Source organism: Aegilops tauschii, chromosome 4 (genome assembly GCF_002575655.3).
Source record: "Aegilops tauschii subsp. strangulata cultivar AL8/78 chromosome 4, Aet v6.0, whole genome shotgun sequence".
Lineage (NCBI taxonomy): Eukaryota > Viridiplantae > Streptophyta > Magnoliopsida > Poales > Poaceae > Aegilops > Aegilops tauschii.
In genome coordinates this window covers 222,582,116-222,726,294 of record NC_053038.3, presented here as the reverse complement: position 1 = coordinate 222,726,294, position 144,179 = coordinate 222,582,116, and positions in this window count along the sequence as shown.

The window sequence follows — 144,179 nt, the reverse complement described above, 5'->3', positions numbered from 1 at the left end:
TGCTTTGTGATGGGTTCAATCTTGCGGTGTCCTCACCAAGTGAAAGTAGGGGTAGCGAGGCACGTATTTGTTTTGTTGCCATTAAGGACAAAAATATGGGGTTTTACCATATTGATTGGATCTATCCCTCTACATCATGTCATCTTGCTTAAGGCGTTACTCTGTTCTTGTTAACTTAATACACTAGATGCATGCTGGATAGCGGTCGATGTCTGGAGTAATAATAGTAGATGCAGGCCGGAGTCGGTCTACTTTTCATAAACGTGATGCCTATATTCATGATCATTGCCTTAGATATCGTCATAACTATGCGCTTTTCTATCAATTGCTCAACAGTAATTTGTTTACCCATTGTGTGTTTCTTTCAAGAGAGAAGCCTCTAGTGAAACCTATGGTCCCCGGGTCTATTTTTATATATTTTTAGATCGATGAAACCGAAAACCCAAAAATACCTTGCTGCAATTTATTTATATTTACTTTATTTTACACTTCTACTTATCTTTTATATCAATCTCTAGATATCACCCTTGCTAGTGACCGTGAAGGATTGACAACCCCTTTCTCGCGTTGTGTGCAAGTGTTTGTTAGTTGGTGCAGGTGCATCTATTGGAGACTTGTGTGTTCCTCCTACTGGATTGATACCTTGGTTCTTAACTGAGGGAAATACTTATCTCTACTTCGCTGCATCACCCTTTCCTCTTCAAGGGAAAAATCAAGGCAAGCTCAAGAAGTAGCAGGAAGAATTTCTGGCGCCATTGCCGGGAGGATCTACATCAAGCCTACCATGTACCTATCATAAACTCTCATCTCTTGCACTTACATTATTTGCCATTTGCCTCTCGTTTTCCTCTCCCGCACTTCTAAAACGTTTTCAGAAAAACACAAAAATATTTTCCTTTTTCCATCTGTCTTTTTGTTTGCTTTTTTTGCTTGTGTGCTAGATTGCTTGCCCACCATCATGTCTGAATCTGGGGAGGCTATCGTCGAAAAAACTAGGAATAATCTTGATGAATTTGCTAAAGATGATTCTCTTAAAAAAGAACCTACTATCATGCACACTAAATAAACTACATGTGGGTAGCAGTAATATTATTGGAAAAGGGGTTATTCAAGATTTCTTTACTTGTGTCGGTACGTTGCCTATGCCAGGAGGATCGATTCTTAACAAAACTAATAGACTTGCGGATGCAATATCTTTACTCATAGTTGAACTTGAAAGACAATTTGTTCACATGCATCCATGCATACAAAGCATCCTCCTTGAATTTTTTAATATTCATGATCCTTCCGTTAAGCATGTCGCCACTATATTCCTAGCTTATGAATTTGGGCATATTATGAAAGAGGCACATGAAATATTTGCTCATTACAATATAAATTGTGGTTGCCCTCCTATAGAGGAGATCCTTTTTATCAAGAGGAGATTAGGAGACTACAATCTCCGGATTATGCTACTTATAATCAAAAACTAAGGAAAAAGGTTCCTCCCGATGTATTGGTTGATAAGATTTTTGAACTCAATGATAATTTTGATATTCAAAATAATGGATTAGGGTTGGTGCTTAGGGACAAACTTAGGGAGTTTAACCAAAGGAACATTTATAATGAAGAGATAATTATCAAATATAAAGGGCCAAAAGAGGAATTTATTCCTCCCAAACTTGATCTTATAGATCCATACCCTATTAAATTTAGACCCTTTGCTTATTTTTGCTTACCACAAGGAAATCTTACCGCTGAAAGGAGGGAGTATGAGATGAGCATGAATGATCTCCGTCACTTCTATCACAATACCTAGATCTATGCAATATGCCTAGCTAGGGGCGTTAAACAATAGCGCGTGTTGGGAGGCAACCCAATTTTATTTTGTGTTTTTTGTTTTTGCTTATATTCTTCAATAATATGCAATATTACTTCTGTAATAATTGTCCTTTAGTGTTTTAATTAGTGTTTGTGCCAAGTAAGACCTCTGGGATGATTCAGGTGATAGTTGATTTGATTTTGCTGAAAAACAGAAACTTTTGCGCCAGTAACAGAATTGACCTGGTCTGCTGGAACGTGATAAATTCTTAATTTTTTTACACAAGATTGATATACAAATTGCCTATGTTGTCCTAATTTTTCAGAATTTTTGGAGTTACGGAAGTTTGGCTAAAGTCCAGATTACTACAAACTGTTCTATTTTTGACAGATTATGTTTTCATTATGTTGTTTGCTTATTTTGATGAATCTATGGGTAGTATCGGGGGTACGAACCATATAGAAGTTAGAATACAGTAGATATAGCACCAATATAACATTGGAATGAGTTTAAAATAGTACCTAAACGTGGTTATTTGCTTTGGTTCACTAACGGATCTCACGAGTTTTCTGTTGAGTTTATTGTTGCGAAGTTTTCAGGTTTTGAGTAAAATTTTGATGGACTATGATACGTCTCCAATGTATCTATAATTTTTGATTGTTCCATGCTGTTATATTATCAATCTTGGATGTTTTACAATCATTTTATAGTCATTTTATATCATTTTTGGCACTAAACTATTGACATAGTGCCAAGTGCCAGTTGCTGTTTTCTGCATGTTTTTTACATAGCAGGAAATCAATAACAAACGGAGTCCAAATGCAACGAAACTTCACGGAGAATTTTTTTGGACCAGAAGACACCTAATGGGCCCTGGCTGCGCCTAGGGGGTGCTCCGAGGAGAGCAGAACCCACCAGGGCGAGCCAGGAGGCCCAGGCGCGCCCTGGTGGGTTGTTCCTACCTCGGGTGCCCCCCGGACCGCCTCTTTGCTCTATAAATACCCCAATATTCCCAAAACCCTAGGGGAGTCGACGAAATATTGATCCAACCGCTGCGGAGTCCAGAACCACCAGATCCAATCTAAACACCATCTCGGATGGGGTTCACCACCTCCATTGGTGCCTCTCCGATGATGCGTGAGTAGTTCTTTGTAGACCTTCGGGTCCGTAGTTAGTAGCTAGATGGCTTCCTCTCTCTCGCTGAATTCTCAATACAATGGTCTCTTGGAGATCCATATGATGTAACTCTTTTTGCGGTGTGTTTGTTGGGATCTGATGAACTTTGAGTTTATGATCAGTTATATCTTTTTATATCCATGAAAGTATTTGAGTTTCTTTGATCTCTTTTATGCATTATCTCTTATAGCCTCTATTTCTTCTCCGATATTTGGGTTTTGTTTGGCCAACTTGATCTATTTATCTTGCAATGGGAAGAGGTGCTTTGTAGTGGGTTCGATCTTACGGTGCTTGATCCCAGTGACAGAAGGGGAGCCGACACGTATGTATCGTTCTTACAAAGGATAAAACGATGGTGTCTATCTCTACATAGATAGATCTTGTCTACATCATGTCATCGTTCTTATTGCATTATTACTCCATTTTTCCATGAACTTAATACACTAGATGCATCCTGGATAGCGGTCGATGTGTGGAGTAATAGTAGTAGATGCAGGCAGGAGTCGGTCTACTAATCTTGGACGTGATGCCTATATAATGATCATTCCCTGGATATCATCATGATTATTCGAAGTTCTATCAATCGCCCAACAGTAATTTGTTTATCCACCGTTTGCTATTTTTCTCGAGAGAAGCCACTAGTGAAACCTACGGCCCCCGAGTCTCTTTCTCATATATTTGCCTTTGCGATCTACTTTTCCTTTGCATTTATTTTCAGATCTATTAAACCGAAAGTACAAAAATACTTTGCTGCACTTTATTTTATTTGCGATCTATTTATTCAATCTATTACAAGTTTCTCCCGTCCACACACCAATTTGAGGTGCCGTTACCCGAAAGGGATTGACAACCCCTTTAACACGTCAGGTTGCAGTGGTTGTTATTTGTGTGCAGGGGCTGTTTACGTTGTGCTGCTTGGTTCTCCTACTGGTTCGATAACCTTGGTTTCATCACTGAGGGAAATACCCACCGTCGTTGTGCTGCATCATCCCTTCCTCTTTGGGGAAATACCGACGTAGTCCTAGCCGACATCAAAAGGAATTTCTGGCGCCGTTGCCGGGGAGGATCTTCAACATATACCATGTTCCTAATCACAAATCTTATCTCCTCACAATTTACATTATTTGCCATTTGCCTCTCATTTTCCTCTCCCCCACTTCACAAAAATTTGCCGTTTTATTCGCCCCTCTTTTTCCGTTCACCGTTTTCTTGCCGGATCTGTTTTTTAGTGCAATCTTGTTGTGTGGTCACTATGACTCAACAGAACACCAAGTTATGTGATTTCTCAAATACCAACAACAATGATTTTATCGGCACTCCGATTGCTCCTCCCGCCACTAGTGTGGAGACTTGTGATATTAATACTGCTTTGCTGAATCTTGTTATGAAAGATCAATTTTCTGGTACTCCTAATGAGGATGCCGCGTCCCATCTTAATACCTTCGTGGAATTATGCGATAAGCAAAATAAAAAAGATGTGGACAATGATGTGGTGAAGATGAAATTATTTCTGTTTTCTTTGCGTGATTCTACAGAAATTTGGTTCTCTTCTTTGCCTCGCAATAGTATCGATTCTTGGAATAAGTGCAAAGATGCTTTTATCACTAAGTATTTTCTGCCTGCAAAAATTATTTCCCTTAGAACCTAGATCATGAATTTCAAGCAACTTGAACATGAGCATGTTGCACAATCTTGGGAAAGGATGAAAATGACGCTAAGGAATTGCCCAACTCATGGGTTAAATCTTTGGATGATCATACAAAATTTTATGCGGGATTGAATTTTGTTTCTCGTTATCTTCTAGATTCCGCCGCGGGTGGTACTTTTATGGAATTACTTTGGGTGAAGCCACCAAATTGCTTGATAATATTATGGCAGATTATTCGCAATGGCATACCGAAAGAGCTCCTACTAGTAAAAAAGTTAATTTGGTTGAAGAAATGTCTTCTTTGAGTGAAAAAGTTGATGCTCTTATGAAATTGGTTGCTAGTAAAAGTGCTCCTATTGATTTTAATGACATGCCTTTGTCTACTTTGATTGAGCAAAATAGTGATGCCATAGACGTGAATTTTATTTCTCGAAATAATTTCAACAACAATGCTTATAGAGGTAATTTTAATCCTAGGCCTTTCCTAGTAATTCCTCTAATAAATATGGTAATTCCTATGGAAATCAATCTTATAATAATAATATGAACACCTCTGATTTTGAGAATAATATTAAAGAATTTATCAACACGCAAAAAGTTTTCAACACTTCCATAGAAGAAAAGTTGAGTAAGATTGATGAATTGTGTAGAAGTGTTGATAGAATTTCTCATGATGTGGAAAATCTCAAGATGAAATTTTTTTTGTGCCTAAGGTTGATGAATCAATTAAAGCTCTTTATGTTTCTATGGATGAAATTAAGAAAATAACCGCTATGCTTAGAGCTAAAAGATAACTTTTAGAAAAAGTGTTTTCTAGTGATTACTTTCGCAAAAGAGATGAAGATCTTAAAATGATTGGTGTTTCTTCTATTGATTCCTTGTTTAGTAAAGATGAGATTGATGAAAAAGGGACTAGAGAAGAGTCAACTTTAGCTAGAAGGCGTCCCGATAATTCGGAGGGTGAAAATCTTGTTGAGAAAATTGATGAAAGTGGGTTTGAAGAGGTCAAAACTTTAGCTAGTGATGTGCCCACTCTTTTGGATTACAAAAACTTTAATTATGATAGTTCCTCTTTTATTGATTGTATTTCTTTGTTGCAATCCATGATAAATTCACCCCATGCCTATGAACAAAATAAAGCTTTCACTAAACATATTGTTGATTCTATGATGAAAGCTTTTGAAGAAAAATTGGTATTAGAAGTATCAATTCCTAGAAAATTGAATGATTAATGAGAACCTACTATCAAAGTCAAGATTAAAAATTATGAGTGTTTTGCTTTGTGTGACTTGGGTGCTAGTGTTTCTACAATTCTGAAATCTTTATGTGATGTGCTTGGTCTTACCGATCTTGAAGAATGCTCTTTAAATTTGCACTTGGCGGATTCTACTATTAAAAAGCCTATGGGAAGAATTAATGATGTTCTTATTCTTGCAAATAGGAATTATGTGCCCATAGATTTTATTGTTCTTGATATTGATTGCAATCGTCTTGTCCAATTATTCTTGGTAGACCATTTTTACGCACTATCGGTGCCGTGATTGATATGAAAGAAGGCAATATGAAGTTCCAATTTCCTTTGAGGAAGGGTATGGAACACTTCCCTAGAACAAGAATTAGGCCACCTTATGAATCAATCATGAGAGCATCTTATGGATCTCGAAACAAATATGACAAAACTTAGATCCCTGCTTTATGCATACCTAAGGGCGTAAAACTATAGCGCTTGTTGGGAGGCAACCCAATGAATATTTTTTTTGCTTTTTGCTTTCTGTTCTTGAGTGTTTGCACAATTATGCTACTGTTATGATTGTGTTTTTTGTGTTTTAATTGGTGTTTGTGCCAAGTAAAGCCTTTAGGATCTTGTTGGGTGATAGTTGTTTGATCTTGCTGAAAAGAGAAACTTTTGCGCTCACGAAAACAATTCTTATTTTTAACCAGAGCGTGATAAAATAACAATTTTTTGCAGTAGATTGATATACAAATTACCCATGTCGTCTTGAATTTTTAGAATTTTTGGAGTTCCAGAAGTATTCGAACAAATCAGATTGCTGCAGACTGTTCTGTTTTGACAGATTCTGTTTTCTTTGCGTTGTGTGCTTATTTTGATGGCTCTATGGCTTTCTTTGATGAGTTTTTCCATAGAAAAGTTGGAATACAGTAGATATAATGCAAAAATAAAATATGAATTGGTTTGATACAGTACTTATAGTAGTGATTTATTTTTCTTACACTAACGGATCTCACGAAGGTTTTGTTGAGTTTTGTGTGATTGAAGTTTTCAAGTTTTGGGTTATCTTACGATGGATGAAGGAATAAGGAGTAAGAAGAGCCTAAGCTTGGGGATGCCCAATAGCTTGGGGATGCCCCGAGTGGCATCCCCTCTTTCTTCTAACGACCATCGGTATTTTACTCAAAGCTATATTTTTATTCATCACATACTATGTGTTTTGCTTGGAGCGTCTTGTATGATATGAGTCTTTGCTTGTTTTATTTTGTGTTTTAAGTCTTGATTCCTTGCTGGACACACCTATTTGAGAGAGCCAAAATTATGTCATGACTTTTTAGAATTGCTCTCTATGCTTCACTTAAATCTTTTATGAGCTATGGACTTGCTCTAGTGCTTCACTTATATCCTTTTTAGCACAGTGTGCTTTAGTATTTTTGAAGAAATGCTCTCTTGCTTCACTTAGATTTATTTGAGAGTTAGTAAAATTTTCAAGAAATTCTCTCTTGCTTCACTTAAATTAACTTGAGAGAAAGAAAGAAAAATTATGCTCATGATCTTCACTTATATTTGTTTGAGCTTGTCAAAAGCAACATATGAAAATTAGTTTCAAAGTGATTGATATCCAAGAAGGATATAATAAAAAGTTTCATGAAGATCATTGGACAAAATAAACTTGATTCTTAGTAATAGTTTTGAGATATGATGATGTGATATGTGAGTTATGTTGATGAGTAATTTCACTTTAGTAAGAATATTGGTGTTATGGTTTGTGATTCCCTATGCGAGCATGAAAGTCAATAATTATGCAATGAAGTTATATCCTACTTGTGGTGCATTATTCGGTGTCAATTATGCTTAATGCTCGCTTATGAGATTATTCGTTTCTTGGTTGGTCGCTTCTCAATCTTTTGCTAGCCTTCATTTTGCACTAAGTATGATCTCTACTTGTGCATCCAAAAACCCTTAAACCAGTTTTGCCACATGAATTCACTATATCTACCTATATGCGGTATTCTTTCGCCGTTCTAAGCAAATTTGTATGTGCCATCTCTAATTTTGAAAATAAACTTCTCTTTTGTGTGTTTGTTCCGCTCGCGGAGCGGTGAGGGGTGGCTAATATTTTCCATGCTAGATGTGTTATTCTCACGATGAGTGTTTATTCACTTGTCATTGCACGAGAGTAAGGCAAAGGTATTAGGGATGCCCAGTCCTGAAATGAAAAATGAATTTAGTTTAGGTTGTCAAATAATAAATTCCTTGGAAAGTGTTGGTATGGAAGGCAACCGTGGATACGGCTAGCCATGGAAAGTGAAAGTATGATTGAAAAAGGAATAAACTTTATTTTCTGTTTGGGAACCGCCTATGATATATCTAGCATGGAAAGTGTTGGGAACTCTAAGTCGTTTTCGTCGGTGGGAAGGATACACCTCCAAAAATGTTTTTATGTCTAAATTTTTCGCTTTGATCTGTGGCACCTCTACAAATCCCTACTTCCCTCTGTGAAGGGCCTTTCTTTTACTTTATGCAGTTTTTATTTTTGAATTTGAGTCTCCATCTTCTCTTATAAAAGCACCAACCAGGAGGCAATATGATCGTACATGAGCATTGGGTGTAGTTAATATGGGAGTGTGTTTCATGAATGGATTAATGGTTGAGCATGATGGGCTAGGGATAACTTACTTTAGCGTTGATATTTTGAAAGACATGGTTGCTTGTTGATATGCTTGAGTATTTAAATTATCATGTCAAAACTAGACTATTGTTTTGAATCACATAAAAGTCCAAATGTCCATGATATAAAGAAAAGATTATGATATGACAGGTTAGGCAGCATTCCACATCAAAAATTCTGTTTTTGTCACTTACCTACTCGAGGACGAGTAGGAGTTAAGCTTGGGGATGCTGACATGTCTCCAACGTATCTATAATTTTCGATTGTTCCATGCTGTTATATTATCAATCTTGGATGTTTTATAATAATTTTATAGTCCTTTTATATCATTTTTTGGTACTAACCTATTGACATAGTGCCAAGTGCCAGTTATTGTTTTCTGCATGTTTTTTACATCACAGGAAATCAATACCAAATGGAGTCTAAATGCAACGAAACTTCACGGAGAATTTTTTGGGACCAAAAGACACCTAATGGGCCCTGGCTGCGCCTAGGGGGTGCTCCGAGGAGAGCACAACCCACCAGGGCAGGCCAGGAGGCCCAGGCGTGCCCTGGTGGGTTGTGCCCACCTCGGGTGCCCCCGGACCGCCTCTTTGCTCTATAAATACCCCAATATTCCCAAAACCCTAGGGAGTCAACGAAATATTGATCCAGCCGCCGCAGAGTCCAGAACCACCAGATCCAATCTAGGCACCATCTCGGATGGGGTTCACCACCTCCATTGGTGCCTCTCCGATGATGCGTGAGTAGTTCTTTGTAGACCTTCAGGTCTGTAGTTAGTAGCTAGACGGATTCCTCTCTCTTGCTGAATTCTAAATACAATGGTCTCTTGGAGATCCATATGATTTAACTCTTTTTGCGGTGTGTTTGTTGGGATCTGATGAACTTTGAGTTTATGATCAGTTATATCTTTTTATATCCATGAAAGTATTTGAGTTTCTTTGATCTAATTTATGCATGATATCTTATAACCTCATATTTCTTCTCTGATATTTGGGTTTTGTTTGGCCAACTTGATCTATTTATCTTGCAATGGGAAGAGGTGCTTTGTAGTGGGTTCGATCTTATGGTGATTGATCCCAGTGACAGAAGGGGAACCGACACATATGTATCGTTGCTACTAAGGATAAAACGATGGGGTCGATCTCTACATAGATAGATCTTTTCTACATCATGTCATTGTTCTTATTGCATTACTCCATTTTTCCATTAACTTAATACACTAGATGCATGCTGGATAGCGGTCGATGTGTGGAGTAATAGTAGTAGATGCAGGCAGGAGTCGGTCTACTAATCTTGGACGTGACCGCCACTCATTGCCTGAATATCGTCATGATTATTTGAAGTTCTATCAATCTCCCAACAATAATTTGTTTACCCATCGTTTGCTATTTTTATCGAGAGAAGCCACTAGTGAAACCTACGGCCCCCGGGTCTCGTTCTCATATATTTGCCTTTGCGATCTTCTTTTCCTTTGCATTTATTTTCAGATCTATTAAACCAAAAATACAAAAATACTTTGCTGCACTTTATTTTATTTGCAATCTATTTATTCAGTCTATTACAACTTTCTCCCGTCCACGTACCAATTTGAGGCGCCTTTACCCGAAACGGATTGACAATCCATTTAACACGTCGGGTTGCGAGTGGTTGTTATTTGTGTGCAAGGGCTGTTTATGTTGTGTTGCTTGGTTCTCCTACTGGTTCGATAACCTTGGTTTCATCATTGAGGGAAATACCTACCGTCGTTGTGCTGCATCATCCCTTCCTCTTTGGGGAAATACCGACGTAGTCCTAGCCGACATCAGACTACAGAATAAGAAGTGGCAAGAGCCTAAGCTTGGGGATGTCCAAGGCGCCCCAAGGAAATTGAAGGACAACCAAGCATCTAAGCTTGGGGATGCCCGGGATGGCATCCCCTCTTTTATCTTCAACCCATCGATAAAATTACTTGAGGCTATATTTTTTATTCACCACATGATATGTGTTTTGCTTGGAGCGACTTGTATTATATGAGTCTTTGATTTTTAGTTTAACACAATCATCCTTGCTGTACACACCTTTTGTAACATCCCAAATTTTCAATTTGGAATGTTATACATTAGATCATCATAGCATATTTTATTGCATTTTTGGCAAATCCTCGAAAAATCCTAAGCAACTCAAGGACCCTCGGAGAGAGTTGGGGATTTTCTTGACTTTCCTATTTGATTTTTATCAAATAAGGAAACAAGGATTTTGGCTTTAATTATTTTCTCTCCGAAAGATATTTCATATTAAAATAAATGGGAGGAGAAAATATGACTTCTCCAAAATAATTGAAATATTGGAGGAAAAATATTAAAATCAAATATTTGATTTTATTCGGATTTTATTTGCAATTTTGTTTGCGTTAAAAAAATTGCATGTTTTCAAAACTGCATTTTTGAGCCAAGACAAATGTTCATCTCGTTCTAATTATTTTAATTAGACGGGGAAAATTTGTTTTAGCATTTTTGGATTTTTATTTATTTTTCTGCGATTATTTTTAGATTCGGAAAATTATTTATATAAAAAAGGCCGAGCGCCGACTGGGCCGAAGCCCAGCCGCGCGGCCCAACCAGCCCGCGCCTCGTCTCCCTCCTGGAGACCGAAATGGAGACGCCGCCGCCGCCCGTGTCCCTCCCGGACTCGTCGTCGCCGCCGCCTTGCCCCCTCCTCCATGGCACCCCTCCTTTTATACCCCGAGCCCCCCGTCCTTCTCCTCACCCCGCCGCCCCGACCCGCACCCGTCCCCGCCGCCAGGAGCCGCCCGCCCCGCCGCCCGAAGGAGGAGCCGCCGTACACCGCCGCCAGCCGCCCGTTCGTTGCCCCCGCCGACGCCCGAACCCCGACGCCCGTACACCGCCGCCAGCCGCCCGCCCCGCTGCCCTCGCCCGACCCGCCGGAGCCCCGCCGGAGCTGCCGACAAGGTAGCCGAGCCGCCGCCGCCGTGCCGGTTTTCTTTTAAAAAAACGTTCGTTTTTTTTCTTTCTAAACCCTAGTTCGGTTTATTTTTTTTCGGTTTAATAATCTAGTGAACGTTCACCGACCCGTTCGTTTTAACGAACGTGTTCGTCGGATTGACGCTGTTAACGAACGTCCGTTAGTTAACTGTTCGTCAGTTTTCTTTTTCGACGAATTTTCCGCGATTATTCCAGATCATGATTTCTGATCAGATTTTCGTTTTAGTTTAACTTTTTGCTCGTTTATCGGAATCAGGTGATTCAAGCGCCTAGAGTTTCGTCTCGAAATTCTCTTTCCGTTTAACCTACTCAAACAAGTTTTTGCTACTGTAAAATTTGATTTAGATCCAGATTAGTAAACGAAGCTTGTTTCTTTCGCCGTTTGATTTTCGTTGCTTCGTTTGATTGATTCTTGTTCCAAACCAGAGTTCTTAAGTTGAATTTCTGGTTAGTTCTCTTATTTGAGTTTTACCTGTGCATTAGATGAGTACTTATTGTTTGCTTGTTTGTTTACGATAGAGTACCCGGAGTGCGCCGCTTGCTACTTCGAATCGCTTGGTTTCGCGGATCATCAGCAAGGCAAGTAACACTTTGATCATACCCCTTTACTACCCAGTTTTGTTGCATTAGATCAACCCTCAAACATTGCATGGTTAGGATCTAAGTAAATTGTGGGTATTGGGAAGTAGTTGAGGTAGTACCTATCACCTGTTTTATTATCAAACCCTTGGGAGTTACTTCTACGTTGCTTATATTGCTATGCTATGCTTGTAGACGTGGATTGGGTTTGAGAGATATCCATGACAGTTGTGAGATTGTTAATATATGGTTAAACTTAAGGTGGCAACTAAAACTCACATCTGGGTGGATTGAGGTACCTGGGTATTCCAGGATTGCCTATTTTCTTTTGGACCGCCACCCAGGTTCAAAGGGATCATGAGATTATTCATGCTAGAAACTTCCGTGTGCAGCCACAGGCTATTATGGGCTCTAGCATAGTTGATTAAGTTGTGTGAACTCTTACAGTGGTAGACTAGCAGATGTAGGGGATGTAGGTGTACCGGTCTACCAATCGTAAGGTGCTAACGCTTCTGAAAGACTGTGAACATAATTGGTTTGATGCCAACAATTGGCACTGCCAATATTTGGCAAAATCAAAATTTGCCAAATGTTGGCAACTTTTTGTGAGGTTGAGAAAAAAAGTTGGTAGCCAACCAATCACTAGCCAACATTTGGCATTTGCCAAATATTGGCATGCCAACTTTTGGCATCAAACCAATCATGCTCTGTGTCTCGGTCATCCGTTTCTCAAACACCATGTAGTGCGAGAAATCCAACGGAGGAGATCGAGTCTTGTGGAGAAAAGTGCGCAAACCTCTGCAGAGTGTACAATCTAATCATGGTTAGCCGTGTCCCCGGTTATGGACATCTTGAGTATCTAGTACTTGGATTATCATGTGAATCTCATCATGTTACTTTAATTAATTTTGTTGGGTTAATGATGATACTTAATTGGGATTGAGATGCTGTCAACCATCTCAATGTTTAACAACCACCATGATAGTTAAATAAAATTTATTCCTTTGCAGTAGGGAAAAACTGGCTTTTCGCAAAACTGTAACCATAGAGCTTTCTACCAGCCATATATGCATGTAGTATAGCATTATTATGTTCATTACTCCCTATGTGTTACATTGCCAGCATATTCCATGTGCTGACCCGTTTCCGGGCTGCAACGTTTCATGTTGCAGACTTTTCAGACGATGAGTAAGGTGCCTTAGGTCGTGGTCTTATACTCAGTGATGCCGTTGGAGTTAATGGACTCACTATTCTTCCAAGTCTTCCGCTGTTATCGTATTAGATGGCCTTAAGCCATATTTATCATACTTATTCTCTTTTGAGATATTCGTTGTAATAAGTGTGTGATTGCTACTCTGTTATAAATCCTCCATTTGTACTGTGCGTGTCAGCATTACTGATCCAGGGATGACACTGGTGCACAGCAGCACAGACTGTTGGAGGTCTGGTCGCTACAAAGGTGGTATCAGAGCACACGTTGACTATAGGACACGACCACTAAGCTTAAACCCTAGAACACTACTCTCTTCTCATTTCTGACTCCTCTCCACTTTCTACTCTTTTAGGAATGGCGAATGCAAGGAACAAGTTCATGCAACCAGATGAAGATACACCTTTTGGACGACACTTGAAGGAAGTCACTAAGTACCTGAACATTGGAATACCAAGCTTCACCAGAACCTACAACGCCACACTACCAGAAGAGGAGCGCTGGAAGATTCAAGTTCAAATTCCAGGAAGGACGTTTACGCCAGTCACTGAGCCTATAAAATTTTCTTTTGAAGCACCAACCTGGAGTTTAGGGAAGAGCATGGCAGCCCACATCTCTATGGGACGCATCGGAGACGTCTACCACAGGGAGCTTAAGGATACTATTTATCAGATTTGTGGACGTCGAGACGAGCAATGGGAGATGATCAGCACCAAGAAGGATGGATCAATTGCAGCTTTCATCCAGGAGCAAAACCAGCACATTCGTCGCCAGGAGAACCAGATGTGCTCAGACATGATAGATCTGAAGAAGGCATTGACCAAGATCACGGAGTTGGAGGAAGAACTCAAGGCTACACGCGAGGATTATATGGAGGAAATCGTCGCACTAGTAGGGAAGAATGACGACCTGGAGAAGAAGATTGGAGTATTCGTGGGAAATCCAGCATCAAAAGGAGAAGATGATGAATGCGCTTGCCCAGATAACTACATCATCATCGACGATACCGACTCGGAACCAAGTGAAGATGACTTTTTTGATGAAGTTGGAGCAGATATCATGGAGTCTTCGACTGATCAAAATTTCTAGTAGACCACCATATCAGTAGTAGTATTCCCCCATGTATATAGTATAGTCCGAGCACTTTTGTAACGCTAGTTAGATCAATTGTATGCCTTGTTTGATTTGATTGAGTGATATTGATTGTGTTTGTCTCATGAGCATATGGGTAGTGTTTTCTCTCTAGACTTCATTCTATTCTAAATTCTCATCTTTTCTAAACCTATCAGATGCCTCCGAGACGCGACACCGGATTTGTTTTCCCACCGGAGATCACTCAGTTGATTCAGCAGCAGAATGCCCTAATGCAAGTGTTAGTACAGAACCAAGGCAACAACAACAACAACCCACCACCACCACCTGTTGATCACTTAGCCCGTTTCTTGAGGCTAAATCCGCCGGTGTTTTCCAGCAGCACCGAGCCGATTGTTGCAGATGATTGGCTCCGCAAAGTTGGAAGGGAGTTGACCACTACAGGATGCACAGATGCGGAGAGAGTGCGTTTTGCCGCACATCAACTTGATGGACCCGCAGCATCATGGTGGGAGAATTACACAGCCACACACCCTATTGACACCGTCACATGGGACCAGTTTCAGCAAGCTTTCCGTACTGCCCATGTTTCAGCAGGAGCTATGGCTATGAAGAAGCGTGAATTTCGCAACCTACGCCAAGGAGGACGTACCGTAGGCCAGTATGTGGAGGATTTCAGTAAGTTAGCACGTTATGCTCCAGATGACGTTGCTACAGATGCAGCCAAGCAGGAGAAGTTTCTGGAAGGACTGAATGATGAGCTGAGCATGCAGTTGATGGTAGCAACCTTCAACAACTACCAGGAGTTGGTAGATAGAGCTCTCATGATTGAAGGGAAGCAACAGCAGATTGAAAACCGTAAGAGGAAGTATGGACAAGGGAAGTATAATTCTGGAGCTCAGCAGAAGCCACGTTTTACCCCGAAATCGGGAGGACAGTTTTAGCATACACATGGAGGAGGTAGTTCGCACAACCATAATGGCTCCAAGAATGGTAATGGGAACGGAGGAAGCAACGGACAGAACCGTACCAACCCTTCAACCCCAGCTAAGAGAGACCTGAGCCAAGTCACTTGCTTTAAGTGCCAGAAGACTGGACATTATGCCAATGAATGTCCTGAAGCCCAGAATGGTAATGGAAATGGAAGCTCTGGGAAGAAGCCGAACCCTTTCAACAAAGGACATGTGAACCACGTTTACGTGGAGGAGGTTGAAGCACAGCCTGATGCAGTAATAGGTAAGTTTTTGGTTAAGTCATTTTCTGCACTCGTTCTTTTCGATACTGGTGCATCGCATTCATACATATCAAGGGGATTTGTGGATAAGTATAAACTGCCCACCAAGGTTCTTAAAACACCTATGTTAGTAAGTTCACCAGGAGCAGAGTATATGGCAAGCCAAGGATGTTCTCAGATGCCATTGGCCATAGGTAGGCATGTTTTCCCCTCAGACTTGATAATCTTGGAGTCACAAGGTTTGGATGTAATTTTGGGTATGGATTGGCTATCGATGTACGGAGGAAACATCGATTGCGCCAGTAAGACGATTTTGCTTACCACCCCAGAAGGAAGAAGGATTAAGTATGTATCTCGGCATATGCCGAAGAGGACTCAGGTGAATTCCTTATCAGGAGTTGTACAGGAGGAAGTACCAGTGGTGAAGGATTACCCGGATGTATTTCCAGAAGAGTTGCCAGGCATGCCACCGGATAGAGACATTGAGTTTCTGATTGAACTTTTGCAATGCATAGGACCAATATCTAAGAGACCGTACAGGATGCCCGCAAAAGATTTGGAGGAAATTAAGAAGCAGATTAAGGAGTTACTGGATAAAGGCTATATTCGCCCAAGTTCGTCACCTTGGGGATCACCAGTACTTCTAGTGGAGAAGAAAGATGGATCGTTGAGGATGGTTGTTGATTATCGAGGATTGAACGAAGTGACCATCAAGAACAAGTACCCACTGCCGATGATCAATGATTTTTTTGACCGCTTACAAGGAGCTAAGGTATTTTCCAAGATCAATCTACGATCAGGATACCATCAGTTGAAGATTCGAGAGCAGGATATACCTAAGACGGCTTTTACCACCAGGTATGGGCTGTATGAGTATACCGTTATGTCATTTGGTCTGACTAACGCACCTGCCTATTTCATGAACCTAATGAACAAACTGTTTATGGAGTTTTTGGATAAGTTCGTCGTGGTGTTCATTGATGATATTTTGGTCTACTCAAAGAATGAAGAGGAGCATACGGAGCATTTGCGTTTGGTACTTGAGAAACTCAGAGAACATCAGTTATACGCCAAATTCAGCAAGTGTGAGTTTTGGCTGAAGGAAGTTGGATTCCTCGGACATGTTATATCCGGAGAAGGAATAGCAGTAGACCCCGCCAAAGTTGACACAGTAACAAGTTGGGAATCACCCACGTCAGTTGGAGAGATCCGGAGTTTTCTTGGACTTGCAGGATACTACCGGAGGTTCATTGAGAATTTCTCAAAGATTGCAAAACCCATGACTGAGCTATTGAAGAAAGACACCAAATTCAATTGGACTGAGGAATGTGAAGCTAGTTTCCAAGAGTTGAAGAAACGTTTGGTTACATCACCAGTGTTGATTCTGCCAGACCAACGCAAGGATTATGAAGTTTATTGTGACGCTTCACGTCGAGGACTTGGAGCAGTGCTTATGCAGGAAGGAAGAGTTGTTTCATATGCTTCACGACAACTTAAACCCCATGAGAAGAATTATGCCACGCATGATTTGGAATTAGCAGCTGTAGTGCATGCGTTGAAGACATGGAGACATTTTCTCATCGGAAACCATTGTGAGGTGTACACGGATCACAAGAGTTTGAAGTACATTTTCATGCAGAAGGAGTTGAATCTCAGGCAGAGGAGATGGTTGGAGCTCATTAAGGATTATGATATGAGATTGCATTATCACCCAGGGAAGGCTAACGTAGTAGCAGATGCGTTGAGCCGCAAGAGCCATGTCAACACACTCATGACCGGAGAGTTACCGAAAGTATTAGCCGAGGATCTTCGCAAGCTATGTTTGGAGATAGTTCCAAGAGGCTATTTAGCAACATTGGAGATTCAGTCTACTTTGATGGAAAAGATCAGAGAAGCTCAGAAGACAGACAAGGAAATTAACGATATAAAGGAAATGATGAGCAAAGGAAAAGCCAAGGGATTTCGTGAGGATGAGCACGATACCTTATGGTTTGAGGACCGCGTTTATGTGCCCAATGATCCGGAGATCAGGAAGTTGATCTTGCAAGAGGCCCATGATTCACCGTATTCGATTCACCCAGGAAATACCAAGATGTATTTGGATTTGAAGGATACTTTCTGGTGGACCGGAATGAAGAAGGATATTGCGGAGTATGTAGCAGTTTGTGATGTATGTCAGAGAGTGAAGGCAGCACATCAGAAGCCAGCAGGATTGCTACAGCCATTGCCGATACCCGAATGGAAGTGGGATAAACTAGGCATGGATTTTATCACGGGATTGCCCAGGACTCGTTCAGGCTATGACTCAATATGGGTTGTAGTCGATCGTTTGACGAAAGTAGCTCATTTCATTCCAGTGAAGACCACTTACACCAGTGCTAAGTTGGCAAAGATATACATGACCGGAATCGTATGTTTGCATGGAGTTCCGAGGACCCTTGTATCAGATAGAGGAACCCAATTTACCTTGAAGTTTTGGAATCAGTTACATGAAACTTTGGGAACCAGGCTAGAATTCAGTACAACCTTCCATCCACAGACAGATGGATAGACCGAGAGAGTCAATCAGATTTTGGAAGACATGTTGAGAGCTTGTGCGCTAGATTATGGATCAAGTTGGGACGACAATTTGCCATATGCAGAGTTTTCTTACAACAACAGTTATCAAACCAGTTTGAAGATGGCCCCTTTCGAAGCTTTATACGGAAGGAGGTGTAGAACACCATTGTTATGGGACGAAGTTGGAGACCGTCAGTTGTTTGGACTAGATTTGATTAAAGAGTCTGAACAGAAAGTGAGGTTGATTCGCGATAGGCTCAAGGTAGCCCAGTCCAGGCAGAAGAGTTATGCGGATTCTAAACGTAAGGAGACAGTTCACGAAGTCGGAGACAGAGTTTATCTTCGAGTATCACCACTTCGAGGAGTGAAGCACTTTGGAGTTAAGGGAAAGTTAGCGCCACGTTTTATCGGACCATACAGAGTTTTGGAGCGTATGGGAGAAGTTGCTTACAAGCTGGAATTGCCTGAAGGATTCTCAGGAGTTCATGATGTATTTCACGTTTCCCAGTTGAAGAAGTGCCATGCAGAGATGGCTGAGATACCACTAAGAGATACAGTGCCACTAGAAGCGATTCAGTTGGAAAGTGATTTGACCTATGAGGAGAAACCACTTAAGATTCTTGAGTATGCCAGCCGAGTCACCCGCAGCAAGGTTATCAAGTTCTGCAAGTTCAGTGGAGTCACCACACTGAGGATGAAGCCACCTGGGAGCGAGAGGAAGATCTACAGAAGAACCACTCTCACCTATTTTCTAGCCAACCCGAATCTCGAGGGCGAGATTCATCTTAAGGGGGTAGGTTTGTAACATCCCAAATTTTCAATTTGGAATGTTATACATTAGATCATCATTGCATAGCATATTTTATTGCATTTTTGGCAAATCCTCGAAAAATCCTAAGCAACTCAAGGACCCTCGGAGAGAGTTGGGGATTTTCTTGACTTTCCTATTTGATTTTTATCAAATAAGGAAACAAGGATTTTGGTTTTAATTATTTTCTCTCCGAAAGATATTTCATATTAAAATAAATGAGAGGAGAAAATATGACTTCTCCAAAATAATTGAAATATTGGAGGAAAAATATTAAAATCAAATATTTGATTTTATTCGGATTTTATTTGCAATTTTGTTTGCATTAAAAAAATTGCACGTTTTCAAAATTGCATTTTTGGGCCAAGAAAATGTTCATCTCGTTCTAATTATTTTAATTAGACGGGGAAAATTTGTTTTAGTGTTTTTGGATTTTTATTTATTTTTCTGCGATTATTTTTAGATTCGGCGAATTATTTATATATAAAAAACGCCGAGCGCCGACTGGGCCGAAGCCCAGCCGCGCGGCCCAACCAGCCCGCGCCTCGTCTCCCTCCTGGAGACCAAGACGGAGACGCCGCCGCCGCCCGTGTCCCTCCCGGACTCATTGCCGCCGCCGCCTTGCCCCCTCCTCCACGGCACCCCCTCCTTTTATACCCCGAGCCCCCTGTCCTTCTCCTCACCCCGCCGCCCCGACCCGCACCCGTCCCCGCCGCCAGGAGCCGCCCGCCCTGCCACCCGAAGGAGGAGCCGCCGGAGCCGCCGTACACCGCCGCCCGCCGCCCGTTCGTCGCCCCCGCCGACGCCCGAACCCCGCCGCCCCTCGCCGCCCTCGCCCGACCCGCCGGAGCCCCGCCGGAGCTGCCGACAAGGTAGCCGAGCCGCCGTCGCCGCCGTGCCGGTTTTCTTTAAAAAAACCGTTAGTTTTTTTCTTTCTATACCCTAGTTCGGTTTATTTATTTTTTGGTTTAATGATCTAGTGAACGTTCACCGACCCGTTCGTTTTAACGAACGTGTTCGTCGGATTGACGCTGTTAACGAACGTCCGTTCGTTTAACTGTTCGTCAGTTTTCTTTTTCGACGAATTTTCCGCGATTATTCCGGATCGCGATTTCTAATCAGATTTTCGTTTTAGTTTAACTTTTTGCTTGTTTATCGGAATCAGGCGATTCAAGCGCCTAGAGTTTCGTCTCAAAATTCGCTTTCCGTTTAACCTACTCAAACAAGTTTTTGCTACTGTAAAATTTGATTTAGATCCAGATTAGTAAACGAAGCTTGTTTCTTTCGCCGTTTGATTTTCGTTGCTTCGTTTGATTGATTCTTGTTCCAAACCAGAGTTCTTAAGTTGAATTTCTGGTTAGTTCTCTTATTTGAGTTTTACCTGTGCATTAGATGAGTACTTATTGTTTGCTTGTTTGTTTACGATAGAGTACCCAGAGTGCGCCGCTTGCTACTTCGAATCACTAGGTTTCGCAGATCATCAGCAAGGCAAGTAACACTTTGATCATACCCCTTTACTACCCAGTTTTGTTGCATTAGATCAACCCTCAAACATTACATGGTTAGGATCTGATTAAATTGTGGGTATTGGGAAGTAGTTGAGGTAGTACCTATCACCTGTTTTATTATCAAACCCTTGGGAGTTAATTCTACGTTGCTTATATTGCTATGCTATGCTTGTAGACGTGGATTGGGTTTGAGAGATATCCATGACAGTTGTGAGATTGTTAATATATGGTGAAACTTAAGGTGGCAACTAAAACTCACATCTGGGTGGATTGAGGTACCTGGGTATTCCAGGATTGCCTGTTTTCTTTTGGACCGCCACCCAGGTTCAAAGGGATCATGAGATTATTCATGCTAGAAACTTCCGTGTGCAGCCACAAGCTATTATGGGCTCTAGCATAGTTGATTAAGTTGTGTGAACTCTTACAGTGGTAGACTAGCAGATGTAGGGGATGTAGGTGTACCGGTCTACCCATCGTAAGGTGCTAACGCTTCTGAAAGACTGTGTCTCGGTCATCCGTTTCTCAAACACCATGTAGTGCGAGAAATCCAACGGAGGAGATCGAGTCTTGTGGGGAAAAGTGCGCAAACCTCTCCAGAGTGTACAATCTAATCATGGTTAGCCGTGTCCCCGGTTATGGACATCTTGAGTATCTAGTACTTGGATTATCATGTGAATCTCATCATGTTACTTTAATTAATTTTGTTGGGTTAATGATGATACTTAATTGGGATTGAGATGCTGTCAACCATCTCAATGTTTAACAACCACCATGATAGTTAAATAAAATTTATTCCTTTGCAGTAGGGAAAAACTGGCTTTTCGCAAAACTGTAACCATAGAGCTTTCTACCAGCCATATATGCATGTAGTATAGCATTATTATGTTCATTACTCCCTATGTGTTACATTGCCAGCATATTCCATGTGCTGACCCGTTTCCGGGCTGCAACGTTTCATGTTGCAGACTTTTCAGACGACGAGTAAGGTGCCTTAGGTCGTGGTCTTATACTCAGTGATGTCGTTGGAGTTGATGGACTCACTATTCTTCCAAGTCTTCCGCTGTTATCGTATTAGATGGCCTTAAGCCATATTTATCATACTTATTCTCTTTTGAGATATTCGTTGTAATAAGTGTGTGATTGCTACTCTGTTATAAATCCTCCATTTGTACTATGCGTGTCAGCATTACTGATCCAGGGATGACACTGGTGCACAGCAGCACAGACTGTTTGAGGTCTGGTCGCTACACCTTTTGAGAGGAATACTATATGTGCTTCACCTATATCTTTTGAGCTAGGTAGTTGCTCTAGTGCCTCACTTATATCTTTTTAGAGCACGGCGGTGGTTTTATTTTGAAGAAATTGACGAACTCTCATGCTTCAATTATATTATTTTGAGAGTCTTAAAATAGTATGGCAATTTGCTTAGGTTATGAATTTGGTCCTAGTATGATGGGTATTCAAGAGGGGTATAATAAAAAACTTTCATGTAGATCATTGAATATATGAGAAGTTTGATTCCTTGCAATTGTTTTGAGATATAAAGATGGTGATATTAGAGTCATGCTGGTTGGTAATTGTGGGTTAATATAAATAATTGTGTTAAGGTTTGTGATTCCCGAAGCATGCACGTATGGTCTCTCGTTATGTGATGAAGTTGGTGCATGATTTATTATTGATTGCCTTCCTTATGAGTGGCGGTCGGGGACGAGCGATGGTATTTTCGTACCAATCTCTCCCCCTAAGAGCATTTGTAGTAGTACTTTGTTTTGAGGGCTAATAAATTTTTGCAATAAGTATGTGCGTTCTTTATAACTAATGTTGAGTCCATGGATTATACACACTCTCACCCTTCGACCATTGGTGGCCTCTCTAGTACGACGCAACTTTCGCCGGTGCATTAAACCCACCTATACCTTTCCTCAAAACAGCCACCATACCTACCTGCTATGGCATTTCCATAGCCATTCCGAGATATATTGCCATGCAACTTCTACCGTTCCGTTTATTATGACACATACCATCATTGTCATATTGCTTTGCATGATCATATAGTTAACATAGTATTTCTGGCTTGGCCACCGTTCATTTTATACATGTCACGCTAGATCATTGCACATCCTGGTACACCGCCGGAGGCATTCATATAGAGTCGTATCCTTTTTCTAGCATCGAGTTGTAATTCTTGAGTTGTAAGTAAATAAAAGTGTGATGATCATCATTATTAGAGCATTGTCCCATGCGAGGAAACGATGGTGGAGACTATGATTCCCTCACAAGTTGGGATGAGACTCTGGACTTAAAATAAAAAGAGGCCAGAGAGCCCAAAATAAAAAGGAGGCCAAAGAGCCCAAAAATAAAAAAATAAAAAGAAAAAAATATATGAGAGAAAAAGAGAGAAGGGACAATGTTACTATCCTTTTTCCACACTCGTGCTTCAAAATAGCACCATGTGTCTTCATGATAGAGAGTCTCCTATGTTGTCACTTTCATATATTACTAGTGGGAATTTTTCATTATAGAACTTGGCTTGTATATTCCAATGACGGGCTTCCTCAAAATTGCCCTAGGTCTTCGTGAGCAAGCAAGTTGGATGCAGACCCACTTAGTTTTCTTTTGAGCTTTCATACACTTATAGCTCTAGTGCATCTGTTGCATGTCAATCCCTACTCACTTGCACCAATATCAATTGATGGGCATCTCCATAGCCTATTAATTTGCCTAGTTGGTGTGAGAATTTCTTTCTCCTTTTTGTCTACTACCACCTTCTATTCCACCCATAGTGCTATATCCATGTTTCACACTCATGCATTGCGTGAAAGTTGAAAATGCTTTAGAACGTCAAAAGTATGAAACAATTGCTTGGCTTGTCATCGGGGTTGTGCATGATAAACACTTTGTGTGATGAAGATAGAGTGTGACGCCCCGAGACCGATGAGCCAGATGTCTTCCAGTTATTCGCCGTCATTGCCATGTCATTCGCTTGCGTGTTGCACTTTGCCTTGTCATCATGTGCATTTCATCTGCATGTTTTTCAAAACTTGCATCCGTCCAGGTCTCCCTGTTCTCTCCATTGCCCGTTCTGAGCCCAGACACACTCGCACGCGCCCGCGGCACCTTCAAAATATTATTTTATAAGTAGGATAAAAATGTTCTCGGAATGGGTTGAAAGTTGGCGTGCGGTCTTGTTATGGTGTAGGTAGACCGCCTGCCAAATTTCATCGCATTCGGAGTTTGTTTGATGCCCCAACGGATAACTATAGCGGCACTATATAGCCGGTCAAACGCCGGTCGTTTTCGGTCTTTGAAAACCGTTGCCAGGCTGCATTCCTCTTCTCTCCTCTCAGCGCAAGCCATCCTACACAGCCCACTATCCCACCTACCTACTCCCTCTCACCGGAGCCGTCCGATCGAGATCGAACGGCTCCGAAACGGAGCAAAACCCCTAGTCCTAGCCTCTCCTACCAATATATAGACCCCCTCTTGTCTATTTTGAACCCTAGCCCCTACCCCTCCCTGCCCCTGTCTCGCCATTGCCGGCCACCTCTTCCTCGCCGGCGAGCTCCACCGCGCCGCCATGGCCGGCCTCCTCTGCCTCCTCCACGCCGGGACGGCCCCGTCCCGTCCATCCCCGAGCCGCTCAACTAAACACGCCTACACACCCGCACGTCTTCGTCCCCGTACCGCGAGATCCATCTTCCCCGAGGTGAAATTCCACCAAGTCCCAGATTTCAAACTTCATGTTGCATTCTTGTGAGGCTCATAACTTTGTGCATGTGTGTCCTCTGGTGATGTTCTTTATATGCAAATGTTGTGCTCTCTGTGCTCTACATGATGGTGGTGGTTGCATTCATATTAGAATTCATCTTGCCATGTCAATCTATGTTGCAAAAGTGCATGTTGCTGTTAACTGTTAAAAACTGTTATAACTTACCCTTTTGTTATTTTTGTGTGATTTAATGCATGCACCATATGAGCATCTTGTCAACATGTGTTTGGTGCATTATCATGCTCTCTTGCTTTTAGTATTTATTTCATGCCATGATATGTCCTGATGTGAGTGCCATGAACTTGCAAAGTGGCCTACTCACTGTTTGCTGTTTTCAGAGACAGTAAATTCTGTTAAGTGAATCTGTTATATTGTGATGCCATCTTTGCTTGATGCTACCATCAAATCTTTGAATATTTTGGAGGTGTTCAGTAATCATGTTGTGAAGACCATGTTATGCTCTATCGATCCATGCCCTTGTTTGCGTTTATAGCATACTGTAGCATGTCCTTGTCGTGCTCTCAAATTGCTTACAAATATAACTGTCAGTCTGTTAACAGCATGTTCCTTTTTGCAAAGCTCATTGTAATTAATCCATGCATCATATGGAGTTGTGCCAATGAAGTAAGTTGGATTATGCCATGTCTACTACATGCCTGTATCTTGTGCATAATTACTAAAATTTCTATGCTTGCTGTTATGTGCCTCGAAAGTCAGCATTATAAAATGTTCCTGGTTGCATTCCCATATTTTCTCCGTCTGAGAATCGGCTATATCATGTTTGCATATCGTTTTGATGATTCCCATGAACTTGTTGCTTCTATATATATGTAATGTTATGTGTTCTGAGCTCCATGATATATACTAGTATGATATACCATTTGATGCCATGTTCATGCACTGTAGCATCATTGTTTCATGCCTCCAACATGCCATCATATTAACTCTGCCCATGTATATGCCCATTTATTCACTAAGTCCTAATATGTGATATAAAGTTGCTTCTTGAATTGATCATATTGGTTTAATCTTGATGCTATGAACCTGAACCTTCTTGATATTTTAATCATGTAATCTGTACTTGAATTTCATATCAAGTTTGTACTCATATGGTTCCTGTAGCAAGTTGTATTGATGATGGCAAAGTGCCTAGTTACTGTTTAGGAAGATTATTGTTATATCTTGTTTGAAGTGTATGTGTTGAACCGTTGCTCCGTTTTGAGCATGCTCTATATGAAACTTGCTTGGTTTTACATGTATTTTCATCATGTCATGTTGCATCCTTGATTTGAGTATGTGTGCTTGATGTTTGTATGCATTTTGCATTAATGCCATGTTTAACTTGTTTTGCTCATATCTTCTAGGCCGTAGCTCCGAATTAAATGAACTTTATATGTAACTTGATTAGAAAAACGTGTAGATCATCGTGGGCACCTTAACTTGCTGTTTAACAACTCCAATATAATGTGTTATTCAGATCTGGACCAATTTCGAAATTTGCATATGGGGAGTTTCCGGAATTGTTATGTGTTGTTTCCGGCCTCATTTAAACTTGCTTTGATGTGGGGTTCTTGTATGCATCATCTCTTGCCATGAGTAGCACCATGTAAACTTGTCATGCATCATACTTGGATGAGCATCATGCCATGTTATGTGTTGCGTGTTTACCGTGTTGTTTGTTCTTTTCAGTTGTGCTTCTTCTCGATAGTTCCTGTTTCGTTGCGACCGTGAGGATTCGTTCGACTACGTTGGTTCAACTACTTCATGGACTCGTTATTCTTACTAGCGGGATTTCAGGCAAGATGACCGTCATCTTGGATCTCACTACTATCTTTGCTTTGCTAGTTGTCTCGATGCTATCGCCATGTCGCGCTACCTACCACTTGTTTATCAAGCCTCCAAATTTGCCATGTTAGCCTCTAACCTTTCCACCATCCCAACAAACCATTGTGTGTCTATGTTAGCACTTTGCTCAGCCCCTCTTATAGCGTTGCTAGTTGCAGGTGCAGTTGCAGATTGTTCCATGTTGGGACATGGATATCATGGGATATCACAATATCTCTTATTTAATTAATGCATCTATATACTTGGTAAAGGGTGCAAGGCTCGACCTTTTGCCTGGTTTTTGTTCCACTCTTGCCGCCCTAGTTTCTGTCATACCGGTGTTATGTTCCTTCATTTGCGTTCCGAACACGGTCGGGGTTTATGGGCCCCCCTTGACAGTTCGCTTTGAATAAAACTCTTCCAGCAAGGCCCAACATTGGTTTTACCATTTGCCTAATAACAACTAAAACTTGCATAGGGACTTTCCGGATCCCGAGAACTTAATTAACAACCCGGGCCATTGCTCCTCATGAGTGTTGGTCCAAACCTGTCAACTGCTAGTGACCGCCAGGGGCAACTCTGGATTTGGCCTACCGGAAGTTTGGACCATCCGATCATGGCCTGAGACGAGATATGCGCGGCTACTATCAAGGTGTCGGCACGTCGGGAGGTCTTGCTGGACTTGTTTTACCATTGTCGAAATGTCTTGTGAACCGGGATTCCGAGCTTGATCGGGTTGTTCCAGGAGGAGGATTTTCCTTTGTTGATCATGAGAGCTTGTCATGGGCTAAGTTGAGACACCCCTGCAGGGTTTGATCTTTCGAAAGCCGTGCCTGCTGTTATGTGGCAGATGGGAGTTTTTAATATCCGGTTGTAGTGAACTTTAAATAAACTCAATTAATATACACCAACTGCGTGCATAACCGTGACTGTCTCTTTTCAAGTGAGTTTGAGAAGAGAACATGGCTGGGTTATGTTTGAATGTAAGTAGTTCAGGATCACTTCTTGATCATTACTAGTTTGCGACCGTTGCGTAGTTTCTCATCTTGTTCTTGTACTCGTAAGTTAGCCACCATACAATGCTTAGTGTTGCTGCAACCTCACCACTTATCCATTCCATACCCTTTAAGATTTGCTAGTCTTGGTACCCATGGTAATGGGATTACTGAGTCCTCGTGGCTCACAGAATACTACAACAACAGTTGCAGGTACAGGTAATGCGATGATCATGACGTGAGAGCGATGTTTTCTTGTTTTGGAGTTCTTCTTCTGCTTCTTCTTGGATCAGGGGATAGGTTCTGGGTCGGCAGCGTGGGCTAGCAGGGTGGATGTCGTTTGAGTTTCTGTTTGTGTTTCATCTGTAGTCAGATGTTGTTCTCATGTATGATGTATCGATGTATGCTTGTAGAATTTGTATGCCCTTTGTATGTATCCCCATCTAATATGTAATGGTACAATGTAATGATATCCACCTTGCAAAAGTGTCTTCAATATGCGACACTATCCTTGGTGGGACCTTCGAGTTCCTCTCGGATACGATCACATATTAGGCGTGACATAGAGCATGACAAGACTATATGATTTTGTAGGGATAACTTTCTTTATCCATGATATTTTCAAAAGCCATGATTGCTTTATTAGTATGCTTGAAGTATTATCGTTTTTATGTCAATATTAAACTTTTGTTTTGAATCATATGGATCTGAATATTCATACCACAATAAGAAAATTTACTTGATAAACATGTTAGGTAGCATTCCACAACAAAAATTCTATTTTTATCATTTACCTTCTCAAGGACGAGCAGGAATTAAGCTTGGGGTGCTTGATACGTCTCCAACGTATCTATAATTTTTTATTGTTCCATGCTATTATATTATTCATCTTGGATGTTTTACATGCATTAATATGCTATTTTATGTCATTTTTGGGACGAATCTATTAACCTAGTGCCCAGTGCGAGTTGCATTTTTTTCCTTGTTTTTGTTTTCTACAGAAAATCAATACCAAATGGAGTCCAAAGGGAATGAAACTTTTTGAGGATTTTTCTTGGACTAGAAGACAACCATGAAGCTTCGGGAGGAGGCCAGAGGGGCCACGAGAGGGCCACAAGCTCATAGGACGCACCCCAGGGAGGGCACTCCCTAGGCTTGTGGGCCCCTCGGGACCCCCAACCCTAATTCCAGCTATATAAATACTGAAATATTCCCTGTACTCCAGGGGCACACAAAAAAAACTTTTCCGCTGATGCAAGCTTCTGTTCTCGTGAGATACCATCTTGGGGCCTTTTCTGGCACTCTGCTGGAAGGGGATTCAATCACGGAGGGCTTCTACACCAATCTTGCTGCCCTACCGATGATGTGTGAGTAGTTTACCACAGACCTACGGGTCCATATTGTTGGGAAACGTAGCATGCAATTTCAAAAAAATTCCTACGAGCATGCAAGATCTATCTAGGAGATGCATAGCAACGAGGGGACAGTGTGTCTACGTACCCTCGTAGACCAAAAGTGGAAGCGTTTTGACAATGCGGTTGATGCACTCGAACTTCTTCTCGTTCCGACCGATCAAGCACCGAACGTACGACACCTCCGAGTTCTGCACACGTTCAGCTCGATGACGTCCCTCGAACTCTTGATCTAGCAAAGTGTCGAGGGAGAGTTCCGTCAGCACGACGGGGTGGTGATGGTGAAGTGATCCGTGCAGGGCTTCGCGTAAGCACTACAAAGATATGACCGGAGGCGTGAACTATGGAGGGGGGTGCCGCACACGGCTAACAATTGTTGGTGTGTGTTCTAGGCGCCCCTCCCACATATATATAGGTGGGAGGGGGAGGGGGACTGCCTTGGGGCACCCCAAGTAGGAGGAATCCTACTTGGGGCCCTAGTCCAATTGCCCCCCTTTCCTTTTACCGGAAGGGGGAAAAGGGAAGAGAGGGGGAGGAAGGAAGGGGGGGGGGGCGAACCCCCTCATCCTTCTCCTATTTGGCCTCCTTCCTTAGGGGGGGTGCCACCCCTTCTAGGCTGGTGTTCTCCCCTCCTATGGCACATAAGGCCCATTAATCCCCCCGGGGGGTTCCGGTAACCCCACCGGTACTCCGATATGTACCCGGTACACCCCGAAACACTTCCGGTGTCCGAATATCATCGTCCTATATATGAATCTTCACCTCTCGACCATTTCGAGACTCCTCATCATGTCCGTGATCTCATCCGGGACTCCGAACAACATTTGGTCACCAAATCACATAACTCATATAATACAAAATCGTCATCGAACATTAAGCGTGCGGACCCAACGGGTTCGAGAACTATGTAGACATGACCGAGACACCTCTCCGGTCAATAACCAATAGTGGAACCTGGATGCTCATATTGGTTCCTACATATTCTACGAAGATCTTTATCGGTCGTGCCGTGATAACATACATTATTCCCTTTGTCATCGGTATGTTACTTGCCCGAGATTCGATCGTCGGTATCTTCATACCTAGTTCAATCTCGTTACTGACAAGTCTCTTTACTCGTTCCGTAATACATCATCCTGCAGCTAACTCATTAGTCACATTGCTTGCAAGGCTTCTTATGATGTGTATTACCGAGAGGGCCTAGAGATGCCCCTCCGATACTCGGAGTGACAAATCCTGATCTCAATCTATGCCAACCCAACAAACACCTTCGGAGATACCTGTAGTGCATCCTTATAATCACCCAGTTAATTTGTGACGTTTGATATCACATAAGGTATTCCTCCGGTATCTGGGAGTTGCATAATCTCATAGTCGAAGGAATATGTATTTGACATGAAGAAAGCAATAACAATAAAACTGAACGATCAATATGCTAAGCTAACGGATGGGTCTTGCCCATCACATCATTCTCCTAATGATGTGACCCCGTTCATCAAATGACAACACATGTCTATGGTTAGGAAACTTAACCATCTTTGATTAACGAGCTAGTCTAGTAGAGGCTTACTAGGGACACAATGTTTTGTCTATGTATCCGCACATGTATCAAGTTTCCGGTTAATACATTTCTCGCATGAATAATAAACATTTATCATGATATGAGGAAACATAAAATAACAAATTTATTATTGCCTCTAGGGCATATTTCCTTCAGTCCCCCACTTGCACTAGAGTCAGTAATCTAGTTCACATCGCCATGTGATTTAACACCAAAAGTTCACATCTTTATGTGATTAACACCCATAGTTCACATCGCCATGTGACCAACACCAAAAAGGTTTACTAGAGTCAATAATCTAGTTCACATCACTATGTGATTAACACCCAGAGAGTACTAAGGTGTGATCATGTTTTGCTTGTGAGAGAAGTTTAGTCAACGGGTCTGCTATATTCAGATCCATATGCATTTTGGAAATTCCTATGTCTACAATGCTCTGCATGGAGCTACTCTAGCTAATTGCTCCCACGTTCAATATGTATCCAGATTGAGACTTAAAGTCATCTAGATTAGTGTTAAAGCTTGCATCGACGTGACTCTTTACGATGAACTATTTATCACCTCCATAACCGGGAAACATTTCCTTAGTCCTCTTTAAGGCACCTAAGGATAATTTTGACCGCTGTCCAGTGGTCCATTCCTGGATCACCCTTGTATCCTCTTTGCCAGATAAGTGGCAAGACACACATCAGGTGTGGCGCACAGCATGGCATATCGTATATAACCTATTGCTGAGGCATAGGGAATGACTTTCATTCTCTCTCCATCTTCTGCCGTGGCTGGGCTTTGAGTCTTACTCAGCTTCATACCTTACAATACAGACAAAAACTCCTTCTTTTACTGATCCATTTTGAACTCCTTCAAAATCATGTCAAGGTATGTACTCATTGAAAGTCTTATCAAGCGTCTTGATCTATCTCTATAGATCTTGATGCCCAATATATAAGCAGCTTCACCAAGGTCTTTCATTGAAAAACTTTTATTCAAGTATCCTTTTATGCTATACAGAAATTATACATCATTTCCAATCAACAATATGTCATCCTCATATAAGATTGGAAATGCTATAGGGCTCCCACTCACTTTCTTGTAAATACAAGCTTCTCCGGAAGTCTGTATAAAACCATATGCATTGTTCACCTCATCAAAAGCGTATATTCCAACTCCGAGATGCTTGCACCATTCCATAGATGGATCACTGGAGCTTGCACACTTTGTTAGCACCTTTAGGATAAAAAAAACCTTCTGGTTGCATCATATACAACTCTTATTTAAGAAATCCAGTAAGGAATGCAGTTTTGACGTCCATTTGCCAGATTTCATAATCATAAAATGCGGCAATTGCTAACATGATTTGAACAGACTTAAGCATCGCTACGGGTGAGAAAGTCTCATCGTAGTCAACTCCTTGAAATTGTTGAAAACCTTTTTGCAACAAGTTGAGCTTTGTAGATAGTAACATTACCATCAACATTAGTCTTCTTCTTGAAAATCCATTTATTCTCTATGGCTCGCCGATCATCGGGCAAGTCAACCAAAGTCCACAGTTTATTCTCATACATGGATCCTATCTCAAATTTCATGGCCTCAAGCCATTTATTGGAATCTGGGAACATCATCGCTTCTTCATGTTCGTAGGTTCGTCATGGTCTAGTAACATGACTTCCAGGACAGGATTACCGTACCATTTTGGTGCGGAACATGCTCTGTTCGACCTACGAGGTCCAGTAGTAACTTGATCTAAAGTTTCATGATCATCATCATTAACTTCCTCTCTAGTTGGTGTAGGCATCACGGGAACGGATTTCTTTGATGAGCTACTTTCCAATTCGAGAGAAGGTACAATTACCTCATCAAGTTCTACTTTCCTCCCACTCACTTCTTTCGAGAGAAACTCCTTTTCTAGAAAGTTTCATTCTTGGCAACAAATATCTTGCCTTCGGTTTTGTGGTAGAAGGTGTACCCAATTGTTTCCATAGGGTATCCTATGAAGATGCACTTCTCTGATTTAGGTTCGAGCTTATCAGGCTGAAGCCTTTTGACATAAGTGTCGCAACCCCAAACTTTAAGAAATGACAGCTTAGGTTTCTTGCCAAACTAGAGTTCATACGGTGTCGTCTCAACGGATTTAGACGGTGCCCTATTTAACGTGAATGCAGCTCTCTCTAATGCATAACCCCAAAACGATAGTGTTAAACCGGTAAGACACATCATAGCACTACAAAAAAAACACTTCCGTGACGATACGTGTTTGTCACAGTAGGTCACGTTTTCTGTCATGTATCTACACCCATGACGATTTTATGACAGAATCAAGATAGTCATACCTGTGCTGTCGTAGAAGTGTTCCATGACATTACCAAAATTATCATCACAGAAGTGTCCACTTCCATGACGATAAATCGCACGTCATAGAAGTGCTTTCGTCAAGGGTAACCGACACGTGGCATCCACCGTAACGGGTCACGGTTAAGCTATCGGGTTCCGGTTTGGATCCGATAACCCGTTAACAACCCGGACCAATGGGGATTTTCCACGTGTAAAATTCTCATTCGCCGACAGATCCACGCGTCGACCGAGCTTTCGGACAGTTGTCATCCAGCCAAGGTTGTTAGAATCGCGATTCTGTTATACGATTCTACGACTTTACGATCCAAACTTACCCATCTAATTCTACGATTTTAGTTCATAAAATCTACGTTTCTACGATCCTGGTAGTGAAGATTCTAAGATTTACGATCCTACCATCAGAGCTCCGATCCGATTCAAAATCGCGATTCTGACAACCTTGCATCCAGCGAATGGACGGGACGCTCCTATGATACATCAACACGTGTCTCGGCCCAATAGTGGCCCATTCAGGTTAAAAGGCCGAGCTTGTCAAAATAAGTGGGCCAGCCCATTAGCGGCCTACTTGAGTTAGGCCCATTCACAAGCACATCCCATACAAGTTACACAGAATCGGCCCATCAAAGGCCCATTCTCGATTTGAGAATTTCCAGCCCATCGTCAGTTTCAGCCTGTTAACGGCCCGCTAAATCTTTGGGCCCAATTACGGCTCGAGCTTCTTTCAGCCTGTTAGCAGCCCATCGTCAGTTCTAGCCCGTTAGCGGCTCGGAACGTCTTTCAGCCTTTTCTCGGCTCATTCTACAGTTGGGCCAATCTAGCCTGTGGTGACTTTAGGCATGTCCTCGGCCCATTTGGTAAATGGGCTAATTCCTAGCCCATTTTGTCTTTGGGCCTGTTAAAGGCCCGCACAATAGTTGGGCCTTAGACCTTGGGTCCATTAGGGGCCCACATTCCGTTGGGTAAAATTTCAGCCTGACGCGACATTCGGCCTGTTAAAACCTAGTTTGCAAATTGGGCCTCCTCTGGCCCATAACACTTTCGGCCTCTTACTGGCCCGTTAAGTAAAAGGGCTGAGACAAAATTGACATTTATTTCGGCCTGCTAGAGGCCCGCGGGCCATTTCCATTTATACGACCCTATCGAGCTTTCGGCCTGTTAACAGCCTGCTAAGAACCGTTGTTACTGTGGGCCACATCATTTAGGATCCACCAAATATTATTTTGACCAGCCTAATTAAGGCCCGCTTTGACTACACATGTTTGTTCTTTTGTATGGCATCCATGAATGTTTGGGCGTGTTGGCCCCCGTTTCAATGGTATAGCATATTCAACGAATTATCCTACTCTATACTATCGCCTCAAAAAATATACACTATACAATAAAAAGACTAAGGCATAGAAACATAGAATAATCCTACACTATACAATAAAGAAATTACATCCGATTATACCCACTGGGCATTATAGTTTGGCACCAGTGATAATAAGCATACACAAACAACAAATTACATACACTGGGCAAATAAAGCTCATACATCATGGACACGCATCAACAAAACTTACCATTTGAACTATAATCTCTTCAGAAAATAGGATTGGCCAGATTCAGATAGCACAAATTTCAGTCTACAAAATTTCCAATTCCTTCGTGGTTACCTCACTGTCTCGTATCATTTTTTTGACTCCTGCATCTAATACTTGCAAGTCCAGTCTCAACCTATTGATTGCACGTTGAGAATCATGTACACGTTGTCTTGCCACCTCTAGTTGATGCTCGAGAACATTAGCACATTCCAATTCCAATCCATAATCATTTGCTAACAGCCATGCCACATTGCTCGCAGATCTTTGTGTTGATGTCACTTCATCCTGGAATGTTTCTGTAAGTACACATGACTAGGGCAAAAATATAGTTACAATAGTGAAGTGAGCAAGACAGACTATTTTGTACATGGCAAAACAGGACTAACAATAATGTTACATGTCATGAAGCATAAGCAAGTGATATTTTAAAAATTATAAAAATGGTAGTCTGTGCAGCCCGCATAGAGAAATCTCTCTTAGCTCACCAGAGGAGCATGATGTTGGGTCCAAATCCAAAACACAGACAGGTTACAAATTTAGACAACACGTTGCATATAAGTAAGCAAGCAGTTGGCCATTCTGTAGCTCAATTAAAGTCTTAGGGAGCATAATGAATAGCAGACAGATTCATACAAACCTACTACAGCAAGCAAAACCATGCAATCATTAGCCTAGTATAAACTAGATTGTGAGCCTCATGCAGTAATAGTTGGTTAATAGACTTCAAAGCTTCAGGCACACTTCACCAGAGTAATTAAATGGTAAGGCCTTTAATTATGTGAACTAATATTTATACAAGTACCCAACATCAGGCCTCATTGTTTGGGTATCTCATTAACTGAGCACAAATAAAGCAATTGAAAAGAGCAATTGAGCTGTTGATTTGGCAACATGCATACATGCACGCCTCAATAACATCCATGGCCTAGCTACATTTACTATATAAAGGAACAAGTAATGTATTGTTTGCCCCCTATGAAGTATCTTAACTAGTATGTAATCAATATCCTAGTAATGACAGGGAGGCTAATGATGTGAATATGCATTTGGTTATATGAGATTTATGACATCGACAACTCTACCATGGAAGGAAGCAGTTTCACACTGTTCACTACTATAAGATGTTTTAGATATTAAAAGTAGACTACATCCGTAATAAGTGAACAGACACATTAAAATGTGTTTACATACATCTGATTTACAAAAAAGTTGGAACATCATATAGTAGTGAGTGGAGGGGGTTTTGATCAATGGCCCAATGACTGGGTTACAGGTGAAGAACCCTACTCAAGTACAATGTCAGACAGATAGGATGTCCTGGTAATTGTAATATAGTGACTTACCTTAACTGGTTGAACAGGCTCAGCATTGCTCCTCCTTCTCTTGCAAGGCTCCTTCCTAACATCTTGTACTTGGAAATCCTCAATCGTATCTTCATCGCACCCCCTCTGCAAGGTGACACAAACTAGTTACTGGTCTCCTTGGAAGATAAATATGCATACTTTCCAGTCTGTGAACAACCCAAAAGGATGAGATTATAGCAAAACAACACCACATAATGAAACATGCCACGTCTCTTGCACACAATGAAATGAGCATTTACTATGTGTGCACTATGTAAAAACTAGGCATTCCTTCGAACTGGATCTCCAGGTACTCTTGGAGAGCCTACTTTAGTGTACAGCCAAACCTTTATGTCACCTATGAGTTAGACAAGCCCCCACTACATCAGCCCTTAGTGTTTAAATTGTTGACAAGCTCTGTTAGAGTGTTAGGTCAAGAACAACAAGTAATCAAAGCAAACAGTCCTAGTATGGCTGGCTGATACAAACAAGCAATTGAACAGATGTGTGAGCAAATCTTACATATCAAGAAAAGAAGCAAAGAAGGAGTCTTAAAGACCATCACTTGACTGACCAGATTTAAAGGGCATTTAAACATCATGTGCAACGTATGAACTAACATAAACATTGCATATTTTAGATTCTATAATGAAATGCACATGTATTAGGTTATGCCATGTATGATGATGCCTAAATGTACAATATAGCAGGCAGGAGTGATTCATCATTGCACGCACAATTGAATTGCAGGTTAAGGGCCAGTTCTATTCCGCCTTTTCAGAGCTTATTGTCAAAATAAGCCATAAAAGATGTAAAGAAGTCATTTTTGAGTTATGGGCTTGGGCTTAACTTATTTCGTTTTGGAGGGGGGGTGTTTCGGGTAGAAGCTCACTAAAAATTGAAGGGAAGGGGAATAGTGAAATACTCTGTTGTCTGCCTATATTACACTCAAAATGCCACTGCTCAGGCTCGCGTCACACCTGACCCTCAAGTAAAAACAAAAACACAAGCGTTCATTGCCCTGCCCGCTTGCATCTCCTGTCCCCTTTCCCTCTACCTCGATCCCCTACATGCAGCGCTAGGGTTCCTCTAGTGAGCCGTCGCCACTACTCCCATCTGGCCTGGTCCTCGACGATGCTCTGTCCAGCTAGGCTACATGGCCGACGGGTAGGGCCAAATCTCCCCGACTGCTCCTCCCTCTGGCGCCGCCCCTCATTCTCATGGTCTCCAGCAGCTGCTCCATTGTGGTCCATCCAATGCACTACTCCGGCGGGCGCCGCACAACTACGACCGATGCCACACTATGGTAGAAGGCACCTCGTTGCCCCTCCCCTCCTCCCAGGCCGTGGCCTTGAGGTGTTGTTGAAGGATGAGCTCATCCAACAAGGTGAGAATCTCCTCCGATTTTCCCAATTTTTCATTCTTATCCGCTATACGATGAATTGCTATGAGCTGCTTCTGCTGCTGCTATATGATGCATTGCTATGAGCTGCTCCTGCTGCTGCTATATGATGAATTGCTATGAGTTGCTGCTGCTATATGATGAATTGCTATGGGCTGCTGCTGCTATATGATGAATTGCTATGAGCTGCTGCTGCTGCTATTTGATGAGTTGCTATAAGCTGCTCCTGCTGTTGCTATATGATGAATTGCTATGAGCTACTCCTGCTGCTGCTATATGATGAATTGCTATGAGCTGCTCCTGCTACTGCTATATGATGAATTGCTATGAGCTGCTGCTGGTATATGATGAATTGCACACTTCTGCTGCTACTACTGTATGATGAGTTGCTATGAGCTACTGCTGCTACTATATGATGCTTTCAGGTGGTGCTGCTATATGATAATAACCAGCCACTTGGACCATCGAATTTCGATAAATAATTGTTCTTCATTTAAATTTGGGTCATGCGTTCTTCATTTAAATTAGGCAATGGGATCTCTATGGAAGACATTGACCAAAGTAGATTGTGCCAAGTAGATGGTATCTTTGTATTTGCATTTTGAACAAATATTGATGGTCTGTTTTCCTATCATATTAATTACTGCACTGGGTTCAATTTGTGATGTCTGTAAGTCAAATTAATTTTCATATGGGCAGCAAAATGACAAAATATAATGTAATCTAGACTTGAAGAGGCAGGCAATGAAAAGAACTGGTTGGCTTATTACCTGAAGCTTACATTCAAAGGTGCTTATTTTCTTAGGATAACTCGTAATAACTGCCCATAAGAAACTTGGCCAATAGAACTGACATACAAATAACATGTCACGATGATTGCAATGGAGAGTGACCTACCATAGCACACTATATAGGCTCACCGCTGCCTCTTCTTTTTTTGTGATGTTCCATGAAATTGCCACATACATCTTGTACTTCTTCATTGCGTAACCCTATCTGCAAGTTGACACGGCTAATTTCAGACATCTCTACATGGTAATACATGACATATCCCTTGCGCATATTTAAACCACCAATTAACGATTGTGTGCGTAGCATAAACTAGCCATGACTCTGTGTGCTGGACTTGCAGGCACTCTAAGGGAGCCTAATGTAGTGCACTGGAATTCCTACATGCCACCTACGATTTGTGTAATGTACTACCTCTATTCCCAAGTATATGTCTTTGTAGAGATTCCAGTATGGACGCATACAAATGTATATAGATGCATTTTCGAGTGTAGATTCACTCATTTTGCTCTGTATGTAGCCTATAGTGGAATCTCTAGAAAGACTTATATTTAGGAATGGAGGGAGTATCATGTATGACATCTACATATCTAATTTAGCAGCCAGTAGTAGAAATCATTGTCTGCACAAAGGGATTACTGGTCGAAAATCCTAGCAAAGCACGCTGGCAGGTACACAACAACACAAGAGAGAGAGAGACGCACTTACAAGATCATAGCAATGCCCCAGTCCAGGGTCTTGGTTGGCCAAGCTGTTAGATCCAGAAGAAACATCATCCTTGTAGTTTTTGCCAGCTGCATAACATGCAACAACGACCTGTTAGTATATTTGAAGTACATCGGGCAAGTGATGCTGGACGGGTTTAAAGGTGACAAGTACCTAGGCCGTGTCGGGTGCTTGGCATCTTGCTAGACAGTGGGAATCAGGTTAGAAACATCAAGGGTGATGACGTTGCGCTGGTTGTCGGGGTTCGGTAAGGAGATCTAGAACCGTCGAGTAGGGTGTTTGTGGAGAGGCTCTGGTAGAGTGGACTACGGTGTGGGTGAAGCGGATCTGAGGCCGTGGACGAGGGCATAGGTGAAGCTTCTCCGGTGGTTGGGTTCAGGATGGTCTCGACGATGTGGATCTGCGGCCGTGGACGGGGCGTCAGAAGCTGCTCCGGTAGGTTGGACGAGGGTGCGACGAAGCGGATTTGAGGCCGTGGAATTGTGAGTTGGCAAAGCGGCCCCGATAGGGTTGAGAATGGTATAAGCAAAGCTACTCCAGTAGGGTAGACGATGGTGTTGGCGAAGTGGCTCCGGTAGGGTTGAGGAAGGTGTCGGCGAAGAGGACCAGAGGCCGTTGACGGGGGCATCGGTGGGGCGGCTCGGGGGGGGGGGGGGGGTGGACAAAGCGTCTCCGGTGGGGAGTACGAAGGAGCCGCTACAGATGCGCTGTGATTGATGAGAGTACCGGCGAAGCAAATCCGGCACCGTGGACAAGGCCGACACTGAATGGGCTGTGGTACAATGGTGGATGAGCAGTCTACTTGTTTCTAGGGGAGGTGGGAGGGGTAGATGCGGCCGCAGAAGTAGATCCGGCGAGGTGGACGCCGCTGGCAGTGAATGGGCTCTGGTACGGCGGTGGACGAGCAGTCTAGGGTTTCGAGAGGGGAGGGGTAGAAAGGCCGATGAAGTACATACGACGTGATGTAAGATGCTCTGGTGCTCTGGAGTTAGTCGTTTTTGCGGGAGGGGGAGAGGAACTGGGGGTGCCGTGTGGTGGGGGGAACCGGAAGTTACCAAAGCAGCCCTGACCTATTATGTAAATGAGGGCAGTATTGTAACTGTTGTTGTCCGTGCACCATGGACAAAAGGGGAATTTCACATGCTAAAGACTAGGTGGCAGAAATTTTAGAAGGAGGCGGGAGATTTTGCCGCCCGCGGGATCGGTCGTATCCAGTTTCAACTAATTTTGGACAGTGCTAGCGGGAAGGTCATGTGAGACTGTGTACATGGGGCACACATCAGTAGTTAATAAATGGTGTGAAGTCCACCCCAGAAAAAGACAATAACTCGGGATGATGCACCGATAACTTGGACGTTCAGACGGGCGCTGCCAATCGTACGGGTGTAGAGGCGCGTTCACAAAAAAATGATCAAACTCTCAGCCTATGTATTTCTCGTGCAAATAGATAATTTAGTGCCTTTGGTTATTTACTTTAAACATAATGCATTGACGTGTTATGGTAGAGGTGCACAAAAAGAAATGGATATTGTAGTCCCACAAAAGAAATGGATATTGTAGTCCGCTACTTAAAAGTGTTACCTCATATGATTACATAGCCTCCATTTCATAAATTGCATACCCATTGAAATTTATATATGAATATTACATACATTACTTCATAATAGAACCTTAAATCATCCAGGACTAATGAATTTGAATGCAAGACTAACAATGGTGCATGTACATGATAGCTACATTGGTTGTTTGAAGAAACATCACTGTAACTTTGGCATGCACAATTGAAAAGGATTACTTCGAAAAAAATGTGATATGTGAGTGTCCAATGTTTATAGCTTTGAATCAATATTGTATCTTTGGCCACGATACAAAGTAGATATTGATTTATGTTCAAGCGATGCACGTCCACGATCGCTAGACAGTGATACGTGAATGAATTGTGCAATCTCTCTCACATGCATACATATCTCATTTCTCCGTGGGCATCGGAATCACACATGCGCACTTCATGTATTTCTCTCCCACCGTCAAGGTTAGAATTCGTCTTTCTACCCCGTCCTACAAGTCTCTCACATAGAAACACACACGCTCTCTCTATCGAACACACCCACCACTTTAATTCCGCCCACCCACCGCCACTAATGTCTCAAAGTATAGTAATGTCTCTCACACATATGCCTAAGGTTAAGTCGAGTCCCGGAACCATATGAATACAAACAATGGGATTCCAGCAGAGCACCTTCTATTTTGAGATTTCGCTCTCTCTCCCTCTCTCTCTCTCCCCCACCCACACGCGTAGACATTGTTTCTCTCTTCATTTTTTTGACACTTGCATGCACACTGCTTATTCATCCGTGATGCTTTAAGTATGCCTTGCACACATGCTATCTAACTATCCGTTAACATAGATATGTGTCACACAAACTCCTTCTCCCTATACCTAAGTGTCACTGCCCCCCCACACCCACACACACACACTTCCCGACACCAAAGGAGTAGGGTGACACCTCGATCTTGATACTAATCTATCTATTGGCTTCTCTCTCAAACACACACACACACACGCGCACGCACACACACACACACACACTACCCGACACGGAAGGAGTAGTGTGGCACCTCGATCTTGATGGTAATCTATCTACTGGCTTCTCTCTCAAACAGACACACATACACACACACACTCGCTAGTTGTGTCTCTGTGCCTACCGCGCGCACACTATCGATACGTCTTTGTCTCCCTCCCCCTCCCCCCACAACAATCACAGCAGAAGGGTGAAAACTCACTCTTGATCTTAATCTATCAATTGGTTTCTCTCTCAAACACACACACACACATGCTAGTCGTGACTCTGTGCCTCGCTCACACGCACTCGAGACGTTTTTCTCTCCATAGCCCCCATCGACATGTAGACTTACGTGCGCACAACTGTAGTGATGATGACGCTGAACCCAGTGTGCCTTGTTTTTACCGGCCTCATGTGATAGTTTTCACCCTGTTTTCTGTTAATTAACAAGGCAACCTTTTCTTTGTTACTACTAGTGAATCTGAAATCATTAGGGGCAGACATAAAATATATCACTTCAACCCAATTATCGCAGTAACTATTTTAAAAGAAACTAGCTAGATGCCCGTGCGTTGCACGGAACATCAAGATGCATTTGTATGAGTAGTTTATCTTGTGAGAGAAAAGGATGAACGAGGGAAGGCCTTATTTGCAAATGTGGAGAGGGGTGTGGGTATCTTTTTGCAAAATTGCCATAGTTTCCTTCCTATCCGTTAGATATAAATTTGACGGCCTATATTGCAGGATGGCAGGCACACCATCATCACCAACTCTGTTTTCTACTCCCTCCGTTCCTAAATATTTGTCTTTTTAGAGATTTCAACAAGTGACTACATATGAAGCAAAATTATTGAATCTACACTCTAAAATATGTCTATAGACACATCCGCATGTGGTAGTCCATTTGAAATCTGAAAAAGACAAATATTTAGGAAGGGAGGGAGTATAAGAGTAGACATAGAGATATATCTCCAGCATCGTCCACAACGAAAATGTGCTGGACTGGTTAGCACCGGATGCTCGCAACGCGATGACCCGAGTTCGAATTCTGTCTTTAACTTTAGATTTTTATATTACATATTATTTAATATATACTTATTTCGCTACAGTACTGACAGTGGAACCCACAGAGTACTTAGAATACAATATTAAGGATGGATTTGTTTCTTTTTAACTTTCTGTACGAAGCTGTAGCCACCCTGCAAGTCATGTGTACACTGTACATGCAATTAACTTTTTATAGAGGGAGAACCATACACACAATTAACTCAAATGGATTGGATGTCACTATTACTTCCAGCATAAGAGCATCTCCAATGGCAGCCAACAAATTTCCTCCCGCTTCCTTCCGCGGAGGACGACATCAAACGCCAGCGGCATACATTTTCACAACTCTAACCAACCAGAGGAAATTCGTGCAAACACGGGACTGATTTCATATAAGCATGAATGATTTCGTATAAAAAAGCCATATCTTCATACAAAATGATGGATTTAATTACATTTACGTGAACTAAGCGGTGCTAATCCGCCTCTCATGGTATAATTAATACTTCCTCCGTCCGGAAATACTTGTCCTAGAAATGGATGTATCTAGACTTATTTTGGTTATAGATACATCCAATTTATCCACTTTGAGAACAAATATTTCCGGACGGAGGGAGTACCTAATATAAATGGCCTCCCATGGATCCCTTTGTCTTCCTCATGTCCGGCAGCCACTTGCGGGGTCGATGAAGGTCCTCGGAAGAGATGAAGCAACAAAGAAACCACCTGAATACGCAGTCATTACCTCGGCGGTGGCCTTCATGGGACCCAAGTGGCGCGGCCTCCCGTGTTCTACTTCTCGATGATGGCGGTGGACACGGAGAAGCTGGCCACCGACTCGTTGCTCCCCATGCACCCGGCTTCTGTCTCTACCTGCATGGTGCTGCCACAGGCACGGGAGGCGCGCCCACAGACACGAGAGGTGTGGCCACCGCAGACACTAGTGGCGAGGTACGACGCGGAAGCGACGACGCCCGTACTGCCGTGCCAGCATGGAGCAACTCGCCACTCCTCATCGTGCTGAACTGGAGCGGTGAGTTCCTAAACCACGCGCCGTCTTGGGGCAGCAACTGGCTCCATCGGGCCAAGCGAGGTTGGTGAAGCATCGAGCGACCTCGCTTGTATCCGGAGGGCTCGGCGGGCCACCCAGCCGGGTAGTATGCAGGAGAAAGGCTCCTCGGAAGCCATCGGAAGAGTGGAGAAAATGGTGAAGGAGGAGATGGGGGAGTGGCGGAGGGGTGCGATTCTTGCCCGCTGTCTGTCTGGCCTCGTTTAAATAGAGGGCGGACGGTAGGAGCTTGGCCGGTGTCTGGCGTCATTTAAACTGAGGGCAGACGGGAGGAGCTCAGCCGGCGTTGCTTTCAATTCCGGCTCGCTCATGAATGAACGTGTGGCCGGAGTAGGTTTCTCGGTTTGCATGCAGGTTTAACGGAGGCGTTTGATGAAGGAGAAGAGGCGTGTTCAGCCGGGCGTGCAACGAGCGGCGCAGTACTATACGTTGTGACAGCTACTAGTAAACCAGGACAGTTCCTGATACAACTTTAATGCAGACGAGGGAGAGGGTAGCGGTTCCTGAAATGTTGAACGACCAATGATGCATCCTCCTTCAATTAACATCCTGAATGCACGAGGGAAGTAATGGGAGGAGGATGGGGAAAAGAGGCAACACGATGTGAATGCAACGCAGTTTGCACTCATATAAGGGCGCCCATCCATTCCAATGCATCTACCACATCGTACGCACCTAAGCACCTACACTAAGCGCAAAAGTGCTCACTCCAGATCCATGGCGGCGATGCACGCGAGCGGCCAGCGGCTGTGCCAGATGGTCCATGATGCCGGCCTGCGGCATGGCACCGAGGATCGTCTCTAGACGGTGTTGGCGACCGGCTGGTTCATGGCCATCGTCGACGCCAGCTACGACTCTCAGTTGGACCAGATGATCGTTGCCACCACCAACAAGTTCACCGTCGTCAAGAAGCTCGTGGACGACATCGCCGTACTCCTCCAGCCCGCGCGCCCGGGCTCCTCATTGCCTGCCACCCTAATGGCCTCCATGGCGCGAACCTCTTTCAAGCACTGGTGGCCCTACGACTGCCCGCCGACGCAACGAAGAATGTCCACCTGGAGGTCGCACTCGCCGCGAGGCGCCTCGCCCTGCGAGAATTCGTCGACCTACACATCCACATGGATGAGCAAGTCATGTACATAGGTAACTACAAGACAGGTGAGGACACTGCGACGTTGGCCTTTGTCAACCAGCTGGAAGCATTGGATGCCTTTGTTGAGAAGCACCTTGACCTCGCCACAAAAACCGCCGCTCCTAAGCCGCCGGTCGGTGGCCCGGCGCACTGAGTCGAGGAGGAGGAGGTCATACGTTGATGGATGCATCATTCTTGTTTCCTCTTGTAACCACCACTGCGATCACATCATCGTGGACTTAATTCTTATTGCGCTATTGCATTCTCGTTCCAGTCAATAAAGACTTGTGCGATCCCTTCGCTCACATTTGGAGGCAATTATATGCGTCACTGTAACTATTACTCCATCCGTCAATTTATAAGTTGTGCTTACCTTTTCCATCAACTTTGTGCAACGCACGGGCATCTTGCTAGAAACACTACAACATGTCGAACCGCATGTGACCAAACCGACGATGCGCCAACCTAGCTACTACCCAGCTTATCTGGCGGAAAAAGCCCCGCCCTAGCATTCCCAACCGTTATTTCTATCTATCGATCCTGCCAAGGAGAAGAACCAAATGTTAAAATTTATACGTGTTTCTCTATCTCTACTCTTATAAAAAACAGAGTTGGTGATGATGGTGTGCCTGCCATCCTGCAATATAGGATGTCCAATTTATATCTGACGGATAGGAAGGAAACTATGGCAATTTTGCAAAAAGATACCCACACCCCTCTCCACATTCTCAAATAAGGCCTTCCCTCGTTCATCCTTTTGGTGATGGTGGTGTGTCTGCCATCTTGATGTTAAACTACTCATACAAATGCATCTTGATGTTCCATGCAACGCATGGGCATCTTGCTAGTCTCCTATAAAAGACTCAGTTGGTGATGGTGGTGTGTCTGCCATCCATCATTTCTGACCATTAGATCTGTATCTAACGGCTGTGAAGTAAGTTGTGGCATTTTTGCAACAATAGCCCACTTCTCTGCTCCAATTTGCAGAAAACCCCTTATTATCTTGAAAGCAACTACATCCCTCCCTCACCTCATCAAAAACAGCCTGAGAAATAAATTTTGAATGAAAAGTAAGATATTTTTAGTGGTATATATGTATATCAAAACAAGAATGTTTTCTTTCAAGTTTGTGAACAAGTACTATTATACTTTGGATCTGTCGCATTGCTAGTAAAAGAAAAAGGCCTGCCGTGTTCGTGTCACACCCCCACATGCCCAGGAATCAGGAGTACTCCACGGCCCGTCCGGCACTCCACATAGCTAGGGAAGGAGTGTGTCCTAGCATTTTCACTTTCATGTGGGACCACAGTCGAGCAAACCGACTATCGGCAAACCCGACCCCGCTTACCGGTTGGAAAACAGAAACGAGGAGGGGAAGATCTTAGCTGTAGCACGAAAGCCAAGAAATTTGGTGTCAGATGGGGCTCGTTGATAGAGTAAGAGCACTCCGTACTACTACTCCTACTAGTACGAAGTTTGTACTACAGCTAGTACTACCACTATACAACTAGGTACGTGCACGGCACAACATCGTAGGAACAAAAAATGGGAAGATCTTGTTTTGGGTGATTTATCTTTTTTTCAGTCAACATAGTATGAATAATGTGATGTGGAGGGCACCCATGAAGCTTATGTGGCTTGGTTGCATGGCTAGGAAAGGCTAGAGAAATATAAATAGATAATGTGTTTAGAGTGCACTCCACTAAATAGATACTTTGGATCCATTGCAACGCACGGGCCGGCACATTGGTAGTAGTAAGAAACAAATTCCGGGTTTGGCACGAGTTCGTACTGCGGGAGCGCCACAAGGCTTGGCGCATGAGTTACATTTCCCTCTCGGGGCCCACGGGACCGAGCTTCAGCGACTTAGTGCACCGGCCTTTGAGTCAATGACATGTGGACCCTAAATGCGGCTGGCCCACATGTCATTCTTATGAAAGCAGAGCGGCGGTGGGACCGAGAGGGGCGAGGCGTAGGTTGACAGACGTGTCATGTCATGGGTTCGAGCGGCGTCGGACGAGGCTTGCCTGCGCCGCTCCCATGCTCCGATCCGTACTCCCGCACCACTAATTTTCATCCATAGATTTCCCTCGTGTGGGTCATCTATAGCCTCAAAGAAAGGTAAAAAAAATCCGTATTTCCAGGTAATAATTTCCTGTATGAATCTGTACACGCATGCAAGACCCTTTCCTTTCGCGCTCGTCCTCCTCCGGATCATCACCTGTGTTGACAATGCCGCTGCCAACGCCAGAGCGTCGCAATAGGTGCCTACCTAAGCCATGTAGCACGCTACGGCACCAGCGAGTACCACCTCCTCCACGCCATTATCGGCATCTGGGCCATGCACATGCAGCTGCCCCCATAGTATTTTACCCGCATGTTCGACTACAGTACCACACCGATCTTGGACGAGACCATGGAGCTTGTGGCCAAGAAAAGTCTCTGCCTGGCCGACGCATGTCGAGTTGCTTGACTGTTGTGATGTGCCGCATGATGTTTACTAGCTCGCGCTCCTGATGAGTAGCAGGGTGCTGATCCCGATTGTCAGTGGTGCGACGGCAACGATGGCCTGGTGGGAGCTCGGGCAGGAGCCAGTGATCTACACGGGGCACATAGCTCGACTTGGGCTAAAGATTCCAACCACTTGCACCGTCCCAAGGATGTACCACTCAGTGACAAGGCTGGAATGCTGGATACGTATAGGCGTGTGCTCGTGGGCGGGAGCAACCTGCTCAATGGATACCAGTTGGTGAACGTGATGTACTCGACGTAGTTGCGCCAGTGAGCCTGGAGGCGTTCCTGCCATCGTACATTGACGCACGACTCAACGGCGTGCAGCCACATGCCAGCATATGTCGGCTATGGGGAAGTGGCATCGGTGTGGTTCGAGGTGCCCAGCTAGCCGTTGTCGCAGCGGCGTTCGCGACTCACTCATTCGAGTTGAACCGGACGATGGTGGCCTGGCCGTGGCGAGGGTGCCACAACTGGACGTCGGGGCGTTATGAGGCATAGGGGGCTGTTTGGTTTCTAACCACATCTTGCCACACTTTGCCAGACCTCACCTTAGACAAGTTTGATCAAGTTAGGTGGGTGTTTGGCTCTAGCCACACCTAAGGCAAGAATTTTTTATGAGAAGTGAACCCCACATGTCATAGACACAAAAAGTGTGGCAAGATTCCCTTAGGCAAGCCAAAGTATGGCTAACAATTTGAGCAACTCAAGCTAGGCAAGTGTGGTATGGCAAACATAGTCACAATCCAAACAGTCCCTAGATGTCAATGGAAGGAAACTATGGCAATTTTGCAAAAATATACCGACACCCCTCTCCACATTTGCAAATAAGGCCTTCCCTCGTTCATCCTTTTCTCCCACAAGATAAACTACTCATACAAATGCAACGCATGGGCATCTTGCTAGTAAGAAACAAATCTTGAGTTTGGCACGAGTTCGTGCAGCGGTAGCACCACAAGGCCTGGCGCAGGAGTTAGATTTCCCTCTCGGGGCCCACAGGAGTGAGCTTCAGTGGACCCGATAGGTGGCTGGTCCACATGTCATGTTCCCAAAGGCAGAGGGGCGGTGGGTCCGGGAGGGGTGAGCCGCAGGTCGGGGGACGTGTGGTGTCATGGGTTCGAGCGGCGTCGTGGGAATCACGTGTGGATGTGGTAGAAACTTGATGCTCGACTCATTTCAGCTGGCCCACATGTCATGCACACAAAGGCAGAGGGGCGGTGTGGCCGAGAGGGGTGAGGCGCACGTCCACGTGGTGCCGTGGGTTGGAGCGGCATCGTGGGAATCGCAAGTGGCAGTGTATGAAACGTGATGGTCGCCGTAGTTCAACTTCCATGGACAAGCTGTCATGTCTACTAACACATGCATTGCATACCGATCACTGGAAGGAGTAGCAGAGAAAGCTAGGCGTATAAATAGTTCCTTAAGTCAAGCGAACCTACGCTGCTACTTGTTCCAAAGACATGCACACCATCGAAATAGTTCATCTATATCAATATACACAGAGAGGAAATATTTTTTTACAAGAGAGGAAATAGTTCATCCATCCATAATGCCCTGCTTCTGGTGCAGCTTCTGCTTCTTATTCTTCTTATATGCCCTTGGGTGGTCGGTGACGGTGGCAACTATGCTCAACGAGCCTTCGACAAGGACATGTTGGACGCTAAAAACCTGCATCTGGATCTCTTTCCCCATTTGAAACTGCTGGACCGGAGGGCTATGGTTTGGAGAATTAGGATTAGATGGCTAGTCTAACTGAAGAAGGTGATTATTTAAAGGGGCTTAGGAATTACTCCAGGAGTATGTGAAGAGGTTAAAACAATGTGAATGCAGTGGGGTTTGGATGCAAATGAAGATGAAGGAGAGGTGAAGAAGCTGAGAAAAATTGGTTCCTATGGAGAATTAAATGGGAGAAGTGGCTTGCAGGTAGTTGATTAGACGGCTAGGTAGACTAAAAGAAAAGGCTATGCGGGTAGACTGAGGAGTGGTACTTGTCCGTGTACGTGCCCATCCTTCTAGTGCTACCTGTGCCACTGGCTAGTTGAGGTCACTCTTTCGAATCGCCGTGGCGAGACATTTTATGATTCCCTTTTATTTTTGCACCCCTCCTGATAGATGGGACCTTTGCAAACAGATATAAAAATGTGTCATAGCTGGTTCGGATGGATATTGGTGCATGCCTCTATAGCCACGAAAAACCAATCGGGAGCCCGTTCCGGCACCCTGCCGGAGGGGGAAACCATCACCGGTGGCCATCTTCATCATCCCGACGGTCTCCGTGACGAGGAGGGAGTAGTTCACCCTCGGCGATGAGGGTATGTACCATTAGCTATGTGGTTGATCTCTCTCTCCCGTGTTCTTGATTTTGCACGATCTTGATGTACCGCGAGCTTTGCTACTATAGTTGAATCATATGGCGTTTCTCCCCCTCTATCTTCATGTGATGAATTGAGTTTTACATGTGAGGTTTCACTATTATCAGATTGAATACTATTATGGATTTGAGAACACTTGATGCATGTCTTGCGTGGGATACCCGTGGTGACAATGGGGTGTTCTATTGATTCACTTGATGTATGTTTTGGCACTCAACTCGCAGATTCCCGAGGTGACATTGGGGTAATCTTGAAGGAAATATGCCCTAGAGAAATAATAAAGTTTTTATTTATATTTCCTTATATCATGATAAATGTTTATTATTCATGCTAGAATTGTATTAACCGGAAACTTGATACATGTGTGAATACATAGACAAAACAAAGTGTCCCTAGTATGCCTCTACTAGACTAGCTCGTTAATCCAAGATGGTTAAGTTTCCTGACCATAGACATGTGTTGTCATTTGATGAACGGGATCACATCATTAGGAGAATGATGTGATGGACAAGACCCATCCGTTAGCTTAGCATAATGATCATTATTGCTATTGCTTTCTTCATGACTTATACATATTCCTCTGACTATGAGATTATGCAACTCCCGAATACCGGAGGAACACCTTGTGTGCTATCAAACGTCACAACGTAACTGGGTGATTATAAAGATGCTCTATAGGTGTCTCCGAAGGTGTTTGTTGGGTTGGCATAGATCAAGATTAGGATTTGTCACTCCGTGTATCAGAGAGGTATCTCTGGGCCCTCTCGGTAATGCACATCACTATAAGCCTTGCAAGCAACGTGACTAATGAGTTAGTTATGGGATGATGCATTACAGAACAAGTAAACAGACTTGCCGGTAACGAGATTGAACTAGGTATGAGGATACCGACGATCGAATCTCGGGCAAGTAACATACCGATGACAAAGGGAATGCCATATGTTGTTATTATAGTTTGACCGATCAAGATCTTCGTAGATATGTCACACCCTGATTTTCATGCCACAACACTTAAGCTAATAAATCATGATAAAATGTGGTTTGACAAAAACTTTTGAGTGTTTTGTCTTTGCTTTGATTGAATGTTTGACTGCTGTTTGCAAGTGCTCTAAAAATCAAATATATTGTCCAACTCTTATACTCCTTCTCCTTGATCCAAAACCTTTCCCAATGATCATGCCATGTGTATAGGACATAAAAATAATTTCTTAGAAAAATAATTTGGCCAAATAGTATTTTCAAAAATTAGTTTTCCAAAAACCCCTGAATTGAGATTTGCACTGCAAGTACTTAATTAAGGGAAGTAAAAATCTTTCCAAAAATATATTTGAAACCTATTAGGTATAGGACTCCCATAAACCACAAAAATATATTTTTAAAAGTTATTTTACAATTTTATTTAAAGGCTTTTTCTTAAGGCCAGAAATGGTCTTTAATAGGTTAACATTATTTTAGAGCTTCAAAAATATTTGATAAAAATCAGGGAAACTGAATGGAGATATTATGTGATGCCACTCACTCCTGGTAAATATGATGGCAAGGAGAATGCATTTGCTTGCCCAAACCACCATCAAACACCTTCTGGCAGAAACTTAAAATGCATGTTTTGGCCATTTCCACTAATCTCCATGAGCTGAACTTCTTCCCACGGCCTCACCCGCTCCTCCTCTACCTCCTACATGCTTTGCTGCCCAAGGAGAAATGATTAAGGGGGGCAGAGACCCATTTTCTTCCCTAGACAGCAGTTTTCCCTCTCTCTCTCTCAACCCCACCGCTCCTCCTGTGGCTTCCCAGGACATCCAATGCCACTTTCCCATCGTTTACTCCCCCATGCAGCTGCCAGACACAAGTGGACACGCTGGTGCGCGCGAAAAGCCGCGGACGCCGGTCCAAGACGCACTCTGGAGCACGTCATCGCGCTCCCGACCGTTGACGCCGCAACCCCCGACCACCTCGAGCCTCCCCCTCATGCCAGTCGAGGACCTCGACGTCCGCCACACGACAGCCGTGCAGGCCCCCTCCTCTCCCCCTCTCTCTCACCCCCTGCTGCCCATGCCCAACGCCGCCCGGCTCGACCAATGGGCGCACGAGCTCGGGACCCTCCTGGAGCACGCCCTGCTCCCCCTTTCCTTCTTCCCCGACTTGGACCACGCCCACGAGCGCCGCAGACAACCCCGAGCCTCCTCCCGTGGCCACCGCGGCCATTTCCGCGGGTGCCCGTAGGCCGCGTCCATGGTGAGCCGTGGCCTCGCCATATAAGGCCGCCCCTGACCTCCCGCTGGAGCTCCTTTGCTCTCTCTCTCTCTCTCCCATGCACCCCCTGGACCAACCTGCACCTCCTCTCGTGCCCTCCTGCTCCCTCCATGGCCGGAGTGCCACCGTTGGTCTCCGCCCAAATTCCCGCAAACCGAAGCCTCCCCTCCCCTCCTTTGGACACCAATGGAACCACCGCACGCCGGCGAGGCTCCTCCGCCCTTTACCTCTTCCTCTAGAGCCTCGCAACCCCAGAACCCCTCTCGCCCGACGCCACCGTCCGCCGCGGGCGAAGCCCTGCTCCCATCCGGTGACAGAGGCACCCGTGGTGGGGTTTCCCTGGTTCGTCTATCTCCGCTGAGCACGCGGGTGGGCGGAGCATCACCAGAGACGCCCTGTAGCGCTGGCGGCCGGCATCGAACGCCTCCTCTGTCTCTCTTCGCACCTGCGCGGGAGGTTGAGGACGAACCTGCAGGCTCAGTGGCCCAGCCACCGGGCCACGCTGGCAAGTGGAGGCGGGTTCGCCCTCTCCTGCGTCCCCGCAGCGAAGGCGCACTCCGCCTGGGCGCCTTCGTCGTCACCCTGTCGTCCGCGTGGCCGAGCCGCTGGGCCGGCCCAGTGCACTGCAGTGCTATGCTGCACCCAGTGCGCAGTATAGGTATAAACCGCCCCCTTCCTTTGTCCTTTTCTTTTTCCAGAAACTTGTAAAATCCACAAATAATTCAAATGATATGCAAATTTGATGATTCAAATTTCTAGTGACTCCATAAATCATGCTCTACCTGTTGGTGCAACATGCACATTTTTCCAGAAAACCTTTCTTCACACATATTTATTAAAACCCCATTTTCCTATTCTGAGGTGAGCTTTAGAAATTCCCACAGAGCCCATCCTAGGTCCAAATGCAGTGATTCAAATTCCTAGATGCATCTAAGTTCATAACTTAGGTTATGAACATTTTTCTTAATACTTTCTGTGCCACACAAAATAATGAGCCATTTCTTCATATTTGTCAACTTTGCAAATTCATAGGAAAATCATTTGAACTCCAAATCCAGTGAAACCAACTCCTAGATGCTTCTAAAATCATGCCTTGTTAAATGGGTATCTTTTCTCATTTTTCAAAGTAATATTTCTGTACACTTCTTGCAATTCCACAAATCCCTTGATTCCATCATATTGAAATGTTCAGAAATATTCACTGATCCAATCCCAATGAAACCACTCTGGTTATTTTTCATATAACCAGAGAAGTCCTAGAAAAGTCAACTTCATATTTTTAGAGCACTTTTATTTTCTGCCTTGTTGTGTTGCTTATTGTGATTACTTTCGACGTAGTAGACGAAGTAGAGGGAGTACCTGAAGAAGGACCAGAACACTTGAAGACTCTGATGAACCAGGCAAGTAGCCCTTTGACCATGTCTATGAAACCCTTTTTATGCATGTCATATAGCACCATATTGTTGTTACAACGGAATCATGATGTGGTGGTAACCACTTTAATGGGTTGCCTCCGTCACTTCCTTGTTGATACTTGCATTATGCATGACCCTACCTTCCTATGAGGGTTATGCTGTTGGGAGTAGCTAGGATGCTAAGTAGTGCTATGCAAAAGGGGATGGGTATATGCATGGTGATGGAAGCAAGATTGTTTTCAAAGACTTTTCGAAAACCCCGTCGGGTGCCACTTATGCCCGAGGGAGATGATGAGTTGGGTAACCACTTGATGACGAAGTGGTGTACCGAGGCAAGTGTGTGTGTTGTCCTGTAAAAACGTATAGGTTTAAGTTGCGACCGTTATTCCAACCTTACATGCGCAACCACTCTACCCTTATATGGGAAAGGGCATTATTGATTACCTAGGCCGATACTAGCTTGGAGCCCGCATTACTAGTGACGGGAGAGTCGTTGTTGCGCTCTCTCGGGACGGGGTCGTGCCAGGTAGGGCGGCCATGACTGTTTTTACAGGGCACCGGACACACCGTTGGTACCCCGTGCTTGTGGTATGTGATGAATATGGGAGAGAGGCTCCACAATTTTAAGATGTGAAATGTTGGGCACGGGGGTTACTACCAATCGAGTGGACTCTATGTTAGTGTCGTCTAGGGAAAGATAGTGATCGGGTGCTTACCCCGGGTACTTGAGGTACCGCGGGTCGTGGATGACACAAAAGTTCCCCGGATCTTGTGGGTAAAGTGTGCAACCTCTGTAGAGTGTAAAACTATTCGAATAGCTGTGTCCACGGTCAAGGACAGTTGGGTAACCGCTCTTGGGCTACGTCCACATGTTTACAAACCAGTGTGTGAGTTTGGATAAGTGCGAAGAACCACTTGGGTCAAGTCAAAGGACTTGACATGATTGAGTTAGGTTGATGCCCACTCCATTTATGTTGATATCTGTAACCAGTCCCTATGGTTACTTGAATTTGTATGATGCATGTTTTACCAATTGTTGAACATGTCATAACACAACAAAACTAGCTTTTTGCAAAAATTTACCTATATCATGCTTTGTTGTATCTTGAACCAAAACATGGGTTGCTTGCGAGTACATTCAAAGTACTCATTGGCTTGCCACTGGTTATTTAATTGGCCAGGCATGGAAGAACAGGAGTTCGAAGAAGAGTTCTTTGGAGATGAACGTGCGAACTAGGATGTTTCCCAGTCAGAATGCCTATAGGGTTAAGGCAGATGGCATGGGTTCTACTTATCGACGAAGATTTCCGCTGCTTAAGTTTATTTGGTACACAACCCTTGTGGCTTATCTATGTAAGACTTGACCATAATGGTCATAATTTGTGTAAGACGGTATATGTGGATGTAAGACTCTTGTTATTCAGCTTCTGCGTGTTTAGTGAGCATTGATCTCTGGGATCACTGTACACGTGCATTCGGTGATCACGACTTATGAGTCGGGGTCCCCACACAATATGAGCATCCAGGTTCTGCTGTTGGTTATTGATCGGAGATGTGTCTCGGTCATGTCTACATAGTTCTCGAACCCGTAGGGTCCGCACTCTAATGTTCGATGACGATTTTTATTATGAGTTATGTGTTTTGGTGACCGAAGATTGTTCAGAGTCCTGGATGAGATCATGGACATGACGAGGAGTCTCAAAATAGTTAGGAGGTAAAGATTGATATATTGGACGATAGTATTTGGACACCGGAAAGGTTTCGGGATGTTTCAGATATTTATTGGAGTACCGAGGGGTTACCGGAACCCCCCGGGGAAGTAATGGGCCAACATGGGCCATAGGGGAGAGAGAGGGGAGCCCACAAGGGGTGGCGCGCCTCCCATGGGCTGTCCGAATTGGACAAGGGGAAGGGGGCGCGGCCCCCTTTCCTTTCCCCCTCTCCCTCTCCTTCCCTCTTTCCCCCTCCATGAGAAGGAAAGTGGGGGGGGGGCGAATCCTACTAGGACTGGAGTCCTAGTAGGACTCCCCCCTCATGGCGCGCCCCTGGTGGCTAGCCTCCTCCTCTCCATCCTTTATATACGTGGGCAGGGCACCCCTTGGAGACACACCAATTGTTCCAAGCCGTGTGCGGTGTCTCTCTCCACGGTTTACTCCTCCGATCATATTCACGTAGTGCTTAGGCGAAGCCCTGCATGGATCACATCACCATCACCACGCCGTCGTGCTGACGAAACTCTCCCTCGACCCTCTACTGGATCAAGAGTTTGAGGGACGTCATCGAGCTGAACGTGTGCAGAACTCGGAGGTGCCGTACATTCGGTACTTGATCGGTTGGATCGTGAAGACGTTCGACTACATCAACCGCGTTAAACTAACACTTCCGCTTTCGGTTGGACACACTCTTCCCCTCTCGTTGCTATGCATCTCCTAGATAGATCTTGTGTGTTCGTAGGATTTTTTTGAAATTGCATGCAACATTCCCCTACAGTGGCATCCGAGCCAGGTCTATGCGCAGATGATATGCACGAGTAGAACACAAAGAGTTGTGGGCGATAATAGTCATACTGCTTACCACCAACGTCTTATTTTGATTCGACGGTATTGTTGGATGAAGCTGCCCAGACCAACCTTACATGACCACGTTCATGAGACCGGTTCCACTGACAGACATGCAACTTGTTTTGCATAAAGGTGGCTGGCGGGTGTCTGTTTCTCCAACTTTAGTTGAATCAAATTTGACTACGACCGGTCCTTGTTGAAGGTTAAAACAACACACTTGATGAATATTCGTTGTGGTTTTGATGCGTAGGTAAGAACGGTTCTTGCTAGAAGCCCCTAGCAGCCACGTAAAACTTGCAACAACAAAGTAGAGGACGTCTAACTTGTTTATGCAGGGCATGCTGTGATGTGATATGGTCAAGACGTGATGTGATATAAGTTATTGTATGAGATGATCATGTCTTGTAAAAGTTATCGACAACTGGCAGGAGCCTTATGGTTGTCGCTTTATTGTATGAAATGCAATAGCCATGATTGCTTTACTTTATCACTATGCGGTAGCGATAGTTGTAGAAGAAATAGTTGGCGAGACGACAACGACGTTACGATGGAGATCAAGGTGTCAAGCCGGTGACGATGGAGATCATGACGGTGCTTTGGAGATGGAGATCAAAGGCACAAGATGATGATGGCCATATCATGTCTCATATTATGATTGCATGCGATGTTTATCTTTTATGCATCTTATTTTGCTTAGTACGGCGGTAGAATTATAAGATGATCGCTCACTAAATTTCAACGTATAAGTGTTCTCCCTGAGTATGCACCATTGCTATAGTTTGTCGTGCCGAGACACCACGTGATGATCGAGTGTGATAAGCTCTACGTTCACATACAATGGGTGTAAGACAGTTTTGCACGTGCAGAATACTCAGGTTAAACTTGACGAGCCTAGCATATACATATATGGCCTCGGAACACTGAGACCGAAAGGTCGAACATGAATCAAATAGTAGATATGATCAACATAGAGATGTTCACCATTGAAAACTACTCCATCTCACGTGATGATCGGACATGGTTTAGTTGATATGGATCACGTGATCATTTAGATGACTCGAGGGATGTCTATCTAAGTGGGAGTTCTTTAGTAATATGATTAATTGATCTTTAATTTATCATGAACTTAGTCCTGATAGTTTTTGCATATCTATGATGTTGTAGATCAATGGCCCTTGCTACCGTTCCCTTGAATTTTAATGCGTTCCTAGAGAAAGCTAAGTTGAAAGATGATGGTAGCAACTACACGGACTGGGTCCGTAACTTGAGGATTATCCTCATTGCTGCACAGAAGAGTTACATCCTGGAAGCACCGCTAGGTGCAAGGCCTGCTGCAGGAGCAACTCCGGACGTTATGAACGTCTGGCTAGCTAAATCTGATGACTACTCGATAGTTCAGTGTGCCAGGCTTTATGGCTTAGAATCGGGACTTCAAAGACATTTTGAACGTCATGGAGCATATGAGATGTTCCAAGAGTTGAAGTTAATATTTCAAACAAATGCCCGAGTTGAGAGATATGAAGTCTCCAACAAGCTCTATAGCTGCAAGATGGAGGAGAATAGTTCTGTCAGTGAACACATACTCAGAATGTCTGGGTACCATAACCACATGACTCAGCTAGGATTTAATCTCCCGGATGATAGTGTCATTGACAGAGTTGTTCAATCACTGCCACCAAGCTATAAAGGCTTCGCGATGAACTATAATATGCAAGGGATGGAATAGACAATTCCCGAGCTCTTCGCAATGCTTAAGGCTACGGAGGTAGAAATCAAGAAGGAGCATCAAGTGTTGATGGTTAACAAGACCACTAGTTTCAAGAAAAAGGGCAAAGGAAAGAAGGGGAACTTCAAGAAGAATAGCAAGCAAGTTGCTGCTCCCGGGAAGAAGCCCAAGTCTGGACCTAAGCCTGAAACTGAGTGCTTCTACTGCAAAGGGACTGGTCACTGGAAGCGAAACTGCCCCAAGTATTTGGCGGATAAGAAGGATCGCAAAGTGAAAGGTATATTCGATATACATGTTATTGATGTGTACCTTACTAATGCTCATAGTAGCACCTGGGTATTTGAAACTGGTTTTGTTGCTCATATTTGCAACTCGAAACAGGGGCTACAGATTAAACGATGATTGGCTAAGGTCGATGTGATCGCCATCGCCACGCTACCCCTACATCTACCTTCGGGATTAGTTTTAGACCTGAATAATTGTTATTTGGTGCCAGCGTTGAGCATGAACATTATATCTGGATCTTGTTTGCTGCGAGACGATTATTCATTTAAATCAGAGAATAATGGTTGTTCTATTTATATGAGTAATATCTTTTTATGGTCATGCACCCTTGATGAGTGGTCTATTTTTGTCGAATCTCGATCGTAGTGATACACATATTCATAATATTGAAGGCAAAAGATGCAAAGTTAATAATGATAGTGCAACTTATTTGTGGCACTGCCGTTTAGGTCATATTGGTGTAAAGCGCATGAAGAAACTCCATGCTGATGGGCTTTTGGAATCACTTGATGCTTGCGAACCATGCCTCATGGGCAAGATGACTAAGAATCCGTTCTCCGGAACAATGGAGCGAGCCACTGACTTATTTGAAATAATACATACTGATGTATGCGGTCCAATGAGTGTTGAGGCTTGCGGCGGGTATCGTTATTTTCTGACCTTCACAGATGATTTGAGCAGATATGGGTATATCTACTGGATGAAACATAAGTCTGAAACATTTGAAAAGTTCAAAGAATTTCAGAGTGACGTGCAAAAATCATCGTAACAAGAAAATAAAGTTTCTACGATCTGATCGTGGAGGCGAATATTTGAGTTACGAGTTTGGTCTTCATTTGAAACAATGTGGAATAGTTTCGCAACTCAAGCCACCTGGAACACCACAGTGTAATGGTGTGTCCGAACGTCGTTATCGTACTTTATTAGATATGGTGCAATCTATGATGTCTCTTACCGATTTACCACTATCATTTTGGGGTTATGCTTTAGAGACGGCTGCATCCATGTTAAATAGGGCACCATCTAAATCCGTTGAGACAACACCATATGAACTGTGGTTTGGCAAGAAACCTAAGCTGTTGTTTCTTAAAGTTTGGGGCTGCGATGCTTATGTGAAAAAGCTTCAACCTGATAAGCTCGAACCCAAATCGGAGAAGTGCGTCTTCATAGGATACCCAAAAGAAACTGTTGGGTACACCTTCTATCACAGATCCGAAGGCAAGATCTTTGTTGCTAAGAATGGATCCTTTCTAGAGAAGGAGTTTCTCTCGAAAGAAGTGAGTGGGGGGAAAGTATAAGTTGATGAGGTAGTTGTACCTTCTCTTTAATTGGAAAGTAGTTCGTCAAAGAAATCAGTTCCAGTGATGCCTACACAAATTAGTGAGGAAGCTAATGATGATGATCATGAAACTTCAGATCAAGTTACTACCGAACCTCGTAGGTCAATGAGTGTACGTTCCGCACCGGAGTGGTATGGTAATCCTGTTCTAGAAGTCATGTTACTAGACCATGACGAACCTACGAACTATGAGGAAGAGATGATGAGCCCAGATTCCGTGAAATGGCTTGAGGCCATGAAATCTGAGATGGGATCCATGTATGAGAACAAAGTATAGACTTTGGTTGACTTGCCCAATGATCGGCAAGCCATAGAAAATAAATGGATCTTCAAGAAGAAGACTCACGCTGATGGTAATGTTACTGTCTACAAAGCTCGACTTGTTGCGAAAGGTTTTCGACAAGTTCAAGGAGTTGACTACGATGAGACCTTCTCACCCGTAGCAATGCTTAAGTTTGTCCGAATCATGTTGGCAATTGCCACATTTTATGATTATGAAAATTGGCAAATGGATGTCAAAACTGCATTCCTTAATGGATTTCTTAAAAAAGAGTTGTATATGGTGCAACCAGAAGGTTTTTTCGATCCTAAAGGTGCTAACAAAGTGTGCAAGCTCCAGCGATCCATTTATGGACTGGTGCAAGCCTCTCGGTGTTGGAATATACGCTTTGATAGTTTGATCAAAGCATATGGTTTTATACAGACTTTTGGAGAAGCCTGTATTTACAAGAAAGTGAGTGGGAGCTCTGTAGCATTTCTAATATTATATGTGGATGAAATATTGTTGATTGGAAATGATATAGAATTTCTGGATAGCATAAAAGGATACTTGAATAAGAATTTTTTGATGAAAGACCGCGGTGAAGCTGCTTATATATTGGGCATCAAGATCTATAGAGATAGATCAAGACGCTTAATTGGACTTTCACAAAGCACATACCTTGATAAAGTTTCAAAGAAGTTCAAAATGGGTCAGCCAAAGAAAGGGTTCTTGCCTATGTTACAAGGTGTGAAGTTGAGTTAGACTCAATGCTCGACCACTGCAGAAGATAGAGAGAAAATGAAAGTCATTCCCTATGCATCAGCCATAGGTTCTATCATTTATGCAATGCTGTGTACCAGACCTGATGTGTGCCTTGCTATAAGTTTAGCAGGGAGGTACCAAAGTAATCCAGGAGTGGATCACTGGACAGCGGTCAAGAACATCCTGAAATACCTGAAAAGGACTAAGGATATGTTTCTCATTTATGGAGGTGACAAAAAGCTCGTCGTAAATGGTTACGTCGATGCTAGCTTTGACACTGATCCGGATGACTCTAAGTCGCAAACCGGATACGTATTTATATTGAATGGTGGAGCTGTCATTTGGTGCAGTTCCAAGTAGAGCGTCGTGGCGGGATCGACGTGTGAAGCGGAGTACAGAGCTGCTTTGGAAGCAGCAAATGAAGGAGTCTGGATGAAGGAGTTCATATCCGATCTAGGTGTAACAACTAGTGCATCGGGTCCAATGAAAATCTTTTGTGACAATACTGGAATAATTGCCTTAGCAAAGGAATCCAGATTTCACAAGAGAACCAAACGCACCAAGAGACGCTTCAACTCCATCCACGATCAAGTCAAGGAGGGAGACATAGAGATTTGCAAAATACATACAGATCTGAATGTGGCAGACCCGTTGACTAAGCCTCTTCCACGAGCAAAACTTGATCAGCACCAAGACTCCATGGGTGTTCGAATCATTACAATGTAATCTAGATTGACTCTAGTGCAAATGGGAGACTGAAGGAAATATGACCTAGAGGCAATAATAAAGTTTTTATTTTATATTTCCTTATATCATGATAAATGTTTACTATTCATGCTAGAATTATATTAACCGGAAAATTGATACATGTGTGAATACATAGACAAAACAAAGTATCCCTAGTATGCCTCTACTAGACTAGCTCGTTAATCGAAGATGGTTAATTTCCTGACCATAGACATGTGTTGTCATTTGATGAACGGGATCACATCATTAGGAGAATGATGTGATGGACAAGACCCATATAGCTTACCATAATGATCGTTAAGTTTTATTGCTATTGCTTTCTTCATGACTTATACATATTCCTCTGACTATGAGATTATGCAACTCCCGAATATTGGAGGAACACCTTCTGTGCTATCAAACGTCACAACATAACTGGGTGATTATAAAGATGCTCTACAGGTGTCTCCTAAGGTGTTTGTTGGGTTGGCATAGACAAGATTAGGATTTGTCACTCTGTGTATCAGAGAGGTATCTCCGGGCCCTCTCGGTAATGCACATCACTATAAGCCTTGCAAGCAATGTGACTAATGAGTTAGTTACGGGATGATGCATTACGGAATGAGTAAAGAGACTTGCCGGTAACGAGATTGAACTAGGTATGAGGATACCGATGATCGAATCTCGGGCAAGTAACATACCGATGACAAAGGGAATGACGTATGTTGTTATTACGGTTTGACCGATAAAGATCTTCGTAGAATATGTAGGAACCAATATGAGCATCCAAGTTCCGCTGTTGGTTATTGATCGGAGATGTGTCTCGGTCATGTCTACATAGTTGTCGAACCTGTAGGGTCCGCACGCTTAACGTTTGATAACGATTTGTATTATGAGTTATGTGTTTTGGTGACTAAAGATTGTTCGGTGGATGAGATCACGGACATGACGAGGAGTCTCGAAATAGTCGAGAGGTAAAGATTGATATATTGGACGATAGTATTTGGACACCGGAATGGTTTCGGGACGTTTCAGATATTTATTGGAGTACAGAGGGGTTACCGGAACCCCCCCGTGAAGTAATGGGCCAACATGGGCCATAGGGGAGAGATAGGGGAGCCCACAAGGGGTGGCGCGCCCCCCCATGGGCTATCCGAATTGGACAAGGGGAAGGGGGCGCGACCCCCCTTTCCTTTACCCCTCTCCCTTTCCTTCCCTCTTTCCCCCTCCATGAGAAGGAAAAGCGGGGGGGGGGGGGGGGTGAATCCTACTAGGACTGGAGTCCTAGTAGGACTCCCCCCTCATGGCGCGCCCCTGGTGGCCGGCCTCCTCCTCTCCCTCCTTTATATACGTGGGAAGGGCACCCCTTGGAGACACACCAATTGTTCCAAGCCGTGTGCGGCATCTCTCTCCACGGTTTACTCCTACGGTCATATTCACGTAGTGCTTAGGTTAAGCCCTGCACAGATCACATCACCATCACCGTCACCATGCTGTCGTGCTGACGAAACTCTCCCTCGACCCTCTGCTGGATCAAGAGTACGAGGGACGTCATCGAGCTGAACGTGTGCAGAACTCGGAGGTGCCATACGTTCGGTACTTGATCGGTTGGTTCGTGAAGACGTTAGACTACATCAACCACATTAAAGTAACGCTTCCACTTGCTGGTTCGGCGGGGGACGTCACGTTGCACAAAGAGCAGACCGGCGCATGGCAGAATGGCAGAGAGCACACCAACAATTTACCCAGGTTCGGACCGCTGCGAGGCATAAGACTCTACTCCTGCTTTGGTGGATTGATGGTGGAATAAGCATGGTGACGCGCAATACACTTGCCCAACAAGGTTTGCCTCAGGGCTGCGGTGACTACGCGCGTATGGTGGCTTGGGTTCATCAACTTTCTAACCCCCTCTACGAGTGCCATGGGCCTCCTTTTATAGATTAAGGGGTCACCACAGTGGGAAAGTGGTCATTATCCACTGATATGATAGCGAACAGTGCTATCATACCTAACTCTGCGGGCTGACATGGTGCATTAAATGCGCCGCTTAGTGTCACATCGCTGATTGCCCGGCAAGGCCTGCCGGGCTGTCTTGCCAGCTCCGCACATGTTCTCTTGACACGTCGTAGGAAGGGTGTCATCTGCGGTTCCTTCTGTAGGAAATGGCTGCCGTGTGGCGAATGACTGCCACTTAATCATCTTGCGGCTTGACGCAGCACTGATTGACGATGTGGGTCATGCCTGAGTGGTTGGTGGGGTGATCTAGCCCCCGTGAGCCCCGACAGTCTCTGCTGGGGAGCCTTGGTTGCTTGCTTGTGGTGGTAGCCTCGCCCCTTGCCGGGCTCGCCTGCCCGGCAAGGGAGGCCCTTCTCTTGCCGATATCTTGGTCCTCTGGCTTGATCCTGGTCCCTCTAAGTTGTATGTCGGTTCTTCAAATCTCTTGATTCCTCAATCTCTGGCTTGTCCGTGCATGAGTCAGGGGAAAATGTCTGCCCCTGTATATTGTCCCCGACATAAGCCCCTGGGCCTGAGCCACATGTGTCGCGTGGCACGTTGGGTTAGGCCCCAAACAGTGCACGAACACGTGGCAGGAGAGGGCCATGCGCCCTGGTTTGCCACAATGACTAGTCAATCCAACGTCCACTTTCGTGTAATTACTGCATATCGTGGGGTTGTGGGACTGTTGCATTAAGGTAAAATGGTAACTTTTTGAAGCATCGCGCTCCTGCCCCACTTTCCCCCCTCTTAAGAGAAGGGTAAATCGGAGCGACACGATTCATCTGTCTCTCGCCCCGCTCCCATCTTCTTCCTCTGCAAGCCAAGTGACAGTTCCACATCTCGCTTCCCCTTCCGTCGCCACTCAATGAATTCCTCCCCTCTCTGTGTTGCCGCAGCAATGGGGAAGAAACCTGCGAAGAAGTCGACGACCGTGGTGAAGGAGACCGCCGCAGAGGGGAACAAGAGGTCGGCGGAGTTGAACAAGAAGCGGAGTGTGGACGTTGTCTTCGTTCCGTCCAACTTGAGCGGCCCCGTCCTTCAGGCGAAGTTCGGGTATCTGTGGGGGCGGCCCGTTGAGAAGGGCACGAAGCGCCCGTGGTCTACGAAGCGGGTGAGGTGAATCCCCCCGATTCTTATCGGTTCTTTGCCGCTTAATTCATATACGGTCTGTGCCCTCCTTTTTCTGAGTTCTTTGAGGCAAACATGAACATCTATGGATTTCACCTCCTTGATTTCACGCCGAGTGCAATGGCGACCATGGCCATCTTTGCGTATTTGTGTGAGAATTTCGTCGGGGTGAAGCCCAATGTGGATCTATTCCGGCATTACTTCGTCTTGCGGGTGGAGAGCAGAGTTAACCGCTCTGGGATCATCAGCTGGATACCACTATCGAAGAAGAATTACCTCCCGGGGTACCAACGCGAGAGATGGGATGAATGGAGAGGGGATTGGTGTTGGATCGAGGAAAAAGAAGCCCCCGAGTTTTGTGAAGCGCGGCAGGAGTGCGTCGAGCGCGGCAAGGATTGGAGCGCCAAGGGCCTTTCTGAGGACAGGTTGCCCGACAATTAATAGGATCATTCGCCTGGTGGCTGCCGGGTTAACCAACGAGCATGTGGGGGCATATTTCCTCCTCCGCCGCATCTCACCGCTGTAGGAAAGGGATAGGCCTACGTGGCTGTATGGCGGCGCTGCGAATAGGATGAGACTGCTGCCGGGGCTGGCCAATAACTTGTCAGTTTATGGTCATGCTTGGTTGTGCGACCAACTGTTTCGTTGTTTCGAGATGTTCATGCTCCCGGCAACCGTCGTTCCCCTAAACGTCAACTCCGCCTGGGATCAAATACTGAAGTGGATGCCGGATTACAACGCTGAGGGAGTATCGGGCACTTGGCAGCTCCCTTCTCTTGACGAAGAGCTCTAGTGGTGGAGGACCTTGGTGGAGAAGGCCACCAGGGCCGAAGATGGAATGTATAAATGGACCTCTACTGCGGAGGTAGTGTATATTCGGAAGAGAGTCGCGGAGTACAAGGATGCCCGCCACGCAGAAATGGAGAAGGCTACCAAAGCCGGGAAAGGAAAAGGGAAGGACGAGAATGGGAGCTCTTCCCAGGGCGGCAGCGAGGCGCAAGCCACGAAAAATACTGCCAGAAGAGAGCTTGCCGGCGTTGACTTTGCCGGGCTAGACGCTCTAGCCACGACAGCAAAGGAGCTCTAGGAGGGAGAGGAGGAGGAGAGGGAGGAGGGCACAGCAGCGGCCCTTGAAGAGGAGTGGCTTGCGGCAGGACCGCAAGCCCCCGCACCGGATCCAGACCAGCGCACCCGCAGGCGCGCCGCAGTCCGAGGAGCGGCGACCTCCAACCCGGTGCCACCGACAAAGAGGGTGAAGAGGATCTCCAGCAAGACTACCAAGGCCGAGGGGGTGTGTCACCAATCCCCCCGTCTTGCTCGGGCCAGGGCATCTTCTAACAAGCGGTCGGTGGTCTCGGGGGAGGAGTCCAGCCCTCGCTCCAGCTCGAGTTCCTCGCAGAGCTCGCCCTCCTTGGAGCTCTTGATATCACGGAAGGCACAAAAGCTGCCGGGGAGTTCCACCCTTCCATCTCACAAAAGAGGGCGGGAGTCCCCTCCTCCCACGGAGTTCAGTTTGAACTCCATGCTTATTATGGAAGAGTAAGGAGGATTTCTCTCTTTGGCAGATATCTTCCGAAGCAGATTTGAATGCTTACGCTGACTAACCTCTTACCTTTGTTTGTTGTTGCCGATCAGGGAGGTGGAGGAAGACACAGAGACTCTCGTCCACCACCCCCAGAAGAGACTCCGGCGCCTCGGGTCGCTGAAGGGCATAGAGGGCTTGATAACCCACAAGTATAGGGGATCGCAACGTATTCAACCCAAATTTATTGATTCGACACAAGGGGAGCCAACGAATATTCTCAATTATTAGCAGTTGCATTGTCAATTCAACCACACCTGGATAACTTAGTATCTGCAGCAAAGTATTTAGTAGCAAAGTAGTATGGAAATAACGGTAACGATAGCAAAAGTAATATTTTTGGGTTTTGTAGTGATTGTAACAGCAGCAACTGAAAAGTAAATAAGCGAAGAACAATATGTGAAAAGCTCGTAGGCATTGGATCGGTGATGGAGAATTATGCCGGATGCGGTTCATCATGTAACAATCATAACATAGGGTGACACAGAACTAGCTCCAATTCATCAATGTAATGTAGGCATGTATTCCGAATATAGTCATACGTGCTTATGGAAAAGAACTTGCATGACATCTTTTGTCCTACCCTCCCGTGGCAGCGGGGTCCTAATGGAAACTCAGGGATATTAAGGCCTCCTTTTAATAGAGTACTAGACCAAAGCATTAACACATAGTGAATACATGAACTCCTCAAACTACGGTCATCACCGGGAGTGGTCCCGATTATTGTCACTTCGGGGTTGCCGGATCATAACACATAGTAGGTGACTATAGACTTGCAAGATAGGATCAAGAACTCACATATATTCATGAAAACATAATAGGTTCAGATCTGAAATCATGGCACTTGGGCCCTAGTGACAAGCATTAAGCATAGGAAAGTCATAGCAACATCAATCTCAGAACATAGTGGATACTAGGGATCAAACCCTAACAAAACTAACTTGATTACATGATAAATCTCATCCAACCCATCACCATCAAGCAAGCCTACGATGGAGTTACTCACGCACGGCGGTGAGCATCATGAAATTGGTGATGGAGGATGGTTGATGATGACGACGACGACGAATCCCCCTCTCCGGAGCCCTGAACGGACTCCAGATCAGCCCTCTCGAGAGGTTTTAGGGCTTGGCGGCGGCTCCGTATTGTAAAACGCGATGAATCCTTCTCTCTGATTTTTTTCTCCCCGAACACGAATATATCGAGTTGGAGTTGAGGTCGGTGGAGTGTCAGGGGGCCCACGAGGCAGGGGGCGTGCCCAGGGGGGCATGCGCGCCCCCACCCTCGTGGAGAGGGTGTGGGCCCCCTGACGCGGATTCTTCTTCCAGTATTTTTAATATTTTCCAAAAATATGTTCCGTGGAGTTTCAGGTCATTCCGAGAACTTTTGTTTCTGCACATAAATAACACCATGGCAATTCTGCTTAAAACAGCGTCAATCTGGGTTAGTTCCATTCAAATCATGCAAGTTAGAGTCCAAAACAAGGGCAAAAGTGTTTGGAAAAGTAGATACGATGGAGACGTATCAACTCCCCCAAGCTTAAACCTTTGCTTATCCTCAAGCAATTCAGTTGATAAACTGAAAGTGATAAAGAAAAACTTTTACAAACTCTGTTTGCTCTTGTTGTTGTAAATATGTAAAGACAACATTCAAGTTTTCAGCAAAGATTATGACTAACCATATTCACAATAACTCTTAGGTCTCATGTTTACTCATGTCAATGGCATAATCAACTAGCGATTAATAATAATAAATCTCGGATGACAACACTTTCTCAAAACAATCATGATATGATATAACAAGTTGGTATCTCGCTAGCCCTTTCTGAGACCACAAAACACAAATGCAGAGCACCTTTAAAGATCAAGGACTGACTAGACATTGTAATTCATGGTAAAAGAGATCCAGTCATAGTTATACCCAATATAAATTAATAGTAATGAATGCAAATGACAGCTGCGCTCTCTAGCTAGTTCTTTTAATAAGAGGGTGATGACTCAACATGAAAGTAAATAGATAGGCCCTTCGCTGAGGGAAGCAGGGATTTGTAGAGGTGCCAGAGCTCGATTTTTAAGCAGAGATAAATAATATTTTGAGCGGCATACTTTCATTGTCAAAATAACAACCAAGAGATGCCGATATCTTCCATGCTACACACATTATAGGCGGTTCCCAAACAGAATGGTAAAGTTTATACTCCCCCTCCACCAACAAGCATCAATCCATGGCTTGCTCGAAACAACGAGTGCCTCCAACTAGCAACAGTCCCAGGGGAAGTTTTGTTTGCAATTATTTTGATTTAGTTTGCATAAAGCATGGGACTTGGCATCCCGGTGACCAGCCATTTTCTCGTGAGTGAGGAGCGGAGTCCACTCCTCTTGAGAATAACCCGCCTAGCATGGAAGATACGGACATCCCTAGTTGATACATGGGCTATTCGAGCATACAAAACAGAATTTCATTTGAAGGTTTAGAGTTTGGCACATACAAATTTACTTGGAAGGGCAGGTAGATACCGCATATAGGAAGGTATAGTGGACTCATATGGAATAACTTTGGGGTTTAAGGGATTGGATGCACAAGCAGTATTCCCGCTTAGTACAAGTGAAGGCTAGCAAAAGACTGGGAAGCGACCAACTAGAGAGCGACAACAGTCATGAACATGCATTAAAATTAATAAATATTGAGTGCAAGCATGAGTAGGATATAATCCACCATGAACATAAATATCGTGAAGGCTATGTTGATTTGTTTCAACTACATGTGTGAACATGTGCCAAGTCGAGTCACTTAAATCATTCAAAGGAGGATACCACCCCACTATACCACATCACAACCATTTTAATAGCATGTTGGCACGCAAGGTAAACCATTATAACTCATAGCTAATCAAGCATGGCACGAGCAACTATGATCTCTAATTGCCATTGCAAACATGTTTATTCATAATAGGCTGAATCAGCAACGATGAACTAATCATATTTACAAAAACAAGAGAGGTCGAGTTCATACCAGCTTTTCTCATCTCAGTCAGTCCATCATATATCGTCATAATTGCCTTTCACTTGCACGACCAAACAATGTGAATAATAATAAGAGTGTGTGTGCATTGGACTAAGCTGGAATCTGCGAGCATTCAATAAACAGGAGAAGACAAGGCAATACGGGCTCTTGGTTAAATCACCAATAATGCATATAAGAGCCACTTCAACAATTTAATTATGGTCTTCTCCTATCGACCCCCAAAGAAAAGAAAAGAAATAAAACTATTTACACGGGAAAGATCCCAACAAGCAAAAGAAGAACGGGAAATCTTTTTGGGTTTTCTTTTTAATTATTACTACTACAACAAGAAAGGTAAACTAACTAAAGCTATTACTAATTTTTTTGGTTTTTCTTAAGGTTTAACCAACACACAAGAAGAAAGCAAGAAAAAGAAAATAAACTAGCATGGATATTACAATGAAAAAGTATGAGCACCGACATCTAGCAATGAGTGTGTGTGAACATAAATGTAATGTCGGTGGGAAATACGTACTCCCCCAAGCTTAGGCTTTTGGCCTAAGTTGGTTTATTGCCACTGATGGCCTAGCGGATATCCATAGTTGTAGCCGGGGTCGTACTGCGATGCGGCAGTTATTGCCTACTGGGTTGCAGCGTGGCGGCGAGCTGCCTCCGCCCTCCTCTCGTATTCATCTGCCTCCTCTCTGGTAATAAAATGTCTTCCTTTTGCCTGATACTGGCGGCGAGCTGCATCAAAGAAGGCAGGAGCAGGGAGAGTAATACGGATAGCACGACGTCTGTCAAAGATTAAGCGATACCGGAGAGGTGATTCATTCCTCTCGACAAACTGGTGGTGAGCCATAGCATTAAAGTCTAAATAAGTAGGAGGCAATTCAATATCATCATTACGTATGGTTGCACCAACAAATCAGCTAAGCGGGTTGCATAAATTCCACCAAAGAAATCTCCATTAAATCTATTATGATGCAACCCACGTGCAAGAATGGCTCCCAAATTATAAAATTTGTCTCCTAACACAGCACTCCTAAGAATACTGAGGTCGGGGACACACATATGACATGCTTCATCTTTACCATTTATGCACCTACCAATGAAGAGAGCAAAATAATGTATAGCAGGAAAATGAATGCTCCCTATGGTAGCTTGCGCTATATCTCTAGATTCCCCCGCAGTTATACTATCAAGAAAATTTCTAAATTCAGATTTGCGGGGTTCACTAGCACTACCCCATTGTGGAAGTTTGCAAGCAGTGGTAAAATCCTCTAAGTCCATCGTATAAGATTTCTCATACAAATCAAACAGGACAGTTGGAGAATTGCGTGAAGATGAAAATTCAAACCTCCCCACAAAGGAACTAGTGAGATAGTGGTACTGACGACACTTTTCCTCCTCGAAGCTCACAAGATCAGCGTTACTCAAATATGCGTTAAATTCTTCCTTGATTCCCGCTCGATCCATAAAGTTTTCTGAAGGCCATTCACAAGGCTACACTGGAGCGTCCCTTGGTGGCTCATCGTCAGCATCACGCATTGCAAGCCTGAGTCCTTGCTTCCTTGAAGAACCACCTTGGTACATTTTCCTAAGCATATTTCTTCCTCTGAAAAATTTCTGAAATTTTTAGTAACTTCAAATAAAAGTGAACCAAGCTCAACAAAATTGATAGCAACTACTCCTACAAGTGCCTAGAGCCTATATCATGCATTAGAACTACTTGGAACCATATAAATTTGACATGCAAGCTCAAGAGCATGGTCACCTAGGCAGCACAAATTTGCAATGAATAAAGCACTAGAACAAAAACTAATTGGACCAATGGAGGAGTCACATACCAAGGAACAACCCCCCAAGCAGTTTTGTGAGAGGTGCATTGAGCAAGGAGATCGAAAATCACAGCAAAATGAGCTAGAACTTGTGCTTGAGCTGGATGGTGATTTTTTTAGGAGGAAGAAGAAGTGTGTGGGTGCAGGAATAAGAGGCGGGGAGCCACCATGGGCCCACGAGGCAGGGCGCGCGCCCTGGACCCTCGTGGCCAGGTACTTGCTCCCCTGCTGTTTTCTCAGTGCCAGATATTCTCAAATATTCCAGAAAAAATCATATTAAATTGGCAGGGCATTTGGAGAACTTTTATTTTCGGGGTATTTTTATATTGCACGGATAAATCAGAAAACAGACAGGAAAATACTATTTTTACTTTATTTCAACTAAATAACAGAAAGTAGAGAGAGGGTACAGAAGGTTGTGCCTTCTAGTTTCATCCATCTCATGCTCATCAAAAGGAATCCACTAACAAGGTTGATCAGGTCTTGTTAACAAACTCATTCCGAATAACATGGAACCGGAGAAATTTCGAATAACACTATGTTACCTCAACGGGGATATGCACATCCCCAATAATAAGAATATCATATCTCTTTTTGACAGTAGGAAGAGGAAATTCAAAACCTCCAAATATAATCGATGGAATTTTTCCAAAAGAGTTGATACTATGAACTTGAGGTTGTTTCCTCGAAAAGTGTACCGTATGCTCATTACCATTAACATGAAAAGTGACATTGCCTTTGTTGCAATCAATAACAGCCCTGCAGTATTGAAAAAGGGTCTTCCAAGAATAATAGACATACTATCGTCCTCGGGAATATCAAGAATAACAAAGTCCGTTAAAATAGTAACATTTGCAACCACAACAGGCACATCCTCACAAATACCGACAGGTATAGCAGTTGATTTATTGGCCATTTGCAAAGATATTTAAGTAGGTGCCAACTTATTCAAATCAAGTCTACGGTATAAAGAAAGAGGCATAACACTAACACTGGCTTCAAGATCACATAAAGCAGTTTTAACCTAATTTCTTTTAATGGAGCATGGTATAGTTGGTACTCCTGGATCTCCAAGTTTCTTTGTTATTCCACCCTTAAAAGTATAATTAGCAAGCATGGTGGAAATTTCAGCTTCCGGTATCTTTCTTTTATTTGTGACAATTTCTTTCATGTACTTAGCATAAGGATTCATTTTGAGCATATCAGTTAATCGCATATGCAAGAAGATAGGTCTAATCATTTCAACAAAGCGCTCAAAATCCTCATCATCCTTTTTCTTGGATGGTTTGGGAGGAAAAGGCATGGGTTTCTGAACCCATGGTTCTCTTTCTTTACCGTGTTTCCTAGCAACAAAGTCTCTCTTATCATAACATTGATTCTTTGATTGTGGGTTATCAAGATCAACAGCAGGTTCAATTTCTACTTCATTATCATTGCTAGGTTGAGCATCATCATGAACATCTTCATTAATATTTTCACTTGGTTCATGTTCATTACCAGATTGTGTTTCAGCATCAGAAATAGAAATATCATTTGGATTCTCAGGTGTTTCAGCAATAGGTTCACTAGAAGCATGCAAAGTCCTATCATTTTTCTTTTTCTTCTTTTTATAAGGACTTGGTGTATCAATATTATTTCTCTGAGAATCTTGTTCAATTCTCTTAGGGTGGCCTTCAGGATACAAAGGTTCCTGAGTCATTTTACCAGTTCTAGTAGCCACTCTAACAGCATAGTCATTATTCTTACTATTAAATTCATTGAGCAAATCATTCTGAGCTTTAAGTACTTGTTCTACTTGAGTGGTAACCATAGAAGCATGTTTACTAATGAGTTTAAGTTCACCTTTAACTCTAGACATATAATCACCCAAGTGTTCGAGCGTATCGGAATTGTATTTCAATTGTCTACCAAAATAAGCATTGAAGTTTTCTTGTTTGACAATAAAATTATCAAACTCTTCTAAGCATTGTCTAGCAGACTTATAGTGAGGAATATCACCTTCATCAAATCTATAGAGAGAATTTACCTTTACTACCTGTGTCGGGTTATCAAGACCATGAGTTTCTTCAACAGGTAATGGATTAAGAGCATACGTTTCTTCATCAGGCGGTAAATTAAGACCATGCATTTCTTCAATAGGAGGTAAATGCTTAACATCTTCAGCTTTAATACCCTTTTCTTTCATAGATTTCTTTGCCTCTTGCATATCTTCAGGACTGAGAAATAGAACACCTCTTTTCTTCGGAGTTGGTTTAGGAATAGGCTCAGGAGTTGGCTCAGGAGCTGGCTCAGGAAGTGTCCAATTATTTTCATTTGTCAACATATTATTCAATAGAATTTCAGCTTCATCTGGTGTTCTTTCCCTGAAAACAGAACCAGCACAACTATCCAGGTAATCTCTGGAAGCATCGGTTAGTCCATTATAAAAGATATCAAGTATTTCATTTTTCTTAAGAGGATGATCAGGCAAAGCATTAAGTAATTGGAGAAGCCTCCCCCAAGCTTGTGGGAGACTCTCTTCTTTAGTTTGTACAAAGTTCTATATATCCCTTAAAGCAACTTGTTTCTTATGAGCAGGGAAATATTTAGCAGAGAAGTAATAAATCATATCCTGGGGACTACGCACACAACCAGGATCAAGAGAATTAAACCATATCTTAGCATCACCCTTTAATGAGAACGGAAATATTTTAAGGATATAAAGGTAGCGAGATTTCTGATCATTAGTGAACAGGGTGGCTATATCATTTAATTTAGTAAGATGTGCCACAACAGCTTCAGATTCATAGCCATAAAAAGGATCAGATTCAACCAAAGTAATTATATCAGGATCAACAGAGAATTCATAATCCTTATCAGTAACACAGATAGGTGAAGTAGCAAAAGCAGGGTCATGTTTCATTCTAGCATTAAGAGATTGCTGCTTCCATTTAGCTAATAACCTCTTTAGATCATATCTATCATTGCAAGCTAAAATAGCTCTAGCAGATTCTTCTTCCAGAACATAACCCTCATGAACAACAGGCAATTCATATTTATTAGGGGGAGAGTCTTCATCATCACTTTCATCAATATTATCAGTTTCAATAATTTCATTCTCTCTAGCCCTAGCAAGTTGTTCATCAAGAAATTCACCAAGTGGCACAGTAGTATCAAGCATAGAAGTAGTTTCATCATAAGTATCATGCATAGCAGAAGTGGCATCACCGATAACATGCGACATATCAGAACGAATAGCAGAAGCAGGTTTAGGTGTCACAAGCTTACTCAAAACAGAAGGTGAATCAAGTGCAAAGCTAGATGGCAGTTCCTTACCTCCCCTCGTAGTTGAGGGATAAATTGTTGTTTTCACGTCTTTCAAGTTCTTCATAGTGACCAGCAGATATAAATCCCAAGTGACTCAAAGAATAGAGCTATGCTCCCCGGCAACGGCGCCAGAAAATAGTCTTGATAACCCACAAGTATAGGGGATCGCAACAGTTTTCGAGGGTAGAGTATTCAACCCAAATTTATTGATTCGACACAAGGGGAGCCAATGAATATTCTCAAGTATTAGCAGTTGAGTTGTCAATTCAACCACACCTGGATAACTTAGTATCTGCAGCAAAGTATTTAGTAGGAATGTAGTGTGGAAATAACGGTAACGATAGCAAAAGTAATATTTTTGGGTTTTGTAGTGATTGTAACAGTAGCATCAGAAAAGTAAATAAGCGAAGAACAATATGTGAAAAGCTCGTAGGCATTGGATCGGTGATGGAGAATTATGCCGGATGCGGTTCATCATGTAACAATCATAACATAGGGTGACACAGAACTAGCTCCAATTCATCAATGTAACGTAGGCATGTATTCCGAATATAGTCATACATGCTTATGGAAAAGAACTTGGATGACATCTTTTGTCCTACCCTCCCGTGGCAGTGGGGTCCTAATGGAAACTAAGGGATATTAAGGCCTCCTTTTAATAGAGTACCGGACCAAAGCATTAACACATAGTGAATACATGAACTCCTCAAACTACGATCATCACCGGGAGTGGTCCCGATTATTGTCCCTTCGGGGTTGCCAGATCATAACACATAGTAGGTGACTATAGACTTGCAAGATAGGATCAACAACTCACATATATTCATGAAAACATAATAGGTTTAGATCTGAAATCATGGCACTCGGGCCCTAGTGACAGGCATTAAGCATAGCAAAGTCATAGCAACATCAATCTCAGAACATAGTGGATACTAGGGATCCAACCCTAACTAAACGAACTTGATTACATGATAAATCTCATCCAACCCATCACCGTCCAGCAAGCCTACGATGGAATTACTCACGCACGACGATGAGCATCATGAAATTGGTGATGGAGGACGGTTGATGATGACGACGGCGACGAATCCCCCTCTCCGGAGCCCCGAACGGACTCCAGATCAGCCCTCCCGAGAGGTTTTAGGGCTTGGCGGCGGCTTCGTATCGTAAAACGCGATGAATCCTTCTATCTGATTTTTTTCTCCCCGAACACGAATATATCCAGTTGGAGTTGAGGTCGGTGGAGCGTCAGGGGCCCACGAGGCAGGGGGCGCGCCCAGGGGGCATGCGCGCCCCACCCTCGTGGACAGGGTGTGGGCCCCCTGCCGTGGATTCTTCTTCCAGTATTTTTAATATTTTCCAAAAATATGTTCCGTGGAGTTTCAGGTCATTCCGAGAACTTTTGTTTCTGCACATAAATAACACCATGGCAATTCTGCTGAAAACAGCGAGCCACTCCTTGTCGAGCACGTCTCCCCTGTCGCCCTAGCCGAAGATGTTGTCATGGAATCCTCCACGGCAGAGACGGCATAGAAGGCTGCCAAATTTACCCTGGCAAAGGAAGAAGCTCGTGACCCGGCAACGAATGTTGCCAGGGAAACAGAGATCTCTGCCCGGCAGACTTCCCCAGGTATCTAACTTGTCCCTACTTTTCTTTTATACTCTGGTTGCTTCCACTAGCTTCTTTATTTGCTTCGAGACTTCCATTCCTTTGTCTGTTCACTAGCCCTCTCCAGCTGCAGCCCCCAGGCCGAAGAACCAGACTTGTTGGAGGTGGTGGCGGACATAGGGAGGTCGGCCGCAGATGAAGCCGTGAAGGTCGCGACTACTGAGGGGCAGGATCTTGCTGCCTGGGGAACACAAGGTTCCTTGGTAGTGATGGAATATTCTCTGGAAAGCGCCCCAGTGGAGGAAGTGGTTATCGAGGCGAAGATTCCTCTTCAAACCATGGGCCCACTCCCTTCTCCCGGGGGCGCTGCTGATGCCCCGCCGTCTTCCTCGGACACACTGGCCGTGGTGCCACTATTGCCTGATATTGGAGCCCCCGGCCCGTCCTTGACAGATGCAGAGCTTGATTGAGAGCTTTAGCGTCTTCTGGCACCGCTGCATCTGGAATGCGGGGAGGCTGACGACACGGCTGCCATCACTATGGATTTGTCCTTCGTCGAGTCCATGGCGGTGGGCTTGAAGGAAATGCAGGCCCGACACAACCAGAAGTGGCAGGAGCTCAAGGAGCGGCGCGAATCCGCTGGCAAAGTGGATCAGAAGCTGAAGGACAAGTGCCTGGAGCTGCGTGAATGGCATGACAAGCAGTTCATGGCACTTATGAGGCAGCAAGAGATCCTTCAGATGATGAGGGAAGATGCCGTGGCTCGGGAGGGGCGCCTGGAGGATCACAAAGCATCTTTGGATGCTAGGGAGCAAGAGATGTCCCTTCGGGAGGAGAATCTTGAAGCCACCCTCCGCACCAGGGATGAGAGTTTGGAGACCTTGGTGCAGAAACGCACCAAAGAACTGAAGGACGAGCATGGGGCTGCTCTGGACATCCTTGCTACTGATCATGCTGCCCAGCTGAAGAAACTTGTTGAAGATCTGGACGCCGCATCCTCTGCTAAGGCTGAGCTCGACCGGCAGGTGGCTAAACTGAATGAAGACCTTGCCGGGAGTGCCAAGGAGGTGGAGGCACTCAAAGAAGAGGCACGGCAAGCAGAGCTTCACATGGCTGATGTGCAGTAGCAGCTCTCCTCCAAGACCCAAAGCCTCGAGACCGCCAACAGCAACATTTCTGATATGAAGGCAAGGATTGGCTCGCTGGAGCAGTCAGTGGAGTCCCTCGAATCCCGACAGCAGCTGCTGTCTAAGGAATTGGAAAACGCCAAGCGTCTCCGGCAAGACGCAGAGGACATGCTGAAGAATCGGGTCGACATGAGCAACGTCTGGATCAAGAGCCTGATTGATGTTGCAGAACATCTTGGAGCCCAAGCTGCGGCAATGGGCATGGACGGCCCAGTCTACTCAGCCAGCAAGCGTGAGGTCCTGAGTGTCAAGCTGGGGATCTTCTTCGACGAGTTGATCGACAAGTTGAAGGTGCATGAAGAGGGGAGGGCCGAGCGTTTCATGACTGAGTCGCGGAGGCTCACTCGCAATGACCTCTTCATGGTCTTGAGCAACATCACCTGTCATCACCCAGAGCTTGATCTTGACGACGGCTTCAGGAAGCCGCCAGTGGGTGCTGACATTGCTGCTACTGAGAAGAAGGCCGCTCCCCGCGCCGACAGGGTTCTCCGTGTTTAAGTTATTCCTTCTGGTCCTGTAACGAAATATGACGCATATTTTGTGTTTAGTCATTTTATCTCTAGTGCTTGAGCGAGGCTGATACTTCTAGCTGGATCTTTAAACGCGTGTTTATCCCTTTTAACTCTATATGCTCGTGTTCGTATGATCAATTCCTATGTATGATCTGGATGCCTGCCGATATCATATTGCCAAGATTGTTGTAAGGGGCCGGCCCTTAATAGTCATCTTGGCGTGGATGCGTCTCGGCAGGTTTTTCCTAAGTAGCTCTTGATGCAGCCTCTCGTCCTGCGAGCGTGGCTCTGGACAGGACGATGGTGCGATCAAAGAAACTAGGCAAGGTTCCATCGCATGAGGGCTTTCACGATACGAACACTCACTGGAGTTAAGGGATAAACGACTGCAGAAATCTGAAATGCATCAATGAAAAGTGATAACGTGGACTTAGCTTTCGTTTTGAGCTTCTTTTTCGTCCGTCGGGCCGCGCGCGTTCGACGCGCCCACGGCGCTTGGAGAAGTAGAAGGCAATCAGGTGATTCCCTTGCTCCCGGCAAGGGTCAGCATGTATTTCTTGTAGCTGGCAGGCATATGGGCATGGCGTCAGGCTTCTTTGGTCTCCTTCTTTTTTGCTTCCCCTCCCCTCGAGTCAGTGCAGCGGCTGCCATCGCATGGGCTGGGCCAGTGCGGGCAGCCTCACCGAAGTGTGCTTGCCGGGGTGTCACATCCCTAGCTTTACCTTGCACTTGGACTAGCTTGGTTGTTGCATCATGTCTAAATTTCTGAAAACATGGAATTGAGGAATACTCAAAGCCTAAGAAATTATTTTAATAAGGGGCAAGGACCCTAAAATTGCAATCAGTGAATCCAAAATGCACTAGAAATAGTTCTGAGAATTTTGGCAAGAGTTATAAATCAAACCAAAAGTTTGGAACATTTCTAAGGAATTATTTGGGCTCTGATTTTCAATCAATATTGTATTTGGATTTGAATTTATATTCTTAACATATGGATTATAATTTCAAATAACTCTGAAACAATTTATGTGCCTTTGTATAACCCCATTGTGCAACATAAAAATATTCAGAGGAATGTTTGGCATTGTTTAAGTTCAGCTTTGAATTTTTGAACAGTGGACAATGTTTAAATAAATAGAAAACAGAAGAAAAGTAAAACAGAGCAGAACTTACCTCAGCCTACCTGCGCGGCCTGCTACTGTTGCCAGCCTAGCTGTGCAGCCCAGCCCACCTGGCCTTCTGCCAGTCGTCCTCAACCTCTACCAGTAGGCATAGGCGAAGGCGGGCACGGCGCGCGCTGAGGCTGCCACCTCCTCCCCGCCTGCCTCACACCCCCGAGGCTCTCTCCCAGCGCCACGGAGATGGCCACAGACCCCCCCTCACTCTCTGGTTCTCTCTCCCCATCGCTCCTCTGCTTTCCCTCCCCATGGCCGAGCATGGCCACCACCACTGTCGTCGTCGTTGTCCACCGCTGCCACCGTCCACCACTTGCCTCGTCGACGCGTCCGGAAGAACCGTAGCTCCGCCCTCGTCCTCTCCGTCGACTCACGCAACGCCGGACGCCTCGAAGTGCCACCCCCGACGCCTTCTTCTTCCTCGGGTCGCCGAGATCGCCTCCGCCACCCCACTCGCTTCGGACCTCCTCTGAGCTCGCCGTCTGCTCTGCTGCACTCTCTATGAGCCACTGACCCTAACCCCCGCTCTTCTGCGCTCCGTTTGCACGCTGTAGCCGTCATTCACCGGAGAACGAAACCCTCCGCCGCCGCGAGCTCCGTTCCGGCGAGCTCCGGTGCCTCCGCGGCCTCCCACCTACCTCCCTGGATGCGGGCGAGCCCAGGCTACGCCCCGGTGCCCTCAGCCGCCGCCCCCGTCGCCTTTAGCGCAAGTCCGGCGCGTTGCCGCTGCGGTATTGGTCACCGCCAGCCAAAGTCCGGTGGGCTGACGTGGCCGCTTAGTTAGGCGCTAATTAACCACCCTAGCTTCACTAAAAGTGGGACCCACTTTGTTAGTTACTAGTTAACCAAAATAATTAGATTATTTAATAAAATCAGTGGACCCATGCGTCAGCATTGACCATGCTGACGTGGCCTTTGACCGGGCCCACATGTCTGTGACCCCAGTTATCACTGTGAGACTGACGAGTGGGACCCACTGGTCAGGTTTGACCTAGACCGGGCCCGTTGACTTGCTAACATCACACCGACGTCATCCTGACTCAGTAGAAGTTTTCAGGGATTTTAAATAAATCAGAAATGATTTATTTATTTCAGAAAATAGCCAAAACTTCTAAAAATCATATAAAATCAACCGTAACTCCAAATAAAATAAATTATATATGAAAAATGATCAGAAAAATATGAGGAATCTGTTTATGACGTTGTCATGCATGTTTGAACAACTTAAAGTTGCTGTATAAGACAATTTGAACTAATGGCATTTGAAATGCCTTATACGGAGTTTGAATTTGTATCTAGTGTTCAAACCAACTCCATTTAATTCGTTGCTAGATACATTAGTTCAAATCACAGCATATTGCCATGTCACATTCATGCATCATATTGTTGCATTGCATTGATTGTGTTCCTTCTCTGTTTGCCGGTGTTTGTTCCCTCTCAGTGGACGTTGTTCCGACGTTGTGATCGTTGACACCGATGAAGAGCTATTACTATCTTCGGAAGTGCCAGGCAAGAAAAACCCCCCTTGTTCATTCCGATACAATCCTACTCTCTCGCTCCTGCTTCTTTTACTGCATTAGGACAACAACGATTCTTCTGTTACATGTTGCGGTAGTTGAACCCCTTTCCTCTGCATGACCTGTCATTGCCATAGTAAATAGAGAAACCTACTAGCATGAGTAGGAGTTGTTTGAGCCCTGATGTGCCTACTCATTCATGCTTGTTTGTCATGCCTACTAATGCTTAGAGTTGAGTTAGGTCCGATTCATCAGGGATTAATTGGAGGTGTGTGAACATGTCCTACTGTTGAGAGCTAAGTGTGTGAACATGATTTGGTAGAGGTATCGATGATAGGCCATGTAGGAGTACATGGTGGGTTGTTTCATTGGAACTGTCCTTAGGAACTGAGATCTGTATGTGTGATTTAAGATCAGCTACTACCACGCGTTGGGCCCGAAACCAATGGACGCTCTCGACTTATTAATCGCCCCTATCCTCTGTCCAGGAGTTGCAAGTATTTTTGTAGCGACCAGACCTCAAATGGTCTGTGCTGCTGTGCACCAGTGTCATCCCTGGATCAGTAATGCTGACACGCACAGTAAAAATGGAGGATTTATAACAGAGTAGCAATCACACACTTATTACATTGAATATCTCCGAAGAGATTAAGTATGATAAACATGGCTTAAGGCCATCTAAAACGATAACAACGGAAGACTTGGAAGATAAGTGAGTCCATCAACTCCAGTGGCATCATTGAGTATAAGACCACGACCTAAGGCACCTTACTCGTCGTCTGAAAAGTCTGCAACATGAAACGTTGCAGCCCGAAAATGGGTCAGCACATAGAATATGCTGGCAATGTAACACATAGAGAATAATGAACAATAATAATGCTATACTACATGCATATATGGCTGGTGGAAAGCTCTATGGTTACAGTTTTGCGAAAAGCAAATTTTATCCTACTTCAAAGGAATAAATTTTATTTAACTATCATGGTGGTTGTGAAACATTGAGATGGTTGACAGCATCTCAATCCCAATTAACTGTCATCAATAACCCAACAAAATTAATTAGAAGTAACATGGTGATGAGATTCACATGATAATCCAAGTACTAGATACTCAAGTTGTCCATAACCGGGGACACGGCTAACCATGATTAGTTTGTACACTCTGCAGAGGTTTGCGCACTTTTCCCCACAAGACTCGATCTCCTCCGTTGGATTACTCGCACTACATGGTGTTTGAGTAACGGATGACCGAGACACAGTCTTTCAGAAGTGTTTGCACCTTATGTATGGGTAGACAGTTACACCTACTTTCCCCTACATCTGCTAGTCTACCACCGTAAGTGTGACGCCCCCGATTTGACCGTACACTAATCATGCACGCAAATGTGTGCGACCAAGATCAGGGACTCATGGGAAGATATCACAACACAACTCTAAAACATAAATAAGTCATACAAGCATCATAATACAAGCCAGGGGTCTCGAGGGCTCGAATACAAGTGCTCGATCACAGACGAGTCAGCGGAAGCAACAATATCTGAGTACAGACATAAGTTAAACAAGTTTGCCTTAAGAAGGCTAGCACAAACTAGGATACAGATCGAACGAGGCGCAGGCCTCCTGCCTGGGATCCTCCTAACTACTCCTAGTCGTCGTCAGCGGGCTGCACGTAGTAGTAGGCACCTCCAGTGTCGTAGGTGTCTTCGTCGACGGTGGCGTCTGGCTCCTGGACTCCAGCATCTGGTTGTGACAATCAGATAGAAGGGAAAGGGGGAAAAGAGGGAGAGAAGCAACCGTGAGTACTCATCCAAAGTACTCGCAAGCAAGGAGCTACACTACATATGCATGGGTATATGTGTAAAGGGGCATATCAGTGGACTGAACTGTAGAATGCCAGAATAAAAGGGGGATAGCTAGTCCTGTCGAAGACTACGCTTCTGGACATCTCCATCTTGCAGCATGTGGAAGAGAGTAGATTGAAATCCTCCAAGTAGCATCGCATAGCATAATCCTACCCGGCGATCCCCTCCTCGTCGCCCTGTTAGAGAGCGATCACCGGGTTGTATCTGGCACTTGGAAGGGTGTATTTTATTCAGTATCCAGTTCTAGTTGTCATAAGGTCAAGGTACAACTCCGGGTCGTCCTTTTACCGAGGGACACGGCTATTCGAATAGATAAACTTCCCTGCAGTGGTGCACCACATAACCCAACACGCTCGATCCCATTTGGCCGGACACACTTTCCTGGGTCATGCCCGGCCTCGTAAGATCAACGCGTCGCAGCCCCACCTAAGCACAACAGAGAGGTCAGCACGCCGGTCTAACCCTATGCGCGCAGGGGTCTGGGCCCATCGCCCTATGCACACCTACACGTTGCGTACGCGGCCAGAAGCAGACCTAGCTTAGTGGCGTTCCAGTCCAATCTGGCGCGCGCCACTCAGTCGCTGACGTCAAGAAGGCTTCGGCTGATACCACGACGCCGGGATACCCATAACTACTCTCGCGTAGATGGTTAGTGCGTATAGACCAAATGGCCAGACTCAGATCAAATACCAAGATCTCGTTAAGCGTGTTAAGTAACCGCGAACGCCGACCAGGGCCAGGCCCACCTATCACCTGGGTGGTCTCAACCTGCCCTGTCGCTCCGCCACAAAGATCCACTTGCGGGTACTCCTACGAGCCGACCCGACTTTAGTCATCACATGTGTCATGTATATAGTATATAAGTATATACCCGTGATCACCGCCCAGGTGATCACGGCCCGATAGTATAGCACAGCAGACGGACAAGAATGTAGGGCCACTGATGGAAATCTAGCATCCTATACTAAGCATGTAGGATTGCAGGTAAAGGTAACAACAGTAGTAGCAAGGATAGGCTATGCATCAGGATAGGATATCGGAAAGCAGTAACATGCTACACTACTCTAATGCAGGCAGTATAGAGAAGAATAGGCGATATCTGGTGATCAAGGGGGGGGCTTGCCTGGTTGCTCTGGCAAGTAGGAGGGGACGTCAACTCCGTAGTCGAACTGGGCAGCAGCAGCGTCGGTCTCGTAGTCTACCGGAGAGAAGAGGGGGGAAGAAACAGTAAATACAATGCAAACATAAGCATGACGATGTGTGACATGACAATGAGCGGTGCTAGGTGTGTCCTAACGCGACAGTAGGTGGTACCGGCGAAGGGGGGGGACATCCGGGAAGTATTCCCGATGTTTCGCGTTTTCGGACAGACGGACCGGAGGGGGAAAGTTGCTAGTTCGATAGGTTAGGGAGGTGTGGTGGACGAACGGACTGCGTATTCGGATTCGTCTCGTCGTTCTGAGCGACTTTCATATAGAAAGCATTTTCATCCGAGTTACGGTTTAAAAGATATGAATTTTCAAAGTTTATTTGAATTTCTGGAATTATTTGAATTAAGCAAAAATGAATTATGACGTCAGCATGAGGCAATGCTGACGTCAGCAGGTCAACAGAGCGACTGACCAGGTCAAACTGACCAGTGGGCCCCATCTGTCGTAGACAGTGGGCTAACAGAAGATTAAACTAATTAATTTTTAGTTAATTAACTACTGGGCCCACCTGTCAGTGAGTGATTAGATTAATTAATTAGTTTTAATTATAAAAACATTTTTCTTTTCTTTTCTTTTTAATTTTGCGGCGGGGCCCGCATGTCAGTGACTGGGCCTGCCCAGTCAGCAGTTGACTGGGTCAACCCAGTCAACTGGGACCCACGGGGCCCACTAGCAGTGGCCCTGGGGTGGCCCCAGGCCAGCCACGTCGGCGGCCGGCGCCGGAGCGACTCCGACGAGCCAAACGCGGCGGCGCGGCTCGGGAGGGGCGCGGGTTTCGCGCACAGGGGGTCTGCGGGGTTGTGGCTGGGCGCGTTCGACGCAGCTCGGTGCCGCGCGTCCAACGGTGGTGGCCGGAGTGGCTGGAACGGGCGGGGGCGAGCGCTTCGAGCTCGCCGGCGGCGAGGTGCTTCGGGCTGGGGCGGGTGCGGCGTTAGAGCGCGCGAGCGGCCGAACTAACTAGCTAGGCGGGTGCGGCACGATGCGGTCGAGCTAACGGGCCTACGCCCATGACCAATTGGTCACCGGAGACCCGCCGGCGACGAGCTCCGCGGCGCTGCGTTCGGGCGCGCGTGGGGGAGCAGCTAGGGGGCGCGCGAGAGCGAAAGGACAGGGGAGGAGGGGGGAGAAGCTCACGGCGAGGCTGTAGGGGGACGGCAGCGTGCTCGGGGAGGCTCGTCGGAGGCGAAACGGGGCGGCGATCGACGGCGGCCGTGCGGGGAAGAAGTGCTCGGGGAGGTCGTTGCAGGGGCTCCGGTCTCCAACGGGCTGCACCAGACGAAGTAGCGGGCGACGGCGGTCCTTGGAGACACCTTGGGGCGGCGAGGTGGGTACGGTGGCCGTGTGAACGACGGTGAACGGCGGCGACCGCGTCGGGCGTGGGGAAGGAAGGAGCGGCGCGGATCTGGGGGGGAGAAGAGAGAGGCGCAGAGGCGGAGAGGAGAGCGGGGGCGAATGGGAGAGAGGCCCGAGGAGGTGGGGGGTGCTGTCGCCCTTATCCTCCCCGTCGCCGGCGAGGTGGTGCGGCGGGGACTGCCCCTGTTCCGACCCCGGTCGGGGGAACAGGGAAGGGGGGGCGAGTGGGAGAGGTGGGCTGGGCCGGGGGTCGGCCCAGTTGGGCCAGGGGTGCTGTGGGGGGGGGCCTTCTCCTTTTTCTTTTTCTTTGTGTGTGTTCTTTTGCATTTTCTTTTTATTTGTTTATTTTCTTTTCTGTTTTATTTCATTTAAAAGTATTTAGGTATTTTATAAAAATGTGTTTTCTCCAGCATAGTTACCAGTGTATTATTTGGCACCCACCGAACATTTTTGTTTAAATTTTTGAAAACTTTTATTTTCCACTTTAAATTTAATTGAAGTTTGAATTAGGAGTTTGAAAAGAAATGTGTTCCAAATGTGATCAAGCCCTGTTTAGCAACATGATTAGCTTAATCACAGAGGGTTACTGTAGCATGATTCTCGGGGTGTTACAAATCTCCTCCACTACAAGAAATCTCGTCCCGAGATTTAGGAGGTAGAAGGAAACAGTGCGGGGTATTCTTCGCGCAGACGATCCTCTCGTTCCCAAGTGGCCTCATCTTCAGAATGGTGCGACCACTGGACTTTGAGAAACTTGATCGCCTTCTGACGTGTGCGGCGTTCAGCTTGGTCGAGAATGCGGACCGGATGCTCCTTATAGGAGAGGTCTTGCTGCAATTCGAGCACTTCATGATCCACAGCTCGGATTGGGTCCTTGAAGCAACGGCGGAGCTGCGACACATGGAACACATCGTGAACCTGAGAAAGGTTCGGCGGTAGCTCCAGTTGGTATGCCACTTCTCCACGCCTTTCGAGAATAGTGAATGGGCCAATATAGCGAGGAGCTAGTTTGCCCTTGATCCCGAAGCGGTGAGCACCCTTCATAGGTGTGACTCGAAGATAAGCCTTTTCGCCAGGTTGATAGACCATGTCTTTATGATGACGGTCATACTGACTCTTCTGACGTGACTGAGCAGTCTTGAGATTCTCGCGAATAATGCGGACTTGTTCTTCGGCATCTTGGATAATATCCGGGCCGAAGAGTGGACGTTCCCCAGTTTCTGACCAGTTCAGAGGGGTTCGGCACTTTTGTCCATATAACACTTCGAAGGGGGCCATCTTCAGACTAGCTTGATAGCTATTATTATAAGAGAACTCAGCATACGGGAGAGATTCCTCCCATTTCTTGCCGAAGGAAATAACGCAAGCTCGTAGCATGTCTTCGAGAACTTGGTTGACGCGTTCAACTTGTCCTTGCGATTGAGGATGAAACGCAGTACTGAATGACAGATGAGTTCCCATAGCTTCTTGGAAACTTGCCCAGAATCTTGAAGTGAATAAGCTGCCACGGTCTGAGCTGATAACCAATGGAATACCGTGGAGTGAAACAATCATGGACATATAGAGCGTTGCCAACTGGCTAGCAGTGATCGTTTCTTTGACTGCCAGGAAATGTGCAACTTTGGAAAGCCGGTCAATGACGACAAGAATAGCATCATTACCTTTCTGTGATTTGGGAAATCCAGTGACGAAGTCCATCTCAACATGGTCCCATTTCCATTCAGGAATAGAGATAGGTTGCAGAGTTCCAGCAGGCCTTTGATGTTCTGCTTTGATACGACGGCAAACGTCACACTCAGCAACATAACGAGCAATGGCTTGCTTCATATTAGACCACCAGAATCTCTGACGGATGTCTTGGTACATCTTTGTACTACCAGGATGGATACACAGAGGCGTATCATGAGCTTCTTTCATAACTTCCTGTGTCATATCCAGGTTTTTCTCTGCACATGGCACCACTAGGCGGCCCTTGAAGTATAAGGTGCCATCTTCAGCAATGGTGAAGAATGAGGGCTTTCCTTCTGCGAGGTAGCGCTTAATCTTGTGGGCTTCAGAGTCATACTTCTGTAGCCTTTTGATGCTATCCACGAGATCTGGTTTAGCAACTAGGGTATTGAGGGAACCCTGGGTAACAACGTGGAGGTTCACCTTGCCAAACTCCTTAGGAGGGGGAGCGAGTGCACCCGGAGGAACAATATGGAGGTTCAGCTTCCTGAATTCTTCAACAAGCGAGGGCTGAACTTTGTGAACCTGGAGGTGGTTGCAGTAAGACTTGCGGCTCAAGGCATCAGCCATTACATTAGCCTTGCCTGGCGTATAGGAAATGCCCAAGTCAAAGTCTGCAACAAGCTCCATCCATCTCTGCTGACGGAGGTTCAGATCTGGCTGAGTAAACAGATACTTCAGACTTTGGTGGTCAGTGAAGATCTCGCAACGATTACCGAGAAGGTAATGTCGCCACTGCTTCAGCGCATGAATGACAGCAGCAAGTTCGAGGTCGTGAACTGGGTAGTTCTCTTCGTGAGGGCGCAATTGTCGAGAGGCATAAGCAATCACTTTGCGGTCTTGCATTAGGACACAGCCTAATCCTTGACGGAAAGCGTCGCAGTAAATGACGAAGTCCTCCTTAGTATCAGGTGGAGCTAGAACTGGGGCAGAAGTCAACTTGTCTTTAAGTGCCTGGAAACTTTCCTGACACTTGTCTGTCCATTGGAACTTGACGCCCTTATGCAACAGGTTAGGTAGAGGCCTGGCGATCTTGGAGAAGTTCTCGACAAATCGACGGCAATAGCTGGCGAGACCGAGAAAACTTCTGACTTGCTTAACGTTCTTGGGAGGAGTCCAATCAAGAATTGCCTGAACTCGCTCGGGGTTGACGGCAATACCATCCTTAGAGATAACATGCCCAAGGTAGGTTACTTCCGGTAGCCAGAATTCACATTTGGAGAACTTGGCATATAGTTGATGCTCTCGTAGCTTTTCCAGCACAAGTCGAAGATGTTCAGCATGTGCTTCTTCGTTCTTTGAAAATACCAGGATATCATCCATGTAAACCACGACGAACTTGTCGAGGTAATCCATGAATATATAGTTCATCAGACGAGAGAAGGTGGCTGGAGCATTGGTTAAACCGAAAGACATGACGGTGTACTCGTATGAACCATAGCGAGTCACGAAGGCGGTCTTTGGGATATCCTCTTCGCGAACACGGATCTGGTGGTAGCCCAACCTCAAGTCGAGCTTAGAGAACACTGACGAACCCGCCAGTTGATCATACAGATCATTGATCCGAGGAAGGGGGTATTTATTCTGGATGGTAGCTTGGTTTATAGGACGGTAGTATTGAACCAATCGGTTAGTCCCATCCTTCTTCTTGACAAAGAGAGAAGGTGCTCCCCAAGGAGAGCAACTTGGGCGAATGAATCCTTTGCGAAGAGATTTGTCGATTTCCTCCTTAAGCTCAAGGAGTTCATGCGGCGGCATTTTGTAGGGTCGCTTGGCTATAGGAGTGGTGCCTGGTTTCAAGTCGATGATGAATTCGACAGCTCTAGCAGGGGGAATCCCTGGAAGTTCTTCAGGGAAGACGTCGAGGAATTCACGCACGACGGGAATGTTTTCAATGCCCTCGAGTGGTGCAGCGTTCAATGCATTCAATGCATAGAGCCTTGCCTCGGCATTTTGCACCAGATGAGCTTGGTAAGCAACTATTTCATCTGAAGGGTGTAACAGATGGACGGTCTTAGTGGCGCAAACTATAGAAGCAGTATGCGCTTTCAACCAATCCATACCCAAAATGAGGTCGATGTTAGACGTCTTTAGGATAATGGGAGAGGCATAGAATTCCAGCCCTTCGATTTCCACGGGGACATCGATGCCAACCAAGGAGGGTTGACACTGTCCCACGGGGGTTTTGACCAATACAGAGGTGTTCATCTCCTCACATTTAACGTCGTGCTTGTATGCAAAATCTTCTGACATGAATGAATGCGATGCACCTGTATCAAATAAAACGGATGCTGGTACTGAATTTACGAGGAGTGTACCCATCACAGTAGCAGGCTGGTCTTGAGCTTCGTTGAGATCAACGTGGTTGGCATGAGCACGACCATAAGACTTAGCATTGTTGTTGCGGGGCTGATTGTTACCACGGCCAGTTGCTGGAAGGGCCAGTTGATTCTGGTTCTGGTTGCACTCTTTAGCACGGTGTCCTGGTTGACCACACCTGAAGCACAAGCCATTATTCGGAGTGGGAACATGAGCTTGGGATGGTGGAGCTGGAAGTCTTGACTGCCTAGACGGTGGTGGAGGCAGACGAGGTGCAGCATAGGTCTGCCTTGGGGCAGATGCATTTGGACGGTACATGCTGTTCGGGATCCATATCTTACGCTTCTATGAGAGCGGGCCCGAAGATGAGCCCGTGTCACGGTTGCGCCTGTGAGAGCTCTGGTATTCCTGCAGACCAGTTTCGACATTGATGGCCTTGTTCACCAAGGTGGAGAAATCAGCAAAGTCATGCACTAGAAGTGCGAGCTTGATGTCAGCTTGAAGGCCATCACGGAACTTCTCCTGTCTGCGTGCATCAGTTGCAATGTCTTCTTCAGCATAGCGGGACAAGTCCAGAAACTCCCGCTGATAAGCTTCGACAGTTTTGTTGCCTTGGGTGAGGTTGCGGAACTCACACTTCTTCCGGTCCATGACTCCTTGAGGAATGAAGCGGGCACGGAAAGCAGCTTGGAAGTCTGGCCAGGTGATGATTGTTCCAGCTGGCAGAGTACGCCTGTGGCTGTCCCACCATTGAGCTGCGGGTCCCTTCAAGAAGAAGGAAGCAAAGGTGACATAGCTGGCAGGGGCCACATCAGCAGACTCCATCTCATAGGTGATGTCACGGAGCCAGTCATCAGCATCCAGAGGCTGAGTTGAGCAGCGGTAGATGGTTGGGTTGAGGCGTATGAAATCTTGAAGAGTCACTTGGGTTGGCTGCTGGTTCATATTGGGGCGAGGAAACTGAGCCATCATATTTTCCATGAATTGGCGGTTCAGTTCAAACTGTTGGATCATACCAGCCATGTACTCAGGTGGTGGTGGGGCATCGCCACCACGACCACGACCACCTGGTCTAACCATCCTGCTAATATATAACAGGGGTAGTTCAGCATTGAGAAATATTTGCAAAGACAAGAATCATTCATGATGAAACATGCATAACGAAAGGAGCATGATAGCTACTACATAGTAGTCGGCATAACTTACAAAAGGGGTCATGCATAGAGTTCAGTACATAGAGTTCAGTACATAGACTAAAACATCATAGGCGGCACACAGGCTTGCGGCGAATGCATCTAACACTACAAGCAAGCCTACATCAGTCCCAAGAGGTACTGTGGAGGTAATCGTAGCCCGACAGCTGGTAGTGAGGCAACGGATAGCCCTCCACGTCAGCAGACTAGGGGCCGCGGATACTCAGGTGTAGAGCCCGACGCTCAGGTGGCAGAAGAGGACCAAGTGCGGGAGAGTAGCCTCCCACCTCTGGCCAACCGACACCGTGGGGCATCACGGTCCTGGCTGGGTAGATCGCAGTACGCGGTACCTGTCCAGATCGGACAAAGGGGTGCAGCAGCGTCAGAGCACGGTAAAGGTGCTGACGGGTGGTGTACATCTCGTGGCGAAGAGCTCGGTTAGCTCGATCCAGCCCATCAGCATGCAGAACCAGGTGCTGATGGTAGAAGGGCTCTCGGGTGACAGTGGAGTAGGCAGCAGTATAGTATCCCTCCGCACCAACATCAGATGCGATAGCAATGTGCCTGAAAGGGGAGGTGTCCAACTCCTGATACTCTCCACGAAGACGTGTCAGAGCAGCATAGGCAGCATCGTGGACAGCCATATCGATGGTCACACCAACACCATGTGCGGTGTGCAGCACAGTAGTGGAGTCATACTCCCGAGAGTAGAGGTGGACGATGGCACGGTACTGCTCCTGGTTAAAGTCCTGGTACTCCTCGTAGACGGTGTACTCAGGGTGCCAGCGATAACCCAGATAGGTCATCATCTCAGCTAGCACCGCAGGTGATCCCGAGGCACCAATGGCCGTCGTGTGGCGCACGACCTGCCTCGTGGGTTCCATCTGAAAGCAAAGACGTTTCAAAGGAGTCAAATGACAGTGTGTGAATTGTTCAAAATACTATTCTAAGAAACAACTATGGCTTATCCAACTTTGGGGTGAATACGGTCACGGGATCCTAGTGTTAGAGTTAGTAAATTCGTTTAACCCGAGTAGAAGAGAGTTCAGAGTCCCAGAGTAAAGGTCGAGGAGTAAAAGATCCTAGTACCACCCAATGGCGACGTGGGCCCGTAAGACACACAGCCATGTTAGTAAAAGTTTTCGTAATGTCTAGACTCGACTTCGGCCAAGGGGCGTGACAAGGGGGATTCCTACAGGCAGTCGGCTCTGATACCAACTTGTGACGCCCCCGATTTGACCGTACACTAATCATGCACGCAAATGTGTGCGACCAAGATCAGGGACTCACGGGAAGATATCACAACACAACTCTAAAACATAAATAAGTCATACAAGCATCATAATACAAGCCAGGGGCCTCGAGGGCTCGAATACAAGTGCTCGATCACAGACGAGTCAGCGGAAGCAAAAATATCTGAGTACAGACATAAGTTAAACAAGTTCGCCTTAAGAAGGCTAGCACAAACTAGGATACAGATCGAACGAGGCGCAGGCCTCCTGCCTGGGATCCTCCTAACTACTCCTGGTCGTCGTCAGCGGGCTGCACGTAGTAGTAGGCACCTCCAGTGTCGTAGGTGTCTTCGTCGACGGTGGCGTCTGGCTCCTGGACTCCAGCATCTGGTTGTGACAACCAGATAGAAGGGAAAGGGGGAAAAGAGGGAGAGAAGCAACCGTGAGTACTCATCCAAAGTACTCGCAAGCAAGGAGCTACACTACATATGCATGGGTATATGTGTAAAGGGGCATATCAGTGGACTGAACTGCAGAATGCCAGAATAAAAGGGGGATAGCTAGTCCTGTCAAAGACTACGCTTCTGGACATCTCCATCTTGCAGCATGTGGAAGAGAGTAGATTGAAATCCTCCAAGTAGCATCGCATAGCATAATCCTACCCGGCGATCCCCTCCTCGTCGCCCTGTTAGAGAGCGATCACCGGGTTGTATCTGGCACTTGGAAGGGTGTATTTTATTCAGTATCCAATTCTAGTTGTCATAAGGTCAAGGTACAACTCCGGGTCGTCCTTTTACCGAGGGACACAGCTATTCGAATAGATAAACTTCCCTGCAGGGGTGCACCACATAACCCAACACACTCGATCCCATTTGGCCGGACACACTTTCCTGGGTCATGCCCGGCCTCGTAAGATCAACGCGTCGCAGCCCCACCTAAGCACAACAGAGAGGTCAGCACGCCGGTCTAACCCTATGCGCGCAGGGGTCTGGGCCCATCGCCCTATGCACACCTGAACGTTGCGTACGCGGCCGGAAGCAGACCTAGCCTAGTGGCGTTCCAGTCCAATCCGGCGCGCGCCACTCAGTCGCTGACGTCAAGAAGGCTTCGGCTGATACCACGACGCCGGGATACCCATAACTACTCCCGCGTAGATGGTTAGTGCGTATAGACCAAATGGCCAGACTCAGATCAAATACCAAGATCTCGTTAAGCGTGTTAAGTAACCGCGAACGCCGACCAGGGCCAGGCCCACCTATCACCTGGGTGGTCTCAACCTGCCCTGTCGCTCCGCCACAAAGATCCACTTGCGGGTACTCCTACGAGCCGACCCGACTTTAGTCATCACATGTGTCATGTATATAGTATATAAGTATATACCCGTGATCACCGCCCAGGTGATCACGGCCCGATAGTATAGCACAGCAGACGGACAAGAATGTAGGGCCACTGATGGAAATCTAGCATCCTATACTAAGCATGTAGGATTGCAGGTAAAGGTAACAACAGTAGTAGCAAGGATAGGCTATGCATCAGGATAGGATATCGGAAAGCAGTAACATGCTACACTACTCTAATGCAGGCAGTATAGAGAAGAATAGGCGATATCTGGTGATCAAGGGGGGGGGCTTGCCTGGTTGCTCTGGCAAGTAGGAGGGGACGTCAACTCCGTAGTCGAACTGGGCAGCAGCAGCGTCGGTCTCGTAGTCTACCGGAGAGAAGAGGGGGAAGAAACAGTAAATACAATGCAAACATAAGCATGACGATGTGTGACATGACAATGAGCGGTGCTAGGTGTGTCCTAACGCGACAGTAGGTGGTACCGGCGAAGGGGGGGGGGAATATCCGGGAAGTATTCCCGATGTTTCGCGTTTTCGGACAGACGGACCGGAGGGGGAAAGTTGCTAGTTCGATAGGTTAGGGAGGTGTGGTGGACGAACGGACTGCGTATTCGGATTCGTCTCGTCGTTCTGAGCGACTTTCATATAGAAAGCATTTTCATCCGAGTTACGGTTTAAAAGATATGAATTTTCAAAGTTTATTTGAATTTTTGGAATTATTTGAATTAAGCAAAAATGAATTATGACGTCGGCATGAGGCTATGCTGACGTCAGCAGGTCAACAGAGCGACTGACCAGGTCAAACTGACCAGTGGGCCCCATCTGTCATAGACAGTGGGCTAACAGAAGATTAAACTATTTAATTTTTAGTTAATTAACTACTGGGCCCACCTGTCAGTGAGTGATTAGATTAATTAATTAGTTTTAATTATAAAAACATTTTTCTTTTCTTTTTTTTTAATTTTGCGGCGGGGCCCGCATGTTAGTGACTGGGCCTGCCCAGTCAGCAGTTGACTGGGTCAACCCAGTCAACTGGGACCCACGGGGCCCACTGGCAGTGGCCCTGGGGTGGCCCCAGGCCAGCCACGTCGGCGGCCGGCGCCGGAGCGACTCCGACGAGCCAAACGCGGCGGCGCGGCTCGGGAGGGGCGCGGGTTTCGCGCACAGGGGGTCTGCGGGGTTGTGGCTGGGCGCGTTCGACGCGGCCCGGCGCCGCGCGTCCAACGGTGGTGGCCGGAGTGGCTGGAACGGGCGGGGGCGAGCGCTTCGAGCTCGCCGGCGGCGAGGTGCTTCGGGCTGGGGCGGGTGCGGCGTTAGAGCGCGCGAGCGGCCGAACTAACTAGCTAGGCGGGTGCGGCACGATGCGGTCGAGCTAACGGGCCTACGCCCATGACCAATTGGTCACCGGAGACCCGCCGGCGACGAGCTCCGCGGCGCTGCGTTCGGGCGCGCGTGGGGGAGCAGCTAGGGGGCGCGCGAGAGCGAAAGGACAGGGGAGGAGGGGGGAGAAGCTCACGGCGAGGCTGTAGGGGGACGGCAGCGTGCTCGGGGAGGCTCGTCGGAGGCGAAACGGGGCGGCGATCGACGGCGGCCGTGCGGGGAAGAAGAGCTCGGGGATGTCGTTGCAGGGGCTCCGGTCTCCAACGGGCTGCACCAGACGAAGCAGCGGGCGACGGCGGTCCTTGGAGACACCTTGGGGCGGCGAGGTGGGTACGGTGGCCGTGTGAACGACGGTGAACGGCGGCGACCGCGTCGGGCGTGGGGAAGGAAGGAGCGGCGCGGATCTGGGGGGAGAAGAGAGAGGCGCAGAGGCCGAGAGGAGAGCGTGGCCGAGTGGGAGAGAGGCCCGAGGAGGTGGGGGGTGCTGGCGCCCTTATCCTCCCCGTCGCCGACGAGGTGGTGCGGCGGGGACTGCCCCTGTTCCGACCCCGGTCGGGGGAACAGGGAAGGGGGGCGAGTGGGAGAGGTGGGCTGGGCCGGGGGTCGGCCCAGTTGGGCCAGGGGTGCTGTGGGGGGGGCCTTCTCCTTTTTCTTTTTCTTTGTCTGTGTTCTTTTGCATTTTCTTTTTATTTGTTTATTTTCTTTTCTGTTTTATTTCATTTAAAAGTATTTAGGTATTTTATAAAAATGTGTTTTCTCCAGCATAGTTACCAGTGTATTATTTGGCACCCACCGAACATTTTTGTTTAAATTTTTGAAAACTTTTATTTTCCACTTTAAATTTAATTGAAGTTTGAATTAGGAGTTTGAAAAGAAATGTGTTCCAAATGTGATCAAGCCCTGTTTAGCAACATGATTAGCTTAATCACAGAGGGTTACTGTAGCATGATTCTCGGGGTGTTACAGTAAGAGTTCACACAACTTAGTCAACTATGCTAGAGCTCATAATAGCTTGCGGCTGCACACGGAAGTTTCTAGCATGAATAATCTCATGATCCCTTTGAGCCTGGGTGGCAGTCCAAAAGAAAAACAGGCAATCCTGGAATACCCAGGTACCTCAATCCACCCAGATGTGAGTTTTAGTTGCCACCTTAAGTAAACCATTAATTAACAATCTCACATCTGTCATGAATATCTCTCAAACCCAATCCACGTCTATGAGCATAGCATGGCAATATAAGCAAACGTAGAAGTAACTCCCAAAGGTTTGATAATAAACAGGTAATAGGTACTACCTCAACTACCTCCCAATACCCACAATTTAATTAGATCCTAATCATGCAAGTGTTTGAGGAAAATAGATCTAATGCAATAAAAACTGGGTATGGAAGGTATATGATCAAAGTGTTACTTGCCTTGCTGATGATCCGCAAAACCTAGCGATTCGAAGTAACAAGCGGCACACTCCGGGTACTCTATCGCAAACAAACAAGCATACAATCAGTACTCATCTAATGCACAGGTAAAACTCGAATGAAAGATCCAACCAGAAAGTTCAACTTAAGAACTCCGGTTTGCAAAAAGAATCAACTCGAAAGAAGCAACGAAAGTCAAACTGCGAAAGAAACAAGCTTCGTTTACTAATCTGGATCTAGGTCAAATTTTACTGTAGCAAAAACTTGTTTGAGTAGGTTAAACGGAAAGAGAATTTCGAGACGAAACTCTAGGCGCTTGAATCGCCTGATTCCGATAAACGAGCGAGAAGTTAAACAGAAACGAATATTCGATCAGAAATCAAATCTAAGAAAAATAGCGGAAAAATCCGACGAAAAAGAAAAACGGACGAACGGTTAAAGAACGGACGTTCGTTAACAGAGAAAAACCGACGAACGCGTTCGTTAAAACGAACGGTTCGGTGAACGCTCGCAAAACAATAAAATCAAAAAAATACCGATCTAGGGTTTTTTTAAAACGAATGGTTTTTTTTAAAGAAAACCGGCAAAACGAGGCGAGGCAGTACCTCGTCGGGGGCGGGGCTCCGGCGGGGCTTGGCCGGCTCCGGCGAGAGGCGGCGAGGGCGGCGGGGTGCGGGGAAGGGCGAGGTGCGGCGAGGGGGCGGCGGCAAACGGCGGCGGCGGCGGCTCCCGTGCGGGCGGCGGCGGCGGGCAAGTGCGGCGGCGGCGGGGGTGAGGTGAGAGGAGGGGGGTGCAGGGGTTTATATAGGAGGGGAGGGGGGCTCCGGTGGCTTGGGGGAGGGGCAAGCCGGGCGGGGCGGCTCCCGTGTCCATGTCGGACACGGCACGGCGGCGCGCGCTCGTGCGCGAGGAGGAAGGCGCGGGCAGGCCGGCCTGCGGCTCGGCTGGGCTCGGCCCAGTCGGCGCGGCGCAGTTTTTTTTAAAATACGTTCCGCAGAAAATAATTTGTAGAAAAATAAATAAAAGTCCAAAAAATATAAAATAAATTTTCCCCGTCTAGTTAAAAAATCTAGAATTGGGTGAACATTTTTTTAACACAAAATAAATATTTTGAAAACATGCAATATTTTTAATGCAATAAAAATTGCAAATAAAATCCGAATAAAATCCAATAAATGATTTTAACATATTTCCTCCAGTATTTCCATTGTTTTGGAGAAGTCATATTTTCTCCTCTCATTTAATTTTGTTTAATGAAATATTTTTCCGGAGAGAAAATAATTAAAACCAAAATCCTCGTCTTATTATTTGATGAAAATCAAATATGAAAATTCGAGAAAATCCCCAACTCTCTCCGAGGGTCCTTGAGTTGCTTAGGATTTATCGAGGATTTGTCAAAATGTAATAAAACATGATATGCAATGATGATCTATGTATAACATACCAAATTGAAAATTTGGGATGTTACAATTTTCTAGCGTTTGTAGTATGCTAAAGGCCGTGCGTAGCGCTGATCCGAGTGGTGGGCTGTGATGCGGTAGGCACGTGGCCCGGTGTACCGAGTCGCCCATTTGGTGACCCGGGAACCCTGTACACATTGTTTGGGGCCGTTGAGGACACCCCGGCCGGATCTCCTTGCGGATGGAACCCGAATAGGCGATAAACCTGGACTAGGGACTTGTGTGGTTAGTCAGGTCGTGGCCGACACCCTCGCTGGGCTTGCGCTTGAAGGTTGCCGAGTACATGTCGTGTAAACGGCGGTAAGTGGTGAGAGCATGTGTGAAGAAGTACACCCCTGCATGGTTATCATCATCTATTCGAATAGCCGCGTCCGCGGTAAAGGACTACGTGGTTGCGTATGCATTTCATAGACAAGTGGAAGTGGATACTCTAAAATGCACAAGATAAGCGTGAGTGCTTTAGATGGCCTTCTCGTAGGGAGACGGGAGCGGATCCATAGTGGTGTATTGATATGGTGAATATGTGGACTCCTGTGCGCCACCTCAAAAGAGTTACCAACAGCCATAGTGCATGATAGCCACTGAGTCAAAGCTGGCTTGCTGCAGTTAAACTCCACCACCCCCTTTGTTGATACTGATGCATATGTAGCTAGTTCTGATGCAAGTCTTGCTGGGTACATTTGTACTCACGTTTGCTTAATTTATGTTTTTGCAGAGAGACTTCAGTCTCACTAGTAGTTCCGCGTGGACTCCGACGGTTAGCTTGTTACCTCAGCTACGATCTTGTGCCCTCGGCATGGTCTTTTAGATAGTTAGGCTTATCAGCCTTTTCATTTGTAGTTGTCTGTAGTCAGACAAGTTAAGCTTCCGCTTGAGCTTATTGCTTGTATGACTTGAACGCTGGGTCATCAGACCCATGTTTGTAATATCTGGCTCCTCGGAGCCTAATGATTAAATACGTTGAGTCGTAGAGTTTTGTTGTGATGCCATGTTGTATTTGCACATATCGAGCATATTGTGTGTATGTTATTGAAATGCTTGGTATGTGTGGGATCCGACAACCTAGTTGTTTATTCTTGGTAGCCTCTCTTACCAGGAAATGTCTCCTAGTGCTTCCACTGAGCCATGGTAGCTTGCTACTGCTCCAGAACACCTAGGCTGGCCGGCATGTGTCCTTCTTCGTTCCTGTGTCTGTCCCTTCAGGGAAATGTCACGCGTTGGTCCTTTAAGTCCTTGTAGCTTGCTATGACTTGGGTTCATACGTTGATGACCGACACGTTCGTTGCTGGGTCATGTATGTATGTCCTTGTAAGTTAGTGCCACTTTGGATTCACGACTAGTCATGTCGGCCCGAGTTCTTTGTCACATGGATGCTAGCGACACTATCATATACGTGAGCCAAAAGGCACAAACGGTCCCGGGCCAGGTAAGGTGGCACCCGTGGGAATACCGTGCATGAGGCCGCAAAGTGATATGATGTGTTACATGCTAGGTCGGTGTGACTTAGGATCGGGGTCCTGATGGCTTTGGTATCAGAGCCTAACAGCCTGTAGGATTACCAAGCCAAACTGGTCAAAGTTGAGTCTAGAAATGCTTTTGTTATATAAGGGAATTGATTGCGGAAGGGAACGTAAGGCTCTTTTTACTCCTTTACCTTATGCCCTTCTGATCTGAGTCAACCTCTTCTTTTCCACAGGGATTAAGGACTAGCCTTCTCACCTTTCTATCAGGATCTCGTGTTACTAATCTGTAGACTTATAAGATTGATGGATTCAAGTCTAGGTTCAGTTTCTACTACTTCCGTATATTCACAGTTGGTCTCGGAACCTTGATATTGTGATGTTGAGTGGTTATGCCACCATTTTTGCAGGATGTCTCAAATCTTTTTTTAGCATTTACAAGCTGTCCGAGTCATCCCAGGTTTCTAAATAGTCTGATGCATTTGCAAGTCCCTTCTTCCCATTTCCGATGTCCTTTTGGGCCAGATTAAGCACACTAAACGGTCTGTTGAGGTACTCCATTGCCTTGACATATATGTTGGAGCTAGTATTATGACCCCAAGCATCCTAGAGAACCACCTAGTAATCTAGCAATGCTTTATATTCCCAGTGTGATGATCCTGGCCATCATTCTCGAAAGCATCTTGTGATGTTATTTAGTTAGTAGGTATTCTTTTCCAGGTCCTTGAACCCAAGATTCACTCTACTTACTTCCTGTTGATAGTGTTTGCTTGTTCCTTTAGGATATTAGTAACTTTTGTGATAGTCCTCGAGGTTCGTGGTTTATCATTCTTCCAATACCATGAACCAATATGGCAGAAGTTCTTTTGAACCAAAATATCACAGCTAGAGTGCTCTTGATGAGTTCTCCATTATAATTGTGACTCTGGCAATCCTACCTTTCTGCATGGGTTATCTGGAAGAAATATGCTGAAATTGTTCGACATACTAACCTATGCATCCACAAATCAGAAATTCATATGTTCCTTGATTTGTCCCTCTTTAGTGGTATTCCGACCTTAGCCTATCAGTTGATAGTCAAGAGTATGTCGTGCATTCGTGTTCATCAATGCATATTATTCTTGTGGCCTATCGAGCCATTCTATTCTGGAATGACTAGGAGAAACAAACTCCAGTACCTTGTCAATTTCGAGGATTGGGTCAAAGTAGTTGTATTCCATGTATCAAAATGCCAACCCAGCTTTTGCTCTATTCTACCTTGGAGTATTACCCTCTTTATGTCAGGATTGTCATGAGAATTGCACCAACTCTTATGAATTCTTGTTGCAGTGATACTTCTCCCCATCATTATTCATTCCTCAGTCCCGTGTTGTCGCAATCAGAATGCCGACAAGTGAACTATGATGTGTGAAATCAATACTCCTAGCAACTCCGTTGCTTGGTAGTTAATGGACAATAATATTATTCTTAGTGTGTTGGTTATTGAATCATCATTCTAAGATTGATCGTGCTCCCTAGTCCATATTTCTGGTGCACTCTACGATCAATGGGTTAGGATTGTGATAATCCCTCCCTCTTTTGATCACATCATCTTGCCCTGAAAAGCAAGATTGTTCTCGAGCTTAGTAACATATCGGTGGTTCGTGATTTTCCGAATATCTTCTCGGAAGTATTACCAGGTTGTCACCTGACCGCTATGTTGAGTTCGTGATCAAGTTGGTTTTTTCGTAAACCACCCTTTCTCCAAGAATCTGTGTTGGATACCCCTGAGCTAGTTGGTTAAGCTAAACAACAACTTGGAGAGTTGGAAGATAAAAGCTTGTCTAACTTAGTTTATTCTGATGGGATATCTTTTGTTTGCGTTTGTGCATTCAAGAAAGATGATATCTTCACCGACTAATCCTTGTGATCAATTGTTGGAGCTATTGTTTTATCCAATCTTTGATTTGTGTATGGGCTATCACCAAATCAATCAGAACCAGCGATGTTCGTAATGTTGTCTTACTCGTGGTTGTTTCCTTGAGCATACATCATTATATCTTTGGGTCTGACCAACGCTATCACCTTGTTCACATAATCGTGGAATTCCATTTTATGGAAACCTGAATGAATTGTTGTTGAGCCCGTCGACAACATCCCAATTTTCTCCATGACTGTGTTGAACATCCAACTAGTGTTGGAAACTTTATGAGCAATGCCTTCGTGTTTTGTTCATGAGGCACATGTTTGGATGAAAGAAGTGACTTCCTTTAATTCACGTGTATCTGATGTAAGTTGCCACACTAGATCCAAGAAAGATTGTTTTTGTTCCCTCTGGTACCATCCCAAGTCAGTCATGCATGTGCGAAGTATGCTATGGTTTGACAGGCTCGCTACCTCCATTCCATATGTATCTCCTAGTACACCAAGCCACTGATTGACTTGTTCAAGAAAAACAGAGTATGTTCTAAGGTTAATCCTTTGAACTTCCACGCGTGGATACTTTGATATCCTTGATGATGGTTCCCAACCAGAACTTGGTAGTGTTTTGTTGTAAGACTTCTACGTGGTCATGCTTGTCTTGGACATCGTGTTCACATGTGTGTAGCAGAACCAGCTCATGTTTTGGGGCTTACTACCATAGTTCATTTCCCGAGAATCTCGCAACGTCATCTTGTCGATCTGTGTTGCAACCTTTCTCTTTCAGACATGTCGAGTTTGAAATATCCTGTTACCAACCAGATCTGAATCTCAGGCAGATATGATGGTTGGAACTTATCCAAGATCTATGATGTAGGTCCCGACAAGGTTGATGTTCTAGCTAACACACCTAGCCGGAAGGTCTATTATCTAGTATCTTGAATGAGAAATTTGTCCATCTTTTCCATGACGATTTCGTGCGACTTATTCTAGAAGTTGTTCCTTATGGATTTTGTGCTTCCGAAGTCCGACCTATACTTGATGGCCATGTTAATGCTTTTAAGCATGATCGTGATATCTAGTACATCAAGGAGAACATTAGGGGCGGAGTGCTAAATGTCTCTTGGTCGATCATCCAGGTTTTGTTCCTTGGCATTGCTAAGGTGAAATCTGAGAATGTGCTGTCTTCCTTTGCATCTGCATCCTGCATCTCTATTCATCATGGTAGTACGAGGTGTCACCAAGATCTTGGCACGGATGTTGGTAAAACCCTGATGAGTATGGAAATGCTCAAGTTCTTGAGAGCACGCTCAGTCACTAGGTTATAACCTCGGTATCAATTGGGATGTGCCTTCCGTTGCCGAGTTGTTCTATAACCGTAGTTTCCTTTGCAAACTGAGTATGCCATTTCTTCGAACTCCTTCAAACGATTGTTTGTGATTTTCCTTGGGCTGGTTTAGAGAGTTTCAATGATTTCTATATCAAAAGTAATTATTTTGCCACTTAAGGGAATAATTCTATGAGTCACCTTCACTAAGGTGCCCCGTTATGGAATCATGGCAATTACTTCCTCGCTACTTTGAAACCTATGCACTGTCTTACTTAGGCGTGGGATTTTTGCCTACCCAATTGAACCCTTGTTCTCTACCTCTTTCCATTTCAACTGATGTGTGTTTTATGTCACAACTCAAGAGATATTCCTACGTCTCACCCCATGAGTTGATCTTGAGTGCTCGATCTTCAAGGAGATCGATTCTGGTAGAGTTTCTTTCTGTCGTCACAGTATTGGACAAAGATCTCGAAAGCAAAGACATCAAGACCAATATGATGAAATGAATCAATATCTATGATAAGGGCAGTTGGATCGTGAAGATTGTGTTAGCTTTGTGTTCCCTCTTCCTCTTACCCTATGGTTGAATCTCGGGACGAGATTCTTGTTTAGTGGGGGTGAGATGTCACATCCCTAGCTTTACCTTGCATTTGGACTAGCTTGGTTGTTGCATCATGTCTAAATTTCTGAAAACTTGGAATTGAGGAATACTCAAAGCCTCAGAAATTATTTTAATAAGGGGCAAGAACCCTAAAATTGCAATCAGTGAATCCAAAATGCCCTAGAAATAGTTCTGAGAATTTTGGCAAGAGTTATAGATCAAACCAAAATTTTGGAACATTTCTAAGGAATTATTTGGGCTATGATTTTCAATCAATATTGTATTTGGATTTGAATTCATATTCTTAACATATGGATTGTAATTTCAAATAACTCTGGAATAATTTATGTGCCTTTGTATAACCCCATTTTGCAACATAAAAATATCCAGAGGAATGTTTGGCATTGTTTAACTTCACTTTGAATTTTTGAACAGTGGCAAATGTTTAAACAAATAGAAAACAGAAGAAAAGTAAAACAGAGCAGAACTTACCTCGGCCTACCTGCGCGGCCCGCTACTGTTGCCGGCCCAACTGTGCAGCCCAGTCCACCTGGCCTTCTGCCAGTCGTCCTCAACCTCTGCCAGTAGGCAGAGGCGAAGGTGGGCACGGCGCATGCTGAGGCCGCCACCTCCTCCCTGCCTGCCTCACGCCCCTGAGGCTCTCTCCCAGCTCCACAGAGACGGCCACGGACCCCACTCACTCTCTGGTTCTCTCTCCCCCTCGCTCCTTGCTACCTCTTGAGCACCGCGTTGGTTTTCCCTTGAAGAGGAAAGGGTGATGCAGCAAAGTAGCATAAGTATTTCCCTCAGTTTTTGAGAACCAAGGTATCAATCCAGTAGGAGGCCACGCACGAGTCCCTCGCACCTACACAAACAAATAAACCTCGCAACCAACGCAATAAAGGGGTTGTCAATCCCTTCACGGTCACTTACGAGAGTGAGATCTAATAAGATAATATTTTTGGTATTCTTATAATAAAGTTGCAAAGTAAAATAAAAGGTAATAAAAATAGCTAAGTGTTGGAAGATAATATGATGGAAAATAGACCCGGGGGCCATAGGTTTCACTAGAGGCTTCTCTCGAGAGCATAAGTATTACGGTGGGTGAACAAATTACTGTTGAGCAATTGACAGAACTGAGCATAGTTATGAGAATATGTAGGTATGATCATGTATATAGGCATCACGTCCGAGACAAGTAGACCGACTCCTGCGTGCATCTACTACTATTACTCCACACATCGACCGCTATCCAGCATGCATCTAGAGTATTAAGTTCATAAGAATAGAGTAACGCTTTAAGCAAGATGACATGATGTAGAGGGATAAACTCATGCAATATGATATAAACCCCATCTTGTTATCCTCGATGGCAACAATACAATACGTGCCTTGCTGCCCCTACTGTCATTGGGAAAGGACACCGCAAGATTGAACCCAAAGCTAAGCACTTCTCCCATTGCAAGAAAGATCAATCTAGTAGGCCAAACCAAACTGATAATTCGAAGAGACTTGCAAAGATAACCAATCATACATAAAAGAATTCAGAGGAGATTGAAATATTGTTCATAGATAAACTTGATCATAAACCCACAATTCATCGGTCTCAACAAACACACCGCAAAAGAATATTACATCGAATAGATCTCCACAAGAGAGGGGGAGAACATTGTATTGAGATCCAAAAAGAGAGAAGAAGCCATCTAGCTAATAACTATGGACCCGAAGGTCTGAGGTAAACTACTCACACATCATCGGAGAGGCTATGGTGTTGATGTAGAAGCCCTCCGTGATCGATGCCCCCTCCGGCGGAGCTCCGGAAAAGGCCCCAAGATGGGATCTCAAGGGTACAGAAGGTTGCGGCGGTGGAATTAGGTTTTTGGCTCCGTATCTGGTAGTTTGGGGGTACGTAGGTATATATAGGAGGAAGAAGTACGTCGGTGGAGCAATGTGGGGCCCACGAGGGTGGAGGGCGCGCCCTGGGGGGTAGGCCCGCCCCCCTACCTCGTGCCCTCCTGGTTGATGTCTTGACGTATGGTCCAAGTCCTCTGGATCACGTTCGTTCAGAAAATCACGTTCCCGAAGGTTTCATTCCGTTTGGACTCCGTTTGATATTCTTTTTCTGCGAAACTCTGAAATAGGCAAAAAACAGCAATTCTGGGCCGGGCCTCCAGTTAATAGGTTAGTCCCAAAAATAATATAAAAGTGTATAATAAAGCCCATTAATGTCCAAAACGGAATATAATATAGCATGGAACAATAAAAAATTATAGATACGTTGGAGACATATCAAGCATCCCCAAGCTTAATTCCTGCTCGTCCTTGAGTAGGTAAATGATAAAAACAGAATTTTTGATGTGGAATGCTACTTGGCATAATTTCAATGTAATTCTCTTAATTGTGGTATGAATATTCAGATCCGAAAGATTCAAGACAAAATTTTAATATTGACATAAAAATAATAATACTTCAAGCATACTAACTAAGCAATTATGTCTTCTCAAAATAACATGGCCAAATAAAGTTATCCCTACAAAATCATATAGTCTGGCTATGCTCTATCTTCACCACCCAAAATATTTAAATCATGCACAACCCCGATGAAAAGCCAAGCAATTGTTTCATACTTTTAGTGTTCTCAAACTTTTTCAATCTTCACGCAATACATGAGCGTGAGCCATGGACATAGCACTATATGTGGAATAGAATGGTGGTTGTGGAGAAGACAAAAAAGGGAGAAGATAGTCTCACATCAACTAGGCGTATCAACGGGCTATGGAGATGCCCATTAATAGATATCAATGTGAGTGAGTATGGATTGCCATGCAACGGATGCACTTAGAGCTATAAGTATATGAAAGCTCAACAAAAGGAACTAAGTGGGTGTGCATCCAACTCGCTTGCTCACGAAGACCTAGGGCATTTTGAGGAAGCCCATCATTGGAATATACAAGCCAAGTTCTATAATGAAAAAAATTCCCACTAGTATATGAAAGTGATATCATACAAGACTCTCTATCATGAAGATCATGGTGCTACTTTGAAGCACAAGTGTGGTAAAAGGATAGTAACATTGTCCCTTCTCTCTTTTTCTCACATTTTTTTATTTGGGCCTTTTCTTCTCTTTTTTATGGCCTCTTTTTCGTCCGGAGTCTCATCCCGACTTGTGGGGGAATCATAGTCTCCATCATCCTTTCCTCACTTGGGACAATACTCTAAAAAATGATGATCATCACACTTTTATTTACTTACAACTCAACAATTACAACTCAATACTTAGAACAAAATATGACTCTATGTGAATGCCTCCGGCGGTGTACCGGGATATGCAATGAATCAAGAGTGACATGTATCAAAGAATTATGAACGGTGGCTTTGCCACAAATACGATGTCAACTACATGATCACGCGAAGCAATATGACAATGATAGAGCGTGTCGTAATAAACGAAACGGTGGTAAGTTGCATGGCAATATATCTTGGAATGGCTATGGAAATGCCATGATAGGTAGGTATGGTGGCTGTTTTGAGGAAGGTAAATGGTGGGTGTATGATACCGGCGAAACAAGCGCGGTATTAGAGAGGCTAGCAATGTTGGAAGGAGGAAAAGTGCGTATAATACATGGACTCAACATTAGTCATAAAGAACTCATATACTTATTGCAAAAATATACAAGTTATCAAAGTAAAGTATTACGGGCATGCTCCTAGGGGGATAGATTGGTAGGAAAAGACCATCGCTCGTCCCCGACCGCCACTCATAAGGAAGACAATCAATAAATAAATCATGCTCCGACTTCATCACATAACGGTTCACCATACGTGCATGCTACGGGAATCACAAACTTTAACACAAGTATTTCTCAAATTCAAAACTACTCAACTAGCATGACTCTAATATCACCACCTTCATATCTCAAAACAATTATCTAGTATCAAACTTCTCATAATATTCAACACACTCATAAGATTTTTTTTACTAATCTTGAATGCCTATCATTGTCAAAGAAAACTACCATGCTGTTTTGTAGGACTCTAAAAATAATCTAAGTGAAGCATGAGAGAACAACAGTTTCTAAAAAACAAAATCACCACCGTGCTCTAAAAGATATAAGTGAAGCACTAGAGCAAAACTTATATAACTCAAAAGATATAAGTGAAGCACATAGAGTATTCTAATAATTTCCGAATCAAGTGTGTCTCTCTCAAAAGGTGTGTACTGCAAATATGATTGTGGTAAACTAAACAGCAAAGACTCAAATAATACAAGACGCTCCAAGCAAAACACATATCATGTGGTGAATAAAAATATAGCTCCAAGTAAAGTTACCGATGGAAGTAGACGAAAGAGGGGATGCCTTCCGGGGCATCCCCAAGCTTTGGCTTTTTGGTGTCCTTAGATTATATTGGGGTGCCATGGGCATCCCCAAGCTTAGGATCTTGCCACTCCTTGTTCCATAATCCATCAAATCTTTTATCCAAAACTTGAAAACTTCACAACACAAAACTTAACAGAAAATCTCGTGAGCTCCGTTAGCGAAAGAAAACAAAACACCACTTCAAGGTACTATAATGAACTAATTCTTTATTTATATTGGTGTTAAACCTACTGTATTACAACTTCTCTATGGTTTATAAACTATTTTACTAGCCATAGATTCATCAAAATAAGCAAACAACACACGAAAAACAGAATCTGTCAAAAACAGAACAGCCTGTAGTAATCTGTAACTAACGCAAACTTCTGGAACTGCAAAAATTCAGCCAAAATAGGAAGACATAGACAAATTGTTTATTGATAAGCATCAATTGGAATCAATATTTTATCACGTTCTGGTGATTTTTAACAATTATTTTCGTGAACAGAAAGTTTCTGCAATTTTCAGCAAGATCAAATAACTATCATCCAAGAAGATCCTATAGGTTAAACTTGGCACAAACACTAATTAAAACATAAAAACACATCTAACCAGAGGCTAGATCAAATATTTATTCCTAAACAGAAGCAAAAAGAAAAAAACTAAAAATAAAATTGGGTTGCCTCCCAACAAGCGCTATCGTTTAACGCCCCTAGCTAGACTTTGATAATTCTAACGATGCTCACATGAAAGATAAGAATTGAAGCGCAAAGAGAGCATCATGAAACACATGACAAACACATCTAAGTCTAACATACTTCCTATGCATAGGCATATTATAGGCAAACAAATTATCATAGCAAGCAAAAACTAGCATATGGAATGAAGAAGAAAGAGACGACAGCAATCTCAACATGACGAGAGGTAGTTTAGTAACATGAAAATTTCTACAACCATATTTTTCTCTCTCATAATAATTACATGTAGGATCATAAGGAAATTCAACAATATAACTATCATATAAAATATTTTCAACACGATCCACATGCATGCAAAGTTGACACTCTTCCGAAATAGTGGGATTAACATTAACTAAAGTCATGACCTCTCCAAGCCCACTTTTATTAAAAATTTCATAAGATTGATCAGAATCCAAATATGTGGGATCTAAAGTTGACACTCTTCCAAACCCACTTTCAATATTATTGCAAATACTATTATCAATCTCATATTCATCATGGGGCTTAAATAAATTTTCAAGATCAAAAGAAGAATCACCCCAATCATGATCATTGCAACAAGTAGAAGACATAGCAAAACTAGCATCCCCAAGCTTAGGGTTTTGCATATTATTAGCACAATTGACATCAAGAGAATTTATAGTAACATCATTGCAATCATGCTTTTCATCGAAGGAACTATCAAGCATGGGTGCAATAGCAACGATCTCATTTTTAACATAAGGGACTATAGCAAATTCATCTTCATAAATATAGGCATCATGGCCACAAGAATAGCAAGCATCATATTCATCAAGGGATATTTCAATCAAATCATTGGAATCATCATTATCTATAGATTCATGCATATCATTATTTTCTTCCAAAGCAACGGTCATTCTTTCAATAAATTCTTGGACATAGACATTATGAGCAAAGTTTTCATTGCAATATTTAAGTATGACGGAATTTTCAGATTTGTTGAGAGTAAAATCATACTTTTCAATCAAAGAAGCAACTTCATGAGCACCCTTAAAAACGACAAATTCTTCAATTTGTTCGATATCATAGTAACTATAAACACCCTTTGCATAAGAAGATAAGATTTCATTATCATTGAACTCACATAGGTAGGGAAGGTGTTTTTTAGGGTTCTTAGAGCAACAAGTAAAATTACAAATTTCACAAAGATTCCAAGCATAGCATAGCAAACTATTTATATGATACCATAAGAGCTTCCCTTTTTCAGACGAACGATGACGTACAAAATGAGCATGCTCATCTAGAGATTTCCCATCAACTAGGCTAGTTGGGGTTTCAGCACGAGCGCCTAAGGATCGAAGATGATCCAAGTAGAACACTTTAAGTGGATCCATATCAATAGATTTTCAGCAAGCGAAGATGCAAGCATATAGAAGGCACATGGCAACACGAGCAAACAAGAAGCAAGCGAGAAAAAAGCGAACGGAAAAGAGAGGGCGAATAAAACGGCAAGGGTGAAGTGGGGGAGAGGAAAACGAGAGGCAAATGGCAAATAATGTAATGCGGGAGATAAGGGTTTGTGATGGGTACTTGGTATGTTGACTTTTGCGTAGACTCCCTGGCAATGGCGCCAGAAATCCTTCTTGCTACCTCTTGAGCACTGCGTTGGTTTTCCCTTGAAGAGGAAGGGTGATGCAGCAAAGTAGCGTAAGTATTTCCCTCAGTTTTTGAGAACCAAGGTATCAATCCAGTAGGAGGCCACGCACGAGTCCCTCGCACCTACACAAACAAATAAATCCTCGCAACCAACACAATAAAGGGGTTGTCAATCCCTTCACGGCCACTTACGAGAGTGAGATCTGATAGATATGATAAGATAATATTTTTGGTATTTTTATAATAAAGATGCAAAGTAAAATAAAAGGTAATAAAAATAGCTAAGTGTTGGAAGATTAATATGATGGAAAATAGACCCGGGGGCCATAGGTTTCACTAGAGGCTTCTCTCGAGAGCATAAGTATTACGGTGGGTGAACAAATTACTGTTGAGCAATTGACAGAATTGAGCATAGTTATGAGAATATCTAGGTATGATCATGTATATAGGCATCACGTCCGAGACAAGTAGACCGACTCCTGCCCGCATCTACTACTATTACTCCACACATCGACCGCTATCCAGCATGCATCTAGAGTATTAAGTTCATAAGAACAGAGTAACGCTTTAAGCAAGATGACATGATGTAGATGGATAAACTCATGCAATATGATATAAACCCCATCTTGTTATCCTCGATGGCAACAATACAATACGTGCCTTGCTGCCCCTACTGTCACTGGGAAAGGACACCGCAAGATTGAACCCAAAGCTAAGCACTTCTCCCATTGCAAGAAAGATCAATCTAGTAGGCCAAACCAAACTGATAATTCGAAGAGACTTGCAAAGATAACCAATCATACATAAAAGAATTCAGAGGAGATTCAAATATTGTTCATAGATAAACTTGATCATAAACCCACAATTCATCAGTCTCAACAAACACACCGCAAAAGAAGATTACATCGAATAGAACTCCACAAGAGAGGGGGAGAACATTGTATTGAGATCCAAAAAGAGAGAAGAAGCCATGTAGCTAATAACTATGGACCCGAAGGTCTGAGGTAAACTACTCACACATCATCGGAGAGGCTATGGTGTTGATGTAGAAACCCTCCATGATCGATGACCCCTCCGGCGTTGCTCCGGAAAGGGCCCCAAGATGGGATCTCACGGGTACAGAAGGTTGCGGCGGTGGAATTAGGTTTTTGGCTCCGTATCTGGTAGTTTGGTGGTATGTAGGTATATATAGGAAGAAGAAGTACGTTAGTGGAGCAACGTGGGGCCCACGAGGGTGGAGGGCGCGCCCAGGGGGTAGGCGCGCCCCCCTACCTCGTGCCCTCCTGGTTGATGTCTTGACGTAGGGTCCAATTCCTCTGGATCACGTTCGTTCTGAAAATCACGTTCCCGAAGGTTTCATTCCGTCTGGACTCCGTTTGATATTCTTTTTCTGCGAAACTGTGAAATAGGAAAAAAAACGTCAATTCTGGGCTGGGCCTCCGGTTAATAGGTTAGTCCCAAAAATAATATAAAAGTGTATAATAAAGCCCATTAATGTCCAAAACAGAATATAATATAGCATGGAACAATGAAAAATTATAGATACGTTGGAGACGTATCACTCCTCTGCTTTCCCTCCCCATGGCCGAGCATGGCCTCCGCCACCGTCGTTGTCGTTTTCCACCGTTGCCACCGTCCACCACTCGCCTCGTCGACGCATCCGAAAGAACCGCAGCTCCGCCCTCGTCCTCTCCGTCGACTCTCGCGACGCCGGGCGCCTCGAAGTGCCGCCCCCGACGCCTTCTTCTTCCTCGGGTCGCCGAGGTCGCCTCCGCCACCCCGCTCACTTCGGACCTCCTCCGAGCTTGCCATCCGCACTGCTGCACTCTTTGTGAGCCACTGACCCTAACCCCCCTCTTCTGCGCTCCGTTTGCACGCCGTAGCGGTCGTTCACTGGAGACCGAAACCCGCCGCCGCCTCGAGCTCCGGTGCCCCCGCGGCCTCCCACCTACCTCCCTGGATGCGGGCGAGCCCGGGCTACGCCCCGGTGCCCTTAGCCACCACCCTCATTGTCTTTAACGCAAGTCCGGTGCGTTGCTGCCGCGGTATTGGTCGCCGCCGGCCAAACTCTGGCGGGCTGACGTGGCCGCTTAGTTAGGCGCTAATTAACCACCCCAGCTTCACTAAAAGTGGGTCCCACTTTGTTAGTTTACTCGTTAACCAAAATAATTAGATTATTTAATAAAATTAGTGGACCCATGCGTCAACATTGACCATGCTGACGTGGCCTTTGACCGGGCCCACATGTCTGTGACCCCAGTTATCACTGTGAGACTGACCAGTGGGACCCACTAGTCAGGTTTGACCTGGACCGCGCCTGTTGACTTGCTGATGTCACACCGATGTCATCCTGATGCAGTAAAGCTTTTCTGGGATTTTAAATAAATCAGAAATGATTTATTTATTACAGAAAATAGCCAAAACTTCTAAAAATCATATAAAATCAACCGTAACTCCAAATGAAATAAATTATATATGAAAAATGATCAGAAAAATATGAGGAATCTGTTTATGGCATTGTCATGCATGTTCGAACAACTTAAAGTTTTTGTATAAGACAATTTGAACTAATGGCATTTGAAATGCCTTATATGGAGTTTGAATTTGAATCTAGTGTTCAAACCAACTCCATTTAAATCGTTGCTAGCTGCATTTGTTCAAATCATAGCATATTGCCATGTCACATTCATGCATCGTATTGTTGCATTGCATTGGTTGTGTTCCTTCTCTGTTTGCCAATGTTTGTTCCCTCTCAGTGGACATTGTTCCGACGTTGTGATCGTTGACACCGATGAAGAGCTATTACTATCTTCAGAAGTGCCACACAAGCAAACCCCCCTTGTTCATTCCGATACAATCCTACTCTCTCGCTCCTGCTCTCTTTTACTGCATTAGGACAACAACGATTCATCTGTTACATGCTGCGGTAGTTGAACCCCTTTCCTCTGCATGACCTGACATTCCCACAGTAAATAGAGAAACCCACTAGCATGAGTAGGAGTTGTTTGAGCCCTGATGTGCCTACTCATTCATGCTTGTTTGTCATGCCTGCTAATGCTTAGAGTTGAGTTAGGTCTGATTCATCAGGGATTAATTGGAGGTGTGTGAACATGTCCTACTGTTGAGAGCTAAGTGTGTGAACACGATTTGGTAGAGGTATCGATGAGAGGCCATGTAGGAGTACATGGTGGGTTGTTTCATTGGAACCGTCCTTAGGAACTGAGATCTGTATGTGTGATTTAAGATCAGCTACTACCACGCATTGGGCCCGAAACCAATGGACCCTCTCGACTTATTAATCGCCCCTATCCTCTGTCCAGGAGTTGCAAGTATTTTTTGGCGTTTGTAGTATGCTCGAGGCCGTGCGTAGCGCTGATCCGAGTGGTGGGCTGTGATGTGGTAGGCACGTGGCCCGGTGTACCGAGTCGCCCGTTTGGTGACCCGGGAACCCTGTACACATTGTTTGGGGCCGTTGAGGACACCCCGGCCGGATCTCCTTGCGGATGGAACCCGAATAGGTGATAAACCTAGACTAGGGACTTGTGTGGTTAGTCAGCTCATGGCCGACACCCTTGCTGGGGCTTCCGCTAGAAGGTTGCCGAGTACATGTCGTATAAACGGCGGTAAGTGGTGAGAGCGTGTGTGAAGAAGTACACCCCTGCAGGGTTATCACCATCTATTCGAATAGCCGCGTCCGCGGTAAAGGACTACTTGTTTGCTTATACAGTTCATAGACAAGTGAAAGTGGATACTCTAAAATGCGCAAGATAAGCGTGAGTGCTATGGATGGCCTTCTCGTAGGGAGACGGGAGCGGATCCATAGTGGTGTATTGATATGGTGAATATGTGGACTCGTGTGCACCACCTCAAAAGAGTTACCAACAGTTGTAGTACAGGATAGCCACTGAGTCAAAGCTGGCTTGCTGCAGTTAAACTCCACCACCCCCTGTGTTTATACTGATGCATATGTAGCTAGTTCTGATGCAAGTCTTGCTGGGTACATTTGTACTCACGTTTTCTTAATTTATGTTTTTCCAGAGAGACTTCAGTTTCACTAGTAGTTCCACGTGGATTCCGACAGTTAGCTTGTTACCTCAGCTACGATCTTGTGCCCTCGACATGGTCTTGTAGATAGTCAGGCTTATCAGCCTTTTTCATTTGTAGTTGTCTGTACTCAGACAAGTTAAGCTTCCGCTTGTTCTTTTTGCTTGTATGACTTGAACGCTAGGTCATCAGACCCATGTTTGTAATAGTTGGCTCCTCGGAGCCTAATGATTAAATACTTTGAGTCATAGAGTTTTGGTGTGATGCCATGTTGAATTTGCACATATCGAGCATATTGTGTGTATGTTATTGAAATGCTTGGTATGTGTGGGATCCGACAACGTAGTTGTTTATTCTTGGTAGCCTCTCTTACCGGGAAATGTCCCCTAGTGCTTCCACTGAGCCATGGTAGCTTGCTACTGCTCCGGAACACTTAGGCTGGCCGGCATGTGTCCTTCTTCGTTCCTGTGTCTGTCCCTTCGGGGAAATGTCACGCGTTGTTCCTTTAAGTCCTTGTAGCTTGCTACGACTTGGGTTCATACATTGATGACCGACACGTTCGTTGCTGGGTAATGTATGCATGTCCCTGTAAGTTAGTGCCACTTTGGATTCACGACTAGTCATGTCGGCCCTGGTTCTTTGTCACATGGATGCTAGTGACACTATCAGATACGTGAGCCAAAAGGCGCAAACGGTCCCGGGCCAGGTAAGGTGGCACCCGTGGGAATACCATGCGTGAGGCCGCAAAGTGATATGATGTGTTACATGCTAGGTCGGTGTGACTTAGGATCGGGGTCCTGACACAGGGCATCGACCGATGGACTCATACCAGCATCCTGCTCAGGATTACCCACGGCAGGAAAACGTTGGACCGAGCGTCGCATGGTAATCGTCGACATCGATGATGCCGAGGCTAAAGCAACTCGACTACTGACGAGGTGGAGGGACAGGAAGGAGGGAGCTCATGCCTGCATGCCTTGTGGCCCTTCGTCCGGACAGTGTTTGGATGGCGACAACGCGATACGAATGACCAGGGTAAATCCAGCGTCATCAACCGTGGTCTTGGTCGTGACCGTTGCTACGAGAAATCTTGGTGAGCGACAACACGTCACGAGAGTGCATCTTCCCCCGCTCCGCTTTTGCACTTCTGCGGGTGCCATGGTCGATGGCACCGTCGAAGATGGGGATGGTGATGAAGATGACGCGCTGTGCATGCATTCAGGTTCGCGCAAGCGATCCCCCTACCTGGAGTGCAAAAGATGTCGCAGGATATCCGCGGCCACCTATGGGACCGGGTGGCCCCCTGCTGGTTAGGCAGGGGGACGTCGCGTTGCACAAAGAGCAGACCAGCGGACGACAGCACGACAGAGGACCCACAAACAATTTACCTAGGTTCGGGCCGCCGCGAGGCGTAAGACCCTACTCCTGCTTTGGTGGATTGATGGTGGAATAAGCGTGGTGATGCGCAGTACACTTGCCCGGCAAGGTTTGCCTCAGGGCTGCGGTGACTCCGCGCGTATGGTGGCTTGGGTTCATCAACTTTCTAACCCCCTCTACGAGTGCCGTGGGCCTCCTTTTATAGATTAAGGGGCCACCACAGTGGCAAAGTGGTCATTATCCACTGATATGATAGCGAACAGTGCGATCATACCTAACTCTGCGGGCTGACAAGGTGCATTAAATGCGTCGCTTAGTGTCACATCGCTGATTGCCCGGCAAGGCCTGCCGGGCTGTCTTGCCAGCTCCGCACCTGTTCTCTTGACACGTCGTAGGACGGGTGTCATCTGCGGGTTCCTTCTGTAGGAAATGGCTGCCATGTGGCGAATGGCTGCCACTTAATCATCTTGCGGCTTGACACCACACTGATTGATGACATGGGTCGTGCTTGAGTGGTTGGTGGGGTGGTATAGCCCCTGCGAGCCCCGACAGGATCTGCCGGGGAGCCTTGGTTGCTTGCTTCTGGTGGTGGCCTCGCACCTTGCTGCCCAGCAAGGGAGGCCCTTCTCTTGCCGATATCTTGCTCCTCTGGCTTGATCCTGGTCCCTCTGAGCTGTATGTCGGTTCTTCAAATCTCTTGATTCCTCAATCTCTGGCTTGTCCTTGGCTTGTCCCTGCACGAGTCAGGGGAAAATGTCTGCCCCTGTATCTCCCTCACAGACACACTCTTTCCCTCTTGTTGCTATGCATCTCCTAGATAGATCTTGCGTGATCGTAGGATTTTTTTCGAAATTGCATGTTACGTTCCCCTACAAATCTATGCATAGGGGTTGATGCACGTTTTCATCCTCGTTTCTCTGGTAGAGATCTTGGGGCACTCTTTGAGGTTCTTTGTATTGGATTGAATATTATGAATCTGAAGTTGTTTTATGCATATCGTATAACTGACCCACGGATAGTTGTGGTGACATTGGTATATCTAGGTGGCATTAGGGTTGATTGATGTGTGTCATATGGTGTTATTTTACTACGAACTCTAGGGCTGTTTGTGACACTTATAAGAATAGCTCGATGGATTGATTGGAAAGAATAACTTTGAGGTGGTTTCGTACCCTACAAGCAATTTCATCTTATGTTCTCTGCGATAGGAACTTTGGAGTGACTCTTTGTCGCATGTTGAGGGATTGCCATATGATTTAATGATGTTATGATTGTTGGGAGAACTTGCACTAGTGAAAGTATGAACCATAGGCCTTGTTTTCAAGCATTGCAATACCGTTTTCACTCACTGTGTCTTCCTTGGACCCTCACTCATCTCGTGGTCGTCCAAGCGGCAGCCTACGGTCTCTCGCTCCAGTGCTGAGGCTGAGTATCGTGCTGTGGCCAACGTCGTCGCCGAGTGTTCGTGGCTTCGCCAGCTGCTTCAGGAGCTCTCTTGCCCTGTGGATCGTGCTACGGTGGTCTACTGCAACAACATCTCAGCGGTCTACCTCTCCGCTAACCCAGTACATCATCGTCGGACCAAGCATATTGAGTTGGATATTCATTTTGTTCGGGAACATGTGGCTCTTTGCCATATTTGTGTTCTTCACGTTCCTACTTCCCATCAATTTGCAGATATCATGACCAAGGGCTTGCCCACGACATCATTTGAGGAGTTTCGGTCTAGTCTTTGCGTCAGCAACAGTGCACCTTCGACTGCGGGGGGTGTTGAGTATATGTGTTGTGCATATCTGTGTATTGGGCCCACCTCCTAGTTGCCTTGTATAGTTGAGGTCCTGGCCCACCTTTTTACATCTTATATACGTGCGTTTGCACCTGAGTAATACATCATGCAATTCCCACAACATATAGGAGCGTCATTTTATTTTAGTTTGATTTGCTTGCTGATATTTAGAATAACGTTTTCCGTCTTTTAATTCAATAAAAAAGTCAAGTATAGCCTTTACCGTGCTTATTTTGCAAGTCTATATGTTGCTGTTTTGAAAACAGAAAGTTTTCTATCATTGTCTGAATATTTGTGAATAGTCAGAACATGATAAAATCTTGAAATTTTTACACAATGAGTAACAACAAATTTTCTACATCATGGTAATTGTTCAGAATTTTTGGAGTTAGGGAAGTATGATTCCTCATGCATTCTTTACAGACTGTTCTGTTTAGACAGATTGCGATTATGTTTGGATTGTTTGCATATGTTTGCTTGTTTAATGATTCTATTTGAGGATAGGTGTCGTGGAGTTAACACGACAGATGCCTTAGCAAAAGGACTTAGGTGTGGAGCCATCACAACTAGGTTAGCTCGAAGGGGTTAAACGGGACAAAAGACAGAAAGAGTTTACCTAGGTTCGGCCCCTGTCAATGAGTTAAAAGCCTACTCCTGCTTTTGGTTGTATTGCTTGGGTTTCAATTACCAGGGAGCGAATACGCTTGACCTAGTTCTCGATCAGTTGTTTCTTGAGTTAACCCGCCGCCGGGTCACCCCTTTATATACACAGGTTGATGCCTGGCGGCTTATAGAGTCCCAGCCGGCTCACACAAACATGACCGGCTCGGTGTCTAACTAAGCTTGCCTTATAGTACAAGTTAAACATATGGCGGCTCACACCCGTGGGCGTCAAGTCGTCTCTGGGTCTTGGGCCTTCAATAAGCTTGCTCTATGAATCGCCATCTTCACACCTTGGACCCTATCGGGCCTCTTCATCTGTAAGCCGCCAGGGGCATGACCCGGCCCCTCCTGGGCGGGTCATACCCAGTAGTTATATCCCCAACATTAGGACCTAGGTTGATTTGAACTTGTTCACATCAATGTTCAACACTTGTCTTAGCAGAATCTTCCATCGTCAATTTTTCATGAGCTGGTTATAACCCGCCATGACGTCAGCTCACAGAACCGCGGTAACCCGCCATGACATCAGGCGCATTAACTGCACAAAAAGCCCAGGATATCTTTAACAGATCCTTATCTTTAATGAGGCTCCAAAAATTGAGGCACCCTTGTAGCCACATAATCATTTTTCGGCCTCCTCGATTCCCGCGCATGCCGTCTATCCACTACCTTATAAATAGGGACGAGGGGTCCTTCTTTCCATTTTTATCCTACCCCCTCGCCTTCGTCTTCCTCCTTGCGACACCCTAGCAAGCCCGAGCTCCGCCGACGCCGTCTTCCTCCAGCGTCCTCAACTCCGGGCTCTGCATCAACCTGAACGGACCAGAGAACTTCGGCGCGCCTCCGTTGTTCATCAGCGTCAGTAAGCATCCATTTTTTTCCCATAGCAGATCTGCACTAGGGTTTTCACCGTTCATCGGTGTTTCTTTGTCGTTCTTCACTTTCCTCTCTAGATTGCGTAGTTTGATCTGAACTTGGCATCAAAGTTGCGCGGTAGTAGTTTAGCATCACTTTCCAATCACAAAAGATGCTCTTTCTGTATAAGATCCCCTCCAAGCATATGAGTTCTTCCGCTGCCGCAACCTTAGGTTTAAAATTTTATTTTATTTTCTGAACTGCTGTGGATCCAAAAAACCTAGAACTAATCTGCAAAATCTGTTTGTCCATCACTTAGCAAAAATTTCACTTATAGATCTTCCATACTGAGAACGTGCGGGCGGCTTATACAATAATCCGTAACCCGCCATATAGCATTAGTCCCCTTGTTAAGCCGCCAGTACATGCTCACAATCTGTATAACCCGGCATTGTCTTCCGGTTTTATCATGCTGATCTTTATAGCACTTACTCCTTTGCCTATGAACTGGCCTTGCATAGCGTAATTATGTTTTGATCACTGACCGGCTTAACAGCAAAACCTTAAACCGGCAATATTTTTTTAGGCTTCCACAACAAAAATGACCAAATATGTTACCTCATGCAACTGGGTCGCCTCCCAGGTCACTGAGCAAACACTGAACGAGCATCTCCAAGTGGACATCTTAGCCGCAAAGGATGTCATCCATTGGAGAGCCCGAGGGACAGAGACCACTCCTCACCCCAAAGAAGGCGAAGTCATCGTCTTTACTGACCACATGCTCCGGGGGTTTACCCCACCCAGCTCAAAATTCTTTTGTGCGTGCTGCACTTCTTCAAGCTTCACCCTAAGATATCAGGCCCAATTCTGTTTCAAACATCTGCAATTTTCAAGTGTTTTCTGAAGTGTACCTTCAATAGGAGCCCACAGTCGAATTGTTCAGGGAATTCTACTACCTGAACCGCCAGACCAAGTTCACGGACGGGCCCAGCCTAGAACTAGGGGCCATTTCAATTCAGAGGCGCAAAGAAGCCACGTTTCCTGCTGCCGCGCTTCCCAGCCATCCTAAGGATTGGAACCAAACTTCGTTCTACTGCAAAGATACATCTCCAGAAGGTGAAAATCCTCTGCCGGGTTACCGTGAAAACCGGTTTAGCAACCGACATCCTCTCCTAGAACAGATCAGCATAGAAGAATGGGCCAAATATATGCCCATATTTTCAAAGATAAGAGCCTTGATGGCCAATGGTTTGATAGGAGTTGATCTGGTCCATTGCTGGGTCTCACGGAGAATCTTGCCCTTAAGTCGTTGGTCCGGCTTAATGTGCGAGTATACCGGCAACGTTAAAGATCCGCTGTGTTACTCTCCAATCTGTCTGGATGACCAACAGATTAATGATATGACAAAGACTCTGCTCAACGAGAGCTTAGCGACTTGCAGCAAAGTGGGGCTGAACCCCTTCTGCACCCTCAACAAGCCGCCGGCTGTAAGTGTTTCACACTTCTTTATCATCTTACTTTTCTCACAAATTGTCTTCTCAGCACTATCTTCCTTTCCAGGCCAATGATCCTTTTTGGAACAAAAAACTTCAGGATAAGCCGGCCAAGACGAGCAGGGCCAAGAACAAGGCTAAGAAGCCCGCCAAGAAGAAAATAGACGCAATTGATCTGTTTACCCTCGATGATGAGTCGGAGGTAGAACTTGACTCCCTTGGCTCATTCTTTGTTCATCTTATTAACATTGATTACTATCAGGATGACGCCGAAGGCAGCCACGCAGATGGTGAAGAGGTAACTATCCTTTCCTCCGACTCAGAACCTCTGCCAAGACAGAAAGTTCGTCAAGCTTGAAATTAAGGTTTTCTCAACCTTTAGCTTACTTGGATCCCAACTTTATTTTGAAGAAGCAGCAACATGAAGTTCGCCGCACTACCCGGCATAGTGGTGGCGGGATTCTCTCCTCCGGCTTACCCAACACACCGGTTCCTCGCAAGTGCCGAGCAGAGGTTTCACAGATTCCCAACTTAGCTTTACCAAAAGCGGGTCTTATTCGACAACCCCTTAACCTTTCTGATTCAAACTACCCGGGAACTTCTCACTCTTCATCTGGTGACTCCACTGGGACTCAGGTCCCTCTTTTCAAGACCGTACCTGGGTGAGAACATTAAGCCTGCCTGCTTTAACACTTTACTCAATTGATATACTAATCCCGTTATGTGTCTTATTTTCAGTGCTATAGCCAAACCCAGCAAGAAGCTGAAGATGAATAAACCGGCTGAAGACCCCAAGGTTACTGACTCGGAGAAGCAAACAATATCTGAATCTTTGCATCAAACCTCTGAAGCAGCCCTTGATGACCCGCCGCCAGAAGAACACCATGTCACCATGGATTCCATAGATGTCAACCCTGCTCCTGCTAAGCCGCCCAGTCCCGCTCAGCCGGCTCAAGAAGCTGAAGAAGTAATAGTTACTGGGACAGCTTATACAGCTCCAGGCAACCCCACTGCCCTTTCTAAACACAACGCCAAAGAAGAGTTCTCTGCTATTGACAAGGGCAAGTGGAAACTAGATTTGGAAAGTTATGCCCAATTCAATGCTCAGGAGATCCATGCAGGCTATCTAAACCACCTTCACACCAGCCGTGATTTTGAAGCCGGCCTGGTTAATCTCATGAAGGAGCACTTCAAGGTGAGTAATAACACACCTTCTCATATCAATATTCCTCTGTTAGCCGCCAAGTCTACTGAATATGAAGAAATTGAATATGCCGTAGACTTAAATAGCCTCTTTAGTCTTGTAGCCATGTCATAGCATGTTATAACTATTGAACCAAAAGTAGTAGCCCCCAAGGGCCGGCTTAAACTGGAAAGTTAAGCCGGTACTGCACTTTGTAGCACTAAAAATCCATATGTAGCCCCCATGAACTGGCTGTAGTCGTAGAAACTTAGCCGGGTCATTAAAGATTTGTCTTCAAAAAGAGCAATGTACATTAGCCCCCAAGTGCCAAGTAAAATACTTGTATTGTGTTTGGGACTTCAAATAAAATGATTATCATAACCATAAACTATTGCTTAATCTCCTTATCTTGCAGGCTGAGTTAAACATGAAAGAATCCCAAGTGGTGGATCTGCAGCAGAACATCCAAAGCCAGCAATCTGAAACTTCCAAGGCCAAATCAGAGCCGAAGACCGCTTTGGAAGACATTGAGAAGCTGAAGAAGGATTTCAGCACAGAGCGAACCGGATGGGATACTGAAAAGGCGACTCTATTGAAAAGAGCAGAAGATGCTGAGGCTGCCCTTAAGCCGGTGACCGATGAGTTATCCGGCTTAAAGCATCAAATCAATAGCATGACAACTGCCATCTTTGGAAATAAATGTTGTATTTCAATCTTCTACCACCAATGTGTAACAAATTAGTATCCGGTTTATCAATATCTTTGCTAATGCAGGCTCTAGGATTTCCCACCTTGGCTCAGACATGCGCATGACACTACAGGAAACAGCTACTTTGCCGTCTGCCATGGCGGACGGCAAAGGCTCGAAAGGCGGACGGCAAAGACCTTTGCCGTCAGCCGCGGAGGGCAAAAGGCTCCGGCAAAGAAGGCTACGGTAAACAGCTGCTTTGCCGTCTGCTTCCTGGCAGCGGACGGCAAAGGCTCTTTGCCGTCTGCGGCGGACGGCAAAGAGGGCGGACGGCAATATTTGCGCTGTCAGTCCGTTAAGTGGCTAACGGCAGACCTTTGCCGTCCGCCGCAGACGGCAAAGAGCCTTTGGTCTTTGCCGTCCGCCTTATGATGTCATGTACACATTCATATTTTTCCCCGGATAGTTGGGCCCTGGAATTATCAACGTCAGGAAAATGTTCTTTCTTTGCATAATCTGTCCCGGGGGGAGATTGAGTGGAAAGACAAATACGGGCCAACAACTGTATTGGGCTGCCGTCATACCAAACACACTGAACCCATCCGTGCTGATGCCGACTCGAGGATGCCTCGGATCTGCCGCTTTGTCACCATGTAATTCATCAAACTTTTTCCACGCAACACCATCCGATGTGTGTACAATCATCAGATTCCCATCTGCATCTAGTTCGGTTCTTTTGCCCGTTTTGTGCCATGTCATCTGTCTGGCCGTCTCTTCGACCATGAAAAGACGTTGAAGTCTTGGTACGATTGGCATATACCGAAGAACACTAACGGGGATGTTGGTCTGTGTCTTCTCACCCATACCGTTGTCTACCACAACATACCTGGAAGACTTGCAAATGGGACAACAGTTCAAGTCCGCATAGTCAAGCCTAAACAAGACACATCCTTTCTCACAGGCATGTATCTTATCATAGGGCATCTTCAGTGCACGGAGGATTTTGTCCGACTGGTACAGGTTTGCAGGCATTACATGGCCTTTGGGTAGAAAGCATCCAAATACTGTCATCATTGCATCGTAGCATTCTCTGCCCAAGTTGAACTGAGCCTTCAGAGCCATTACTTGTGAGATGGCATCCAACTGACAAAGCTCAGTGTGCTCATGGAGCGGACGTTTTGAAGACTCCAACATTTCATTGAATGCCTTTGCAGATTCCTCCATCTCCTCGTCCGAATCCCGAGCATCATCAAAGTCTTGCACCATGTTTTCCATACTGGCACCATGCTCGTCGGTGCGACGACGATCCACCTCAGCTCGGTCACGTTGGGCAGACTCACCATGAAATGTCCACACCGTATAATCGGGCGTAAAACCACTCTTCTGCAGGTGTTTGCCCATTTCAGCCTCTGTCCTCTTTTCCCAATTGCCGCACCGTAAACAGGGGCACCAGGTTTTCCTCTGGCCATTTGCAAATGCGGCTCGCACAAACCCCTTGGTTTTTGTGAACCATTCAGTGCTCCATTTGTTCTGACCAGTGTGACCGGTGTACATCCACGCACGATCACTCATCTTGACTTTCAGAGCTACTAGACACACAACAAATATATATATATAATTCACCATGTATGTATTCATCAGTTGATCTACTTTGTCAATTTTATTACGTCCATGCAACCTACACTCTAATAGGTAATGATAGGTCCTAATCCCACCCGAGTATGTTTAGATTGGGTTCATTTTCCCATGCTATGCCCCGGATCCTACGCAAAATTTTGGCAGCACCTCCCCGCTGTTCTCCTGATACACGTCTCTGCAATAAACAGAGAGGATGTGTACCCGGAGAACAACAGGGGAGGCACTGACGAAATTTATGCGTCGGATCCGGAGCAAAGCATATGGGAAAACGAACCCAATCTAAACATACTCGGGCTGTCCATGGATAGCGTTGGACAATTCAAAAGAATCAAGGTTATAAATATGGAAATGCATGGATATTTATAACTATGACGCTTTCGAACGGGAGACACATATTGGTTACGCATACTGATGATTCAAGACACATATATATCTAGCTATCAAGTTTCATCGGAATAGATCAAATAATTAATGGGGGAGGAGGACATGTCATTTGTGCTCACCCACGAACGAAGGGGCAGAGCTCGTCAAACGCACGGCGAGGTCGTCGAACACCAAACCTCGCAGCGATGAAACAACTGCACATTTAAAACTACCCGATCAACACAATTATATATGATGTTTTTCATAACAAAATCGAAAGATATATGACCTAACTAATAATTCACAAATATATGACCCCGTCGGCTTCTGGAAGGCCAAAGAACACCTTTTCGGGGTCGGGGTGTCGGGTCGGGGTGCCGGGTCGGGGTCGGGGTGCCGTGTCGGTGTCGGGGTCGGGGTGTCGGGTCAGGCTCGGGGTCGGGGTGTCGGGGTCGGGGTCGGGGTCGGGGTCTCGGGGTCGGGGTGTCGGGGTGTCGGGGGTGTCGTGTCGGGGGTCGGGGTGTCGTGTCGGTCTCGGGGTGCCGTGTCGGGGTCGGGGTGTCGTGTCGGTCTCGGGGTGCCGTGTCGGGGTCGGGGTCTCGGGGTCGGGGTGTCGGGTCGGGGTGCCGGGTCGGGGTCGGGGTGCCGTGTCGGTGTCGGGGTCGGGGTGTCGGGTCAGGCTCGGGGTCGGGGTGTCGGGGTCGCGGTCGGGGTCGGGGTCTCGGGGTCGGGGTGTCGGGGTGTCGGGGGTGTCGTGTCGGGGGTCGGGGTGTCGTGTCGGTCTCGGGGTGCCGTGTCGGGGTCGGGGTGTCGTGTCGGTCTCGGGGTGCCGTGTCGGGGTCGGGGTCTCGTGTCGGTCTCGGGGTGCCGTGTCGGGGTCGGGGTCTCGGGGTCGGGGTGTCGGGTCGGGGTGCCGGGTCGGGGTCGGGGTGTCGTGTCAGTGTCGGGGTCGGGGTGTCGGGTCAGGCTCGGGGTCGGGGTGTCGGGGTCGGGGTCGGGGTCGGGGTCGGGGTCGGGGTCTCGGGGTCGGGGTGTCGGGGGTGTCGTGTCGGGGGTCGGCGTGTCGTGTCGGTCTCGGGGTGCCGTGTCGGGGTCGGGTTGTCGTGTCGGTCTCGGGGTGCCGTGTCGGGGTCGGGGTGCTGTTTCGGGGTCGGGGCTTCGGGGTGTCTCCTCCTCCTCCTCCTCCTCTTCTTCTTCTTCTTCTTCTTCTTCTTCTTCTTCTTCTTCTTCTTCTTCTTCTTCTTCTTCTTCTTCTTCTTCTTCTTCTTCTTCTTCTTCTTCTTCTTCTTTCTCCTCCTCCTCCTCCTCCTCCTCCTCTTCTTCTTCTTCTTCTTCTTCTTCTTCTTCTTCTTCTTCTTCTTCTTCTTCTTCTTCTTCTTCTTCTTCTTCTTCTTCTTCTTCTTCTTCTTCTTCTTCTTCTTCTCCTTCTCCTCCTCCTCCTCCTCCTCCTCCTCTTCTTCTTCTTCTTCTTCTTCTTCTTCTTCTTCTTCTTCCCCCTTCTACTTAACCTAAACCTAAACTAACCTAAACTAAAAACCTAAACTAATTAAAACTAAACTATTTAAACTAATTAAACCTAAACTTAAACAGAAAAAAAAAACAAAAAAACAGAAGAAAAAAAACAGAAGAAAAAAAGGGAGGAGGGGCTCACTGTGGGGGGCGGCGATGGGTCGGGGAGGGGCCGGCGACGGAGGGCCGGGGCGGGGCGGTGGAGGAGGCGGGGCGGCGGGGGGCCGGGGTGGGGCGGTGGAGGAGGCGGGGCGGCGGGGGCCCGGCCGGCGGGGGGCCGGGGCGGCGGAGGGGATGGGGGGCGGGGGGCGGGGCGGGGCAGTGGAGGAGGCGGCGGGGGGCGCGGGGCGGCGGGGGGCCGGGACGGCGGGGGGCCGTGGCGGCGGTGGGGCGCGGGGCGGCGGGGGGCCGGGGCGGGGGGGGCGACGGGGCGGTGGGGCGGCGGGGCGACGGGGGCGACGGGGCGGCGGCGCGCGGCGGGCGGCGGCGGCGGGCGGCGGCGTGGGAGGAGAGACGGCGAGGGAGAGGGAAGAAGTGAGTAACGGGCGGGGGGTAGGGGCCGTTAGGTAGTAGGCTCTTTGCCGTCCGCCCCCCTTTGCCGTCCGCTTTTTTGCCTCTTTGCCGTCCGCTAGTTAAGTTTTTCAAAAACGGGCGGGGGGTGGGGGCCACCTCACTCTTTGCCGTCCGCCAGCGGACGGCAAAGATTCTTTGCCGTCCGCTGGCCGACGGCAAAGAGCTGGCAGACGGCAAAGAGCTTCTTTGCCGTCTGCCCTTTCTTTGCCGTCTGCTTTTGGGTAGCTGATGGCAAAGAGCTTCTTTGCCGTAAGCTAGCAGACGGCAAAGAGCTGGCAGATGGCAAATTAGCTGATTCCAGTAGTGTGAAGCTGAAAGCCGCCTACACTCTTGTGGAGCAATTATACATTGGCGCTCAACGAGCCATAGCTACTGTCTCTTATACTAAACAGCCACCATCCCTTATCAGAGAAACACTGGACAAGCTGTTAGTCGTACCCCAGAGGGCAGAGGATATAAAACAGTCAGCCGCCAGAGCTGGTGCCGTCACAGCCCTGAGCTGAGCCAAAGCATGGCAGGCAGAGCTTGACCCGGAGGAGTTGGCTACTGGCTGCCCAAGTTTAAAAGAAGACGGGTCTCCCTTCACTGCAGAGGACTTCACCAAAATTGTAAGGGAGATGTGACCTTTGACAAGTAAGCTGGCTGAAGAATCTGAGGTTTCCAAGTATCAGGCGGCTTATACCGTTCAAAATGAAAAATTGAAGGCGCCGATTTATCCCGTTATGGATCTTATTCCTCCAACACGTAAGCACACTTTCACTCCTGATATTGATCCATCCATGCTCATAGATGATGAAGCTGTATTCAAGGCCATAACTGGCATGAATTGGACATCACCTGATTTCCAGCCAATGGAGGAAGAGGAAGAATCGGCGCAGGATAAACCTGAAGCTTCAACCCAGCAAGAACAAGGCAACTGAATCCACAAGGTTGCTCTGACACTTCCTCCCGGCTCTTCTTGAAAAAACAGTTAATCATTTGGGCTTGGAAAGCCGTGTAATAGGGTAGTAAAAACAATGGCCTGCCATGCCATCGTGCATGTTTATTTGCATAACACTTTGAATCGCCAATCTGATGTTGAAGATCTGCTGCTTATGCTCATAATGTTATCCATCACGTAGACCATATTTATCATATTCCCTGCACACAAGTAGATAACATGTGCCCTGGCGGTTTACCCCAAGGCGGGCCACGATGTCCCATATAAAGGTCCCTGGTGATTGTATAGTCCATAACCAGGGCAGGTTATCAAAACCTCACATATTCATATAACAAGTAAATAACATACCTCTGAAATTTGTTCATACTGCCGGCTTACAACGCCATATGCAGCAAGGGTAACAACCCAAAAGACTTAGAAAGCAGAACTCCAAGTGCACAATCAAAACATACTGGCGACTTATCGTCCAAAGCCAGGCCGGGTTATCAAAACCTCACATATACTCAAAGATGAGTTATAAAGATTAAGGCTACATGGCCTGAATCAATTTTAAACCATATGTCAATATGGTACAAAGATATGAACCAAAATAATGTTCATAAAAAACAAAAAATCATAAAAAACAAGGCTTTTATAGGCCGCCAAGCCTCAATATCAAGTACTATTCATGGGCCGCACAGCCAGTGATTTAATCCTTAATTCACACCTGTAAACCGGGCCTCACATGACCAATCGCCGTTTGAACTTTGACAAGTTCAGGGTCTTTATAAGATTGACTGTCAGGAGTACGACGGGTCATTCCAGGATTACCTGGGAAGAGTGGCAGACATATCAGGTAGGATAAACCAGAATTTTTGGTGAATACACCTGGCATCCAAACCGATGAAAAGGGTAATTATAGCTATGTTCATTGAACAGGAAGCCCCCAACTGATGTATAACAAACCATCAAGGCACGTTACCTATGTTTGAACTGCTCATTGTAGCAAGTTCTCTTTGGTAACTTTTAACTTGGGCAGAAAGCCCCCAAGTCGTTTGCCACAAGGCGTATAAGCCGGATCAAAGGGCAGTCACAGCTATGCTTAATGAGCAGGAAGCCCCCATGCAATTTGCAACAAGGCGTGCAAGCCGGATCAAGAGGGCAGTCACAGCTATGCTCAATGAGCAAGAAGCCCCACTACAGAAAAATACACTTCCGTGATGATACGTGTTTATCATAGTAGGTCACATTTTCTGTCATGCATGTACATCCACGATGATTTTATGACAGAATCAAGATAGTCATACCTGTGCTGTCGTAGAAGTGTTCCATGACATTACCAAAATTATCATCACAGAAGTGTCCACTTCCATGACGATAAATCGCGCGCCACAGAAGTGCTTTCGTCAAGGGTGACCGACACGTGGCATCCACCGTAACGGGTCGCCGTTAAGCTATCGGGTCCTGTTTTGGATCCAATAACCCGTTAACAGCCCAGACCAATGGGAAAATTCCATGTGTAAAATTCTGATTGGCCGGAGGAAACAAGTGTCAGCTCGTTAGTGGGTCAGATAGGCGCCTATGATATGTCGACACGTGCGATGGCCCACCGCTGGCCCATTTAGCTTACAAAGGCTGGCCCGTTTGACTTGGTCAAAAGTTAGTGGGCTGGCCCATGAACAGCCTGTTAATGATCTCTTCGCAAATAGCCCATTTACGGCCCGGTAACTCACGGCCTGTTAGGGCCTACCCGAAATCGGCCCAACAACGTCATGTGGGCCATCAAATATAACATCAGCCCGTTTCACTTTTGGCCCATGTATGGCCCACAATGTCTTTCAGGCCATATGAGTCCTTCATATCTTTAGGCCCTTTAGAGGCCCACGGTGACTCTAGCCCATAATGAACAGTAAATTTCTTTGTACCCGTTAACGGCCCATGATTCACATGGGCCGTTTCCAGCCCGTGTTAGCTTTTGGCCTACTGACGGACCATACGTTCTTGGGCTCCTTTCCGGCCCTCAATTACTTCTGGCCCGTTACCGGCCTGTTCCCCTAATGGGCCAAATTCGGCCCATGGCAAGAGTCGCCCCATTTCTGGCCTGTTAACCCGCTGCGTAGTTTCCAGCCCGTCCTACATTCTGGCCCATTAACGACCCGTTATGACTATGACAGAATTAAGCCTTTGCTGTCCTCCGGCCTGTTAACGCCCCGTTACCGTGCTGGGCCGATTCCAATTACGCCCGTTTACGGTCCATGTAGACCCATTTATCCGACGGCCCGAGGTCCACCGATTCTAAGGCCCTGTTGGAGGCCCATTTATCGACGGCCCGTAGGAGGCCATGGATCCTACGACCCGTAGCAGGGTCAAGGTTACTACGGTCCGTATATGGCCCATGGTTGTTGCGGCCACTAGCTAACCAGGGAAAAAGAAGACTAGGAAATAAATAAGCCCGAAACTAACGCTAGGCTATTAAGGCGATTGCACAGATTACATCCACTCGGCATCAAAGATCGCCACCAATGCAAATATAGGGAACACCCTACACTATACAAAAATGGCTTGCTGTTTTCTTCAGCCGGTGGCTGCACGTTAAGAACAAATTTTGTATCGCAACAAAACAAATTACAACTATAAAACAAAGGGAAGGTTGGCATAAAAGTTAACAGTCTGGCAGATAAATGCACCACCAGAAGTTCAGAAGCTCAATTCATTTGACCTGACTGTTACATTTTCATGCTTTATTGTCCAATGGAGCACCATAACCTTCGCCTTCATTTCTCCTAGGCTCCTGAACAACATAGCAAATGTCTGTTAGTATGGTTTCAAAGCCTTGCATATCTTGACGACATCGAACAATGTCTTTCCTTGTTTCACAAAGGGTCTCTGTTAGGGAATGGACTTGTGTCTGGAGCGCAGATATAACATTGTTTTGAGCTTGCATATCTTGATCATGAGGCAGTTTGGACGAGATTGCCTTAACAACCAACCCAGTATTACACAGGAATGTGCTTTTGGCACTATTAGTGGATAGGTACTGACCCACTGCAGCAAGAGCTGACATTGCTATTATAGTTGCCTCGCCACCTTCAGAAGGTGGCGGTTCCACCATTTTTTCCATAGCTTGTTGAAAAGTTGAGTTTTTACATTAGTAGTACCAGAACTGAAGATATTAAGGAGGCAGCAAAACCAAACAAAATAGCTTTGGTCTATATACATAACTTATTCTCATGAACCCATGTAAAATATTAGTTGTATTTTACTGCAAAGTACATAATAAAACCAGGTTCCAAACATATGACCATGTACCATGGCTAATGTATTGTCTATTTCTTCACATTGTATTGACAGCTAAGGATAAAGAGACAAAGTTTATAATATAGTAAGCATAGTATGGCATCATTCATATCACAAAACAACTGAGAATAGACAAACATGCAATTGTAACATTGTGTGGGCAAGTCCAGCACGGAACTAGATTATAGGTCAAGATCAAAGGAACATCATCGCTCTCTTTTAAACCTTGTAAGCTGCAATGACATGCTAAGACAATTGTGTATAAAATTGAAAAGAGTAATAGACATTGGCTGCAAACCATGCAGTTCAAGGCACGAGACCGAGTAAGTAGTAGTTAAACGGCATGAGGATTAAGGACTTACAATAGCGGCTTTGATTGGTGTAGTCATGCCCTTCGTCTTGCTGGTGTGACACTCCTTGAATATTTCCACAGCATTTGGTTCACGTACTTTTTGGTCCTTGCGAGCTTTCCTCTGCATTTGGAACAAGTCAATATAGATCTGATAATATGGTACAGCGAAAAGAGTGAAACAACAGCTAATTACAAGAGCCTCGCAGTATGCAATATAGTTATGAGATCCTGTCGCCTGTTGGAATTTCACTTTCGTACGGTTGGCCTTGTTCTTTGAACAGTTCATCTACAAGAAGATAGATTTGTGTGGCACATGCATAAATAGGACGTCAACATGTGATCTGATCACACACACACAGATATATATATATATATATATATATATATATATATATATATATATATAAAATGTACCTGATACTTCGGATCAGACCAGTGTTTAACGAGGCCTCTCCAGTCTTCATCCGATATATTTTCCATTGGAGATGTTTGGGCAAGTTCACTGTAAGCCTTTCCTTCAAAGTGAGTTTTCCTCAAGTTATACCGATACTGTCGTAGAGCAGACTTGAAAACATGGGTGCAAGCTTGTTATCCAACTTGAACCTCATCTATTGAAAATTATGGGAGTCTCATTATCAGCAACCTAGAAAGTATGGGACATAGCAAGACGATATTACTAGTTTCCATACATAACCATACTTACAGATAAATGGTCGAGGAAGGTGTTGAACTGGGTTTCGTCTTTGTCATTCCTGTACTGAATCCATGTTGGGAGGATACATACATGACACCTAACGGCAACCGCTGCCTCTGATACTAACTTGGCTGACTCTATAGCATCACGTGGCCTTTTTAAACCTGCCTCAAAACGGATCTCCATTCTTCCTCCTCTAGATTTAGTTAAACTATCGAGCATTATCCCTGATGTTTGTTTCCTCCTGCGCCTAGGTGCTAGTCCAACAACGAACATAGGAAGTGTTAGTGTTCATCAAACTGTGAGACTACATATAAAGAATCATGCAACTGTAACTTGACTCCAGCAACTACCTTCTTGCTGTTGAAGCTCACAAAGTTCATCTGATCTTGCCAACTCATCTTGTGTCAAGAGTGCTTCGGAAGTAGTGTCAGGTGGCAAGGGAGCTTGGGAACGTGCTGGGAGCTGAGTTGACCAACGAGTAAATCGTGCAGCTAGTGGTACCGTGGAAGGTGTTGCAACAACTAGGGCTGTATCTGCTTGTTTGGTGGCAGCTATTTGTTTCTGTTTGGCTTGTTTTGCAGCTTTGTAGCATGGGATACCCTGTTTGTACAATTTTCCGCTGGACTTTGACCTTCTATTGCACCATCAGTACCAGCAGATTCTGCAGGATTCTTCCGCTTCCCTTTCCCTGTCATTCTGTGTTGCTTCCTCTTTCTCTGCGCCATGTTAAGTCAAGCTGACAAGAAAAATGAGTAATAATTTAGTTCTTCAGAACAAATTGATGCGTGATACAGACGAACTGAACTTTGATGTTAGACAACCACATGATAGGAGGATGTAATATGTACGAAAAACCGGACGACATGAGATAACCAGAACAATGATGTGTAAACTAAGCAGAAGATTTTCACTAAATTATAAGCAATGCAATGGAAGGTAGACACCATATGAAAGATGCGAAAAATATCGTTCTGCCAAGTTAACAGTGTCTCATCATAAATGGCGTTTAAACAAATGTGAAGCAGTACAAGAAACAAATCATATGCAAGATGCAAACAACATCACACTACCAAGTTAAAGGTCTCTCCTCATTAGTGCCATTGCATATTCACATCATTGCATATTCACAACTTATGATGTGTAAACTAAGGAGAAAGCATTTCAACAAATTAGAAGCAATGAAAGCTAGACACCATATGAAAGATGCAACGAGTATCACTCTACCAAGTTAAAACTATCTTGTCATAAGTGCCATTTCAACAAATTAGAAGTAGTACAAGCTAGAAAAGAATGCGAGATGTAACCTATATCACACTCCCAAGTCAAACGTGTCTTATGATAAGTGATTGTTGCAGGTTACACAACAGTAGTACTTTGATGTAAGAACATGGTGTGATAGACAGATATTGTATGTTCTAGAAACAGGAACACGTGTCTTATTCACAAGTATAATGTGTAAAGTAAGCAGATGGAATTCAACAAAATTAGAAGCAATACAAGCTAGACATCATACATAACATGCAACCACATATAACAGTGCCAAGTTAGAGGGAGCACCTGTGATGGTGCACTAGGGGGGAGGTGCTCATCATCAACACATCTACATTGACTGTCTATGCATGTGTTATCTTGGAAATCATCTTGGGGGGATGGATGAGTAGAATCTGTAGAGGCCCTCAGTTTGGAAGGAGCACCTTTATCCGTTGCCTTGTTAACTTCCTTCTGCTTTATTGATTTTGAATTGTCAAGTAAAACCGACAAGAAAAAGCAATAAAATTCACGTGCATGATACTGACAATCACTACTTTGATGTAAGGCAAACACATGATACCAGGATGGAATAATACGAAAAACAGGACGACATGGCATATTCACAACTGTTTGTGTAAACTAAGCAGAAACCATTTCAACAAATAAGAAGCAATGCAAGCTACACACCACATGAAAGATGCAACCAATATGACTCTGCCAAGTTAAAAGCGTCCCATCATAAATGATAGTTCAACAAATTAGAAGCAGCACATGCTATAAATCATATGAAAGATGCAACTAATATCACACTGCATATACTAAAGGTGTCTCGTCATATTGATTGATGCGGGATACAAAAAAAATAGTTTTATGTAAGGACATGCTTAATAGACAGATGTACTATGTACTAAAAACAGGAAGGCATGTCACATTAACAGGTATAATGTATAAACTAAGCAGAATAGCACATGCAATTTAACCAGATTGGAAGAATTACAATCTAGACACCATATGCAACATGCAACCACATATCATGCTGCCAAGTTAGAGCAAGCACCTGTGATGCTAGTGTAGGGGAAATGCGGTAATCAACTATAGAGCTACATTCACTATCTTCATCTAGCCTTGTTGTTTCTTGAGAATCATGTGGGGAGGCTGACGCTGCATTCTTTAAATGAGGATCTTTTCTCACAGTAGTCCACTGCCCTGACTGCCTCATGATAAGTGATTGATGAGGGATACACAAGAACATTAGTTTGATGTAAGAACATGGTTAATAGATAGATGTACTAGTATGTACCGAAAACAGGAAGACATGTCATATTCAAAGGTATAGTGTGTAAGCTGAGCAAATGCAATTTAACCAAATTAGAAGCAATACAAGCTAGACATCCGGCTGGAGTGGTGAGCATGATCATCTAGGACCTGAGAGCCTGGTGGGAGGCGGGCTGCTTCAGCACCATCATGGCTTTTTAGTTGGTTTCCAGGTGATGCCTGCCTATGCTGGGCTTGTCACTGGCTCGGCCAGTGCCTGACTAGCTATTTGTCTTCTGGTGCTCACGTGATGGTTTTTCATGTAAAAATATCTTTCCTTATCTTAATAAAGACTGACTTCGGCCTTTTGAATACAAGCTAGACACCATATGCAACATGCAACCACATATGGCACCGTGAAGTTAAAGCGAGCACCTGGGATGGTGGTTCATTGCGAGCGAGGTCATCAACTCCAGAGGTACGTTTACCGTCTCCATCTACTGACACTGCACCCTTTATAAGGCTGAGACGTGTCAGGCCTATCCGCGTACGACGCTGGAGCGACTTCTCTCTTTTCTTTTCTGCTTCTCTCATAGCAGCAGAGTCTGAAATACCCTTGCATAAAAACACAATAGTGAGAGTATGGGTGAAGTGTGTGCAGAACTAGTGCACTGTAAAAGTAGCAGATAGTAGGTGGCTGAAAAATAAATGACAGCAGGCATATGATAGCTCTACAACATTGCATGGCAAACAAAATTAGATTCTACTCCGTATGACTTTGTAATATATGAGCACAGGAAATGCAGGTACTCCTCCAACACACCACCACATGTGGTCCTATCAAGATAACAGTCGACTGAAACTAAATAGGTCAGTCAATTTTTTATGAACCGTCCGATCTATAAGGAATAGGCAGATGGCCTTCGTCTACCTCCCACCTACCACTATTGACGATCTTTCTCGAACTGCCAGCGACCACCGGCCGAGACCCCTGCCTCCGCCGCCCCGCCCTCCCCTCGACCTCACACCACCGCCGTGCTTGGCAGGGCCCCCAGGCCATCCCTTTAATCCCGGCCGACCTCCAGATCGGGCGCCAGCAGCTCTTGGCCCCACACGCCCCTAAGATAAACACCGAGGCACTGCTTCCCCGACGTAATAGACGGACTAGCGCCTGTTACGCCGGGGAATGCTTTCGTTAATTGGGAATCAACTGACCAGGAATTGAAATCCAGGGGGGTGACCGACCTCTAGCTAAGATGAAATAGTATATGAGGAGAAACCTTGTGCATCGCGAGTTACTTGGAACATCTAGTATCAAGAAGAGTGGTCAACTAGTGTCTTCTGTGGGATGAATACCGTGCAAGCAGACACGTAAGATTTCCATGAATAAGGGAAGAGGAGTACCATTTCCGTTGCCAGTGTGGTCTCCTCCATATGTCGCGCCGATCTTCTTCTTCTTGCTGAGGGAACCGATGTTTTGGAGGAGGGTGCGGGCTTGGACGAACCCATGGCCAAATTGTTGATTGTGTTGCCATGGCCGTATGTCAGCGGAGGGGAAGCAGATCCGAGGTGGCGAAGGACAGCATAGCAGGAATAGCTCCGGTGCGGTGGACGGTGGCGAAGTTGGAGCAGCAGCAGTGAGGCGCATGACGGCGTGGTTGAACTGGCTCGGGTACGGACGGCTCGGCCTCGACTCAATCTACTAGCCGTGGAGGGCGTTGCGGTTGAGGTTGCGGTGGACGACGACGTCGGGGTATCGGCTCCGGTGTGATGGAGGAGAGCGGCGGTTGATGGGTGGGATGGGGTGGCGGACGGAGGACGCCTGGGTTTCACGGCTGGTGGAGAGGTAGTTTTGGCGTCCACGGAGTATGAATGGGGAATCAGACGGGGGGGAGCTAAGGGATAACCATGTTTTAGTCTGGGATGCGCTTGTTTTTGGCTTTTTTGAACAGATGGGACACGCTTGTTTGAAATTTGGGGAAAGTACAAACTTTGCCCCCCTCTTAAATTTCGGACCAACTGCAGGTCGGGGGTAGGATGGTACCCTGGTGTCCCAAATAGTGGGCGGGAACGATTTCGGCCGCGCGCATGTGTGCTTAGGCGGCCATTGTGTATCAATGTTTTTCGTAGGCGGTTGAATGGTGTCTAGATGAAGCTACAAACCTACCCCGGTTTAGACCTTTGGACGTCGGGCCGGTAGGTTTCACGGGTCGGAGTTAGAAAAGTAACTTCCTTCTACTACCAAACATTGGTCTCACGCGGTTTCGGGCAAGTAGAGGCTCTTTTGGCGCTTCGTTCGAAATTTTGAAGCAGAAGCATTCACGTTTAGAGTACTCATGAACTTTGAGGATTGACCTAAATAGACAACGTTAAATTTGACCTTGTATTTTTGAAAACCTCATTAAATTATCCGCTTCTTTTTGAAATTTTGACACTTGAAAATCCTATAACTACGATTATTTTGGAATGGAGGAGCTAAATTTGAATCTATTTTGTACACGACTATATATGCTATTATGTACAAAATCAGAGCAAAGATTGGTGCCCCCATAATTTAGGTATGATTTACAAATGCCATGATATCAAATTCAAATAATTGAATGGACTTCATGTTGAATTTGATTTTTTTAAACCACCTTAAGTTGAATTCAAATGTATGCTAGTTCATAGCTAGCTATTTATAATGTTCATTGTGTAACTTTCGTATGTATAATGTGCTTTACACACACAACATGAACTATACTCACGTTTATATTCGATTGCTAAAGCGATGCATTGTCTGGAGTTCAAAATCTAACTATGTGGATCAATTATGTTGAATAATAACATAGACATGCTCAAATTCGATAGAATCTAGATGTCTGATGGATCAATGACCGTTCGTTACGCGAATTGCAAATATCATGTTCCCATCCTAATATTTGGATACAATTTATATCTTTAATCAATGTGTACATCAGTCTTTGACGTGTAGTTTCACTCTCCATCGGTGGTATCTCCCACATGCTCACACTCTCTCTAATGAGGTGTCTTTCTCGCAGACATGCTCTCGATATAACCCTCCCTCCCTCTCGTAACCATTTACGACTGTTTTGACTAACCTTTATCACAAGCACTCTTCCTATCACAAGCATACACACGCACAATCCCCACCGACCCTTTCTATACATAGACCTGACTACGTGTCTCCTGTACGCACATTATGTTTAGGCCTGTCTCTCACGCATTGTCTCACACCTCTCTTCCTAATCGACTAGTATGATTCCAGCAGAGCATTCTGTAGGATGCCCCTTAATGTTAGGTTGGATGAATAATAATATTAGAGACAAGGGGTTACCTTAGTCCGAGGACCTAGGGTTACAAATCCTAGCCGGCTTTGCCAGTGGACACAGAGTCCTTCACAATTCCGCTCTCTTTGTCTTGTATGACTAGTCATCCATGGGTCTCCCTAAAGGCGTCATGGGCCGACCAATGTGGCGCGGGACAGAACCGAACCAACGGCCTCACCTCGACCCACCGGACCTCATGCGGTGACACACCCTCTGCCCCCAGGTCTCGTTATCTTCTCACACCCACACATACCAACACAGACACCACACAATTTTTTCTCCTCGTGCCTCTATCGCCCCCTTGCATATACACACTCAAGGGAATCTTTCACCGTGACATCATATTCATCTCTCTCTCTCTAGACCTCCCTCATTTCTCATGCTATCTCTCCCACGCCCCCTCCTGCCGCCGGCCCCTCTATCCATGCTTCTCTCGAATACGTAATACACACACATACCTCTCTAGGCCCTGCCAAATACATCAACTACACATTCACACATGTTACATCATGTACCCCAATTATCTGAAAAGCCCTCTCTTCACGTTTATTTCGCATACGACATTCCTTTTGAATAAAGTGTGGCAAATTTTTTTAGAATTTCTAAATATATACAACGTTACAAAGTTATGTGGAGGAGTATGAACGTTAATTTGCATTGCAAGGTGCCCACAATGATATTTATTCCGCACTGTGAATTTTTATATTTTTATACTATATATAAAGTTAGTCATAATAAAGAGAAACGAAGAGCATCTCTCTCTCCATCGCATACACCCCCTCTACGCCCCTTTCACGTACGCACACAAACTATCTCTAGGTCCTCTAAATGTAAGCCCCTAGCACATTCATGCATGTTTCATCTTTCTTTCGCAATATATACAGTGACGATCACTGTATTTGAAGCTAAAGCACGATATGTACATTGGACTTCAGAATCCACTCATTACGGTCACCATTTATGTTTTGTGGTTATTATACAGTCACGGGCTCACCGTACAACTCTGTATTTGCTCAAGACACGACTAGTTGACCAGTTAAACGCTCCACGTGGCACCTCTAGTGTTGCATCACATTATCTCACTACCATTGGGCCCACCTGTCGGCTTGTATCTACTCTAGATCTACATCTATCTACACTTATAAAAAACAGAGTTGGTGATGATGGTGTGCCTGCCATCCTGCCATATAGGCCATCCGATTTATATTTGATGGATAGGAAGGAAACTATGTCAATTTTGCAAAAAGGTACCCACACACCTCTCCACATTTGCAAATAAGGCCTTCCCTCGTTCATCCTTTTCTCTCACAAGATAAACTAGTCATACAAATGCATCTTGATGTTACGTGCAACGCATGGGCATCTTGCTAGTAAGAATGAAAACAAACGACAAAAAAATATTGGACGGTGGTTCAAAGTCATGACCGCGGGCACAACGGACAAGGTGGCCTTGTATTGGTATGCTGAGCCGTCTGTTTTAACACACATGAGCTGGTGTGGTGATTATACACACACGCACGCATGCACACGAACTACATGCACGCAACACTCACACGAACACATGCATCCACGCACGCACGCAACACTCACACGTACAAACGCACACAACACTCACACGCACACACGCACGCATGCATGCACACACCACATGACCAACACACACTCTCATGCTCAAGTGCTCAACCTACACGTGCATGCGCACACATCAGGCCCTGACGGACACATACACAACCAGGTGGTTCCCGCACACGGGTTGGAGTCTTGTCACACATGCGTAAATTTGTGTTTATCTGACCTTTTTCCTATGCGAACTGACAGGTGGACCCACAAGGAACATGGTCAATTTAACAAGTCAACTTGGTGCCACGCAGACTATTTGGCCGGTCAACAGGGTGCAATCCGATGCTGAACGGTGAGCAAGTGACCAAATAATCACCGCAAAACGTATATAGTGACTGTAATGAGCGTATTCTGAAGTTCGGTCACCGTATTACGCTTTGTCTCTGTAGGCCCTCCAAAACTACATCTCTACACGTTCTCGCATGTTACATCTAACAACTATGCAATACAACACTACTACTACACTCTAACACAATAAATCATATGTGTTTTTAGTTTTACCAGATATCATATTGTTACTTAATTATTCAGTTTGCATACATTAAAATTGCCTTTGAAATGTATGGGCAGTATCATCTACCGCGCGGGAAAAATCCCACCCTTTCCGGTTTAAGCGGGTTTGTATCGATGGATCGTGCGAAACAACAAAACTATAGTACTACACAGTACAAGTGACAGTTCACTGGGCCGCCATGTCGTGTACTCCTCCGTCGTAATAGTGGAGCACTTGCTTTCATAAATGTTCTAGTCCCTTTCGCCGACATGTGGGACATCAAGCTACGGGGTCCATGTGCCATACCAAAATATAGTGAAGAGCAGCAGGGGTGAAGGACCCCAGTCATGGTGCAGGCGTAGTAATGAGCAATGAGGCGTCAAATCACAAAGCTGCAGCTTTCCCGCAATTAAGTTGGAGGGACGAAGTAATAATAATGCTACTAAAAAAAGAAGTTGGAGCGACTAAGCAACCATCATTTCACTCGTTGCTGAATCCGCTTCTCCCTCATCTTCTTCAAGTTAACCACGTGTCGCTTGTGCCGTTGTTCTGCCTCATGTGGGACGCGGATCGGCTTGGTAAAGCACTAACACATGGGACCGCATGTTAGCAAACCGCCAGGCCAACGTCATCTAAAAATAAGAAACCTCCCCCACCATCCGCGTGGCAAAATCACCTCCTTTTTACTAATCTTGATTCTATAATTTTTTAGATCAATATAATTGAGATTTGTATAGATAGCACACGGAGCAAAACCAAGAGGTACAGTTAAGGGCATCCACAATGTGTAGCCAAATGTGAAAATAGCTTTTGGCATCGATGGGAACCATTGTGGACGGTGCTGCCAAAGCCAAAAAGATGGAACCGAAGCTCCCTGATTGATTGATTGATTGAAGGAATAGAAAAATGCAACGTCTCTCCTCTTTCACCCGTGCTTGGACGCAGGTACAGTATAGAGCATAGAGTCTACTCCCTTGTCCCTTCTATCACAAATCACAAAGCAGTGAGGCGTCAAATCACAAAGCACGGACGAAGCAACCATCATTTCACTCTTCACTGACTCCGCTTCTCCATCGTCTTCTTCGAGAAACAACCTCACCACACTAAGCTGGACGGACGACACTATTGTGTACTAGTAGTAATACTACATTTACACGTCCTTTGGTTCAATGGACTTCCTGGATGCCAATAAGGCGGTTGTCTCGGCTTGCAGGCGGCACTTGCGAATGACTTACCGTGGTCTCCCTCAATGGTGTTCTCCGTCGAACGCACTTTGCCAAACCACAATTTCGAGATATCGTCGACGTCACCGCAATGGGGAAGGAACTCAAATAGTTACTACCTCCATTTTTTGTACACAAGGCCATTATATCAAAATTACAATTTGCAAAAGGCCACTATCACTAATCGAGGCAAAATTGATGGGGTTTGCCTCGTACTAGCAACCAAGAACATTAATATACCCTTGCATGCATGCGGAAGTGAGAAGGTTGTTTTGCATGGCGCTGCATTAATGAAGTGATGAGGAGTGAGATGGTTAGTTCTTTGGGCTTTGGAGAAAAAAATACGCATTAATTGACACGTCAAACGAGGATTTGTATCGATTAATCCCGCGAAGGAAAACCCCGCCTTTCTTTTTTAACACTAGTACTCCTAGTACGTACGTACTTATCCTGTTTGGGTCTAGGCCTTGCATTGCCACACTTCGCCACACATTTTTGCCAAGCTTGCCTAAAGTTTTCAAAATGAAAAGGAGTTACACTTGCGCACGGCTGTCGCGGTCGCACCGCACCCTCACACGGTTGCTCCTGCACGCCGTGGTCGCATCGCACCCTCACACAGTCGCTCCTGCATGCCGCAAACCCAACCAAGGGAACACACCCTCACTGACACGTGCTACCGATGATAGATAATTTTCGTGCATACATTATGTTTATCCAACCGCATGTTGAGGAGGATCCGTACGGCCCATGCAGTGGTCTGTTGGGGAAGAAGAAGAGGTGAGGAAGAAGGGTCAGGAGACGTAGGATATTCATCTAACTGGCTGAAATGGTAGACTAACCCAAATGAGGAAAGTCAGGCGACTTGCATAACAATATATGTCTTTACACAGCAAAAGATCCCTAAAAACAACAACATAAAGAAAAACTATCACTGCTCGCGGAACGAGATGGCCTCGTCGTCTTTCGCTGCCGGCGCAAACCAGCTATAGCTGCCAACGTGTGTCTCTGCACCGTGGTTGTCCTTGGCCTCTAGCTACTCGTTCACGCGGAGCATGCGGGCGCTCTGCACGGACAAGAGCACCGCCTGGTTCAGCCTGTAGGAGGGCCTCGATGGCAACGGCATCCGCGCGCTCCGCGTCGAGTTGAGCCTCCGCGCGCTCCGCGTCGAGTTGAGCCTCCGCTGCCCTGTTCAAGTCCAGGACGCCCGGTTCCGCCTACAGGAGGGCCTCGACGGCAGCGGCATCCGCGCACTTCGTGTTGAGTTGAGCCTCCACCGCCCCGTTCAAGTCCAGGACATCCGGTTCTGCCTGCAGGATTGCCTCGATGGCAGCGGCATCCGCGCGCTCCGCATCGAGTTGAGCCTCCGCCACCCGGTTCACATCCACCACATCCGGTTTCGCCTGCAGGAGAGCCTCGATGGCAGCGGCATGCGCGCGCTCCGCGTCTAGTTGAGCCTCTACCTCCCGGTCCTCCTTTAGTATCGCTAGGTTGTACCGCTGGTCCGCCTGCACCATGGGGGACCCGGACGCCGGCACGAAGTCGACGTCCATCGTCTCATACCCATCAGGGGCCTTCTGCGCCGCGACCTCCGCCATGAACATTGGATCGGCTTCCTCCTCCTTGTAGCTTGGCTCCAGAGAACTCGGGGATTGGCCCGCCGCAAAGCGAGCTTGGGAACAGAGGTCTGTGGCACCGACCGCCGCTGCGATTTCTGCGCGGCGCTCCGGCGTCAGCATCTTGTAGTACGTGATCTTGTGCCGCACCATGGCTTTCCGGTGAACTAGGGGACGCTTGATGCGGGCTAGGGGATCGAAAGGTGGGGGAATGGGCTAGAGAGGAGGTGTGGTTTTGGGGCAGTGGCTGGCGTAGGCCGAGCAACGAAGGTTCTGGTGTGAATAGTGGTTCCGGTGATGACCGGTCAATCTGTTTTGACTGTACATCGCTCTTGTCGCGTTCGCGTTGCACCCCGGCATGCTGGAACCTCCACGTCATTCATCGAATGGAATGCGCTTCGTCTTGCGTTTTCGGTCGCTTGTGGGACCGCAGTTGAGAGCAAACCGAGGTCCCTTCCCCTCCCCCGCCTGCGTAATTTATACTACCACTCCCTCCGTTGTATGCGGAGTAAATAAAAACAGAGGGAGTATACTATGGATGAGGATCCCTTGACGTGGCCGAACCCATTGAGTAACTGACATGCGGGGCCTAGCAAGCATGGAGTCCGCCAGTAAGTGACCGAAAGGGAGGGTAAGGCAGGGATACCTACGTCAGAGGATCCACTTCCACTACTACTCCCTCTTCCATCTACAGGGCCTAATGCGTTTTTCGAGGCTAACTTTGACCAAATGTTAGAGTAATAATATATGACATGCAACTTACACAAACCATACGGTCAAATTCGTATGTGAAAGGAGCTTCCAATGATATAATTTTCACATTATACATCTCATGTACTATTAATCTTGTCAATAGTCAAAGGCGGTTTAAAATAACGCATTAGAGCATGGTTAATAATATAGCCAACCGATGGCTATAAGGAACTGCCATGTCATCTATAGCCATCATCTATAGCCATCATCTATATGCACTCATACAATAGTGTGGGCTATAAGGTTGGCTATTTCCCGCAAAAAATTAATATATAAGGTTGGCTATTGTTAGTACTTTTTCCCATCTCCTCTCTATCTCTTTCTTCATATTTATTGTATTTACCTAGGAATGCGTATATAGCTAGGCTCTTGCATGAGAGCTCACTCCCCTTACTTTTTCACATCTCTATCCTCTACATAGGCAAAAGTGCCAGGTAAGTTGGCTCTTAGAATGGCTATTAGGTTGGCTCTATGCATTTAATATTTGCATGAGCAAGGTATATGATTGGAAGAGAGTTGCATGCATACTATTTTTTCTTGATCTATGTGTTATAGCCGGGCTGTAGAATATAAGAGCCCGCTTCACTCTCTCCTCTCTTCTCACTCCTCCAAGTAGGATTTTAATGACATGACAAGTCTTATAGCCTGCTGACTAGGCCTGATTAGACTTGCTCTTAGGCCCTATATAAATGGAAGGAGGGAGTACTATGAGCACTGCATACTCTACTACAGATGTTGTCAGTACTCCACTAATATTATTGGACATGGAGCTTAAAAAAGTTACTATTGGACCGGCTATACGTGGCGAAATCCTAGTAGGAAGAGCATGCGCGAGAACAAGCACATTCACGTGGTTGAAAACAAATTGGAAACCATCTCTATTTGAATACAAATCTAGGAGTACGTACAAATCTAACAATGTTGATTGGGCATTGTTTAATGTTGATACTTTTTTTCTTCTGTAAGTTTGATCAAAGTATAGATACTTTGACTACACATAAAACTTATATGTAAACTAGAAAGGATCGGAGGGAGTATATTGTACGTTCAAAAGCGAAACGAACATTGAATACTCTTTATATATGATTTGCGGATGCTATGATCACCGGTTCAAAATTTTGAATCTGCCTTAGGTATCACACATGCACTCACTCGTTTTCTCTCGATTTCATCTCGGGGTCCGGAGATCGATTGAAAGAGGACTAGGGTGGGTACAATACGTTTGTTTCGCTTACTCCCTCTGATCCCCACAGACCCCCCCCCCCCCCCGCGGGTCATTTCTATCATTGAAACAGAGCAAACCTTTATCTCCTTGCACGACACCCAATTGATCTCTCAACATCAATTGATCTCGTCAAGATGTGTTGGGGCATGAACCGAATGGGATGTCAAAACTAAGACGGGAAGCAACACGTAGTGGAGGAAAAGTGAAACTTTAAACGAACCATTTGTTTGTATGCATGCCGGACAAATTACAACATTGGAAATACAAGCATGGTCTAGGCCCACATGCGAATGATACTCGGCGGAATGTTCAAATGACGCATGTGGGAGGATGGACTCGTCCGGAGGGCGGCATGATCGATGGAGAAGAGGGTTGGAGAGGAGTGAGAAATAAGCAACGCCGCATGATTATACTTGAACGGCTCAAATAAACAATAAGTTGTCTTGTTTTCCCTTCCGTCTTGGTCACGGAGTAAGATACTCCCTCTATTTTTATTTACTCTACATATTAGCTTTGACTGAAGTCAAACTTCATAAAATTTGACCAAATTTATAGAAAACTAGCAAGATGCCCGTGCGTTGCACGGAGCATCAAGATCTTGTGGGAGAAAAGGATGAACGAGGGAAGGCCTTATCTGCAAATGTGGAGAGGAGTGCGGGTAAATTGTCATAGTTTCCTTCCTATCCATTAGATATAGATCAGATGGCCTATATTGCAGGATGGCAGGCACACCATCATCACCAACTCTGCTTTTTATCTACACTAGCAAGAGGACCATGCGTTGCACGGAAACATCAAGATGCATTTATATGAGTAGTCTATCTTGTGAGAGAAAAGGATGAACGAGGGAAGGCCTTATTTGCAAATGTGGAGAGGGGTGTGGGTATCTCTATGGAAAATTGCCATAGTTTCCTTCCTATCCATCAGATATAAATCGGATGGCCTATATTGCAGGATGGCATGCACACCATCAACACCAACTTTGTTTTTTATAAGTAGAGACTAGCAAGATGCCCAAGCATTGCACGGAACATCAAGATTCATTTGTATGAGTACTTTACCTTGTGGGAGAAAAGGATGAATGAGGGAACGCCTTATTTGCAAATGTGGAGATGGGTGTGGGTATCTCTTTGGAAAATTGCCATAGTTTCCTTCATATCCGTCAGATATAAATCGGACGGCCTATATTGCAGGATGGCATGCACACCATCAACACCAACTTTGTTTTTTATAAGTAGAGACGAGCAAGATGCCCATGCATTGCACGGAACATCAAGATGCATTTATATGAGTAGTTTATCTTGTGGGAGAAAAGGATGAATGAGGGAACGCCTTATTTGCAAATGTGGAGAGGGTTGTGGGTATCTTTTTCCAAAATTGCCATCTTTCCTTCCTATCCGTCAAATATAAATTGGATGGACTCTTATAAGAAACAGAGTTGGTGATGATGGTGTGCCTACCATCCTGCAATATAGGCCGTCTGATTTATATCTGACAGATAGGAAGGAAACTATGGCAATTTTGCAAAAATGTACCCACACATCTCTCCATATTTGCAAATAAGGCCTTCCCTCGTTCATCCTTTTCGCTCACAAGATAAACTAGTCATACAAATGCATCTTGATGTTACGTGCAACACACGGTGTCGGTGTACAAAAATAGGGGTCCCTTTTTGCACCCCTTACTTGTGCGCAGGCAGTTGCAGCCCCACGCCCCTGGCCACGCTTGGCGGGGCAGAGGAAGCAAAGGCACAAGACGACCAGACCAGCGCCAAGCCAGAAACACAAAGAGCAGAAGGGCGAGGTGGACTCCCCCGGCAAGGCCCTTGCTGGGGCGGCCTCCACAGCCCCGGCAAGAACCTTGTCGGGGCAACTTGCCCAACGCCAGCAGGGCTGCCACCCTTGAGCCTGAGAGTTCTGACGCCCTCAACCACATTGGGACCAAAGCTCGGGAGGCGCCTCCGTGGTGGCATGCAAATCTTTGTGAAGACCAAGAACGTGCAAGATTAAGATGAGAATCAGAAGACGGAGATCCTCGGCGAGATCCTTGCCGAGGATACCCACGAGACCCCCCCGGCAAGACCCTTGTCGGGGACGCCCACGACACCGCGGAAAGACCCTTGCCAGGGCCCTGGCAAGACCCTTGCCGAAGACATCCGCGGGGCCACTGCCAAGCCCACATCTGCCAAGACTCCACCGGCGTTCCCATGCAGCTGCCAGCCCACCAACTAGGCGAGCACCTGCGTGGCGACGTGCAGCCTCTAGGCCAACTCAGCAAGCACCTGCGTGGTGGCATGCAAATCTTCTTGTAGACTCTGCCACCGCACCAACTCAGCAGCCAGCCAG